Raw genomic sequence first — 144179 nt, 5'->3', positions numbered from 1 at the left:
GTGGGAATCGTATACTGGAGAAATAAAAAGTCAGGAAGAGACCCCGAGTATATTGCAGCTGCTGCTGTGTTTATTGGACCAAACTGTTTTTAGCTCTGCATAGTATGTGACATCTGTGAAGACTAAATTGTGATTCGGCGTTCAAAGACCCTCGCATCCAAATTAAAACCACTGCAATGTGTCAAGTAACACGTGTGTCCATATTAGGTGTTTTAATACATTTCCAAGTGCAACTGAATCATTTGGAAATCCTTTGCATTGGACCTGTGTGGATTATGATCCAACCGTGACTGGGAAGCAAAGTGTGAGTCCCAGAGCCTGCTGTCTAGATTGAGATCTCACACTCAGCACAGACTGGATAACAGGTTGTGTTTGGACTGCACATCTGTGGCCAGAGCTGCTCGGCCCTGCCTGCCACCTAATCCGTTTAAAGCCAATTACAAGACTATTACTGCAATCGCCTTCCCAACAATGACAATGGGACCCCGAGAGCAGGACGAGCCCTCAGCTCTGGTCCTTTCCGTCTGTCTCTAGCAGCTCTGGGCTTAATTCTCTCTTTCCCATGTGGCTGTTCTCTCCATTAGTTGCAGAAGCAGCCACTGATATAATCACTGTTTTGGCTACAGAGGGGCAGAAGGCGTTGACAGGTGAGTTCCTCTTTAGGCAAAAAGAGATTTAGAAAGTGTTTTGAGAGGCTGCTTAAAGGTCAGAGTGTGGACGGGCAGACGCGTCAACCCCTGAAATACTTTGACGATTAATTTTTTTTCTTTATAAAAGTCATTTGAACGTGGGTGCATGTGAAGCTTCTGCCACGGAGCCTGTAAAATAATACGCGTGAGTGTTCAGTGTTTAGCAAAGTGTTGCTTAACAACCACAGATCACAATTTAGTGCAATTTCACACTGAACTCTTTCCACCTAGTGACACAATATCAGAGTCAGAAATACGTTTTATTGTCTAGAACGTCTTCAGACACAAGGTTTTCTTGGCAATTAGTAACAGTACACAAACATAAGGTGAAGACATACAAAACATAAAGACAGTACTGAGGTACAACGCAAGCAAAAGGGCGGCTGTAGCTCAATTGGTAAAGGCAGTCATCCACAGACCATAGGGTCAGTGGTTTGATCCCCGGTGCTGGCTATATGTCGAAGTGTCTCTGGGGAAGATACTGAACCCCTAACAGCCCCTTCCCCTCCCCAGCTGAGCAGTGGTGACCCTGAACTCACGGGATAAGGCGAAAGGCCAAAAAAAAAGTTGTGTTCCAGTTACCATGTAAACAGCTTGATATTCCACAGTGTCTCAGCCCAGTTAAAACCACTTCATTCCTTTTGTCATAGACGACATTTTCCTTCTGATAGCTGATTGTACAGACAAATATTGTCTGCTCCTCTGCTCCCCACTCCCTCCCTCCCACCCCCCTTCTTTCTGTCTGTCCATTTTCTTTACAGATTCTAGAAAACTCTGGTCTTTCTATCATAACGTTCATATAAGTATGTTTGCTTTAAAATAGATTCTTTAACTTTTTTGTCAGCAAATTCTTTTCCCTCAATCTGGTGCATGATGCCCTGAATCTTGTCAAAACACAGCAGTGCAGAAAAACTTACACTAATGTGGTATGGTAGTAGTAGTAGTAGTAGTAGTAGTAGTAGCACTACTAGTGTAAGTGGAAGTGTCAGTGGTGTAAGGGTGTAGTTTTGCATTTAGACAGTGGGGCCATGTGTTCAACAACATTTTTGGAGCATATATAAGTGCCCACCCAAACTTGAGCAAAGTGGTTTAAAATATCTTTGCTGTGAAGTGATCCAGATCCACCCCTCATATCAGAGGTCTGGGTTCACATGTCTATTGTACAAATACACAAATTCATTACGCTTGAGAAAACAAACAAAACAAAACTATCTAATACAGATCAATCTTTTGCATTCTGATTGGCTGACAAGTGGAAAAACAACAATGATAGCAGCTGCTCTTATGTGTTACTTGCAGCCACAATCATGGCTGCCGTTACTAAAAACAGATCACTAGTGAATCAATATAAAATTATAGTTTCTGAAAACTTTTGGAGAAATTTTTAAATCTAAAGACACATGTAAATAAGAGGACATAACAAGGAAATGCAGAAGACTCTGGGGACTGTGGGTAATGCGAGCAGCAAGTCGAAGTGAAGAGTGGACATGAGCAGACAGGTAACTGCAGGTTGTTATGATAACTTTGGTTGAAACGTGTATTTAATTACTAACTAACTGTTTGAATATCCAGCTAATTTAGTGAGTGAGCACTTTGGGTTTGTAGCCTATTCTGTAATTAATAACAATGTGTGCATAAAGTCTCTAAAATAACTTGGGAAATATTTAGTCTAAATGCAAATTAGCCATGTGGAGCTGGTTTGTTTTAAGGTGTTGGATTCTTGTTCCAAAATCCATGTTGCACAAAAGATTGACCACAAAAGGTCGACGTCTCTGCTACAAACAATACGCTGCCAGTAGCCACTGCTGAGACCAATCCTACATCCTTCCCGTTGGGGGGCCACGTTGATGAGGCCAACAGCAGTTGGGAAGAAACCAGATTTGGTCCTGATTGAGCACAGCCTTTTGCCAGAGGGGAGTTAGAGAGGTCGGCCATTTTTCCGCGCACGCTTCAGAGCGGTGCAGGTGCTGGGGTGATGGCAGATTGCAGCCAATAACCCTTTCAGCCGAGCCAATGATAGGCTGCAGAGTACCAGACTGTGACGGAGGGTGATGGAGCAGGACGGACCCAGTGATGGTGTCATGTTTTTTATTTATTTATTTATTTTAGATACATAAAGAACTGAATGAGTGCAACCATCACTCAAATGTAAAGAGACTAATAATATCTTACATTTCAGTCTGTACTTTAGAATATTAGTGTGGTGGTTTATGTAAACTGCTGCGTGAGCAAAACAACCATTTTGAGACGGAATCTGGTCAAATCAGTTACTTTTCCAAAGTAATTATATTCAACTGCTACCTTCAGCTTCGTCACTCCTGAAGAATGCTTGTTTCCTCTTCATCCAACAGCCAGCTGCAAACAACCGCAGAGGCTCTTCCCAAAATTGCCAGTGGGGGGTCAATAAATCCACGAGCTAGACACGAACCCTCAGCAGTCTTCATTAAGAGATACGGAAACTGTTTTATGTTCACTCATACGATGCAGTCTAGTTTGTGTGTTTGATGTACCATAGACAGACAACGACATTGTCTGTGTGTGTGTGTGTGTGTGTCATCATACATATGGTAGACACACACACACACTTTCCAGCATCACATGCAGTACAACACGTTGATTTAATTACACAGGAAGTAGGCCCTCTGACATTCTTCTTCTTATTTATGATGTGTTGCAGCCATTTACGTCTAAATCAAGCGGGGAAAACCCGGGGCAGCAGTTAGTCGGGAATTTAAACCACTTGTGTCAGAAAAACACAAGTTACAGTAAAAGTTAATTATCAAAACAAAAACAAATGCACTGCAAATCTACAAATTTATGATTCACAGATGTGATTGAAACGAACTATTTGGCATCTTGATATGAGGAAATTACCAACCATCAGTTAACAGTCGAATATAGTAGCCACTGTTAATTTACCATTGTTTGCTATATGCTTGCTTGCACACTGAATAAGCGGTTAAACATATATTTTATCTATTATTTATCTAATACATCAAAGCAGTTGAGAAAAGAGTTGAGATATGTTGATGAGATATCTGGAAGCTGAGCCATGTTAACTGCACTTCTTACTTCTTAGATTACACTCACATTTAGCCTGGTATGTCCTGAATCAGGCTGAACTTGTCCTGGATCTGGAGAAGTTGGTCAGTTGGTCAGTGTTAGCCAGTGTGTGCTAATATGCTACATTTTGGGCTAAAGCACAGTTTGAATGTAATAGTTGCTAAAAAAGGTTTTGATATTTATTTGTGTTTATGACAGCAAGACTCTACCAATGGAACACGTGCCAAAACATCCTGCAAGTCCATGTGCTAGAAAGCAGTGAACTGTTTCATTTTGCTATAGTTAACCTGTGCCACAGAGCTGGAACAGGAAGACGTGGTTCTCAGATGCCTGAATATCCCAGTGTAATTTTATATTTCTTTTTTCTTTTTCTTTTTTTTAATCTCTAGAGAGTGAATTGCCAGCTTTAGTTGTATAGGTTACAGAGCAGGCGCGCTGGGAGCTATCCACTTACCACTGCCTGTGTGTGTGTGTTGAGGAGGGAATAGAGGCTGGAGAGGTGCAGGGGGAGCATTTGTTGAGTGGAAAATGGCCTCTAAAGCGCCTCTACTCACCTTTCGCAGTGACAACATTTAGCAAGGTACCCCCCCCTCCCCCACACACTCACACACACACTCCCCGCTCTCACCCACGTTTCCTTTTTAAGGCTCCCCGACCTGTTTTTGGAGTGATACAAGAATAAAGTGATTTTGTGGGAGCAAATGCCCTTTAGATGGTCAAACATGACAGGGGATAGTGGGCGTGCGTGTGTGTGTGCGCGCGCGCGTGTAGGGTGGCCGAATGTGACAAAATGCAAAGTGGAATTCACCAGCCCCTCCAGTCCAGAATTGGCCCACGGAAAGAGCATGTGAGAGGCACGATGGCATGTCCTTCGCGGTCCAGGCGCATTTGGGTGACAGCTGCGATGTTTATAGGCCAGCTTCGATGACAGTCAGGGGAGGGTGGGGGTGGGATGGCTCTGCTCTTTTCAGACAGGAATTAGGTTTGTCATCAGATTCTAAAATCCCTCTGATTTATGACATTTCCACTCCTGTTTTCCCCTCTACCCCTCTGACCCTCGCCGACAAACGCCCAGCAGGGAGACGATGACATTCAAAAAAACTGTTTGTTTACCCCATACGTTCACCACAAAGGATCCATTTCCCACCCGCACCAATGTGCACCGTGCAGCATCTGCTTACTGCTGTGTGCTGCTTTGCTGGGAATGCATGGTGAAATTATGACTTCATTGCTTTATTACACATTCCTGAGAAATGTTTCAGTCCAGGCTTTCTGGCCTTTTTGATGAGGTTTGTCTTCTATTGGACAAGTGTTGTTGCTCACTTAGGGAAAAGCCTTCACTTACACCTATTTTTAGATTCACCACCTCCCTGAAAGTTAGTTTTCCATCACCCAGCACAAAATTCAATCCCCTCAAATGTGATTGAATTGTCGGGCTGGTTGTGCAACTTTAAAAAAGTATGTAGATTGCAGAAACACAGGGCAAAAGAACAGATAGAGAATTTCTGTAGTCAATTTTGTTTTCTGTTTATATTCATATGTACTGCATCTGCACATAAAAAAAGGAGCTGAACACCTTTTTAAAGCTGCAGTTCCACTCTGTATTATTATTGGAAACACACTCAGTTCTTTCTTACTATGAGTAGGGAAGAGACAAAAAAATGATTTGGAAATAAAAGAGTAAAATCAGCCTGAGGTATGATATACAAAAGTGGATGGGTGTCTATCTTTCATCATTGTCCCACGAGGTGAGGAGGACGTATTTTCAAGGAGACGTAACAGAAAGGAAACATTCTCTTCATGTCAGAGAATCAGAACATGAGCAGATGCAGAGGAACTTTGTGAGTCGGTGCAGACCAGCAAGAATGTCCATTTTTTTAAAAGCACATAATGGTCCAGCATGATTAAAAAACAAGGCAACTAATTAGACGTATGGGAACTGATACTTGGATGTCCAAAGTCAAAGAAGTGACACCTGTTAGCGAAGATTTTCAACATTTTGAAATCACCGGCTTTGGCTCAACAGACATCACAAAATTTAATGCAAAGGTGATTAAGTCTGTTCAAAGAAACGACTTTTCATCTGCCCTGCAGCTATTTAGAAAGGACAGAGATCAGCTGATGAGCAAGACCCAAGGCAGGAAGTCAGGAAGGGTTCAGTGCCAAAGAACTGCAGGACAGATGCTTTCGAGAAAAAGCTGAAAATGTTTCCGCTTGGTCTGATTGAATCGTGGGCCCACATGAAAAATGTATGTTGCATCACCAACAATCCCAGATTCTCTTTATTGGGAATGTTCAGTACTTTTTTTTTAATATGATATGAATGTAATTTGAATTAATACATTAAAAAGGTTGGAGATAGTTTGCGGTTTTGACATGATTATGGTTGGACAATTTAACCCTTTTTTGGGTAAGTAAATTATTGCAGTTTTGGTTTAATAGGACAGATGATAATTAATCTCCAACCAACTCCAAATCACAGAGCTGCGTAACCTTTTACTAGTGTTCTAAATAGGATAACAGGCATCACGTTCACACAAAAGTGCCAGAACACATGCACACCCACACATCCTATGTGTGACAGAGGGTCAGGGCAACTAAAGTGTCTCTTTCTCAACCCTTGTTTCAGTTGTCATACTGTGATCATTTATAACAGGATGAGCAATGTTTCCTTTTCGTTGGCCCCAGATCTCGCTGATCTCTTTACGTAGAATCGGATTGATTCGGAGCTGGATCTCAGTTAACCAGGCCATGAAATAACAAATATATCTCCTGACGACCGACTACTGAGGAGATTATGTGTGCAGCATCTCTTTTATTCAGAGTGTCATTAATACCAGGAGAACTTGGTGGTAGTGCAGTTATGCAGCAGGCACCCAGGCAGCCCACCATGGGGAGGGTTAGGGGGTGGGAGGTGGTATTATAGGGTCCGGCGTTTAGGAAATCCGAACTGAACTTTGTGGCTTTTTAACACAGAAGGTAGTTTGGGATCCCTGTCAAACATCACAAATCAACGTTGTGTTTTTTAATATTTTATCTTTGCAATGTTGAAAACATTTCTTTAGAGTCCAATAATTTGTTACCTAAAATATTCATGATTTTATATGATGTGATGTTTTGTGTGTTTACACTGTCAATCTTTTGTTGATGTTATTTTGGAGATTTGTAACTTGTGTTAAGTACATGCAAATGTCTCTGAACAAAACCCACATATTTGCTTATCTGCAACATGTTAACACATAGTGAAATAGTGTTGTATTGAAAAGCACAATGTGTAATGTGTGTTGTGTGTTTAGGATCTAAGAATGTGATTGTAGCTTTATTATATTTTAATTTTATTTTATTTAACAATATGCAACTCTCTGCCCTCTCTCAGCCCTTCAGATATATGCCACTGTCAAATTACAATAAATAAGAAAATGCAGATATTACTAATCAAGGAGAAATTGTTAAAGCCATGATTGTTTCGAAGGGCAAGTGTGTTGCTGAAACCTAGACGCAGTTATGTTTGCAGTGCAGGCATTGTTGTTCTGTCTGACTTCATGGGAAGTGTCATTCACCTCTAGAGCCTGATCTGTCAATACAAGTAAATGTAGACCCGGACCTGCAGAGAAGGGAATTAGTGGTAAATGTAGGTTGCGGAGGCCTTGACATGGACACTTCCCAAATGACAACACGCTGTGCGGAGATGCGAGTCGAACAAGCTGGGATCCCAACGGGAAAAAAGGGAACCGGAAAGATGAGAACGGAGAAGAAGAACACTCGAGGATGGAGCAGTTTGAAGTTAGTTAGCATAAACATCTAACCGGCAGTCCAAAAATAATAAAGTCGCAAACAATACATGGTGTGAAGTAGGACACACGTTCGGTGAAGACCTGGACAAATGAAAAGAAACATGTTAGGGAATGAGGGAGAAGTTTGTACGAGGGAATTCTGGCCACGGCTGAAAGTACCAACCCATTATATAATGTTGTGATGGCTGGAAGGATTCATCAAACACAGAGAAACACAGATGAATGTCTGCGCTTCATTAAGCTTCATTATACTATAACACGTTATTTAAAACAGGAAAATACTATACTTCACAACATACTATATTTCCCATTGGACACACACTATTCGGTTTACCATTTACCATTTCTAGCATAGAAACACATGTGCGAACGAATCCTGCATATGGACACATCCGAGCAGAATCCAATAGCATCGTTGCCCTACAGGTACAGTGGTTCTTACCCACAGGTGATGCAAAAATCTTAGATGCATAAAGCTTCGGTGTATAAACGAATGAAGCGGACTAATACAGAAATGAAGGACTGAATTTCATTTGCCGTCATTTCCCAATGTTTCTGCTACATCAATAAAAGTGTATCGAGCACAGGAACACACCCCTGTTTTCAGGGTTGCTGTATTTCAAAAGGAAATGGAGCTGGGCAGCATTTCTTCACATCTTAAAAAAATGACACCCAGCTATGTGACACTTCCCCTCTCCTTATCGTGGGAATTTATAAGCTGTACTCTGCGCCAGGTGCTCAGACTGGAGAGTGAACACACACACACGCACACACACACACACACACACACAGTATGGAACCTTTACAAAGAACCTTCTCAGTGCATTACAAATAAACATTCACACACACTAATCTGTGTCCCAGTAAAAAAAGCAAAAAAAAAAAAAAAGCCCATTATTCCTCCAGCTCCCTCCCTCCACCTTCCCTCTCCATTCTCTCAGGCTGTTAACAGAGAGTATTTCACAAGCTGTAAATTCAGAGCAGATATATAAATCAGAGAGGGCACGGTGGCCTTGGGGGCGATGAGGGGCATAGAAGTTTGCCCCAGAGGTCACAGCACTGGTACTATTACTGTATAAACCCAGCCGAGTTGGGGGGGGGGGGGGGGGGGGGGGGGGGGGGGGGTCAAAGTATTAAGGAATGAGTCAGTCCACCACAGTGCAAAAGTGATGCTATGCATGAAGTTTGTATCATTCAATGCAGTAACTTTTGATTTGCTTACACTGTTAAGCATCTACCAATCGTATTATAGTATTTTCTAGACGTTTTTCAGTGCAGTTTCCTTTTAGCTCGGCTTTGGCCTCCAGCAAAAACTACACACCTAAATCTGCATTGTGTGTCTGAAGACTGCGCAGCATTTGGAAAGCTTACATGTACATTAAAAAGTATACGTATGGGGTGTAGCTAGAATATAGTTGAAGCGTCTGAACACAGAGGATTATCCACAGATTTTGTTAATCCACAGGTAACTAAGAATGTAGGTTTACGTCCCAACTGTGGTAAGATATCACATGTCAGCGTCGTTTGGAAAGTGTCACCTGTCAAGGGTTAGTATTTCCACACAATAAGCTGCTTGTGTGTACGCATAGAATCAATACACAAACTGAGCCTCACATCTCTGGTTCAGACCAAAGAAGACAGTTTCTAGCTCTGATTAGACGTCAGCAGACATTTGGGATTGTCCCGGGCTTGATGGCTATGCACGTGGTTGAGGTTTGTTTTTCTCAAAACTCCTGTGTTGCAACAAGACGCCCCTGTCCCCCCCTCCTCTACCTGATCTTCTCCCCTCCCCCCTGAGCCATCATCAGGTGTCAGTATGTGGCTGTAGCTGAATTTCTGCTCCACAAATAGCCCAGCCAGACAAGCCTCACTTTTCTGAGCCTCTCCAACCTCCTATCTACAGTAAGTTATCTGTGTGTACGCCGGTCTGCAGGCGAGCACGATGACCCCCGATGCTGCCCTTGTCGACCCCCCCACTCCAGGATATTTTAGGCCTGCGTCTGTCCTCTCTCTCTCTCTCTCTCTCTCTCTCTCTGTCTCTATTTCTTCCTGTTCATGGTCCCTCTGTCATCCAACCATCATTAATCATCCGCCTGCTGGAGGGGGGGAAAAACAACAAACAGGCCCCACCAGGACACAAGAGGGGTTCGAGTGGTGGCAACAACTTTGCAACTTTTCAAAAATATTTTTTCCTCAGCAGGAGGTTTCAGTTCGCCATGAATGTGCCAGCTGACAAAAGCTGGCACTCTGTCAGTAACCTCAGCCCCTGTCAGACGGAGAGACATCCACACCAACAATTAGGACTTAATAAATCACTTCCCCGTTTTAACACCTTGATTCTTTACACCAAGTGGTGTCTTTGAAGCGTGATGTCTTGGTTTGAGAGTCTAATCTTTGTTAATAAACTGTTCAGAGAGGCAGGGAAACAGGGTGGACTTTGATTAAGTGGAAGTTTTATTGAAGTATTATTGGAATATTAAGGAACGATGTTGGATGAAATTACAATCCTGGATCAGTACTTTCAATTCACTACTTGGTCCAATTCTTTTCTCACCCTACATCCTCACCCTGGGGGATGTTATACGCAGTCACAATATTTCATTCCATTGTTATGCGGATGACACTCAGCTGTATCTACCTCTTACTCCTATGGACAATAGGAGGCTGCATTCTCTACGCAAGGACATCCCGCTTCTCACATCCGATTGTATGCCTGATATTAGAAATGGGAAGGTTCTTACATTTTCTACAATTAAATTCAAATAAATCGGAAGTTCTCATGACTGGAGCTCAAAATATTTCCGGTAATATGCTGCCATCCTTAGGGCCTTTAATAAAACTTGTTAAGCCAGTTGCTAGAATTCCTGGCGTTTTATTTTCCTGCAACTTAAATTTTGAGCATCACATCGCTGACCCACTACAGTTGTGCTTTCATCACCTGAGAAATATTGCAAAAATCAGAGCTATCTCAACATTTTATGATGCTGAGACTGTTATTCATGCTTTTTTGATGAAGGTGAGTGTATCAGTTCCTGTGTACCGAAGCAGGTGCTCGCTGATCGAGCATCTGTGGGGCAAATCTTTAATGTGTACTGCACTGCACTTGGGTAACAGCAATGATGGAGGCCTGGTTTAGTTTACATTATATTCACATTGCTGTCTGCCTTTGTGATCCTTGTACAGTCCCTGCTGCAGTATTTCAGTCCTGAAAAACAGCAAAGTGCCCGTCTTATTACTATTTTAAAGATGTCCCTTTAAAGAAATTTGGTCTCCTGAGCAATGCAAATGGAAAACGTTCAGCGCTCTCCACCACACTTTTTTTTAAAGTCAATAACAAACTTTATTTTTATTTTTTTCAAATGATGTTGTCTGCCAGCTGATACCAGCATGCTCTGACCCTGTGAAACCTCACTTGTCCCAGTGCTGGAAAAGTAATTTTGAGGTTCTCTCCCTCTCTCTTTGCCTGGTACTGTAACTCTAGAGCTGCAGCTCAGCCATTGCTGAGGTGATTAAAGCAGATGTGAGCCAACTGAGTGAAATGCAGTCTGCAGGAATGTTCCACTTGACCATCCAGAGCATACCGAGTGAGAACGAGAGGCAATGTTGGGGAGGAGATTAAGGTTTCACTAGACCTTCTAATGTTGTAACAGGCAACCAACATTTAAGCTAATAAAAAAATTAGACTGGCGATGACGTCGGCCAAGATAGCTGATGTGTGAAATGCTGTAATATTAATGGAACCTCAATGGCATTAAAGCGTTAATATACATTCCCTTAAAAATTGCTCTATTAAACTAATTATGGAAGCAGTGGGGATGTGTGTTGATGACCTAGTTTAGCATCCAGAGGCATTAATGCCTTAAGCCAAACCTTTATGTTTATTATTATTATTATAATTGTTTAAATATTACTTTGGTTTGTAAATAGAACCAGTGTAAAGCTCAGTCTAGTGGTTTCACCACATTGTTGCTGAGTGAAAATTTCATCTGCCTTAAACCAGGAAATAGCTGATCCAAAAAAGGAAAATTTTAACTTAGGTGTCCAGATCTTATATAAAAAATAAAAATACATTTTGGTTAAAATTATTTCCCCACATGGTTCGAGAATTCCATCATACCTCAAACACTTTAATACCCCTAAAACACACACAGACAAACACACACACACACAGTTTGTGGGTTGCCACTTGTGACTTGTTTTATAAACTCCAGCTCAGTGCTGTAGAAGATCACAGTGGTTACAGCATAGTGGTGTAGTAGTACATAAAGTACATGCACATGTACAAAAAATATTGTACATGTGCATGTACTGTTTAGGGAATTGGCTTATATCTACCTAAATGGTCAGATACACACCAGGAAACCACTCGTGTTACACTCGGCGTTTTTAAGTGTCCTGCCAGAGTCGAGCATCATACCTTTAAAATGGCACCAAGCCTGAACGCAAAACTCCAGATTTTCCAACATAATCCTGTTTGTTTCCTGATCGTCCAAAATAATAATTCAAATCGACTTTATTTATATAGTGCCAATTGACAATAAAGTCATATCAAGGCAATTTACAGAATAAAGTCAGACTATAAAGATGTATAGAGAGAACACAACAATTTCCCCAAATAACCAAAAACTGTAAAAACAAAGTGTAAACCTTTTGTTGCCATCTAATGTCTTAGGTTTTAGTCTCTAAAACCTTAGACATTAGATGTACATTTTGTGACCATCATTCATCCCAAAAGAAGTTGAAAGTTGATTCGATGAGTAATGATCCAAACTTTGCCTGTTGTGCTTTTATTCCTGTACCTGACACCAAACCTACGAATTCTCACCGAACCCCAAGTTTAGTTTGAGTTTAAGTTGTCCAATTTCCACATGTTAAGATGTTTATTCATAATAAACTTGAAATTGAAGATTGTTTGTTCTCATATCTTTTTCCTTTGTTGACTTGTGATGTGAATATTTGATGCTTAGAATAGATAGTACATTAACAGGTCTGTACTGCAGTTTCATGGAGTTTCTGGTGTTCTTCCCCCTAAGGGCTATGAACACTTAATTACATCAGAGTTGTGTTTGTGTTTTCGGAGATATTTGATTCGCAACCCAGCTCCGTGTTCTGTTCAATCTAAAAATCAAACTACAACTGGGCCCGCTCCAATTTGAGGACAGATCTCATCTATCCTCAGTGGATCGTATGCCTGTCGGTGCTGTTAAACCAGTCATCTGTGCATATAATGTAATATTATCCACCATTCCCCTCTCTCCACTGCTAACTCCCCCTTCCTCACCCCCACTGTCACGATGCCACGGGCCCGATCGTTTACACCGCTCATACTGTGTGTCACCAGGTCGTTATGTTTATTTCAGACGACCACCAATTAGCTGGCTTCTAATTAATCAGCACTGTGCTTGAATCCTCGTGTCACACAAGTTCAGTCTATCACCACGGTGGTGCTGGACCGGTGGTTTTATGATCGTCAACCGAAGAGCATGCAGTCCATCTTCGTTCATTTGGACAGCGGCCTGATGGCGTTGGCTTTACTGCAGCACTTTTCTCCATTCCTGCTGGAGAAAATATCTTTGATTTGTCTATTTATTGGTAACTTTTAAATTAGTACTCCTCTCATTTAACGTCACTACTTTTACATCATGGCACTTTGGTAACTTCAGTTTTGAAAAAAAAAAATCATATAAATAAATCTTGTTGCATTGTGGAAAACATGTTTGTTCCAATACTTGTTCCATTTGCCCGAAAGAGAGTTTGGATTGTGGATGTGGATGCATAAAGTGTTTGGCTGCATTGCTGGTTCCAGACTCAGATAAAACGCTACCGGTTATAGTGCTTTTTGCATCACAGGCTGTACTTTCTACGTTGATCTTGTGAAATATAGTCGCATGGGGAGTTTAAGTTAAAAGGTAATTGTGACATCGTATGACAGACTTATGTTTTAACATGAGCCAACTGTAAAGAATCATTAGAATCAAGAATCCTGCAACAAATTAAGGCTTTCAAGCTGCGTTAGCATGAAAGGATCTAGTTTCCAAACCTGCTTGTATCAGTATCTTACAAGTTGTTATACTTTGCTGTACGCAGCAAATGCATTAACACACACACACACAGCACAGTAGTACCTGACAATGAATGAAAAGATGGCTCGGAGTCCATAAGTGTGAACCCAGATGAAAGAGAAGACCAGAGTAGTTCACGATTTGATCACTCCATCAGTGAAAATAGCCTGCAATGCTAATCATTTCAGAAGACATGATATGAGCTGTTGCTGACTGATGAATAGTGATGTCTGTAATTATATCTAAATTGATTTATGGGGATACATTTCCAGAAGGCTTTGGCTGCATGTAAGGTTGCACCTGTTCAGCCAGATGGAGATATAGATAGACCAACAAGGTACAGAGCATATGCACAATACATAATGGTGAGGAAACCGAACGGATGCATCGTAATGCAGCTAAATTTGAAATATTATGACTTGTTTTACTGTGTATTTGCTGTACATTCAATAAGCTTTAAAGCACAATCACGTATCAGCTTCCTCTAAATGGGATTCATAACGGGAATTATACAATACATACATCTGTATTTGTCAGAAGTGGGCAGTCCTTCAAAATTCAGTAATCTAAGCCATTTTTTCTTTGATGTTAAATCAATAAAACAATAAATCTGTTATCTTCGTGTGTTTATATTATATTTCAGTTACAATTTTCAGTGAAGCAACATGTAAGCTGATGAAGGATTAACGGTCCTGACTTGGCGTAATCCACGATGGGAACACTTGCGGTTGCAATAAAGTTTATATTACTTCATTCCCCAGTCAGTTGCATTTACTGCGCCGTTAGGGCCGTTTGCAGGGTCAGTGCAACCTTTCCCGACACTGAGCCGCCTCCCACTCTTAGAGGAGAACAAATTACAGCAGGGTGGGCTTTTCACATTAAAAGGCCAGTGGAAATCTAAAATCGGGATAGAGATCCACCGCCGGCCATGTTCCAAATATCGTCACATCACATGAAGATTCCTCAGCGCACACATCGGTCTCTCAGCGGGATGGCTTACTGTGACCCAGAGTGTGTGAAACTAGCAGGTGTGTGCGAGTGTCGAAACTGATGCATAAATGGATACATCAGTGCATTTTGTCATGTTCAGACGGAGCTTTTTAGGCATTAGTCGTGGTAAAGTTCACTTCACTTCTGCTGAAATATTAATTTCCTTGCTGTGCTTTTGCTCCCAATCTCAAAGATGCAATAGATGCTAGTTTTAAGTAAAAACACAGCTTTTAAACTAACTTTAATTCTAAATTAATGCGGCATGAGGGAAGAACATACGCACAACCTGAAAGACCCATGTTTTATATGCACTTTTGTTCAGACACACCATTCGACTGGGGGACATGTTCATTTCAAAATGCGTTAGACATGGTTGAGTTGACTTTCATTTAATGTCTGTACAATATTTCCCATGTCAGGCAAATCAGAGGATTTGGAAGCAATGCTGGTTTAAAAAAACATGTCACCCAGTGATGCGATGTCTCTGGCGTTTTTAGACAACGTGAGACAAACCAACGTTGCTGACTGAAAGACATCTGTGAGTAGAGTCGCCGTTACATTTAATTGAACATGTATGGGACATTTTGCAGATGGTTGGGCGATGTAGGAGCTTCTGTGGAAATCTAAATGTGTACTTGAGAGCAGCGATTGAGCCTCAGCTCTCCTTCTACAAGTCTTCTGGTGTCTCTTTGCTTTCATTGATCAGCCACCACAAACCAGCACGCTTGGTAAACATGAGCTCAGCAATGGGCTTTTACAGTATTTTGTGGGTCTTTAAGTTCAGATATTTTAAACAGATAGCTCTCACTGCTCACAGCAGCACCTACGCTTCCCAAGCACCTCCCATCTCCACCTTCACACAGTTCTACACATTCACTCCTAAGTTCTGCTCAGTACCACCACAGACTTCCTCTGTTAGCCTTTGGGCCACTGTGGGTTCATTAATTTCCCCCCGTCCCGCTGTTATCCATTGACATTCATGAAGATTTGAACTATTGGCCCTTTGGCCACAACAGGCCTGCTTCTCTAACCTTTAGGCTCCCGCCACTGCCCCCAGTGCTTCAATCTCAGCGAGCCCCTGCACAGGAATGTGAAAGTCAAATAAAAGTGCTGAGGAATAAGAGAGAGCTGGGTTATGGGAGGAGGTGTGCGGCACCAAAGTTCACCCTCTTTTGGCCAAAGATACACTCTGTGATATCCAGCGCCAGAGATTACATCTTTTTCAAAGTAAATAAATGGAATTATGATGTTTTTCTTGGCCGTCCATATTGTTTATAAAAAATCTGAGCGAGCAGTCCGTTCACACTTTAGGTGATAACTACAGTGGGCCTTTGTGAAGGCCAAGTGCTGGCTCAGAAGTGATGGTTTACTTTGGAGGCTCAAATTGAGCTCAACTTTGTGTGCAAAGTTGTCAGGATTTGTACCTTGTTTACGGAGCATAACCCATTTGTGAACCTGTGTGCGCGTCGCATGTCGGTTATACGTGGATGTGAGCATTTCTATATATTATGGAGTAAATGAAAAAGGAATAAAAGAACAAGCCCGACTCCGGCAGGACGCTGCCTGGAGGATGGATGTATTTCTGAAGCAGAACAGCAAAGTCCTTGTGTTGATATAATTTCTGCTTTTCTGCCTACTAAGAATAATTCGGTAGTGATTCCAGTAGTTGCATATATTTAGCCAGTGAAAGCAGCCAAAAGCAGACTTAAACATCCAACCGGGATCTAAATTTATTCTGGCCAGCTTAGTTCTGTTACAGCATTGAAAATGTTGTTACCACAATCCCATGATGCAGGCTGTCGGAACTGCTCATCTTTCCTGGACGGCTGTTTACAGAGAACCTTTGACAGGTCAGTAAAGCTGAAATATCGTCAGCTTAGTCATTGACCGGGGCCCGTGGCCAGCTACTCTCCAAACATCACCAGCCATCTTTTTAGAAAGGTGCCATTTTTACGACACACTTTAACACATGGATTCGCCAACCGGCTGGGCGCCGATACAGCCAGTTGGAAAATTGCATTGTTTGTCTTCGTCCCAGCTTGTGGTGATTCTGGTGCTGCTTGTACTGACATGGGTGTCTGAGCAGCTTCCCACATATCACCCTGTTACTGACTGATAACTGCAGACCAACTCAACACTCTAATACATCAAGGTGTTTACGGACAGTCTTCACACGTGTATTACAGTAGGTCACACCGCTGTAGCAGCCCACTCTAGCAGCATTCTTACCATGGGCACACACTCACTTTTACTACTGATAATCTTCAGATGTGTACGCACCCAAATTTGTTTCTGCTTTCCTGCAGCACCAGAAAAGGCTGAAGCACAGACTGACACGGCGGCTCTGCTGTGATCATTAAGGCTGCTCAAATGTTAATCTACTGTACCAGGGGAAACGTTGTTTCAATCTGTTATCATAGATCATCTCCTTTGTTTATGTATTTCTATTTTTAATCAGTGATGCAAATCATTCACGTTAGCAAATGTCATGTGATTTAGGACGTATATACATTCAATAAATTCAGTTCGCTGGCAGCATGTATTCACCTGTGCTAAAAGGTCAGAGGGGCGATGTCTTTTTATAGGCATCTCTCTGGATCTCTGCACACAAGGCCAATGGGATTTTTCTACTTATTTTTGATTAGTGCCGAAAATCAGCTCTGTGACAAACTAACTGGATTTAAGGCACTAACCTCTACAAAAGCCTTTTTTCTACCTGAAGTGGTAAAGACAGACTACTGAGGACATGAGTCTGTGTCCAACATGACCTTTGTAGTCTCACTTAGCAACCGCCTTTTTAAAGACATGTAATGGCTCAAAAAAGCATGCGAGCTGTGAACATTATGTCATACGGCAGTACAGTGGTGGAGTGGTTAGTGCTGCTGCCTTACAGCTACAAGGTAACAGTTACGAGTAGTTACAGATAATAGATGAATGGATGGGTTTTATGTTGTAGAGTAAAGTGTAAAAGTGTCTGGACCTTGCGTAAGTTTAAGTGTAAGTAAGTGTTAAGCTGTCAGTTGTTTAAGCAAAATACAAAATCACACAAGTTGAGATTTGTGTATAAAGTCATCATGTGTTTTCATTGTTGAGTTGCATGTGGCTATGATGAAATTATGTCTTTGCTCTTTTTTTGTCTCAATCTCAGTCATTCACATTATTCATACACTTAAAAAACTAAATTTAAATTTCAGATATTGCCAACTTTTGTGAAACATTTGTAGAAAAAAAATAGAACTGCGTTTTTGTAAAGGGTGGAAAATGTAAAACAGTTTTTTCAGTTTTGAAAAACTAAAACTAGACTTTTCACTTTAATAATGTGAAAAGTGCTAAAATCTTCCCTAAAGAGTGTTGAGGGCTAAATGCGCTTAGCAAAATTTATTTTATACGCAAGCCGATCGAATTCAGTATCCGTTACTTAAATTACACCTTTGTGATGTAGAAGCCAAATGCTGTGTAGTAAAAATCTGAGGTGTTTTGGGACTCTGTGTCCTCCAGCTGGGAAAGGACATTGTCCACGTCTTCTGAACCTGCAGACCTGCTGGTCAAAGTTAATGTTTCGCTGTTGTCCAAACTGTTTGATGTTCTATTTCAGAACACACTTGAAAGACCTCTCTGTCACATTAATCAGGTCTGCAGTGAATGCCAGGCAATGTTTTCTGACAATCCAGAAGCTTCTGCCCACACCAGCAACGATTTATTGAGAAAAAAAAAAAGCGTCTATATTTGTAGCAGCAACCTTTTGCTGGACCTCAGCAGCTGATGTCAGTTAATTATTTGTCCCTGTGAATCTAATACTTTTTTCCCTGTGCCAAAACTCTGGGCATGGAGAATCAAGCTTCCCACACATACACATGCTCATATAGACACACACATAAAGCTCAGATGTAAGCGCACACACACACACACACACACACACACACACACACACACACACACACTCTAGCAAATGCCATCTCTTGCTGTTGGTCAGTGCGGAAAATCAGACACTCCATCCATCTGCTCATGTTATTCCTAGCAACCAAAGTTATGTTGCTATGGTAAAGATCCCCCCCACATGAACTTGTCAATCAAGCTGCAGCAACTTAATGTTTTTATTGTTGTGTTAGTTTCCCCCTCCCTCAACTTGTCTTGCTTTAGCCTCATTTGAATTTTTGTTAATTCCCACACTGTGGTTTCACCCGCACATCCCGTCGACACTTTCCTCTTCTAACTTTACAGTAGAGGATCTCATTAAAAACGTGGCTGTGAGTCAGAGCTGAGTGAATCAAAGCAAAACAAAAAGGCTTGCAGCATTTCAGACGTCCTGAATCTATAATAGAGTGTAGCTACAGATTACAGTTGTGCACCTCCCACGGGTGCTGGTGAGCAGTGACACAGTCCTGAATCAATGAAAAAGTGTAACAAAAACTGAAAAGGTGCTCGGTATAAGTTGTCCGTCATGGTGGTTAAAAACCACATCTGTTTAGACAAATGTGTGATTTAGTGTTGTGGGTTTAAGGGAGAAAAGCCAGGAAAACTTGATAAACCACACAAATCCACCATAGCCGCAGAAAGCCTCCGTAAACTAGAGTAATGCCCAAATGAAGTGTGAGAAAAAGGGGGAAACGAATGACTTTGTAATAACCTTTAACGACACGGTTTACTCTGGGATGAGTGTTGTGTTTCCTCGGAAATATTGCCGAGTCCGAAATGCTGGGCGGCATTTGTCTCATTTTGCACGCTGACTTACGCTTTGGTTTTACTGTGGACATAGTTATGTTTGGATTTCAAGCTGTCACACCGCGGCTCTGAACTTCTTCCACTTCCGATGAAAATGCACCATAATATACGTTTATTGGCAGGAGAGCAGTGGTTACTTTTGTTTGAGACGTTTCCCAGCACAGAGCACTCTTATGATTGGATGATCAAATAACACATTACTACATGCATGACAGACACTTTGCTCTGAAATTTTCCGTGGTAAAATCTGAGTACTTAAGTACTGTATGTACCATATTACTTCCATTTACTTAAGTTCAGTATTTATAATTAATGCAACAGTTACTCTGCACAGTAAGTTTTTACTTACTGTATGTTTTCATTTTAACTACATTTACTGAAGTACTGTACATGTGGTAAATACACATTTGAGGTTTTAAACCAATGTAAATTGGTTTAACAGCTGTAGTTGCTAGTTGTTAGGTTTCACGTATAAACCCAATTTCCTGTGTACGTTTTTATGTGTTATTGCATTTTAAAAAGGTCTTTCATATAACCAAGTTATAAAGGTTGAGTAACCACAATGAAACTGGAATATTTGTACATTATTGCTCAAACATGGATGTTGGAAAATGTTTGTCATTCTGTTAATTTGCTTTTCATAACTGAAGTCAATTTTGCAGGTACACATTAACACTTTTATTCAACTAGATTTTGCAGGACTTTTTCTTTGGAGTGTTTTCGCATCACAGCTACTTTTATTAAAAACATTGATGTTAAGTGGCTTGTCAAAAATAACTCATAAGGAAAATTAATTTTTATCTGTTCGGTAAAGGAGAACTTGGAGATAGCTCACAGTGACTAATGATCATAATGAATCAAGCTGTGCGAGTTGCCAAAGAGATGACGTTCACTGCTTTTTTTTCTCCCTCAGTGTGTTCTTTGGCTTTAGGAGGCTGAATAGTAACAGGTGGCTAAATCACAGTGACGTTGATGGATTTCTGGGAAGGCCCAGGGTCCGAGTGTGTTGCCCAGTCACACCAGTGGAACGAGGACCTAACGCTTTAAGTACAAGCTGCTGACCTGTAACAACACGACCTTGCTCTTTGATTATACAACCACAACTTCACACGGACGGGCTTAGGTTGGATGCAGTGGAAAAGTTCTCAGCGTTTCCTGTTGCCCTGTTCCCACTGCAGGCTCAACAGCCTCTGCTTTCCCTTTGTAATTTCACAGAGTCGGAATCTTAGTCGGTTGTATAAAACCGGTGTTTAAATGTAATGCGGGCAGGAGGTGGGGGCCCAATGCCATGCCAGGAATGCGGAGCAGGGAGAAGGACCCCGTGGGGGGCTTAAAGATGCCCCTTGGCACTGTGGAGGAGACCTCTGCGGGGTTGCCCTTTAAAGCTTCATGGCCAGTGAGAAAGAAGTTCAGCTTGAAGTCTTTACATGTGAACCTGTCACTCTTCCAAACTGGAAGTTTGGCGAGGAAGAGTGGTGTGTGTGTGTGTGTGTGTGTTGGGGTGAGGGGGTGGGTTTAGATCATTAGTTCTGGGCTGCCGAGGCACACACTCACATGTGTGCAGAGAGTCACTGAGGTCTTTCTGCTAATTATAGGCTGAAATCTGGCAGAGAAAAATTAGAGGGAAAAGGGACAGCTGCAAGGTCCTGTAGACGATGGAGGGAAGAAGAAAAGCGAGAGGAGGGGTTTTTGATTTCTTGCTAAGCCCCCCAACCCGCCCCTCCCCCCCAGAACAAAAAACAAAATTAAATCATCGTGGTGTCCTCGTCTCTGTCTTATCCAGTCAAAACACAACCCCACCACCATCTTTTCCTTCCCAGAGAAGAGGTCAGGGGCCAGATGGGATCACAATGGCTGATTGCACTGATATCAGCGAGTCCCATTTCTATTGTGTGCTATGTAGTTGGTTAGAGTAACAATGAGAAATAACCAGTGTTTGTAGATGACTGCCATACAAGAGATAGTCCTCTAATGCGAGACTAAAAGTACAGTGTGTTCTGTAATGGTATGGAACATAAAAGGTTCGGCTTGGTGTCAGAGTTCAGCCATTTGTCTAATGTGTCATTTTTTATATTCCTGAAAATTATATTGAACTATATGACAAGTAGAAGTTTGAGGGGCTCGCAGCTACATTGATGACTCCAAACACAACAACTGCTGCTAGATTAGATTATTAAACAACACAAAACACTGGATTAAACACACACACACACAAACGTAAAGAGAGAAATTAATATAAAAGAACGTGACCAAAATGTTGTGTTAGTTTGGGCAGGAATTCAACGTTTTCTCACAAGATGTCACTATTAGTCTCTGCACACTCGGATGAGACTCAGGTAGAGGTTTGATGTAGCTAAATACATTTACCAAACTTCATAACACGATGGCAATTTGTCCCAACCTAAAAGATGCCACAAAATGAATGATGATCATAGACTTTATGGGGACTTCATATTATAAATTCAGACTCGCTGCACGGCTGCATGCACAGCTCTGATAGAAATGCACGCTCCGCTTTTTGTTGATGCCGTTTAACATTTGAAAAATATCCTGTAAGCAAAATGTATTTTGAGATGAGTCAGTGGCTGATCTGTTGTGTTGTGTGGGCTCTTAGCTTGCTGTCATAATTAGAAACATGCCTTTTTAACGGTCGCTGCTCCTCTGCAGTGTAACACTTATGTCTAACTTTGTATTGATGCAGTTTGCGTTTTATGTGTGTCTCTGTTTTTGCCACCTGCAGGGACTGTGTTGGAAATAATTGATATCCACTTGGATTTGGTGTCATCGGAAGACCCATAAATAAATCACTTTCAAACCATAGCTCGGCTTCCCCACGAAAGCCACACAAACAATCAAAGGTCTGTTTAGCGCTGGGGAGTATGTTACGCATGTCACCATCCATAATGTGCTAGTGTGCAAAATGTTTCTCAATGTCGGTGTAATATTGTGAGATCATTATCTTGTTACAGGACTTTCCGTGAGAATGTCATAAGCTTGCCTTGGGCTGGCTTAGCCATCCTACAGCTGGGTACAGTAGCCAGGAGCAGATTGTTTCCCTCCTTGGTCTGATTGACAGGTGTCCAACAATCCCCTTGGCTTTGCACCGGAGATCCGAAAAGGCCGAGTGGAGACCCCGGTATGGTCGGGGCTGACCTTGCTCAGCTCATCAATAGCATTCATTGCTCCCAGGCTGTGTGCGACAGGTGCTCAGGACCAAAGCTCTGCCCTGGGCCCCCAGACCTAAATCCGGCCTTTCTGGTCCTTTTGCCATCGTCCCCCCCCCCCCATCCCTGTATACTCCAGGGACATTTAGGAGCGAGGCTCAGGTCTCCTCTGACTCACATTAAATGCCTGTGGTTAATTAGCTGAGGTTGCTGTTACCAGCAGAGGTGGAAACCCTCACCGATGCACCCTGGCCTGGGAACACTGGGAGTTGTGTGGGCTCCTGTCTGAAACAAGACTGCATTTGTAGTTTCCCCACTTCTGCCCCAAACCTTTAAGGGGACACTTCCTGGCTTGCTTCCTCGTCCTGAGTCAAATGCATCTGAAGCCCCTGCAGGCTGCATTACAAAACTCGCATCTCCCCCCTAGTGGACGCAACTTTAAGTGCATCGCTCTTCTCAAAAGACACAGTATGAGGTGGTGTCATGAAATGCAGTGTTGATGTTTTTGATCACACTCATATTCAGTGCAACACAGTTTGTCATATTTGCACCAAACTGACATTTTTTAGCTAATTTTATTTGGTAGTGAATAATAAATGTTTGCATCATGTAAAATGATTGTTGGGAGCAAACAGTAGAAATATCATACATTAAACTTTTCCCCCCTTAAAACTTTTTAAGTGTTCACCTCCTGACATGCGTTGTCTCCCTGAAGCAAACTGCAGAGCACTCAGACCTCATTTTGACTTGTGGTAAAAAGCCTTGTAACACCAAAGTTTAGATTTTTGCTCAGGCATAAATCATCCAATTGTTCTCACTTGTTGTTTTTGCGTTTTCTAATAGGAGAGAGACACCCAATCATAACATAATTCCCTTCATACTAAACAGTTTTCCTCAGAGATTCCCTGCAATGGGGACAATAAAACAGGAACGTTGCTGGTCTCTCACTTGGTCTCTTGTTCTGGGGCAGCTGTGATCGCACTTCCTTGGTGAACTCTGTTTGTTTCTAAACATGCTTTATGCCTTACACCATTTCTGTAACACTTGGACACATCTCAGGGCCTCAGCAAACCAGGGTTGCACTGAGATTTGTCCCTCTCTCGCAGGATTCTCAAAATGACATTGACTTAGGAAATTCATTTATAATGCTGTGATACAAGATTATAAGATTCACAACTGATGTTCATCTGAAGGGTGGGGGTGTCCAAATACAGAAGATTCACTAAATATACAACAGGGGTAGGTTTTTTGCAAAAACTAAAAACTGCACATATTCTGCTCATCCATTTTACTGACTGAATTATGTGTTGTTCTATGTGCTGCTGGCTCAGGATGTCAATTCATAATGAGTGTGCATGTATCCAGATGTTCTTTCTAAATGTGAGTGTCTTGGCTTGTTCAGGCTCCTCAGCAGAAACACCTCCATGTCTTTCAGCTAGTTAACCCAACTCCTTTGGGCCTTGAGACAGGGGGAATAAAGCTGGGATTTGTTTAACATTCCATCTTTGCAGTTTGCTCTTAGGGATAATTATCTAGTCAGTTATATTTATAGAACATAAATTTCCTTCTGCTCTTTTTTATAACCTCTGGTCTTACTTTTCTGCCTTTTTGCACCCTTCTCACATTATATTTTGTCTCCCTTTTGTCCTTAATTGCATTTTCTGTGTGCTGACATGCTGTTTATTTATCTTGGAGACACCTTTATAACCCCAACAAAGAGGTGATTCAAAAAGATGCATTAGATTCTGGCAGCATGTCACACTCCAGATGCAAATGTGTTTCTAATAGTGTTTATGTAAAGAACTTCAATTTATGTTTAAAGACCTACAGTCAATATGTGCCCCTATCATGTCCCGACTCACATCACTGCACAGTATTTAATGTTTGGACAAAGAAAATGAGTGTTTGTGTGTTGTGAATATTCACTTTGTGTATTAATAACTGAAATAATCCCTCATTGCAAACACACCTAATTTTTAAATGCAACATCCTGAGCTTGTTGTGGTAATTAAAAGTATCTTGTAAGTAATTCAAAACTCTCTCCACCATGTGCAGTTTGCTAACCAACAACAACATTTTTAGCACAGATCTAGGAAGCTTTACAGGGTTATTGTTTTCAAATTGGTATGGAGATTTTCCTCAAAGTAAAAATCTGATTCGTATATTTACATTATAACTTGCAGCTCATGAGGCAGAATCCGACTTTTAAATGTTAATATTTCCCCATTTTAAAATGTATTTTTGAGTATGACACTGCTTTTGAAGGACTACCTACTCATGTCCACATGTCTCCTTATCCGTGGACAGTAAACTGAACCCCAAGTTGTTCACGGTGGGTCAGGCCTGTGGCTTGCATGGCACTGTTCACCCATTCACACACCACCATCATGTGCGTGTAAAAGGGTGAATGAGAGGCAACACTATAAAGTGTTTTGACCATTAAGGGAGAAAAGAGCCACATAAATGCAGAACATTCAGATCAAGCGGAGCCACTTGTCTCTGGCATCCTTCAGTCTAGAAACTTGACATCCACGAGAAGGACGCTCTGAGCAAAATGTATGATTTGGGTGAACTGACCCTTTAACAAAGTTGCTCGGATGCCCATTATAAGAAATTACTAGGGAGATCATTTGTCTTCATCATTTGCTGTTGCAGCTTCATTGTATGAATAACTTTAGACTATATGCAAATATTTATTATTATACATGGATTCAAATTTTTGTGTATTTTCCTTATTTGAGCGACACCACAAAAATATAATGTTACATAGTTTCAGTCCTTTACAGCATGTTCCAGGTTTCATCCAGCATCTCACCTGTTCTGTTCAGGCAGTGCTGCTTTGTGAGAAGTTGTTAACACTATTATTACTAACTCAGACGAAGGCCGTCTGGCTGGGTGTTCACAGCCCTGAAGCTTCTGCGGTATCCTGAGGGACCAAAGCGACTGTCACATGACTGGCTGCATTCACTCCCAACACCTGTGGGAAGGAACAAAATAGCCTCACGGCTCAGGGGTTAAATATGAGGGGCGATAAGTCTTGTGACTTTGTGCCGATCGACACTCTCTGCCTCTCGGATGTGTTTTTGTGTTCTGTCATGTTGTATTTGGAGGATAAAAATCATTCAATGAGTCCCTTGAGTTGAAATAAATAAATGAAACCAGTGTAATGAATTATCATGGAGGCGCGCTGTGACTACACATCATACAGGCTGTGAACGATGGATGGTCATTAGGTTCAATGGGGATTTTACTCCACACATCTGTGTGTGCAATGAAATGAGCAACAGAAAGAGCAACATGGCAGGTTAGTCTGGAAATGTAGAGAATTCAAAGGATGACTTCACCTATATTCAAATGTAGTCTAGTCTCCATCAGAAAATCCACTAACTCACTCAACTAGACGTCCATGGCTGCTTGTTGTGTATGTTTGTGCAGCAAGTGTCCTGTACACTGGACCGTGACTGATTCATACTAGAGTGGCTCTTAATGCATTTACACATGCATCTGTACTTATCCTTGAACCACAGATCTAACTCCTTTATCTCACTGGCTAAAAACCCAACACGTGAATTCTCTTTGTACTCATGATTTAAGTTAGCATGTTGTTTTAATAAATTATTTTTTAAACACGTAAGCCAAGCGTTCAGCCCGTTCTCATTTCCATCAGTGATTGACGCTTTGAGCTTTCAGTATAGTTAATTAGAAACCTTTCGCATCAGTATAAATGCGTACTAAAAGTTGATGACGTATAATAAGAAGAGAACAAGTAGCAACGGGTACCTGTGCCGTCAGTATGATTTGCCAAAGGACGTACAGAGCAGCCCAATTTGACGCCTTAGGAGTGTCAATAACTGGCGGTGTGGGATGGAACGTGTTGGTTATTTTTCGCTGCATCTTAGTACATTGGTTTGCATGTTTTATCTACATGCATGTTAGTGTGTTTGTTCCAGCTCCCAGTGTAAAATGAGATGTGATGGGTTCATCAGCAAACTGCATTTGCCCTCACACACACACACGTCTCCTTTCATCACTTCCTTTCTTCTCACTATTTCTTCCTAACATTCCACGGTTTAGTGGGTCGTTTTTGGATAAATTCCCATTGCAATCTTTGATGTGAACATCTGCCGTGCGTGCAAATGTACAGACTTACCTGAAATCTCACTCACAAATGGCGCAAAAATTTGTTAGACTGCTCACGTTTGAATTCCCTTTTCCTCTCTGCCCTGAACAGAAGGTTCTCCGTACAGGTCCAAAGAACTTTAAGTCGTCATGTCTTTAGTCATGCCGTTGCTCTCTTCGTGCACAGATCGATGACAGCAGGCAATGTGGATGCAGACAGAAGTGAGATGTTCAAACCACACGAATTTCACTAGACCTTGCTCCCCTATTTAGCACTTTAGTTAATAAAGTAAAATGGTAGTTTTGTGATTTAAACTGACAACAGATTTGAAACCATACTGATCAGAAACTGTCTTTGAATCTGATGAGACGGAGCAGACGATTCTTGCAGGAATGAGTAGGTAATAACTCACTTACATGTTCTCTTAAAGCCACTATTGCTCTGCAGCATTCTCTACACCGACTCATTCTCTTAAACACAGGGGCAAATACATGCTCACACGCGCAGAGCAGAGAGGTTTGAGAGGTGGCCAGGCCCTGAGCACTGGAAGGCCACATCATAGTTGGAGGGAGATTTGAGAAGGCTTATCCAAGGATAGATAGAGCAGCAGACTGCAGCTGCGCTGAAATGATTTATATCAGTGTGCACAAACACACACACACACACACACACACACACACACACACACACAAACACACTTTGAGGCCCATAGCCACAGACGTGTGCATATGTGTGAAACACAGTGCATGTTATTGCAGTGGAATTGCACATGACACGAATATTTAACTGTAAAATCAATTTGCACATTCGTCTGTGACAGAACCTGATGCACGTAGATTATTAATTTGTTTAGTCACAGTATGGATGAGAAGCATGTTGCCGTCTATCTGCAGATGTTCACTGTTCAAGATTTCAGGACCAGTTCGAATAAGTTCACAAGACACTAACACACACTATGCAGCTAGAATAAAAAATAACTATGTAGACATGTTCCAAAGTATTTGAAGTTCATATAATACTAAATTGTTTAAATTCAGCTTCTTAAAAGCTACATACAGTATGTTAATGACAGCTGAGTCATCAGGAGGTGCTTAGGGTGTGTGGTAGAACACATGACGATTACTTGACTTCACATCCACGATCTGTCAGAGTCTCATCACGTTTAATTTAAGGAAAGATTTTGTTGCAGCTTCAAAACTTACTTTACACAAATTTGTTCTTCCAACTTCTTGAAAGATGGCATTTGATCCTTTGCTGTTTCAATATGGTAATGCGTCCATTTGTGCAGACAGACCAGCCAATGACAGCATAGTTCTCCCAGTCTGGTGGGATTGAACTTGACGGACCTGCAAAAGGCTCTGATCTCAACTCTCAGAGTGAGAAAATTAAATCAGTTACAAGTGGCCAGTTGAAACGTACATAAGAACCATTCTGATGTCAGGTGTGATTAGTAATCAATGTTAACAGGCTTTACACTCTGGTCACAATATTAGGTTATGAGATACAGGCCGGTGCTGATGACCTGGCAAAAAAGACCACAGAGGCCACAGATGAATCTCTGTTGATGCTGTCAGCACTCGGAGATCTGTCGCTTTAACACCACATCCACACTTCCTCACATACCCAGAAGTCATTTCGTGAGAGGCCTTTCGACAGCTTGTCGAAGACACTCCCAGTAGTCTGCTTCACCGTGCAAGGACTGGAAGAACAAACCCTACTCAGTTTTTATATCAGGTGCCTTGAAACCAATAGGGAAAATGAATGGAATTCAGGGATAACAAAGTGAAACTAATATTAAAGTTTATGAATCCCCAGTGGTTGACTGACCCAACGAAAAGTGTGTGTGCTGCTAATTTGCTTCTGTGATATCATGATGTAACAATATCTTCTTTTCCTTTCAGCTGTTCCCTTTTAAGGGGTCGCTACAGTGAATCATCTGCCTCCATCTAAGTCTATCCTCTGCATCTACTTCTCTCACACCACGTCCATAAATCTGCTCTTTGGTCTTCCTCTAGATTTCCCGCTGGCAGCTCCAACCTCAGCATCTTTTCTTCACTTGTCTTACCTTGTCTTCCCTCTGAACGTGTCCAAACCACCTCCATCTGGCCTCTCTGACTTTATCTCCGAAACATCTATGATGAGCTGTCCCTCTGATGTCCTCATTCCTGATCCTGTCCATCCTTGTCACTCCCAAAGAGAACCTCAACATCTTAAGCTCTGCTACCTCCAGCTCTGCCTCCTGTCTTTTCTTCAGAGCCACTAAGCCATCCGATACTCTAAAATGTTCCTCACAAACTCCTCTTATAGGATAACTTCTACTCCAATTCTCTTTCTATCTGACCTGTGGTAAAACAACTTGAACCCTGATCCTAAGCTTTGAGCCTTGTTGCTTTTCCACCTGGACACACAGTATATGCATCTTCCTTCTCTGATGCAGAGAAGTCCCTACTGTCAGTTCTCTTGACTTTCCTCTTTTCTCTCTGCCTATGAACACACCTTCCTCCTCCCCTTCTTTGACCAACAGTACCCCAATTTCCAACAGCACCTCGTAGGTCAACAGCACCGGTTTTGGTCGTTAACCCGGGACACGGCCGACCCGTTATGCAAGTCAGATTCGGTGTGGAGGTCATGATTCGCATGTTTTCTTTGGCTGGTGTTTTAAATCGGATGCCCTTCCTGACACAACCCCCTGCATTTAACCAGACTTGGGACTGACACAAGAAGACACTGTCTTGTGCCTCCTTGTGGTTGCTTTCATGAAGTCAGTATTATACTTTCAAAAAGATTTTTTAAATAGTTTTTTTTTTCTTTTTTTCTTTGTCCTTTCAGCTTATCCTGTAAGTTCAGGTTTGCCAAGGCAGATCATTTTGTCTGCATGTTGACTTTGGCACAGTTTTATGATGCCCTTCCTGACACAACCCTCCCCAATTCTACCCGGCTTTGGGCCGGCACTGCAAGGCTGGGGATGGGGATAGGCTGTTTGGAGTTCACTGTCTTGCCCAGGGACATGTTGTCGGGAAAAGCCAGGTGCGAACCTCGGACCCTATGGTTGGTAGGCGGCTATTCTACCAACTGAACCACTAAGAAAAAATATCAAATAAAATCACGGCTTAAAAGAAATGAACCTAGCTACTGTACATATAGCTTTAAGTAAGTGCTGTTATTTTTGATTGAAATCACCACAGTAAATTGTCAATACTAATGTCAAAAGCTTTTTATATAGACTGAAGTATCATGAATAGAGTCAATGAAAACACTGGAATTAATGCTACTAAAAACTTTAAATTAAACTGAAATGGTTAAGTTAAATATTACTTTAATCTGAACAAAATTAAGGAGAACTATAAACTAGGGACAAGAACCAGGAAAGTGATTGGTTGTTTTGGCCCATTCACAGCTCATTTGTTTTTTCTGGTCTCCAATTGGTTGTCCAGTCCCTCCAGGAATTTGCAATGTTGAGATTGAAAAAAATAACCAATCCACATGTCTATACAACTTTGCAATTGAAAACAAAAGACAAAACAGTGTGATGTGCATCACAAAGAGTCAATTAAAGAAAAGAACATTCACGGACAAATTTCAGCAACGTTCCTTTAAAAAAAAAAAGCTAAAATCTGTCACACCATTCACTAGTGTACACAAAGTGTACACTCCTGTATACAATCAATATCTTAACCATAACAAAACCTGGATCTTAAATATAATTTGGACTGTACCATTATTTGTGGCTACAGGTGACGGTATTGTGTAAATATAAATGGAAACATCAATATGACATTCACTGGTTAAATTTCTCCAAAAGCCAAATTGTGTAGCAAACCCATGAGGAGCTAATGAGCTGATGAGATGAGGAACATTTAATATAAGTATTAGTGTGAAACTAATACAAAAATAGTTTTTCTAACCCACCTTTTAATTCTGGTAATTGGTGGCAACCAACTAGCAACAGCTGACTCATATATGTTGATTACCTGAATCCACCAGACTGTGCCCACACGCTCTGAAACATATAGCCTACAATTTCTGGCCTCCTGATTTGTTTTTAATGCTTTTCATATTCCATTCCATTCTAGTCATAAAAAACAAAACAAAAAACAATTGGAGACTGACAGATGTATTGTAACCTAAAACACAAACAATCAGAACAACTGTGGAAATGCAAGCAAATGATGTTTCTTCTAACTGGAGCCAGTGCGAGAAGCAATTTAAACACATATGCGGAGCATTAAAAATCCCCATGCAACATAATTTTACAAAGATAGGTGAAGCTACAACACAACAAAACATACATTTTATAAGTAATTTTCCTGTTCACCCAAAAAACGAATGTTCTGTGTAACTACTGAATCTACTGCATCTTTCTTTATGCCAAGACTGTGTTGCCAAATTTGTCGTGTTTTCATCTCATGAGATTCCCATATCAAATGTAAAAAATAGAATACAAAAATCAGATTGGGATCTTTCCCCCTTGCAGATATTGTAGAGTCGGTGTTTGTGTATCCTGTGCATGGCAGTGGTTCTGCTGAGGGTGGAGATGCGCGTCCAGATGGCTCGTGTACAGTGTGATGGAGCTTGATGTGTGGTGTGGTGTGTTCACCGGCACTTGTAAAGGTGAGTATTAGATAAATATATATATAGCTCTCTGTCTTGGGGCCCTACAGATTGGCGTGCGGTGCAGTTGCCCGGGGTTTGAGTTACATGGGGCTTAGAGTGTAAGTTAATAGAAAGTGTACTGTGGCACAGAGATGAGCTGACGCAAAGCACTTTTCTATTTTCACTTCCCTAACTCCCCTCTGACCTCAAAGGGTTTTTGCTCTGATGCCATTTGCAGATGCATGTGTGTTATTGCTTAAAAGGGAATTGGACATTCTTCATATACTGCACTATAAATAATCGTGTGACATTTATTGTACTCACTAGGGTTCAGGTGCTAAAGTGCTTGGATCTGACTCAACCTTTTTGTCTTTATTCATTGTTGTTGTCAGAGTTGTCCAGTCACTTCTGATGCTGATTGCAATTATTGTGAACCAACATGGGAACAGACAGTGAGACGTGACAAGCAGGAGAATGTTTTAATGTTGTACAACGTGAAGCCGAAGGTGGACATCAGTTAAATTGAGGCTATATTGTAAAGAGACAAAACAGCATAATGTTCCTCTAATCATTAAACACGGAATGAATTTGCAAAGACAAACATTTTTCAGTTTAATTATGTTTTGCTGCTACTTCCCAGTGTGGCCAGTAGCTAACTGTCTCTGAAAAACTGGGCTCTCATGCAAGTGAACTGCAAACACAGCACAACAAAACCAGTTTGGATGAGGTTAGAGAAAGAATGTGTCTTGGTTCAAGGCAACAACCAACCGTGTGTGAAGTCATTGGTAAATTGCTCTCTATTAAAGTTCACCTCATTCATTATTTAACCTTAACCGCTTGCTGTGCCTGCCTCAACACAACCATAAAAAAGTGAATTAATGCTGCAAGACTTTGGTTATTTTGTTGGTCAAAACTTTATTCCACTGATTGGTTCACTGATGAAATACTGAACTTCCAGGAAGCATTTTATTGTTGAATCGCATAGACAATTGTCTGCACCAGAATTAATTAGGATTGAATCCACTTTTTAAAAATCAGACAGTTTATCTTAATTTGTTCACATTTTGCACTATAGTTTTGGGAGAGTTTTTGCTTTTAATCTCTTTTTTTTGTGACTTTTGTGCAGTGGGCAGGTATGTGCACAATTATAAAGATAAATTGAGGAGGAATATTTTATGTGTGTAAGTCAAGCCCGGTCAGGAGGGTTTTAAGTAAGAGATTGGGTGATATTTTTTATGTTTTTTAGATGCATGGCTCTGATGCATCGTAAACAAAAGTGTTTCCATAGCCATGTTGTGCCCCCTGTACACACTGATCCCTCACTGAAATCAACCAGAGTTTCTCCTATAAGATGCTTCTGGCTCAGACAATTTCCCGCTGAGTGTTACATGTGATAAATGAAACTCCGGGGCTGATCTCTCCAGACATTGTCCAGAGATTATATGCAAAAGAGCCTTTAGTAACAGCGTGATGTGAGTCAGTGTGAAACTACTGCTATTGCTGCTGTCACAAATCGTCCTGTGACAACAAGTCGAGGAAGCAGCAATTTTTTTAAGCCAAAGCACAACATTTGTACCGACCCTAACCATGTTCACATAGGGCCTAACCTTAACCCAACTGTTGGTACAGTCGTTATCCGGTGAGTTTGACTGTTTAGGGTGAAGAATAGTGATGCAGCATCTGGCATTTTCGCGCCAAAAGGGGGCATTGCCTTAAAACTGCAGTCCTGCCTTAAGGTGGTGAAAACCAACACTGTTACATCAGGGGGGACAGTTTTTCAATGCTTGTGTGACGCACAGCACCACGTGGTCACGTTGTATGCAAATATGAATTTAAAACCAAAAAACTTTTAAGATGTCATTTATTTGAATATCTGTTTGTGGAGGTAGTACACACTTCCTGCCACAGGGGGGCTCGTCAGACAGGTGAGACGTTCGTAGTGGCCTGCAGCTCGCGCTCTACTTCAGTCAGGCTGATGCAGGGAAGGAAAACAGACCAACGTCGTCCGTCTCATAATGTTACTGTTGTTTACAGGTCAGTAACAATACGAAAAAGACACAAATGTGTGTCTGAAATTATCTCTGTGAACAACAATGTATGTTCCTTCCTGTTGTTTCGCTCCGAAATGTATTATTATTTGTTTGGAGCATGATGTGAACAGTATGCTAGAGTTAGGGAAGCTAGGTTAGCTTAGCCTACCAAACACCTGTGTTAGCATGTCTGGCTCCTGCGTTGTTATCTGTCACCTGCTTGGTGAATGTTGTAAGTTTGTCCATTGATTTGGTTTTGTGAACAGAGTGTAAACTAGTTTAAATGAGTTTTTGGGGAACATTATGTCTTTGCCAGATTCACTATTTTGCTTAAGGGGATTCTCCTTAATGCTAATAGTATTAGTAGCCCACCAGGTAATGCACTTGGTAACATATTTGTTCTTAATGGTGCAGATGTCAAGCTTGTAAACTAGCAGAATGACAAAAATGTATTATTATTTGTATTTCTGAGAGAAGTACTTAAGGCACAATAATTGTGATTATATTTTAGATTTTTCTTTGTTTGAACATGAGAGTTGTAAGAGACTTGCATGGAACATCTTGGTTGGAGAACTACAGGTGCATTTAAATGTCATTGTAGATTAGATTGAGTAATAAAGTCAGGCTGAAGCGGGGAAGGAAAACAGACCAATGTCGTCCATCTCATAATTTTACTGTTGTTTAGAGGTATTGTAAGCAACATATATCTGCGTACAGCCCTCTCATACGAAGTCTGTTACACTTGTCCCCTGAAGTGTTTTGCTCCAGCTACTTTCCCCTCAGTGATCACACCTAAATCAAGAAATGTAATTCGAGGCACAAAGGGCAAATCTGTAGTGTTTTATTCTTCTTGGCACACTGATCATCTCCGGCGCTATTTGTATAATTTGACGGTTTCGTTCTGTATGAAATACACGACGCAAGCATGGAGCCACAGTATACACCCAAATCACCCGCCTAACGTGTCTTATAGAGTCCTGCTAAAATGGAGGGCCCCTCTTCAGCCTGGTCTCTCTGCAGATGTTCTGAATTACCTCACTGTAAGGCTTAGAGTTCCCTCGAGATTCAGAGCAAGCATGTGTTGTGTGCAGGTTTTGTGTGGTCCAAACCTTTTCCCATCATTTCTCTGCTCTCAGATAACAGTCCGGTTTCCCTTGTTAGAAAAGGAGGACAGCGGGGGTTAGTTCATCTTGTAGTTTGTCTCATAGTGAATATTCTATTTGTCTTTTTCCTGCATCTCTTTCCCACTGTCCGACTCCCCCAGTTGATCCAATTCTTCTTTTTCATCTCATTGTCTTTCTATCTCTCCTTCACTCTAGATAAAAAAGGCACATTTACAGTATTCATTGATACATTTTATGAGACGTAGAAAATCTTTTGGCTCGTTCCTCATCAAAAAAAATTTTCTGTTGCCAAAAGAAGGAAACACCCTGACTTGTAAAAAGCCCTTTGATGACAGAGATGCAGCACTAATAAGGAATGTGAGGCTCCCTGCAGCACGTGTCCACCACCTGTTCCTTGGAATGGACCCAACCTGAAATCACTAAGAGTCTGTTTTGTGTCAGACCAGGCAGAGCACAATCACACCCTGTGCTGTCAAAACAGTATATCTGAATGTCTGCTTAACATTTCCAGCTGATGAAGGGTATTGGCACTAGGTGAAAGTAGCAACGCTACACTCTGATGAATCTGTTCAGACTTTCTGTCTTTATTGCTTAAAGAGCAGTCCGCCAAGTTAGCATAGCACCGACAACCTTGTCGGACTGGATTGATGCAGCAGAACCAAACACGTTATCTTTGTTATGACATCCATCCTTTGTCCTTGTCAAAACCTGGCTTGCATTAACCACGATGCAACTCAAAACGTAGGGCTGAGTTTTAGGTGTGTCGTAGTAGATAAAGTAGCCTGAATTCTTTCTGACTTCTCAGGTAAAAACAACCAAAGAAGAAATCCTGGCCCTTTTCACAATATCAGCAATTCATTAAATGTCAATTAGAGGTCATGTATTTTGACCTTTGGATTTCATGTTATGGGCTAAATAAATTCGGTTAACAAGCCCTGTGCTGATTTACTGTAGCCAGCCTGCCTCAGACCCTCCAGCTATTGTCAACAGATTTTACAGACTTACAACAACCAGCTTTCAGATTTTCGGTGGAAGGTTTGGTGGGAAAAAATGTCTTAAGCACATATGGTGCAGGCTCACAGCCACATGGTTACAGCATTTACCACATGCATGATCTTACACTGGAGACAGAACAAAGTTTAGGTTAAGGTTCAATAACTACAAATCCTTACAAATTATCCTGTTTGTCAGTCTAGTGATTGGTAAACCCTACAGTCATGAGGCCTGCAACAACCCTCACAATGGAAAGAACCATCCAGTCTTAATTTTAGAACGATAACACCAATGTTGGGTTGATGTGAATATGTAAGTGATCCTCCTCACTGTGGCTGAATGTAAACCTGCAAGCTGAGAAGCTCATTTGTGAGTCATATTAAAATATAGCAAATACCTTTTTATAAATAGAAGAGACACATACAGGGCATCTAGAAAGTATTCACTTTCAAATTCGCTTAACTTTTTCCACATTTTGTTATGTTACAGCCTTATTCCAAAATGAATAAAAGTCATTGTTTGTAGAATTTTGAGGAAAACAATACCCTATAAAGACAACGTGAAAAAAGTTTGTTTGAAAGAAAAAAAAACGAAAAAAATCACATGAACATGAGTATTTACTGCCTTTGCTTAATACATTTGTTGAAGCACCTTTAGCATTACAGCCTCAACTCTCTTGTACTAGTATGATGCTACAAGCTTGACACACCTATTTTGGGCAGTTTCTCCCATTCTTCTTTGCAGCACCTCTCAGGCTCCATCAGGTTGGAGGGTGAATGTCGGTGCACAGCCATTTTCAGATCTCTCCATTGATTTTCAATCAGGTTCAAGTCTGGGCGCTTGCTGGGCCACTCAAGGACATTCACAGAGTTGTCCTGTAGCAACTCCTTTGTTACCTTGCTGTGTTCTTTGGGTTGTCTCTGTACTTTGCTGCCTTCATCTTTCCCACGATCCTGACTGGTCTCCCAGTTCCTGCTGCTGAAAAACATCCCCACAGCATGATGCTGCCACCACCATGCTTTACTGTAGGGATGGTATTGTCCAGGTGGTGAGCAGTGCCTGGTTTCCTCCAGACACGACACTTTGCATTCAGGCCAAAGATTTCAATCTTTAAGTTTAATGAGACCAGAGAATTTTGTGTCTCATGGTCTGAGAGTCCTCTGGCAGGACATCATGTGCCTGGCCGTCTGGCTACTCTACCATACAGGCCTGATTGGTGAAATGGTGCAGAGTTGGTTGTTGTTCTTGAAAGTAGGACGAGTCCTGGTGGTTTCAAACTTTTTCCATTTGCGGATGATGGAGGCCACTGTGCTCATTGGGACTTTCAATGCTGCCTCGATAGAATCCTGTCCTTGAGGTCTACAGAAAACTCCTTGGACTTAGTGGTTTGGTTTGTGCTCTGACATGCACTGTTAACAGTGGGACCTTATATACATGGTAAATGGTCGGCACTTATATAACCCTTTTTTACCGATTGGCACTCAAACGCATTACACTGCCTCTCATTCACCCATTTGCAATCACAATCACTCACACCAATGGGGGAGCTGCTATGCAGCTGGCCAACACTCACCAAGAGCAACTAAGCTGGGGTTCAAGTGTCTTGCTCAAGGACACCACGACATGTGACCAGAGGAGCTGCTCTACCTTCCTGTGCCACAGTCGCCCCAATATAAACAGGTGTATATTTTTCAAGTCATGTGTAATCAACTGAATTCCAATCAGGGTGTAGAAACTTCTTAAGGATGATCAGTGGAAGCAGGATGCACCAGAGCTCAATTTTGAGTGCCATGGCAAAAGCCATGAATAGTTATGTACATGTGATTTTTTTCATTTGTAATAAATTTCATTTGTTACAAATCATTTGTTTATTTCATATGTAATAAATTGCATTTCTACATGTTTTATCTTTTGTTGGATTCATGAAAAGTGGTAGGTGTTAGAGTTTGAATGCATGCTTCTAAATAGGCATGATTGAGCATTAACATGTGTTGAGCTGCCTGTGTGTGTGTGTGTGTGTGTGTGTGTGTGTGTGTGTGTGTGTGTGTGTGTGTGTGTGCGTGTGCATTTTTTTTCTTAAAGAAGTGACTGATTGTTTGCTTGTGAGAAATTGCTTCTGTGTGAGCATGTAGTATGTGCATGTCTGTAGTGAACTATGGGGGTCACCAGAGGGTCGGGTCCTTGTCTCCTCTAGAATGTATTTACATCTGAAACTCCAAGGTCCGGACTAAGGTTTTTTTTTCCCTGTGTCCCTGAGGGGGGCAGAGAGATTAGCTTGTCATAATTCACCTGTCACAAACTTAAAGGACCAGTGAGCACCAGTCAGACATAACTGTGAGCTGGTAGGTCACAGCTGCCCATCCACAACACCCACAGGACTAATGGAGGCGCAGGTTTGATAGAAGCTCACCAAGAGAAGGGCACCACCTTTTAAAGTGTATTTGTCAATATGACAGATCCTCAAAGAAGCCTGCAGTGACATCTGTTAAAACTTTTCATACATTTACTGTACTTTTTCTGTGTGTAGGCATCCTGTGCAACCAGCAGGAGACATTGGTGCAGCACAAGTACATGATTCCTCGCTGACTTCACATCTTCACACTTGACTGGTTTGTGTGTGTGCATGTGAGCTTGAATTTCATCAGTGCAACCTAAGTGTGACATTCTTATGCAAAAAGCAATCTGATGCTGAGAGTCAAGTGTGGTTTGAGTCCCGCCCTGACATAGCTTCAGATTCTCCACAGCTCTAACAGTAACTTAACACCCTTTTTATAAATATTGTTTGCGCTAACTTATATCGGTTTTCTCTTTCCTTTGGTGGTAAACCGATGAACTTTAGCACCTGATGAAATCACTGTATGGTTTGGTTACAGGTACAGTAAAGCTCAGGGCTGACCCCACCCAACTACAACAGTCAGACTTGAAACTTGATCAGAGGAAATTATATTTGTCAGCCATGGCAGGTCAATGGTACTGCAGTACTACTGTATATTTACTGTTTTCATTTGAGCTACTTTCTACTGAAGGTTAGTCTTCCCGAAAACTGTCAACAGTCTTGTTTGTGGAGGTCCACCTCATCCATATCCATATCCAACTCCAACCTGAATGTTTGATAGCATGATACTCTCTGAGAAAATGCCATGTTCGTCCGACCAAACACACATCGTTTGTCTTTATCCCTTTCTATCAAGTCTCTCACAAAGAAGCATTTGTCAACACTGTGCTTTGGCACCGAGCACTGAAATGTTAGCTGGTTTAACACAAATAATCACAAATGCTGGGTTACAACTGTGCCAATATATTAGATTTAAGCACAAAAACCTAAGTTTGTTTTAGACAAGTGTTGTTTGGCTTGAAATGTCTTCGTCATTAATGTTACGCCATATGTTGTACCTCACACTGTTTCATGTTCTCTACAGCCAGCAGACTTTGTCCGACTGAAACACTATAATACTACATCTATTTTGGTTGTTTTATGCTGCAGGTAGAAGTTGTATTTTACCGGATCACAGTTACCTCCGAGTGTAAATCCTGCTTTTTGAGTAACACTAAGGAAGCAGTATCTTTAAATAGTAATGTTAAGCTCCACCACGACATTTTTACTAAACCTAACCATTTTCGTTGTGTGCCTAAACCCTGTATATGCCTGTGCCTACACTCCTCTAAACTGTTATGTTTGCAAAGCTGTAATCCAGCAATTTTGACTGTTGAAAAACAGTTTTACACAGGTGCCAAAAAGATGTAACGTTTCAACAGAAGCCTGACTCCCTACGTGGGAGAGCTCTTACAAAACACACACTGTCGATCACATGAGAAAGCAGAGACAAACACTGTAAGTGGCTCTTTATGCTTTATCTGCCCACTGCAAAGTGTCCCTGTGCAAAAAAGTCCAACCTTTAATTGGTTGTGATGTTTACGGTGGACAAAGCTGCCAAATTGCTAAGCTGCAGTGGTGGTTTTAGCCTGTGCATTCCCTTGACAAACTCTCTTTCAGCACCACATTAAAATGGTGTGTTTTTTTTAAAGTACCTTTCAGCAGCACTTGTAACAATTATAGCTATATACGAAACACATAAATGATACTGAATAGATTCATTAAGAACCACTTACCCCAGTCCAAACAGGTTTCCAGTGGGAAGACCCTGAGGTGAATGCAAAGAACTTTTTAACTGAGTGCATTGTTGAGCTAGACGGCGCACACATGTATTCACCAGCTGTAAACCGGAGTGAACAACGTTTTACTAGAAACTAGATTCAGGTCCTGTTCTCCAACTGAGCTACAGGTGACATGATATAATCACACTATAACACAATAGCTCAAAGGTTACCACTTTTAATATTGTTATGCAGGTGAACTGTGCTGGTGGCCCCCAGTAAGATGCTCCTATGGGCAGGTGCTCATGTCATGCAGGCCTAAATCTATATCTGTAACTGGAAGTCAAAGGTACCTAGTTTATTGTAATTGACATTTCTACACCTCTTTTTGTCAAAGGCACCACACTGTTGGACAAAATGGCCCAGAAGGGCCCACCTGCTGTATTAACAAACCAAAGAGTCAGGGTGTGTCAAATGAAAATGTAGAGGCAGGAAGATGGAGGGAAGCAGAGTAGTGGGAAGACAGAAAGAAAAAGAACAGACACAAAATTTAAAGGGGGGGAAAAGGAACCAAGTAATAATTTTAGATGTCTACCTGGGGAGTTTGAAGTAATGGTTTCCACAGATACAGGATTCCCTGCAGCTTCACCCGCAAGCATGTATGTACCCCCACCACACACACTCAACTCGCTTCTTCCAGGCCAGTGATGTCAAATCCAGTATTTCACAGCCAGAAGCAGAAAATGACGTTGACAATTTAGCCTGTGAGTTCTCTCCAGCCCTGGACATGGTGTTACGATTACATGCTCCACTGCATGGTCTGACATGCCAGTGATAAAGGAGTGATTGTGAGTAAGTGAGAGAGTGAGAGACTGGGTTGTAGAACTTTTAAATAACTTTGATAGAGTGCAGCTCTATCCTTCTCTTGCCTCGTAAAACACAATAAGGCAGATAGATATCCGGAGGTAGGGAAAGATTACTGGAAACATGTTTATTTTGCCCTCACAGGAGTGAAGGCCGCCTTAACTTTGAGTCCATACGGCCTCCCACACATGAGCACAGTACTAACGAAAGATGTGTGGAGAGAGACGGTGCAGTATGTCAATCTGGACCAGCCTCTAATCTGCTCTACAAACCAGGACAGAATTCAGATTTTTAAACTCATGTTTCAAGGCAGTTTAGATTTCATAGCCACAGCAGGTGAAAACTTGAGCAGGTCTATCCGTACTTGGGAGAAAGGACGGTAGAAGAGATGGGCTGCTGAAATCCCCAAGGTTAGCTATCAAGAGGAGGCTTGAGCACGGCGGAATCTCATCCTCTGAGCCAAGGAAACCCCAGGAAACCCAGGGCAGATACTGTATCTGAGTGTGAAATGTGATATGGAATATCTCTGTGTGATGAGGGAAGCTGCCTTTTAGATGTAAAATAACCCCCGAGCAGCAGGTGGTTCCTTGGGACATGATTAGTACATGTATGAAATTGTATAGGCAGTAGATACTGTCAATGAGACTCACCGGGGATTCCTCGCACCGGCTCCAGTGACACAGAATTCACAAAGCATATTGTTTCCACAGCATTTAATAGATTTATGTGCTTTTTTTTTTATCTTAAACTAGCTTTTTAAAAGTTTGTAAAAATTCTAGAAAGAAACCACAGAAAAGAGAAAAAAAAACATTTAATTTTGAGACATAAATTTTAGTTTAACATACATTTTTCACATACAGTGGACCCAAAGCTTATGAGTGGGAGGCAGAGGCCGTCAAAAACAAGAGCCTCTCTCCTCTTTGCGGAAGACCCTCAGCACACTGCTCAAAACTTTGTTTTGATTGCTAAACATGAAAAGGTGAATCAATGTGTCACAGGGAAACTAATGAATGACGTAGGGGTGAGATCATAATTCATGTATTTTCGAACTGGTGATGCATTTTTTATTTATTATTAAAAAGACACATATTAAGGTTGTTGTAGTGGGTTGTGCTAAGTTGTTTTTATCTTTCCTCAATTTTAACTAAGAGCTGCCAGTGCCTCAACACAACCATGAAGCAGTTGAATTACAATACTCACAGAAACTGCATCAATGTATTTGCAACTTGCCATCTACGTTACATATCAACATATCTTTTTTTTTTTTGGCCCATTTTAGCCTTTATTTGATAGTTGACTGAATAGACAAAGATGGAGTGTGGTTATGACGTGCAAGTTCTCTAGCTGAACTAGAACCAGACACATTGCAGTTACTTGACATAGACTGAAATGTTATGCTGCCATTATGTCATAAGAGCAAAAATACCAGTGAAAATTATTCAACATGAAGTAATGAGTACGTGCTCTAAAATCTCCACTAAAGTACTGACCCTGAAGACTAGTCCAGATTTACTCCGTGTGCCTTATAAATATGTGCAGTATATATGCAGTTTAATTAACGTGCACGTTCAAGCAGACAACACATCTGAAAACCTGGCTTCAGAGAATTTACACTGAGAATTTATTACAATCGTAAAAGTAAACTTATTCAATATGGAGCTAATTACGGATGACGTTTTCCACTTGTGTAAAGGTGGCTGTGTATTGGCACTGTTTCTGTTGCATGTTTGTGTGGGTGTGTGTGTGTTTGTTTTCACATTGTTTAATTTGTTGGTGAAAGTTCCCCAGAGAGACGTTCATCCTCAACCTCCTCTGCTATTGTTCCGACTCGGATTAGGCCACTAAATAACTCAGCACCTCCGTGGCCTCGCTGTCATGTCTGCCGGCCATTGTCCCTTTTAAAATGATCAGAATTAGTGCCTCCCCGGGAGTCTGCAATGCTGGGACTTGTGTGAAATCTCAACACTATTGTGGAAGTGTCACGTCCACGTCGGATGCATCAGACCCATAACTGTGAATTATCCGGCTCACAGGAATCGGCTGCCATACTTCATTCACAGGAATTCGGCAACGACAGCCCTCTCCCCATGGAGGAATAAACATGGAGTCCTCACTCAACACGTCTCTCTCCCCTCACACTTCTTCACTCTCCGCTCTGACACATCTGCTCTCCTCAACACACAGATATCATTGCGGCTCAGGTGTGCGCTGACAGGAGTAGGTGCGATTAGCGTAAATGCGGTGGAGGAAGTTAATTTGGCAACATGGAGGTCAAACTGTGTTGCCTGTCGTTTAGCTCTGTATTCACTGTTTAGATTTCAGTTGGCTTGAAGTTTATCTAATATTTAAGTTTGCTTCTTATTTCCTCGTGGAGCTGGGAAAGAGTTTAGATCCTCATAAATTGATCTGCAAAAAATATAAATTGAAGAAAGTCCCTGCATAGACTCAAATCATCTCTGTTGTCTTATGTCATACGTTTAATACGTTTTCAAGACTCTCTCACACAACAGTGTTTATTCCCCTTAACATCGGCAAGAAACACCTGCAGTGAAGCTTGTGAGTTTTTCCATCTCCTCTGAGGAGACGGCTGTTTTGGCCTGATGTAGGTCCATGCAGCACTACTCCTCAAGAGGGTCCAACTGGGGACCCAAGGTCTGCGAGCCAATCAGAAGAGAGAGGTCCCATACAGGTGCTTTGCATCTGTTAGGGTCCCACACATAAAGTTCCCATTCAGAGAAAAGAAGATTAATGGGGTTGGAACAATTAAACATTAAAAATGTCTAATATTTTTGACATTGAAAACAAGGGTTACATACAGTAACCATTACATTACCTGTAGTTATTTTACCTTCATATTCCCGTTTAGATTCTACAGTGCTACACGTTGTCCAAGCTTCTCCATCCATCCTGGTCACCTTAAATCTGTGCTTTGTTCGTATTTTTTACTTTTTATTATTTTCCTTTCATTGACTGTTGCTCTGTTTATTAAACCATTACGCCATATTTGTTTATGGCAGAAGAACAGAATTTTCATTCTTGCGGGATTTGCCTAACTGCAACGGATAGAAATGTCTATACTATGATGTCCATTTAATAAAAAAACATGTCATAAAACTTAAATAAGTTCCGGTAACAACAGTCAACACAAGGTTTTGTATTCTGGCCACAAGTGTAATTGTACTTTGATGCTTTGAATCCAGAGTTCACATATTTCAAACATCTGCTGGTTTGGGGAAAAAAAAGGTAAAATCTCTTGAGTGAAATTTTAAGATTTTATTATAGGATCTGTAATCTACATAAAATGGGAAAAACTAAGAAACCAATACTAATATTTTTTAATTCACATAGTTAAGAAGGAATAAAGAACAAGAATTTCTTTGTATTCATACCTTAATTGTATCATGAGCACATTGAACCATATTGAGTCCTGTTTCATGTATTTCCAATATTTGTGAACAGGCTGAATCGTTACCTATTCTATGTTCATTACTTTACTACTGTTATTAAAATTATCTTCAGTTTTTAGTACTTCAGCTGATGCTGGCTATGTATGTTGGTCTTACACTAACAGATTTTCAAATCCCAAAGTACTATACACACACATATACAGTATAATAAAGTTCTTGAGCAAAAATACCCAAGAACAGTTGATTCCATACAACAAGTTTGTACAGTAAAGCAGAGTTTAGAAAGATTTATTTATTTATTTTTTCAGTTTTTCCGCAGATTTACTTTGACATCTATGTTGCCAGACTAGTTTGATAGCGCTGTGATACGAATATTAGTTTTTCCCTGTTGGATTATGATCGACATGCGAAAGATCCTGGGGCTTTCCTGACTTCCATCTAGAGTTTAATAGCAAACTCCACCCGACACATTCATGCCGCGCATGTGGTGTTGTGTCTATTATGCATTCAGACAAACAGAATGATGATGAAGAATAATATCTTCATTGATTTGAGACACGTGTGCCTTTTATCAACAATTCAATAAATTCATAGTTGTGCCAAGACCCATGTCACTACTGCAGAGTAAGACAGGGTGGTTTATAGAGTCAAACTTCTGCTGAGAAAGGTCCCAGACTTATTGTGTCTGCAGCCAGATGAGGTCTACAGACGTTTAGGATTATCTGAGCACGCCTGCACTTCAGTGCTGTAAATAGGAGTCTGGCTTAGGAGCTTGTTAAATATTGAGAGTAATTCTGAGATTGGCACAGTTAATCAGTTTCAGTTTCTAGAGACAGACTCACATTCACACCTACTGTACAGGCAATTTAGAGTCACCAGGTAACTGCATATTAACTGCTAAAGGAAAACACACTTGCCCACACCTTGTGTATTATGGTTTAAGCACAGCATGCAGAATGCATGCGTGCACGTAGAGGGGGGAAAAAAACTTCAGCAGAGCGATCTGCGTTGATTATATTAATACTGCATGACTGAGGTTGACACAGCTGCTTTGTACTGTATGAAACGTTGCTCCCTGTAGAGGCAGAGTGCAGTGTGATTATGTGCAATCATACATAGCATTTATTAAATGGATTAAATAAATAAATGACAAAATAATCCTACGGTATAATCACAAACCTCTCTACATCAGACTTTTCAGACTCAGCGATCTGTTATAAGTAAGATGCCAAATTTTTCGTGCCATGGAATCTTGTGCATCGTGATCTTATTCCCAGCTTACTTTGTAAAATGGCGAGTGCAGTCACTGCTACAGTCTAGGCATTTGGGCGATTCGGCCAAAATTAGAATGGAAAAGTGGAAATGGTCATATGCTGCTCCACCAAACCTTTTTAGATAGGTAAATAGATCAATACTTTACTCATCCCAACATGAAATTCACACATTCCAGCAGTATCCACAAACTCAAGGCGGAAGACAAACTTAAGTCGAGATTTCCAGAAGTCCAATCTGGACATTTGATATTGTCCAGATATAAGTTATATATCCAGTTATATTTTATTCATATCTTGAAGTTTCTGTGATTAGATTAGTCGTAATTTTAAGTATACTTTCACAGATACTCTGGAATACTCTGGATTTTAACACATACAAGGGCGACACAATTTTGGAAACATCAAGAAATATCTTGAGTTTTGAGCAACACAGCCAAAGCCTCATCAAACATGGCACCACTTGTGGCCTTGAGCCATGAACATCTGTACTGAACTTAATGGAAATTGCACCAATAATATATACAGTTGAATAACCCACATCAGGAAACCCTCGAGTGCTTGACCCCCCACAGTGAGGGGATGTGTTGGCTCCCTTAAACTTAGGGGCATTTTACTGGGAAGAGGGCAAATCTGTCCCCTTAGTAGGGGGAGCTGTCCTGAGGGATCATCTTTATCCTAAGATGGAATGTTTCTATCCAGGATGACAATGCCCCCAGTCACAGGGCACAAGGATTCAGGGAATGGTTGGATGGGAAAGTTCACCAAATCTCAACCCAACTGAATGCCTAAGGGAGATTTTACACAGCCCTCTACAAAATGAGAGAATGTGTTTAGGAAGGATGGTTGCTCCAGTAGAGTCCATATACTTGTAGAAACAGTAAGATACAGGATCTATGTGCATAATTTACAGTATGGACCCATATGAACGTATGACCAAAATAAATTTCAACTTCAATGCAGAAATCCCCAATATTTTAGCTCAATCGCACATTTAAAAAAATAGATTTGTATCCACATAATACACAAATGTGGGCAGAGGCACTTGGAGTATATTTGGAGTTTAAACAGGGGACAGAGACTAATGAGCACTGTGAGTCGTATGGCTGTCCATCTTTAACTTGAACTGCAGCAGTCCCTGTGCTACTGATATGATATATGAAGCTCCCTGTGTCTGTTCATGCCAGCTCTATAGGAGGCAATTTCATCTGTCTCTGCAGGAAAGAGCAGATTTATGGAGCTGAAACCGTATGCCTGTATATATGCTTCTCCAGCTCTCACCAATGTGCACCCAGGGAGGAGGGTTAATAATCAAAGAGCACAGAGAGAGTTCAAAACTTCGAAGAAAAATTAACTCAATGAATGAGTAAAGACAAACCAACAAAAACAATACTTGTAATAATTTTTTTTTCTTATTTATAGGAACCTTAATGCATCAGTCAACAAATGATGTCAGGTTTACAGAACTGCATCTTTTCTTTCCCCACACAGACACACACCGTGCACACACACTCCTCTGTTTACAGACAGCAGGTCTTCCACCTCCTGTTTCCTCGGCCTTCCAGCCTGCCAGCCTCCCGCTGCTCAGTCGTAAACTCACGTAATATGTTTAGCATGCTCTGCGATCATCTCACTACTGCTGCTCAAGGCCACTTGCTGTTATCATGCCAGCAAAGGAAACGTAACACTAATATAAAGTATTTGTAGGGAAACGTAAGAAAAGCCCAGTGGTTTCTGATTTCATTATATAGAAATTGATATATAGATATTGTTGTATTCTGTATCTTATCATCTGTATTCTCTCTTACCTTTACTGTGACTGAAGCTCTAAGGCCCCAAACTGTGGTTAAAAAAGATGAATACAACAGACACACATGAAACAAAACATTACAATAATTTACACATTAGCAACTTATATTAAGTAGCACCGTGTTCTAGTCTTTTAGAACATGTCAGACAAAGTTTAATAAGACAAAGATGATATATATAAGAAAATAATGGCTTACTTATTTCTTGGCCACAGGAAAGTTCCTCATCTTAAAGCTTTTCCTGTGCAAAACCTAACTTTATTAACCATGAACAGGTGTTTATATTTTGAATTTGTCTTTGTCTTTTTTTGCATTTGAATCTGCTCCGCATCAATGCTACGACTCTAAAAGTGAAATTTATTATAAACAACATTTTTCATAACTCAATTTCCATTAGAGCTTAATAAGAGTAAGATAATAGAATAAGATAATAGCTTTCTGTGAGGCATAAAACGTATTTAAAAAATATATAGGCTTTAGAAATAAATAGGGCTAAAGTCTGAGATTTGAAGTTATACTTTAAAACATGCATAATACGTGCTAAGGTTCAGCTCCATAATTGACTGTTCTGATGCTTAATGAGCTGTCTGGAGTTCTAATCACATCCTCCATGTTAAACATGTTCCGAGAATTATTTTCAAACAGTAAATCATATCATACAAAACCTAGGTCTGCAGAGAATAGGTCGCTCCATGCTACGTTACACTTAAAGAGACACGTAAATCACAGGCTGGTCACTACTCTCCACTACAAGAATAGATAGACAAGATAAAGTGAGAAGGAAAATGCAGAAACATTTGGCATTGTTGTACAGCTCTTACAGTAAGCCATTACACACACACACACACACACACACACACACACACACACACACACAAAAAAAAAACCACATGGAGCAAGTTTCATGCATGAGTTTCCTGCAAAACCCCAAATCTGAGCAGATCGTCGTTGGCTATATAGAGACAAGTGAATCTGGAAGTGAACCGTTTCCCAGAGTCATGCAGGGTTTGATCTATGGCAGCGTAGGATCCAGTGAGGCTTGGTGAAGAAAAGATAAGAGGGAGAGTAAGAGAGATGTAGAAGGGTAGAGGCCCATTTTCGATGGCCCTCCTGTGTATATGCATTATATATTCTATGTGATTTATTCTCCAAGGCTTTCTTTGGGGGAGTTCAGTTTACTGGGAAGTCTATTTGTCTGCCCCACTGTCCCTGACTCCTGCTGGCATGTGCATGCATTCATCTAGCAGATTGAATTTCATTTACATGCAGTTTGGAACTTAAGTCCAATTACAGAGGCAGAGCTGCTCTGGAGGCAGAAAACGTAACTGGCTGAGCTAAAACTCAAAGAATGGGACATTTTCGGGCAGAATTGCTCTGGAGTGTTTTAAATAGAAGGGAAATGAATGAGGGATGAATGACAGTGGGGAGCAGGTTTTGGATGTGGGCAGAAATCTGTGCGGTGCAATCCTCCATATGGCTGTTGAGATCTCAGTGTTAGCCTATTTGAGATTTGCTTTATGAAAAGCTCTAGTTCAAGAAATACCCTTGTCGGTCAAAGGTGATTAGACCCCAGTTTGCCCCCTTGACGCTAACTTTTGAAATGCTTCAGACATACACAAACTAGTGTGTGAACAATTAACTGCAACGATGCTGCTGTCGTCTAAGCATTTGCATTGGTAAATAGCAAGTAGACCTGGGCCCTTATTTGCCTAATTAGTTACCCAGGCATGCAGGTTTTGTCCAGAATGGAAGGTTGTGTACATGCTGCAGGCCCCACAAGCAGTGTCCCATCTTGGATTGTGGGGGGGAAATGAATACATTGGCAGGCAACTTGTTAAAGCAAAGACACCTTCAGACCTGATAAAGGGTTTTTGTTGTAAGCTTTGCTGCTCGCATTATGAGACACTGCCCGTAAATGTGTCTGTAGATTAAATGAATCAGTTTAAAAGCTTTTGACTCAATACGCACCTCGTTTCAACTGTCTCCTGTGTTGACACATGACACATGTAATGGATTAATGAAGAACACTGGCACTTGGAATCAAGTTCTAGTTTTATTCGAACTAGTTTGGTTTGCACAGCGGTAGATGGACACAGAGGAAGAAAGACAAACCAATGCTGATTATAACAAAAGTCAAACCTTTTCTTTCTCTTCTACAGTCACTTTATTAAAATGTTTTTAATAAGTCAACAAACTCTTCCCACTCTAAAAAGGCGCTTGCAGGAGGTGGTGGTGGGGCTTATGGTGCCCTTGGTTACTGGATTGGTTTAGACAGTGAAATGAACTGTAGCAAATAAATGAAAACACAAACCAAATCTAAGTTTATGCAATGACAGAATTCATTAAATTAGACTTTCAAATACTTTCAAAAGTTACCCTGACTTCACCATTCAAGGCTTTCCCCAGATAAAGGCTGACATTTCTTTCAGTTACTGTTTCATTCCACAGTACAATTTTTGCAAAGCATAAAACAGAGAGGCTTGCATTAATATCCATCCAGCTTATGTTTGTCCATTTCTGAAAATGCACTACACTAACTACTCTAGTCTACTGCATGTTCTAAAGATGTGCCATTCTCCTAATTATCTTTGCAGGTCTGATACAAAGTTAGTGCTAAAGTAACAGCCATATAATGATCTAACAACAAATCTCAAAAAGGCTTGGCACTAAGACCTGAAGCCAGTATTCTGCCCTTTAGCTCATGGATGCCTTCTTACTTTCTGAGCCTTGTGTAAAACACAGCTGCAATAACAAAGGCAGTAATGCAAGCAAAGGCAAGGATTCCAACAGCCACACCAAGCCCATTAGAAGAGTTAACTTTCTGTTGAGCCAGGGGCTGCTCCGTAGTCGGGGCACCTTCAGCTCTAGTGCTGATCTCCGGGGAAGTGATGGTGTAAGCCGGGGTTGCGCCATCTTCTGAGTCCGGTGCGTTCCTCTTCCTTCTGCTGCACGTCTTGAATTGGCCGCAGGAGTTTACGTCACACAGACGGGTGATGCAGTGGAGATAGTAGGTGGAAATAGTCTGGTTCTGCTGCTCAATGAAGCGGAAGGCTGGGAAGCTGAAGCGAGCACTCTGACTGTCTCCATTTAAAATCATGGTGGTTAATTGATCTGTGGTGCAGGGAACAAACAGATTGAAGAAGCTGGAGTTGGAGGGCATCGGGGCTATAGTTGCATAGCATCGGTCAAGCAGGACGTTGTACTGGCTCGTCAAGTTGGTGGCCTTGACCTCAACATATATTCTGGTTCTCAGTTGAATCCCCGTTGTTGGAATGATCATTGGTTGGGTGTAGTTGATATCATTGTACAGCTTCATGGTCAAAGTGCTGATGAAACTCCCATTTCTGTCCTTGATTGCTATGGCAGAAGTTGACACATCAATCTGGGTGTTGTTGATCAGATATTCTAAAGGATATGCACACGAGTAGAAATACTTGAGCTCAGTATTGTACGTTATTGTGCCTGTTGTAGGATCAAAAGAACGAACAACACCGCTGATGTTTACTGTCTGGATGTTGGAAAAGTCTGCGAATACACCAGTCCCAGCAGCACTGAAGGTCCTGAATATGCTTCCACAGGCGGAGGTCGAATTTAAGGGGAAGGAGAAACGAGCAACAGGTGGAGACACAGAAGTATCAAGGGTTGCTTTACAGGCCGAGCTGTAAATGTTGTTCGGGATCAGTAGGCTCTCGTTGTAGCCACTGTACATGACCGGACAGATTTGAATTGCCAGATCAATGTAGGAAGTACCACATTTTACTGCGATGTCATCTATCCTTGGTAGTCTTGCTTCTGTGCCACATTCAGACAGGGTTAGCTGACTACTTCTGGCAACCATGCAGAATATAAGTAAAAGAATCTTCATCCTTGTTCTTCAGCTTTGCCTTAGATTTTGACCTCTCTCTCTTCTAGTGTCTCAATTCTGCAGCTGAAGGCAGGTAGAGTTGTTTGACATCTTCAGACTAGGGTTTTTATAAGTGAGTCGGTCCCCTGGCATTGGTTCAAATTAAGGGTGTGCACCTACTTGTCCACAACTGAATTGTATGAAGTAGGAGGGTGATGTTTGGTTTGGACCATATCCTAGGGGCAATAACTGAAACCTGAAACATCTAGATGCCTTGAAATACAGAAGCAATAGCCTTGTTTCTTTGTTGCCTGTGCTATAATATACAGTATTGATATCCATGTCACCTATTACTAAGCCTTCATGATGTAAGTAAGTAAAACTCTACCAGATGAATTTGCGGTTAATTGATCCCGTTAGAGCCATCTTCTGTAACCACCTATTTGTGATTCAGTAGAACAGGCGGTGACCCACTGGACCATTTGGCTACTGTGTCCTCATTTATCCTCTAGATAAAGGAGGACTTTGGAGATAAATTAAACTTTCTCTTTGTGGAATCTAAGTATTGGTTACCTAAATGTCAAACTGAACAACTAACAAAATAAACATTTGGGGTTGTTCTAGTGGTGGTGGAGGTGGTGGTGGGCGGGGGGGTCATCAGCTATTGTTCACGCATACATTCATAGACTAGAAAACGATTATTCAACAGTGTTACATTAAGGTAACTAAATCTAACCACTCTCAGTGGAAACAAAGCTTGTCCTTCTTTCTGGATCGTCACACCCACCTATACAAGGACAAAAGTCAAGATTAAAACTAAGGGTAAACACACTAGAGGACATACAATGGAGGTCACTCCCGGATTTCTAGATTCTCAGTGAAAAGGTTTTCACGTCTTTACAAACACTTAATCTCAAACGCCATAAGCGACTTGTTATTTTAATGGCTCATTATTGATGGCACTAGTAAAAACTTAGTAATTTTAAGATGTTGCGTTGCACTAATGTGATGAATCCGATCAGAGTTTTCACTTAGGCAGCCATAAAACACACTATACAAAAAACTAAAAAACTGACTATGCTATCAATACTACTGAAATATTAATTAGATGATTTTATTATATAATGTATGCATATATATCCAAAAGCTGCTGTGCGGGGCCGATACCAAGCCCAGTAGAAATTGGGGAGGGTTGTGTCAGGAAGGGCATCCGTCGTAAAAACTGTGCCAAATCAACATGTGGCCCTGAACGTACTCACATTTGTGTAATTGGGTTTCATTTATCTAGTTTATGACGTAAAAAAAAGTTGATCATGTCTTAGGTGAAATATATGCAGAAACAGACATAATGTCAACTGTACATTAGCTGGTGCATGGATATTAGTCATAAATATTGCAAAAATACATCACCTGTTGTGTCCTGTGCAAATAATTTCAGTTGGTTCATGTCAGCTACACCTTTGAAAGAACCATAAATATGAACCTAAATTAGTAAAAATGGAATTGTTCTTACTTCGTTATATAAAAAATCCAAATACACAGGAGAATGATAAACAAAGTGGCATAATATAAACAGTAAAAAGGGTGTGTGTGTGTGTGTGTGTGTGTGTGATGGAATCATCATGATTAAAAATAACACAGCACATTTCCAATGAGTATAATATGTAATTTCTGTACTAATGACACCACTTGTCTGTGGTGACATCAGGCAGGAAGTGAGAGGAAGCACGACAAGCAGATTCTGCCAAAGTCCTGCTGTGAATTTACTGGGGTAAGCAGATAGCAGATGGGGGGTGGGGGGCTTACCTGCTCTCCTGCTTGCTCACGTCCGCTCCGGCAGCGCTGTTAACATGCACCAACCGTGTGATTAATGGCCACAGACTACAAGTCAGGGTCTGCGGGTGTTGAGGAATCGAAGAGGCGGAAATGTGGAGAAAGGGGAGAGAAATGAGGTGGGAATTTAGTTTGGAGTAAAAATACAGCACTCTGTCACTGTTTTACTGCGCAGGTCGTGACCAAGTGGCCCTCTGTTGTGGGTTATTTTGTCTGGTGGACAGCAGCAGAGAGGTGATGATAGCATCTGAGAGGGAGGAAAGGAATCGGCGAGGCTGTGCAGAGAACACAAGTCTGAGCTGTTACGGGACACAAGTTAGACCCACGGATGGAAAGCATGAGCCCCTGGGCACAGAAAGACCAAAGGCCCCCTACCCTACCTCCCCCTGTGTACTGTAGGCACAGAGAGCCAGCAGACTGGCAGAGACACATATCAGCGACAAATGAATCCCTTTTTGCTAATTTAGTGTGTTTTTAGTCATTTTAATTTCTTTTTGCGTATTTGTTCTATATCTTCTGTAATTAATTTGTCTTTTGGTTCAGTCTCTGTTTTCTCATTATGTGTGTCACTTTAGTTTGCTTTGTTTTTGTCTGTTTATTTCTTTTTATCTTTGCTAATTTGCTCATTTTTGCCTCTTTTTGGTCATTGTAAATATTTTAAATTAAACAGAAATATTACACTTAATTAATAGCTACTGGCCATTGGCTAAGAGGCCAGGAGTTCAGGGGGCCCCTAGACCCACTGAGCCAGCCAGACTCTTCAGGTCTTCCCATGATGTATTTGTCCTGCATCTAATCAGCATTAATACTTGTAATTACATGTTTAACTGAATATTTTGGTGTTTCGTACGTTTTCCATAATATGGACATAAAGAAGTTCTTTTTGGCGCAGCTTAAGTTACTACAGACAGGAACAGACCAACACATTTTATGCATTTTGTTTCTGAGCCCTAGTAAACATTTTGCTTTCAATTTGATAGAAGTAAAACAATTTAATGTTGCTGGATAAGGGAACTACAAAACACGAGCTCATGTTTACTGCAAAAGTGGAATTTCTAAAATTGTAGTGTATCCCACAAACGTGTATTTGAACCCACATCATACTCCGACACTTTTGGGGAAACTCAGTCTTAGGCTCAAAGGACAAAGCCGAATGAAGGTGCTGAATGTTGTACAGAATGGAACTGTGTGTAATTTGGCATAATCTGCGTTACACAAATAAAATATTTCTTACGGTGCTTTTTGAAAAACCTGTTTACTACATTTTTATTTTCTCTTCTGCCTGCTGTTGCTTTGCCATTATAGCTGATGACCTGGTTCACACCAGATAGAATATCACTTTGTAAAGCGAGATTCTATAGAAGTAAACTCAGCATCCAAATGTTAGTCTAAGGAAATTAAATGTCACGTGTAAGGTGTGTTAATGCTCAGGAGTGGAACACGTTACATGTTTAGTAGCACAACACGCGGCAAAGTAAATATCGTTATTTAGGAAAAAGACATAAAATACTTTTTTTTTTTTAATAAAGAGGTCATGTGAGGTCTCAGCTTTGTTGACGTGCAGATCTGACCGATGGGTTCACCAAGGAGTTTTCCATTGACAAAAAAAGTTTGGCAGAAGCACAAATTTGAGAAGCGGATATAAAACGTACCGGTTGGTGGGTGTGCTAATGTTAATAAAGCTGCTCTGTAAGATCAGTAACTGAGAAGTCAACCTCCTTTGAGCTTTTATTTACTGTACTGTACAGTATAGTCCATAAACTGAATGACACCCAAACAGCGGTAACAATACAGTCAGGTTTCCCTGTGGTAATTCTAGATGCCATTGACCTATGTGCTGTAAACCAAAACGCCTTTCATTCTGGTCATCTGAAGTCTTTTCACAGAGGTTTGGTATTGTTGGGCTTGTTGTGGAGACAAGAATCACAAACCAAACAGGTCATGTCCAGACTGCTGCGACAGGGAGGACGTGTACTTTATGTGGGTCAAAGGTCCATTTGTTTGGCCACTTTAATTAGTTTTAAAAGTGTTTTCAAACTGTATTCTTAAATGTTTGGTAAAGATAAAGATTATTCATCGATTAAATGTAACAACCTATACTGTTCAGGGTTACGGCGGCTGGAGCCTCTCCCAGCTGTCACTGGGTGAGAGACGGGGTCTATCTCAGGGCCAACACAGAAAGATACACAGACCGACAACTATTCACACCCATGTGTAATCTAGAGTCGCCACAGCCGGAAGCTGAAATCAAACTGTTGACTCTCTAGCTGTGAGGCGGCAGTGCTAACCACTCCAGTCCATCAATGTGCATCGACAAGCAACTTAAGTGTCCCACACCTGGCTGCATCCAGCAGACAACGTCGAGGTGGGGGACCATGTCGTCACATCATAGTGCTAATGATCTGTAACATATTTCATTTTCACACTGACCATCATTTTGAGCTGAACACGGTCCATTAGCTAAAATAAATAAAAGGTGCAGCAAAACTGAAACCCACTTTTCCCTGTTTTAAAATTGGGAGGTATTTATGGTTAGACCACATTCAATCTTTGTTCCCTGTAAAGTGATAATAGCAGGCAGATTCTCTGTTTTTCAATGATAAAGGTTTTGCTGAGCAGAGTTAGCCTGTTGTATTTGGGACAGTGACCTGTCTGCTGTCGATCCAACGCAGTATAGGACAGTGTCACAAGCGCCGACGTGACATTTTGCATTTGACACACTTTGTTCAATATTGTTGATGTAAATAATGAACAAAAGTGGGCCTAGAACCGATCCTGGGGGGAAACCCCCTTAATCACTGTGAGCAGACCAGAAGTTTAGCCCTTTACCTGCACACACCTGGTTCCCTCAGAAAGATAATTAGCACAAAGTCTTTGCTTTAGCACTGAGAGGTTTACTGTGTCGAATGCTTTAGAAAGATCAATAAACCTTCATTTGTGTTTTTCATACATAACAACACACAAGCTGACTGTAAATGTGATCAACAATTAGAAATGTTCATGTTTGAATCGCACTCTCACACAGACACACACACACAAATTTTTCTGTTTAAGTTCTGCATCAGTGTATCGCTGATTTATGAGGCACTGAATATTTCTTAGTAATGCCTGCTGCTGCCTTTCTCTTTCATGTCTAACACACACACACACACACACACACACTGTGACTGTTGCCCTTACATGTGTACGCACACGGCAACTGCAGGGACCAGCTGTTAAGAACTCAAGCAGACATGTCCTGCATGATTCCCGTAGAGCAGTTGCCTTTCTGTCAGTTCACATACACACACATACACACACATTCCTATATGATTATAAAATGTCGTTGGATTTGACTTAGTGTTGACTTCTGTTTCGGTTTGAAGGAAGGACACTCAGTGTGGCTACAGTTTCATCAGCTGTGCGTCCTCTTATCATCTCTTGTCCTCCTCTTCTACCGTCTCCTAAATTGTTCGTTCTAGCTTCCTGACCTATTTTGTGCCTCCTCATTCGTCATCTCTCATTTGCTTTTCTCATATGTGTCATATGCACCAAGATTTTAAAAAATGATGCCTCATACACTGCACATTGCTCCCTGCAGCTTAGAGAAGCATGTTCCAGCCCAGCTCGGATATTGATGCTTCCTAAGGCGTCAAATTGCACAGCTTTTTTCCCTTCCTCTCTCCTCCTCCATCCTTTCTCCTCTTGTTTTGTTCCTATTTTTTTTGTTACCTTTCTTTTATCTTCATGTTTTCATGTGTTCTACTTTCCTCACCTCACCCTCTTCTCTTTCTACACCACCGTTTCCCTTTTCTGCAGCTTTTCTCTTTGCCCTCACTTCACCAGTTTGCCATCCCTTTCTGAATCACCTCTCCTTCTCCCGTGTAGTGTTGAGCCAACACCAGATGTGGAATCTTGTAGTTTGGACAACTGATTTTAAGTCTCACTACAATCCAGCAGTGTATCAGAATGCAGGTATTTCTGTCTTAATGCCAATACATGGAGTCATTTCATCTGTAGTGCTATTTTGCACGTTTTGTAGCTCGGTTACAGTATCTTTAAGAATCCAGAGACAACACTAATAACACTCGCTGAATGTAATTTAACCAAACACCTGTGATAGCAGCAGTAATAAGTGAGAAAATGTGTTTCCTGTTGTTCTTAAGTGGACCAAACCTTTTCAGTGATCCATGCAGGCTTCTAGCCACTATGCACCAGTTAGTCAGTTCAGACACTTACTAAGGCTTCGCTCTGAGATAACAACACTAGTCTGACGTACCAGTTTCAGTAAACAATGACGGTAATAATAACTTTAATAGCTGTTGTGGTTTTCCCATGGATTTCTGTGCCAAGACGCTGTTACCCTACATGACTATGGTTGGAAACAGAAAGACTGTGTGCATTTAATAGTTTTATAGACCAGTGCATGACTGAAGGGTTAATGATTGACATTCACAAATTATTGACATGGATTTTTGCGGGTTATGGTTGGAGTTTGGATTACTAGGTTAAGCTTGTAGTCAGACATGTAGATGCAGTGGTAAAGGTAAATATTATGAGCCAGGGAATTCATTTTAAGAAACAAGAGTCCTCAAAGGCATATAAATTCCAACATGTGAGTGCACCTAATATATATTATATGTGCAGGAATGCCTGTGTGTGTTTCCCCAACTGTGTTGCACACTCACACACTTGCAGTCACTGGGCGTGCATGAGTGTGTGAGTGGCGGTCTCCCAGGCGGGGCCATAACAGTGATGAATGGGCCGTGTGTGGAGGCCATTATTATTTGTTATGTGAGCGGGTGTGTGTGACTGGGCCGAGCGATCCATACACCTGCTGCGCGCCCAGAGAGCCCGGCGAGCTCAGAGAACAGCTGGACACATTGATTTAGCGGCTCGCCCCGCAGGCTGCAGGAACAAATCAAGCAACAGCTAATAAAACGGGCCTTTATGACGGCTGCTCCATTTGCCCTCCAAAACAACTGGCTACATCATGTGTTTTTCTAACGCCCGTCGCCACACAAAATTAAATCCCAGGCTAAGGTGTCACTTCTGGACACTGTGGTGCTCAGGGCTTAATGTCTGGCTTTAATGCAGCAGGGGTAATCATTGTTGCATGGTGCATGTGTGAGAGTCTGTTTGCATGCATAAGCCAGTAATGAAGTGTATATTTGTGTGTGTCTTTGCATGAGTTGCTTTGTGTTTGCTAAAGAACATGTGTGTTTTCTTTACACTTACATAGATGTTGATGTGATCAATACTTTTGATGTGTATATTCAGGTGAAATAAGTGTTTGCTCAGTGCTAAATGCAGCTGCTGCTCCAACAAGGTCTATGTGTTTGCATGTAAGTCTGGGGAAGTGTGTGAAGTTCTGTTTTGTTTCGTTTTTTGTTTGAGGAGGTACATTTTGTATGAGTCAACCCTGTTAAAGCATTTACAGAACAGTGAGTGCAGCTGTGCTGTATGTCTCTGCGCTGGCAGATGATACAGTGGCTCTATTGTGAGTCTATTGTGAAGCTTATATCACACCTGCTGAGCCAGTGGATACAGAGCAATGGATTATCTAAGTCTTTGCACTTTGCTTTATACATGTTCTGCAGCCAGACATGTGTGTCAGCTATCTGACAGATGCACGAGCCCTGTGGCGTTCCCTGAGGATACACGTAACATCCCCCAGATCTTATGTCATGTGCACCTGAGCATCAAGAATAAAATAAATGATGCATCTTACATTGCACATTGCTTCGCTGCAGCTTAGAGAAGCATCTTCAAGCCCAACGGGGAAATAGACACGTCCTAAGGCGTGGAATTGCAATGCTTTTCTCATCCTTTGGCATATTACATTGGTGCCACAGGCGTTACTATTGATGCTCCAGGGTCGCCACTATCTGACGCCATGGGAACAGGGGCATGTGGTACTGACGCTACATGTTCACTTTCTGTGTGTGAGCTTTCTGTTTTCTACCAAATCCAACATCAGGACTCATATTAAGTTTCTGATGTAGGGTATCGTCACATCACGTTAACTGTTACCATCTCCTGAGATTACCCCTCCCTTTCTGTGGGTGAGTTGGAGCCTGTGTTTTGATATTCGGTCACGAAACTGAAAAGATAATTCTGCAAAACATAACTTCAAATTCTCAACACAAGAGGTTGTGCAATCAGTAAGTGCATCTGTCAAAAAACTTCAAAATTATTCAATGTATCAACTGTGTTCAACAGGAACAATTTGGGGTGTGATGGAGTTTTGTGGCAGAGCAACAGGACAATCTTCTGCTAAACTGTGGAGGATAAAACACTGTCATAAACACTAGAGTAGTGCAGCCATGACAAAGACATAAACACACTGCAGCAGCACAGTGCCAGATTATAAATCTGCTATGTATCAAGTGATCTGAATCTTCAGGCAGGTGCCAGTTTGTGCAGCCTGCATGGCGTGATCCTCTCAGCACGGGAGTGAGGAGGAGACATCGAGCGACCTTAAGTGTGGTGCGACGGCTGATGCTGTGACAATGTTAAATGGCAGCGCTGCTGAGTGGCACCACTTAGTGTCACACGATGAGGCTGATGAAAACAGACAGGCTTTAATGTGCAGCAGGTTGAGCCCAACAGCTTGTCATTGATGTGGGGGCTTTGCGTCCTCCACACGTACTATAAATACATTTCAATCACAGATTTACAGATCATCGGACGAGAAAGATGAGGGAAATTCACGGGGCCACAGTCAGTTACAGTTTTTTAAGTGGGCGACTGTGGTGCAGGAAGGTAGAGCGGTTGTCCACCAATCTCACAGTTGTTGGTTCAATCCCCGGCTCCTCCGGTCATATGTCGAAGTGTCCTTGAGCAAAACACTGAACCCCAACTTAGCTGCTCCCGGTGAGTGTTGGCCAGCTGCATAGCAGCTCCCCCATTGGTGTATGAGTGTGTGTGTGATTGTGAGTGTGAATGGGTGAATAAGAAGCAGTGTAAAGCACTTTGAGTGCCAATAGGTAGAAAAGCGCTATATAAGTGCAGACCATTTTACAGTTGACTTTCTGAGCTACAAAGGGAAACATTCAACGCTATGTCTCAGCTTCTTACGTCCTCACCAACATTAGTAGCCACCAGTGATAAAATTGGTTTTATTTACTCAAGCAAAGCAGAGAAGATGGAACGTTGTCTTTGACATTGTAGGCTCGCTCACCTCTATGAGACGTCTATTTCAGGCATCCTCCACAGCAAAGCCAAGACTGTAAAAAGCAAAGCTGAACGTCAGATGTTAAAGCCATCAGCTATGCATGTGTATGTAGAGTTAGTATCAGATGCCCGAAGTGTTTGCAGTCCACAGAGCTTCACTATTCCATCATCCTTATTCACCCATGTGATAAAATCTCTGGCTGGTGTCAGACACAGAATGACAGATGGAAAAAGACGTGATCTGCTCACTGTGGTCCAAATGTGATCTCCTCATAAAATACTTGCATTATTATTATTTTTTTTTTTTTCTACAGAGGACGATGTGATGTGCAGGACCAGTCATTGCAGTTATATCAGCTCATTTTTGTTTTACTTGTCCAGATTTCGATACACCAAGCACTTTCTGGAGACTGTGTCGAAAAACCCGACTCCATGTACCAGCAGTGTAAAATGACAAGCAGGGATGATGCTACAGACTGTATGTCACATAACGTTGAAAACGTTTTTGACTAAACCTGACCCTGATTAATCAGTCCCCACACCGAACGCTGATGTGTCTAAACCCAGTAAAACCACTATGTTTTCACAGTTGTAAACAAGCTTTTTTGACCATAGTAACAACTAATTGTGGTGTGTTATTTGTGACTGATGCCATGGGGGCACTCTTAACATTTCTGCGGGTTACATGAGAAGCTAGGGATAAAACACACAGGCCCGGTGGCGATGCTGGAGTCTGTTGGGGCCCTAGGCAAAAATATATGCATCATAAAACTCCTGTGCTTAAGATATGGACAATAAACTACACAATGTTTGATTTGATTTGATTTCTGCAACTACCCAGTGAAATGGATATGACAGATGTTATGTTAAATCAGCTTCAAGTATTAAAAAAAATAAACCAAACAATTAGAAAACATCCATATATCACAGAAACAGAAACAGCGTCTCTGACTCACTTCAGACCCTTATAAATACAATGCACAGATGAAAGATTAAAATGTTTTAAAGAAATGAAACTTTAAACTTGCTGTATCAATTAATCAATCAAAACTTTATTTATATAGCACCTTTCGTACAAATTAAAATGACGTGCTTTACAAATGATTGAAAGCTGATAAAAAGGTCTGATAATAATAATAATAAAATAAAATAATAATAATATTAGAGAAGTTCACAACAAAGCACACAAAACAAGGACAATAAGACATAAGAGGGTGACACTATAGAACAGTGATGCAATGCTCTCAGTTAACAGTTTAAAGATTTAAAACACGGAAAACTGAGTAAGCACTGCACCTTTAAGCGCTTCCTGCATGCAGCAGCATAACCCAGTTGGCCCAGTCTTTGAACCAAGGTTAAAGTCAGATGAGGCCTCTGATGTCCACGGTTTACATCTGTCCCCTTTGACCCCTGGGTCTCTGAGGTCAGATGGACCACACACGTCTTGCAGCAGGTGAGTATGAGAGCAGAATAGTCGCCTAATCATTTGTATACGTTTATATGAACCGTGGCATCTTGTAACTTTTACAAGTCTGGGTTATTTTCAGCATCTGGTCATTAGAATGTGCTAAAATGATTTAAACAACGTATAAATTCTGTAGATATCAGAATGTGGAGCAAATGTTTTGCCGCAGACTGAATGTTTTCCGTTTCTCTGGAACTTTCCATCCATTTTGAGGCCAACAATGAATTCTATGCAGCGATCAGGTTAATGTTGTTTCCATGAGAACACTGTAGTTATGAAGATGCTATTTACACACACAGCAAGAGGTCACCGATAGCTGACTTTTATGCTCTCCAGCCATGCTTTAGTGGACGGCGGGTGATTCATAGCCAGTGCCCATTCCTCCCAAGGAACAAGCTCTAAATTATCTGAAGGGGGAAAGGACTGCCAGACTGGAAATTAAGGAGGAAAAAACTTTTCAACGTGAATTATTCACTGTACACGACTCCAGGGCCTCAGACGTCCCTTTATAGTCCGGCTCCCAGCTTCAGCAAAAGTCTCCTGCCATTTTTTTTTCCCTGTGTCACAGCAAAAAGGCTCCTTGCATCATGTCCCATTCATTCCCGTTCCTTGTTTTATTATCAGCGCTGTAATGTCAGCACGGTCCACTTTTTGTCAGCTCTGAAATCTCGCCATGGCTGTTTGTGCGGAGGTGTATACAAGCCCCTGATGGTCGAAATGACATTTGCTGCTCGCAGAAGATTGGCGGCGAAAGCAATGGCCGAGAGCCGCCATTTGGCAAAGCCATCAGGAGCGCTTTACACGTCTGACCTTCACGTGTCTACATGTAGTAAATATAACCCTCTGGCTTTGGTGGATCAGCCCTGAGCAGTCTGACTTCCGAAGGCAGAGAAGGGGAGAGGAGAGTGGGAGAAGTTTCGCTGGGAAACAGTCGTCTTAGCATATATCATGGTGCCCTCCATCCATATCTAGTTAAATCCACAATATTTTCCTAAAAATTGAATTCTTGGAGTGGCTATTACCACGTCTCTGTTCACATGATTTTTATTACTGTCATGTGACAGCTCTGTGGAAAATGTTAAATCCACTGTTTATATTTAGCCTGATATCTAAAGCCATAACTATTTATTTCATACATTTTCATTTATATTCCGTGGCTGTGAAATGTTCTTTTTGCTTCCAGTTCAGCATCTCTACAGGAGAAAAAAAAAGACTTTTATATGAAATCAGCATCTATGTCTTTCCAGAAAAGTGTGCTGTTTATTCTAAATGTTACTTTAAAGACATTAAAATGAAAAAGACTGACATTGTCTCTCTGATATCCTACAGTTTGCTGCTGAACAAATAGGTTTCCTCTCATCAAAAATAAAAAACAAAACTGTTGTCTTCATCATTTAGAAACAAATGTATAATTCCTTTTTAAATTGGTTAGTTTGTAGTATGTAATTTTATTTATTTTGCTCCATCACCACTTTCGTTTACTGCTCTTGCTGCATCTTGTCTCGCTATTATAAATCAACTCCCACATGTTTCTTAGTGCTATTCTGATACTAGGCTTCAAATTCTTAATCCATCATCACTCATCTCAGTGTATTATATTTCAAAAAACAACAATTTAGGCATTTGATTATGCTTTTTTTTTTTCAACAAAACAATGGAAAGAATGCATAATGTGTAAAGTCAGGAACAAAGTGGATTTGTAAAGGCTGTGAGTCAGAGCATGAGCCAGGTTCCTGTCAGGGTCTGTGTCACTCCTCAGACTGATGCCTCAGAGCTGAAACGTTCCCTCAGCAGCACATCTGGAGACCAGCAGTGACACTCTATCAGTGTCCAGCAGACCACCTCTTTTTCACAGCTCGCACTCTGCTGTTCCTCAGCTCACATCATCATTTAGGCTTCAGCTCCCTCCGTTCAGCCGTGGCCCGGTCACCGTGTAGCTGAGTGATAAAACATTTCTATTTGAGAAAGACTAAAAGTCCTTCCATTACAACTTAAGAGCACTCATGACCGCGGCAAACGTGGTTTAGGGTGTTGGTTTCCAGAATAAAATAACTTTCTTAAACGTAGGACAACATTATTTTGCTGCATAGTATAGTTTTGTTAATTAAGGGTTTTTGGAAAACAATATCTAATTACAAACACATATGTAGCTTTATAACAGGTTCAATTTAATTGCTAATAAAGGAAATTCTGTTTGAAATGCAGTTTTAAGGACTTCTGAATTAAGGTATGTTCAGATTTCAAAATAGAGGACAAAACGAGGAATCTATACCGAGGACGTTATTCTGGGGAAAATTTTGTTTTTTCTGCAATAAAAGCATTGTTAATTATCATTCAACCCTTTGACAGAATTAGATTTTTATTCTGTTGACATCTGCTGTTTTGCCCTTTTTCTTCACCCAACATGGTGGGTTGATTTTCCACAGTACTTCTTTAAGTATCAGCATTGAGAAAGATAAGTATATAAATATGTATGTGTATAAATGTCTAATCTAAGCATCGTTAAAAAAATGATCATGTTTTCCCATCAACACGTTCTCTCTGCTGTTACACTTAAGATCAGCTTTTAATGGGCTTCTGACCTTTGCCCCAGGCAGCATGTCCCGGTGTCGCTGTTCTCACTTTAAATGAACAGACTGACAGAAAACAGTGTTAGTGTCAATGAAAATGTAAATCATTTTAACTTGCTGAAAGCTCTCGGTGCCCCTGGGAGCAGAAGAGGGAAACGCTGCACTAACAGCACAGAGAAAGCTGCCATTCATGAGCAATTGCAACAAAACCCCAGATAGTGATTCGTAGTCGATGTCGGGAAGCAACACTGACTAACAGTGACCAGCTGCGACTGCAACTTCCCCTTAAACATAAGTATATATGCTACGTGTATATAGATTAGATATAATTTAGCAAACTTGGTTACATTTATTTTCGGAGAATTTATTGGCTTAGCACATTTTGTCTGTGGGAAACCCGACTGAGAAAAAAAGCATGGAAGTAGATGTTCACATAGTGTTCATCTATATGTTTGTAGAGCCTTAAGATAACTTTCAAATTGCAGCCAAAAATGTTGTTATTGCAAATATTTTGCACCTCTGTTACTTGAAGAATTTGTAGAACAAACGGTTTTTCAGTTTATTTATTGTGGACTGTATAATATGTGGGTTTACAGATTGAGCGGAGAGCTCTTGAAATCCTGGAGGGACTGCTTTAAATTGACCTGCCATGCTGAGGCCAGTCACTCAGCACAGACTGTTCCTGAAATGGAGCAAACCCTAGTTTAATATCTCCTGAGGCCAAACTGTACAACTGAATCTTTGGTGTATGTTCCAAAAGTTAATTCTAGTAATTTAACTAGTCAACTTTGACATCAGTGTGCAGACTCACGAGTTGGTAGATTGGACAAACCTCGAGACGTTTTTCTGATGATGAGTTTGAAGCAGCTGTAGGAATGAAAAGGTTTTGTCTTTGGCGGCTCCTAGTGGTAGAATTAAAAAAAGCAAACGTGGCAGAGAGTCGAGGGCTAAAAGCAACACAGGCATTTGTAGACAAACTTCTTGTATGTATAAGTGAATCATATCATAAAGATGATAAAGTCACATAATAATATAAAACAATAATAAAGAGGCTTTCATTGTTTTTGTGACTTCGTGGGAAATATTCCTTATAATTAGTGTAACAGGGTCATATTTGACGTGTACCAAGCTCTCGGTTGAACTGCTTAGCCTGCTTCAGGGAGACTGAAACGCAAACGTATCTGCTGTAATCTGTGAAAGGAGACTAATTTCACATTGCACATAACCAACATTCAACTGCAAAAGCTTTTTGCTTTGTTGTTGCTGCCAGTGAACGAGCAAGCTGAGAGAAATAAAGCTCTGGGGCTTAACTGCAACAACAAAAAAAAGGCCGCGTCAACCCGCGCCCTTTGTCCACCAACTCATCTCCTCTGGATCCTGGTGTCAGCCCTAATTTTAGTTGGGGTATTTAGGGCAACCACTCCTGCCCATTCTTCAGCCCCCTCCCCCCAGCCTCCCCTCTCTACTGGCATTTTGGCTCAATTTGTCTCCATCGGGGACAGGCGGGTGATCGGTCTGGGCGCAGACATCTCATGGTGAGACGTAAACGTTCTGATAAGCTGTGAACAATGTTGTTACACGTTAATGATCCTGTCTGGAAACATGATGTAGAAACGCAGCAAATATTCCCCCCCAACAAACACACACGCACACACCCGCTGAACAGATGCTGCCACTCGTCCTTATTGTTTGCTAAACTATTAAATGTCCATTTTGAACCTGGACTTGGCAGATAAGCTCAAAGTGGGATTGAATAAAAAGACAAAACTACTGCAACGATGCTCAACACCTGCTGTAAATATGAATAGAAAACAAACACAGGGAAACAAAACAACCTTTTCACTTCATGTGTCACGTTGCATCTCATTTTAGTTGGTTTGTATCTTTTGTGGCGGTTTTGCTTTTCTGTTGCTTTTCTGTTCTGTTCTTAAAGTTTTTTGGGTGTTTTCAGGGACTGTTTTCAAGACTTTTCCTTCAGTGTCTCGTTATTAGTGCTGTGTTTGTAGCTTTGTTCCTTTTTTGTTGTTACTCTTAGTCTCATTTAGTCAATCTGTGTCATTCAGTCATTCTGTGAGGTAGATTTGCAAATCTAGTTTGTCTCTTTTTACTACGTACGTGTTTTAGTTGTTCCATTGACCTTTTTATAGTAGTTTTCTACTTATTTTTAGCTACTGTGCAAATCTCTAGTGTCTCTTTGTACTTATTTTGTGTCAGCATTATTTTATGGTAAACATAAAAAGTAAATCTAAAAAACCCAGAACAAAAGATGCACATCTAAACAAATAGGCTGCTTTTTTAAGACATAAACAGTGTCGTCTGATTTTGAATCCTTCTGTTTTGAATCTGGAGTAAGGGACAAGCCCTGATCAGAGGACCTGAGATTTGTAACTCGTATATGGCTGCAGTAGCTCTGTAATGGAGGCAGGAGCTTGGACACACATGGGTCTAACCGGTAACTTTCTTTCTGGTGCACAGTTGGTTCCCTTTTTTATCAGAATTTATGTATGAAAAAATTCTCAGCCATCCAAATTTTTCTGGAGTTAAAATGGTTAAACAGATAAAAGTGCTACATTTTGCGGCATCAAAAAGAAAACTGAATATCATCTGCACAAAAATGGTAAGAAACAGCTTTATACTGACTCTGCCCAGGAGAAAGCATGAAGAAAAGGCCATTTTAGATGCAAACATGCCATAAAACATGCCGGATGCTGATGATTTCTTACTTTACACCTCATTTGTTTATGGACAAAAAAGGAAAATGAAAACACGAAAAAGAAATGGAACTTTTTGATATCGATGGATGTGGTTGACGCTCGTCATCATTCATTTATCTTGCTGACACATTTGGTGTTTTCTTGTTCAGAACCGCAGAGGTGTTCAGGGCCGACCTGGGCTGTAATTCAGACAAGTCCGAGCAAACACGGATGAAGTTGAAAGAAGCCGGGAAGGCGGCGTGTGTCTGTGTTAGTCCAACAGAGAGACTGGACAATGTGGGTGTGGGAGAGCTGGACAGGCAGATTGTTAGAGAGGTAGGACATGTATCAGGTGAAATGGTACATTTCAGAAGCAGAACTGCATTAATTAAAACTTGTTTGGCCTGACGCACTTCATGCCTTGTAAACTTTGTGCTTTATTTGCTTATTTAAACCCAAGAATTGCACAGTGGTGCAAAATGCATTTCTGCACCTGAAAAGTTACCATGTGGGAGATGCAAGAGCGCTGAAAGCCCATTTATCATTTTCTACCATTCTGGAAACTTTTTCACACAGTGAAAATGAAAGAGTCCATGTGCGGTGTCTTCACACCATTCGTACACTGTGTTTGTGTGTGTGTGTCTGTGTGTGTGTGTGTGTGTGTGGCCAGGGTGGGTTTATTTGGCCAGCTGTTTGGAGGGAAAGCCTGATCCCAAGTGACCTTGTGTTTCTCCAGCTGCTCTCGGATCAGAACGGACAACTCTCTCTGCCAGGAGAACAGCAGGACAAGCCCAAAGCCTGTTTGCACTGCCCGTCCTGGTTTTCTATTTTAGGCTAAAGTAGAACTCCTATAGAATTAACCTTTTTAAGTCTGGGAGAATAGAGGTCGAGTCGATAAAGGTTAAATGAAATTGATAAATGCACAAATTACTTCACCTTAAATTATTTTTTAAAATATGGCCGGAAATTTTCAAAAAAGAAATACAGAAATACAGTATTCAGTAATAATAATAAGGATAATTCAATTTATTTATAGTGCTTTTAATGAAACTGAAACACGTTCAAGAAGAACGGCAGCATACTGGAGCGTCAATCCCAACGTAGCACAAAGCATTTTAAAAGCAGAGTCAAACATCAGCTGTTGAAAAACCTTTGGAGTTTGCAGCTGCAGGGAGTCGGGCCGCGATACAAAAGCTCTGTCACCTTACGTCTCGTGGTTGAACTGCATTGGTCAACACTAAACTTAATAAGTTACTGTGACACTAATGCACCAGTGGTTGACAGATGCATGAAAACTGGTTTAAAAAAAAAAAATTATTTCATGTAATATCGTTTTTGGGAAAGTACAGTTGTCTACAGATGTTTTTGATGCTTTAAATTTGATATATCGTTCTGAGACCATAATCCAGTTTGTGATCCTGAAGCATTAATCAACGTTCATCAGACTCAAACCTGTTAGACATTTGTTTCCAAAATGTTCACTGTGTGAAAAGCTTCTTCTCCACTGTGGTGAAAATCCTAAAAGTTGCTCACTATCATCTTCAGAGTTACAGGAGCTGAAGAGGAGGAGGACAGAATGGAGGTGAGACTGTGGATCACAGAAGTGATGAAACCTGTCGGCTTCACACTCACTCACACACACACACACACACATCTATTTGCACCAACGCATGCACAAAACACTTGCAAGGTGTACACATGTTCTCACACTGCATGCAAACACACACATTCCCTTACACACGCACACATTGGGTATTTATAGTGTACAGTTCACCACTTTGATCAGTGTGTGTGTGTGCGCACCACTTAAAATGACAGGATAGCGATGACTGTCATCAGCCAGGTGCTGGATGTTAGGTGGAATTTGGCGCATGACCGTGACAAACCTGGATGCTCGTCTTACAAGGTACGAGACAGCGAGTCCACAAATACCAGAGCAGTTGGTTCCTAAGGGACACTGAGAAGTGTCAGGGCAGATTCTAACATCTGTGCTTAAAGATTTAACTATTGATAGTATCAGTTAATTAGTCACATAAAATGTGTTTGTCTCCATTTCATTCTCGTTTATATGGTCTTAAAGTTCAACGTCTTCATATTATATATTAAATTAATTAATTGTATTCAGATTTATTTTGATCTAAATCTATACTTCAAATACATAACTTATACTTAAATAAATATAGAAGAGATGTGAAAGTCTCTTTGTAGGTTTTTACTATATTTGTTGAGCAAAAAATGTAATTGTATTTTAAATTGCTTAATAACATGTTGTTAGTATAGAAGTAGATTTTTATTTATATTTGTATTAATAATAATCAGGACATGTCTTTTACATTTTATATTTGTTTCACTGTAATATAAGATTGTAATCATTTAACTTTTATTTACTCTAATCAAATAAAGTCATTCTTATTCAGTAAAGAGTCACTTGTCCTGCACACAGGCAGATTGTCAGCTGGGCCTCACCACTTGATCCGGGCTCTTGTTTACAGATGTCTCTCTCTTTGCTGCTTAAAGTTCGCTGACGTTTAAAAGTGTCCGTACAGCCTCTTCAGAGCTTTAAACTGTCACTAGGGCTTCGAGCTCAGCTGGTCGCACACGTCTGTCACCACCGCTATTACCATCCTCCCTGTGCGCGCGCGCGCGCGTGTGTGTGTGTGTGTGTGTTTGTGTGTTTGGGGCTTTGTGACCTTGAAACTAACACTGAACATTACACTCACAGCCTCCCACATACATGCTGTATTCACATTTACAAAGGTTAACTAACTCATATTCTCAGCCCGAGGGTATTAACCTTTGTTGCTGCTTTTTACATTGCTAACACACACCCTTGTATTCAGTGTGTGTATAAAAGCTGTTTTTTTATGAGACTAAATGAGATGCTGTCACGAGTTTTGCAGCTCAACATTCACATAAAGATTTGATTAAAAGCATTAAAGATGTTGTTTAATAATGTCTGTTGGCTATAGAAGAAAATCACCAGCCTTAATGCCCATATTTAATTATGTTTAGGCAGTAGACAAATATGATTACAAAAATGTAAAATCATTGCTTCCTTAATGTCCCCAATGTTTCAATAACAAAAACAGAAAGTTGTTGGACTTGATCTTCATTCTTCTGTGTTTCAAGGTAGAAAGTCATGAGCACCCTTTGTTTAATACTTAATATAATACTTCCTATTTCCAACTAAACTGTTATTGCAATTCTTTTTTTTAATAAACATAATTATTGGATGATTCTGTTCTGTTGCAGTATAATTGTTGAATAAATAATCCCAAATGTAGTGATAATTGGGGTGAATGGCAGGAGTGTCACACAATAAATTCGAGTTCAACTCCACATTCCTGTGTCGTCAGGTTTAGGCCACAAAAGCTTCGATCACGTTGTGCCTCCTTTACGCTCTGGGTCCTCGGAGAAATCAAGCAGACTTTCTCCTGGTCTTTTTGGTGTCTTTACGTCCATTTGTCTGTGAAGGCCATTTACAAAATAAATGTGTTCCCTGTTAAGATCAGATATTTTGACAGATAATATGATAACTGGGAATATTTTATGAACATGTTTAGCCACTTTCCACTATCCATTATTCTAAACATTTACTTGTTACATTTACATAATGTTGCATTTGCAGTTTAGTTGCACAGAAACATAGTTATCTTTTCCGGTCACGGATACACAGATTGCATTAAATAGGATTAAATGTGAGCTCCTCAGCATAAAGAAACAAAACATCACATTATTTTGTTAGGAGAAGCTGCAGTTGACGGGTGATTCAGCTAAATACTTTATTTAATCAGTTGATGTCACTGTGTAGAAGGGTACTTGTTTTAAAAAATAGAAATAAAACCAGTGGATGCATTACAATGATACTTTCTTCTTAACACAGTATATTTATTGATTCGTATTGTTCAGGAGATATTCATACAGCCCCTTTATTTATAGACGCATGAGATATTTTATGTGCGAGTGTGTTTCCCTCGAGGGAGTCGTGTTCGAGCTTAAGAGCCGCGGCGCTAAAGTGAAGAGGCTCAGTGGCCGTGACACCGTGGTGAAGCTACAATGGGTCTCTAATGAGTGAGGGGCAGTGCTAATTTCCTTGTTTGACAAGAGGACTGTGTAATCATTTGCTGTTAGTGGTTTGCTGCACTAGCAGTAGGCCAATGTGTCACAGGGTGTGTGTGTGTGTGAGAGAGAGCGACAGAGAGACAGAAGGTGAGAGAGTAGATTAAAAGAAGTTAAAATTGTCGGCTTCCGAGATCGAGAATATGTTAATTTACATGCATATGTTGCCATATCAGTGCAACTCTGTGTGTGCGTGAGCAGATAACTGATTGCTGAGGGCACAGGGTTGGCAACAGCCTGCTGAGGGTTACTGGGTGCGGGTCACAAAGCAGACAGGTTTAGTGACAGGTCGTATACATTTCCCAGCATGCTCTGTGTTTTTCTGGCTAAAGCATCAGCACCTTTGTCAGTCAGCACGAAGCTGTCACGCAGGGAACCAGCAGAAATTCCAGCAACAAACACTGTTTTTCAGGATATTACACATCCTTTTGATAGAATGCTATAAATGTTCTTTAGGATTCGAAGTTACTTATAGCAAAAGCAGGAATAGAACAAAGCGGTAGAGGCGTGTAAATATAGAGTCGGTATGTTTGTGTACATCTAAATCTCTGTAGAGTGAGACACTATAGGGCTTCGGTGTTGGCTGGGAATTAGGAGAATGTCTGAATTGCACTTATGTTCCTGGCGGCCTGTTTGCTACTGAGGAGCAACATGCTAAAAATGCACACGGCCGTGATAGTGGAAGGAGCGAGGGGTAAAAGTATTCGCCGAATACCACATGTGAGGAGATGAAGAGGCGATGTGGAGGGCATTCATGTGGTGATGAACGATTGGACGAGTGGAAGGAGTGGGGACGTGAAAGAAGAGGAGACAGAGAAGGACAGGAGGATGGTGACATCTCTGACAGCTTCAGGCTTCATCAACTCCCTCAGTGTCTGGGATATATTTAAAAGTGAGGATTGGCTGTGCTGTGCTACACCCTTCACTGCCATAGTCGGTGTGTATATGACTGTCCGTTACCTATATGGCTTCTAAAATGTTTCCCTTTGCAACCAGTGTTCAGGCACGTTACTGTAATAACGTTACATTTCCCAGTAACGAGTATTGTAAAAGTTGCAAATGAAATGGAATTAATATATTTTGCTCCCTCCGAAAACAACTTCTTACAACCTTCATTTTATTGTCACCACATCCCAGACTGATTTGAATTGTGGCCTTTAATATTCGTAGTTCTCACGCTTCCACACGTCACTATAAGCAGGACGGGGACGATCGAATTGTCCACATTCAGCAGCTGGAAATGTTCCCATTCCTTTGATATTGTCGGGACAAATAAGAGGTGATAAGAATGTCGTTTTAACATGGAAATGTTTTTCCACCATGAGAAAAACCAACGGACATGAACTTAGTTGTTCACAGAAGTTAGCAACAAAGATGTAACAAAGCTTGTGGCTGAATATTTAATGGATGAAATGTAGCCATTCAGACCCTAAACCTTCACGAGTAAGTCCCCATCCGTCTCTTTCCAAGCATGAGGGAACCTACGGTCTTTGGAAATATTGACTGACATCCTTAAGCAAATATACCAAATTATTACCCAAGGGTTTGTGTCAGGAGCTAAATATCCCACTACATGACTCCCAATCAGGTTCAGTTGAGGCTGAACAAAGGTGAAAGCTTTATTACACTGCGTAATAAATCACTAGCCACTGATCGTTCCCAATTCTCCCTGCTTATATTCACTACTGCATATAAAGCTGATGCTAAGCTGATTTATGGGGTGTTGGCAACAAATTCTTCAGGTTTGGTGTTTTTGTAAAGGTAGTGGCCTAGTTTTTCTTATTGCTTAATCTAAATTCAGTCTCTTTAATGCTGCATTTATTTGATCTTTGACCTTAAAGACAATGTGCTGCTGTGTAGGAGTATGATTGATGAGTAATTACCTTCCTAGATTTGTGTCAGTAAGTAACCAAGGCAACAGGATTTAGAACTCTTTCTACGTTGGTGTAAAGATGCGGCCGCCATTAGTTTCTATCTGTTCACCATAGTCGTCTATTTGCAGTCCTGTCTCTGTGTCTCTTCTCACTCTCTCTGTCTGTCTTTATCACCTCCACACAAGCTAAGTGGGTGTTTGAGTGGTTATATGAATCAGAAGGAGCGTTGAGGACTTGTGCTCGCAACTCCCAGAGCTCATTTGTTCTGCTTAGTTGGCTTTTAACCATTTCTTGGCTTTTAACCAAGCGCCTCTCTTAGTGTGTCCTATGCTAATCCCATAAGTTCTTGCATGTTATTTTGATCACAGTCCCTGAGTGAAGATTTAACTTGGCACAGGAGAAGACAAGCTGACGGAGCAGGACACTACGTATCTCTGGGGAGGGATCACAGCTTCTCATGCATCAGGTTCTCCTGCCTCCTACTTCTCACGTTAGTGCCTCCAGTTGCTTTCGGAGGGTTTAAATATATCGTAATACAGCATGTGAAAAGGCAACACATAATAGTAGGAATAAGTACAACTTGGGAACCAAAGCTTTATTTTGCTGCTAGAGTTTTGAAAATGGACTTGGCAAATCTATTCATCACATTAATTTTCATTAGAAGCAGTAGTTTCCACTCAAAGTCTACTTTACCACTACCACATCCCCATAAATGTACGATAAGCAACAACAACAACACAACACCGCAGAACACAATCTCTGCGTTCAAATCGAATACAGCCCATCCTGACTTTTTTTGAAAAACCAGCACTGAATCAAGTAGAAAAGAGTTGTTCCTCAACCCGTTTCACTTAGATTGAAGCTGCACCTTATTTGTCATGGTTACAGCACTAAATGTAAAGCAACAACCATCCCTGTTCTCCACTGCTAATGAACACTAGGAGATACTGTAAAAGGAAGTAGGATTATTTTGTCAGTATATAGTTAAATAGTTATAAAAACATTACAGGTAGCTCAACAGGTTAATATGAATACACTAAGCAGACTACGCCACTATTGTGTTTACCAGCATGTCAAGACTGTAGAAAGCTCCCCTCAGGGATCCCAGAATGCCGTGCAGAGTAGTAAAAAGACTTCAGACCAAGCAAAGACTGTTTCACCAAAGAACAGCATGGATGGATTACTGAGCAGGGCTGCCAGGCTCCGGCTTAGAGGCCTATGGGCCAGAGCTTCTGAGGTTACTGTGCGTAGTTACTGTTGGAGCTCAGTTAAAGGCATAAAATGACCACAAAAGATGTTAAATACAATCTAAAACTATCCAGAAGAGGAAACCAAACATCCCGAAACAGACCTCAAATGCTTTAAAAACACACAAAACAACATAAAACTGACAGAAATATTCTAAAAATAAATGTAAAATGACCACAAACAAACTCATAATGACTAAAAAGAAAGAATGTTTGTTCTAAGGGCCCATTTTCTCACAATCCATCCAAGCAGAAGAACAAAATGGTGTCTTTAATCAAACATTACACATTATATTCGATCAAGCGTATTGTGTATATACACAGAATAAATATAAGATGTTGAACACTTATTCTAACTTATAATCCCCCAGAGACTGGCAAAAAAAAATATTGTCCAGTAAAATTGTTAAAAAAGTTTGATAGATGTAATCAGGCACCATCAGTGCAAGCAAATCAATTTGTATGAATCTTAAAAAAAATTGTCTCATTTTCACACTGCTATCAGATAACTGACTGTGATCTGCCCGAGCCGTCTAACGGCTGGTGTGGATTGGAGATTAGGCCACAGCTGTCCCAGAGAACTTTATCGTGCCTCCATATTCATGTTTCCCGCACAATGGGATAACCTTTCCGTCCCCCGGGGGCCAAGACAGAAAGGCCGGGACCATCTGACACCGGATCACCAACGTGGAATTTGGGGAATGGCGCTGTCCCTCCGCTGTGCCCACTCAAACAAGAAGATGCCATCTTAGAATTGTGTTTATTTGTTGGCACCATGTTGTGAAAACCTTCCCATCAACTACATGTTATTCTTATTACCCTACAGTTTGTCCAGTTGTCCGTTTTCAAACGACTGGCTCAAACTTTGGAAAAGTTTACGAGCCTTCTTTTTCCACTCATTCAGTCGTTGGCTTGTGGCATTTTTTTCTCCAACAGTTCTTCACTGCTGTCATGCACATAGACCTCCACGTCCTAAATATGTGCACATAAACACATCACCACACCTTGGGTTTGATGACGGGGTGGACGCGTTGGACGGCACTAAAAAGGATCCAGCGATGAAAAACCTCCCAGCCTTCCTTGGAAGCCATCTTCTGTTTCACACTGGGAAAAATTTTATGAGCTCAGCACTCAGCATCTCTGTTCTCCCGCTAAGAAGTGGAGAGATGTTCAGTGAAAGACATAGAGACAGACAGGAAGGGATTGGATGGAAGAGATGTAGAAAATCAGTGATTGGTAGAAAAAGTGCTAATTGGTGTAAATGTCCAGATGTTACTGTGTCCTTGAGCAAGAAACTGGAACAATTGCTGCAGTGCTTTTGATGGGAGCTGACCATCATTGCTGTATGCATGTGAATGAGAGAGGACTTTGTGAAATGGATTGTGTATTAATCTCTAAAGTTTATACCAGCTTCATAACAGAGCAAAACAGATCAGAGAATGAAACACACTAAACAAATGACTTTGTCAGCTGCAGTCACATTAAGTCACGTCGTTCTATGAATAAGCATTTTACACAAAGATTTACTAAAAGGAAAAAAGAACAAAACACACAAAAAAGAAAATTGTCTGCACGTGGTGCATGTGCCTTTTCACATCTGTATGTAGTGAGACTGAAAAACAGTTTAAAATCTCTGATGTACAGGAAATTCTCATTGAGATCAAACTAATGTGGAATATTCATCCTAATTTCATTAATCAACCATACAGGTTGTAAATAAATGGTAAATGGTCTGCACTTATATAGCGCTTTTCTACCTTTTGGCACTCAAAGCGCTTTACACTGGTTCTTATTTACCCAATCACACTCACAATCACACACACACTCATACACCGATGGGGGAGCTGCTATGCAGCTGGCCAACACTCACCGGGAGCAACTAAGTTGGGGTTCAGTGTCTTGCTCAAGGACACTTCGACATGCGACCGGAGGAGCCGGGGATTGAACCAGCAACTGTGAGATTGGTGGACAACCGCTCTACCTTCCTGCGCCACAGTCACCCATATATATACATGTACACCACACTGCACATCTGGCCTACAGTCAGTGGTGTACTTTTACTTTGTTGCAGTACTTAACTCACATATCTGTACTTAACTTAAGTAGATTTAATTATGCCTACTTTGAATTTTACTCCAAATATCTCTACTTTTTACTCCACTACATTTCTAATCACATGACTTTAGACATTTCATAATAGACCCCTCAGTTTGCCACACGCCCCTTTAAAAGACTTCTTTGACATATTAGCAGTACTCACATTGAGCTGATATGCAGTACGATTACTCTCTGGCTTCCTGAACGTGGCCTTGCCTACCTCCTCTTCCATTTCGACACGAGTAGTTTAGAGATAAACTGAAAAAGCTTCAGAACATATAGTTAATCAGCTTCAACCCATCAGAAAGTGGTTCATGCCTCCCCAGTCAGCTGAACTGACAAACTAAAACATCACTTGCAGGAAGCAGTGGACGAACGTGTGTGACGCCACCAGATGGTTACTCATAATTACAGTTACACATCATTATTGTTTGTACATTTTTTAACACATCAGGCACAAATGACATCAAATGACCTAAACATACATCACATAACCATAAACAAACACACACTTACACATACGCACACAAAATCTGTCAAAAACAAATAAAAAGCAACCAAAAAGAAAGGGCAGGGGCCCTCTTCATGTGTGCCCAGGGGTCCGTGGCGAACATAGTTACTATTTTTGTTGCATATACATGATAACAATAACGACCTTGGATTTTTGGAAGGAATCATTTTTCCCTATTCGTACCTGGAAGTTGTCCAGCACAACCAATGTGACCTGCTGGCTGCTGAGCAGTGGTCACGTAAAGTCGGAGATTTACAGCAGTCTTGGAGCTGTTTAAATCAAATTTTATAAATAGAAATAACCTGGTTTGACCCGAGTCTCTTAGCCACTCACGCACTATTTAATGGAAACACTACTTGCCACATAAGCACAAATGGTCTAAACCATGTGTTTCCTACTTACTTAAAAAGCTTAAAGCTGTGTTTTGCTATGACCCTCAGACAGCTGTCACATAATGCCTTCAAAGACAGATGGATTCACACAAAGTAGAGAATCCACACCACAAAAAAGTGACCTCCACCATCCATCACCAAGTTTATTTACTTAGTGATGAGATCAATATTTTGCAGGGTGGAAAGCTGGATGTCCTGACTGAGTGTAGAGCCATATGGAAAAAGTGCTGCTGAGGCTCAGCCAGGGAGTGTGACCAGCTATAGTTTGTGTCTGAGATGGATGAGGGATCTGAAAAAAGAGCTTCACAAGCAACACATGAGCATGTTATTAGTCAAATCAAAAGTTCATTACGTCAAAGTGAAACCCACTCCCACAGATGAGCGTTCAAGTGTCAAAGGGTCAGTCTTATGCTAATTAAAACCCCAAATGTCAGCCAAGGGCCTGGTTCCCTCTAGTTCTGTGTGCAGACTTCGCTCATCTTGCCACCTTAATTTTTAGACTGGCCAGAGAATGTCAGGCAAAACCAGAGAGCCAGAAGGGCAACGTTGGAAGATGCGTTGGAAGTCAAGCATAACAAAGACAATGATCATTGCTGTATATTCTGCTGCAGACACATCAAACTGTCCACACACTCAGTGGGTTGAGTGTCATGTGGTTTGGGAATGAAAACACTTAACCCCACCATGGCTTAAAAGATCGTAACTCACTTCTCTCCTCTCGGACATGAGTTACTGCCTCTCGTTAGGACTCGACATCCCTGTCTCTCACCTTCTACCACTCTTTCTCCCTCCTGTGTCAACCTGTAGATGTATCCATTGCCGGTATCTCTGGGGCGCTGAACGGGATACTCTTACGCAGCGTACCAAAAATGTGTCACAAGTGTGCAGGGATAGGAAGCAAAAGCAGCGGTGGTGTCACACACACTTTATTTTTACAATATGGACACACGACTCTCTCATGCGATATGGGTGGTTAATTTCCCAGGGTGTAAATTTATATTCTATTCAAGCGGGGAATCGGGCAGCTTTGGTACGAAGGCTCCCCGCTGGTCAGTGGCACTCTGCCCGGGAGTGTAGTGCGGATGGTGGTCCTTAACCCTCTCAACACCCCATGATGCCAGAATTCAGGAGCAGCCGCATCTCAAATCGCTTCATTTCCAAGACCTTGATTTATCTGAGGCTAAACATAACCCAACACAGCAGTTATATCATTGGCTGTTTCTGCTTTTTCAGCTATGGCCGGCAATGAAATACCGAGAGCTTGAATTAACATGGACTTTCACTGGATTTAAACAGTAGTGTGATGAATGAAGGACTTATACAGCTTCATACTTTTTCTTTTTTTTTGACACGGTAATATGGGGAGATGAAATACAATGTGCTGCCAAGGTGGTGTAATCGAACCGTGGGAGTTAGTGCGAGCATGGGGGAAGATTTATTGCCCGTACAGAAGCGTGTTATAGCCAGATAAAATGTTCCTTGAGAAAAGTTAAAACATCGGCTGTATGAAGACGGGGTTCAGGGTGACTGGGAGTGAACGAGAGCAAAAGATGCAGAAAGTAGAATATGAGGAGCAACGTACCTCTGGAAACAATTTACTGCTTCCCCAATGACAACCTATGGGTCACCACCTCCTGAATGACAAAAAAAAGGCATTTAGGTCAGGTGACAGGGGGGGCAGCAAAGGGTGTCCAAAGACTGCACTTTGACAGGATCAGATCAGGAAAGGAGGCTTACAGGAGGAAGCTGGAACACATCAACAGATTAACACCCGGGAGGTGTAGAGAGAGGCACGGAGAGCATCACAGACAGGTGATGGAGGACCAGGCCACTAAACCTGATGTATTTTACTTTTAATAGATTTGATGTGGAGCCCCAGCAACATCACTACAGGCTCCCTTGTCCGTCCCACCAATGACCCAGCCACCACCACTTTTGATTGCTGTTTAAAGACCATCTCAGCACTGAAGACGCTTCCCTCCGCACGGGCTGCAGGCCTGAATGTATTCATGCGAAAGGTGCTCAGAGGCTCTGCCCCTGACTATGTGGCACGCTCTAGTAAATCTTCCACCTGAACCTTAATCTGAGAAGGCTCCGTCTGTTGTGGAACAAGTCTAGCTTGGTCCCCGTACCAAAAGTGGCAAAGCCCAGGTGTCTCCAAAAAGCACAGTCCAGTGGTGTTGCTATCACATATAATATAATATAAGGATTTCCAGAGAGACTGGTCCTAGGGTCCTCCACACCCCTGGTCAAGCCTTCCCCACCCAACAGCTCTACCCACCTGGAGGAGCCTGGGAGTCCTGTTAGGATAATGTTTTTTGAGAGATTTTTAAGAAGCTGCAGTTGCATAATGTGACGGCTTCTTCCTTCTGACTGGCTGTCCAGGGGACAGGTATTTGTCTTTTGCTCATCAACTCCTCCTCCTTCTGTAAGGTGGATGCGGACTGAAACTGAACAACCTGCTACTCATAAAACATTTTAGGTAAATATCATTTTAAGTCTGTACATTTTGTCACAGGACAACCGTGTTTTCATTTCACTGTTAAATTGTGCTGCGTACCTACAATTTTAATCATCGTCACATCCAACTTCATCATTATCATATCATTCTTTTTTTTTTTCTTATGGTGTAGTTCTCACTCTCTTTTTTTTTTTTTTTGTTTAAACAGAGAAATAACTTCACTCTGGGGTTAATAAAATTCTTTGAATGTTGACATCTGACACTAACAGTAAGAGGGAAACACTGAGGTAAAAACAGAAAGTGGAACTCAATAATGTTGATGTACACATGCATTATGTCTGCAGCAGCTGAAAAAAGCCTTCTCCTCTCTCTTCGCACGGCTGATAAAACAAGTGTGGGAGGGAAAGGGTTTCTCAAAGAGATTTCATCTGTTTTCCTACCCTACCTGACATCCGATCATAACCACAGCAGTAGCCTCTGGAGAAAAGACCTGGCCATGTTTATTTAGCGCTAAAAAGGTTATCTGCAATTTATGAAGGTGCTAAGAAAAGATCTGTCAATGTGCAGGAGGGATGGGAAAGAAGGAGCAGATGAGTGGGGGCATAAATTGTATACAAGAGGGAGGAAGAGGGAGTGGTGGTGCTGAAAAAGGGAGCAGATGTGCTGAAAAAGGCAGGATGTATTAGAGGAAGAGAAGGTGGGAAAACAAGGCAATGTTTTGCTAACACTTGCAACATGTTAGTTACGTGGTTCAAATTGTATATCTCACTTTCACCGCAGAGCAGCAGAATCTCGAAGGACTAACACGCCATGGGAAAGTCCAATAGCTGCAAGTGGAGGCCTCACCGACACACTGTACGTTGCATAAGACATGCAACCATTGGTGGGCGAGTTACTCTATTCATGAAGTAAGAAGCCAGTTACTCGTTACCTATTGTTCCTTAGAAATGAATATTACTTTACCTTTTGTCCAGGATAATTAGTGCTACATGAAATTAAAACAGACTTTCTTTAAACTGAATCTACCTCAGTAGAACAATATTTAACTGGGAGCAGCTAAACCTGCCTTCAAACAGTGTATCGTCTCCCACAGGAGCAGTTATGTCCTGGTAAGATGTCCCCTGCAGGTTTTAGTCAATTTGAAGCATTTGCATTTACATTTTATCCAAAGATACTCACACGTGAGGTACAAGCCGAGCAAAGATCTAAGTCAAGGAGAAAACATCGAAGTAAAGTCCTCACATTTCTTGAGTTATTATCTTAATAAACAAAAGTGTTCACATTTCATGAGATTCAAGCGCAAGAAAGAGCAGAAAGGACGTTTTTTTTTTTGTTTTTTTTATAGATTTAAGTGCACAGGAAGATGAGTTTGCTGAGCGTGAAGCACTAACTTGAGTAAAACCTGGTCTTCTTCATCCCTAAGAAGGATGAATCTGTTCTATGTGGCTGATTCTTTCACACCTCATCGCTGCCTTGTTGTTGATCAAGTTTCCAGTGTGAACTGTCCAGAAGTCAACTGAGATTCGCTGCACATTGATTCTGTCTCGACCTAACAAGCAGACATCATTCTGTGTGACAGCTTGTCGTTTGACTTCAAATTACAGGTATTGCCAATATTTATTTTGCACCTCTGATTGAGCTAAATTGAAAATAGGGACAATACTTACAGAAATACTTTCCTCCTCCTCCAGTCTTAATGTTTCTTTTTTGTCCTTGGCCAACACAAGCTGGCCTGCATATGAAGATATCATAGGATAAGTCTGCCTACTGTAGGACAAAAGTCCAATTGCAATCAGGTGCTGCAGAAATGCACAATTTTTCTGCATTAGTAAGTGAAATAATAATGTGGGGATTGTAAACCCTTACACTACTCTATTACTGCACAAAATACTTGCAACTTTTTTGTATTTGCAGTAAATAATGAATTGAATTTTGACTTTCTGAAGAAGAAAATGGTCTTTTTAACACCCGGATCCACCCTGCTGCTGATTCTTAGGTTTAGCACAGATATCTCATGTCTTAGCGTATTTCAGAGTTTCTACTTCTCTTACATATAAATACAGCTGATATGCCAATCGTTGTTTTACTGTAACTTATAATATAATGAAAGTAAAAATATTTGACAGCATCTTGTTTCCGAAACAGCCGGCTCGTGAAACTTTAAAGGTGGCTATAGTGTATAAAATAACAGCCAGAGGTTCCGGGGTATATTGCTCTGTATGTCACTTCAGCCATGAGGTTCAGATATAAGAACTAAAGAGATTTTGTGGCTGCTTGCACCCTAAAACATTTAGAAAAGCTGCAGAGATAAAAGCTTGTTTTGGCAGCAGTGAGGCAGAACGTTTCGCTGTAGGGTAAAACCTGAAACTCAGAAAGTGCGCACACTGTCAGAGAAGATATGGGATGAGATGAGCAGGTAGTATGAAAAGAAAACAAAAGGAAAAAGAAACTAAAGACAAAGCAAAAGAAAGGTTTGTGGACAGAAGGAGGCCTGGATAATAGTTTTATTGAGTTAATCACATGAGTGAGACATCAGCTATGGCCAGAGGCGGCTGCCAGGGCCTAAGGAGCGATGCCACAATCTGCTTTTTATGGCCTGTGATCCCAGGCTGCAGGAACACCAGCTCAAAGCCATGAAAGAATAGACGACTTCAATTGAGTTAGTGGACTGCGAGTGGAGGAGAGAAGGCTTTTAACTTAATTAAACACTAATATGAAGCAGCCAGTGCCTCTATGGAGGCTTTTGTGTGTGTGTGTGTGTGTGTGTGTGTGTCTGGCTGGAGGTGAAGTCTCTCACAGAGACGTTTGTGAGCTCGGACCCCCCCTAGAGTCTCAGATACTGGTCAAGTCAGAGGTGTTATTAGATGAGGACGGAGAGATTAGTGTGTGTTTGTGTATATATGCTTGCAGCATTATGTGGAAGCATGTGTTTTGATAGCATGAGTCTGTTAGGATTAGTCCCAGGCAACAAGAGTGTGTGTGTGAGTGTGTGTGTGTGTGTGTGTGTGTGTGTGAGTGTGTGTGTACATTTGTAAATGCATCTGTACGTTGTAGCTGTCCATCCTGACCAAGTCGGGCCTGTTTACGCTCTGTAAACAGCGTCTGGAGGGTGTAAATCTGAGAGCTGCCATTGTATTGTGTACGACGATAATGGAATTCTGTAGAAACGCTGTCACATCAGTGACCAGACGGTGGCAGTAGCACTGGGGACTCGAGATTTGACCTCGACACAGAGGTCCGCTTTGCTTTTTTCCCCTTTTCACTGTTCTCTGCTCATTGTGTGATGAAGCCACAATTCCACAATTTAGCTCCTCACTGTGAAGGACTTCACCTCTTTAGATGCTCATTTTTGCTGAGCTCAGCTTTCGTTTTATGTAATGTAAAAACCTCCTGGTGTGGACAAAAACAACAAGACACACAAAAACATTTTATTTTTTTAGTGGGAATATGCTCTGAAATGTGTTTGCTTGTTTTCCAACTAACCCTCCACTGCCTCCTACTGAATACCTGGATCAGGTGTGTTTAGTCGGTTAGAAGCTGGAAGACACAAATCGACTTTGTCTCTCCTCACTCCACCCTCATCTGAGACGGTGTCTTCCAGCTTCTGACCCACTGAGCGCATTTGACCCAGGCAATCGTCAACGTTGAGGACAGAGGTAGGTGGAAAAGAAGCAGAGCAGGGCTTCCTGAGGACCAGGATTGAGAATCATCGCTCTAAGAAAACTTGATGTGTGGGAATTTTCTTTCAAATCCATTACTCTTGTATTTCAGTTTGACCTATTTTACTGTTTCAGAGGGTTTTTGGTGCAGCAAACACCAAGAATCTAAGCCTTAATGTACATTATACTACAGTACGGTGTAATATTAAACAGTACTACAATGGCTTAGCAATTGTTTATCACAAAAGACTCACAAGGAACAGTTGAAAAAGTTTTAATTGATTAATTGATTCTTCCTTGTTGTCAAAACCATATTTAATTAAATTAAAGATTGTTGCGTGTTTTGCCAGTGGACCCCCACTCAGACAGGAATAGTGTCCTACATGGATCCAGTATATTCACTACTTAATTTACAATGTATTTCCACTTCTCATCACAGAGCCCCAACCATTAAAACACGGGGATCAATACTGCCTAATTTTAAATCAATTAACCCCATTCCTATACCAAAATTCTCAAATCTGCTCTAAAAACCTTACAGGCCTCGTTTTTTGGGATCCTATGTGCGTCTATGCTGCTGAGTGCACCTCTGCTTACATCTTCATGCATTTGGTTTTATTGTGTTCTTGGCATGTCGCAGCTCTGCTGAGCCCTGTTGCATTTCAGCACACTTTCATCAGACCCTTCTTCTGATACCCTTATCCAACCCACCTTATAAGTCTCCGTGTTCCTTCGCTCTAATCATGCGGATCATGGAAGATCCCATGTATAATACTATTAAAGTAATCAGACTATAGGTGTTTTTCAGCAGACCCTTTCACACACCATCACCTTTTCAATGAAAGAATCTATGTGTTGCTGAACAGCAGCTTCACTTCCTGTTAAAATTGCTCAGAATAACTCTCTAACATCATGACACCGTGCTAATATGTGCTGCTTGTCTCACAGCTCAATCTCGAGCGGCCCTCTGTGCTCTGAAATATGTAATCATATATCGCTTTGTCAGTCATTACATGAACTGACTTAACATCAGCGTCTCCACCAACAGCACAAACCTCTCTCTGGATTAGCCAGATGCCGGGAAGCTGTGTGGTGGTCTGGACGAAGGCTGCAGGTTGTGTTTGGACTGATGTTAAAAGACTGGGGTGGTCGATTCATTGGCTGGTGTGTGTGTGTGTGTGTGTGTTACTGGCAGGAGGTCCTGTCATTGACAGAGGGATTATAGTGAGTCCGCAGTTCAAACCTCTGCGCTGACAGACAACTTGCCCCTGAGAGTCCGTACACACTCTGGAGACACACTCCGCCTGTGCCCTGGCCTGACCCTGATGTGTGTTTATCACTGCAATTAGGGGGCAGCGCCTCATGACTGATTTATCAAGTCCACCTATATTCTCTTACCTTTAGAACACCTGTATAAATTGACGATACTGTCTGTAAATCTGCAGTTCGCTTGCAATAAACAATAACAGAAGTTTAATATTAAAATATTGCAAGTTTGATAAAATAATTTAACATAATATAAAATGTTTAATAATATAAATATAATATAATAATAATATAAATGTATAAAATATACATGCACAGAGATGAATTTAGCAAAGCTGCATTAGGTGTCAAAGGCTACGCTGCTAATCCTAAACAATATTTTTTAAATGTAATCTCTGCACAAGAAAAACAGTAAAGGTAGGTCGGGTATAAGTTGTCTGAGTTAATGTGAGTTGGCAGAAACATGCATTGAGTTTCTATAGAGAGAGTTGCAGAAAACTGCTGACAACCACAAAAAAACGAACCACTGCTACACTCACACATAAAAAAAAATCAGAGTACACCACAGCCGTATATCAGTGCCACTTACAGAGAAATACGAAGTTGTAGTTCACCAGGAAACAAAATACTGCAATGTTTATCCTCTGAATGAAATGATTGACAGCTCAGTGTTCTTTCTGGGTGGTCTCTGGGCTGCTGTGGAGGTAGTGGTGGGGTGAAGGGGGTTGACAGGCTCTGCATTACCCACTCTGCTCCCTCGTTTTTGCCACAAACATTTTTAAAGGAAACAGCCCCGTTAGCCACACCGTTAGTCTGTTCCTCAGCCGTAAAGCCGATTCCGACGTGATACATTGGGATTTGAACGTGGTTCACTCTGGAGTCACAGATGAGTGTCCGTTACCCTGAGGTCATCAACGGCTAACAGTTCAGCCAATGACATCGCTAATATTCAGTCCCACCGGAAATTTGTTTCAACCAGTCCCTAGTGGATTCTGTGCAACCTGTCAGTTCCAAACATCATCAGAATGTTTTAGAAAAGCTGTCGTGAAATCCAGCCGTTCAGGCCACAGCGATTCAAAAAATGGCCCGTGAACTGTTCAACTTTAGCTCCCGAATTATTTGGGATTGAATAATGTTAATAATGTCTACCCTGACGTTGTTAAAGCTCACGCTCTTGTTTGTCGCTGCACTAAAACTAAAATTAAAAAGAATTTTGTGTTTCAGCAGAGCTGGACTCAAGGTGCCCACATGGACAAATTAAGGTGTCCTAACAGTAGAGACAACACAATCACACACAACCAGAGCAAATGAGCAAGACGCCCTTTAGAATGAGTCAGTAGCCATTATATTTGAGTTCCTGTGGTTTTTAAGTCCCTTCTCTGCACATACTTCCTGTTTACCTGGTGTGAGCGCCGTTACCTGGCGCCACATCCACGCTTGTCTTTAAGTCTGAGAACTGCCTGCTAACCCTAACAGAGCGCTCGCGTTGCCAGACTCTACTGGCAGATATCATCATCATCATCATTATCGCTGTGCCAAAGGCAGCACGGTCCAAAAAGTCAAAATAACAGGGTCAATCTGTGCTGGAAATCTTTCTGGCCTCAAAGTTCCCACCATTATCTCTAATATGCTAATATTTGACCACCACGGAGACATAAATATTTTGCGGTGCATTTCTGAATCTGTGTTGTATCTGAGCTGTGAATGCAACACACATGTTGGCTGGAGCTGTTGAGAGAGCAGAGATGTGAACTTTGTCCTCCCATATTTTCTAGCTCCATCATAGATTCTAGCAGGCAGTCATCACACACTTTCTCCCTGCTAAAGGCTAATACCCATATCCTTGCAAAAGGCTCCAAACAGTCATTGGCCTTTTACCCTTTAGGTGTCATTCCTCATCCAGATGTAGAGCTTTACCACCAACCAGACTTCACAGGCATTCTTCAGATTATTTCTCATTTGGTTCGATTAATCCCTGTTTCTTCAGTAGTCCACAGTAGTTTAGACACCTTGATCCAATGCTAGACCAAACACAGAGACGTGGACATGGCTGCAGGGATCGACCATCTGCCACAACGCCCCTCAGGATGTTTGGGTCAGCAGCGTGAATGGACCTCGGTAATTGGTTGTGTGTTTGGGTTTCTGCTGAACCACAACACATGGTGCATTCTGCAGAAACACAGAAGCTGATTTTTGTTGACAGGTGTGTATTTCATATTTGTCAACAGATGGATTCAGTGATCGTTTCTGCACTAATTTGCTTTTAATCTAAATGTTGAATCTGCACTCTGCATTTTAAACATTTGAGGGTTTGTTTTTTTTTTTATCAATTTTGATGTTGGATGTAAATAATTGCTTAGCTTTTAAGCTAAAAGTAGCAGTTGTAGTCTTTAAATATCAACTGGGTTTGTGTAACACATGACAATGCTGAGATGGGAAACTTTAAAAATGGATTTCAATTCTTTGCCTGTTTGTCCAAGTTAAGACACCACTTTCGCCCATGTTTGCGTTCACATAAATCACCGCTGCAATCTGCCCTGACTCACACATTTTAAACCACGCTGCTCACAGTGTAAGCAGCCAATGGCTTTTTTAATACATTTCTGGATGACTTATGATCATGTCAGGCTTGGATGAAAGATTTGACTTGGTTTCAGACACAAAAGTGGCCGAGTGTTTTGGTGTGTGCGTGTGTGTGTGTGTGTGTGGAATATTTATGATGTGTGCCTCCAGATTTGTGGAATTACATAAAATAAGTAAACTTCGCAGGCCAATTGTGCTGTCAGTTTTTATGGATTTTCACAGGAAATACCATAAATAGTAGGAAAATATGAGTTGAAAACTTTCAAGCAGTGACAGTCTGTCTCATCTGGCGTTGTCCGCTTGTGGTTTGACTATTACTCATGTACAAATAGTTTCTGTCCATGACTTTCTTTGCTGTATGGATTAAGTTAGTGTTTTCTCACACAGGAAATTGCACGTCTGTCAGAAGGATTGTGGGTCAGTGTTCGGATCATAAATCAGGGCTCTAACAGTGACCACGCAGTAACGTCACGTTACATAAAGTCTCTTTGCTCTGTTATTCTTCAGCAAACTGCTTCCGTTAATGTCCTTTTTTCATTTTAATAATCTCCTGTAAACATGAAGATGCTCACTCACAACTCAAACCCTGTCTTGGGTTTATCCCCCAACTTAATATAAAGTTGAACAACCCACTAATTTTCCAGTTCTCCAGTTCCAACCTCGGTTTTACTTCGCTGATCCACATTTACGTTGATGTATTAAGATAATAACACAGATTAAGCCTTCAGCAAACAGTCAGTCGCATGTAATTTTATTAAGTGGCCAACACCACCTTGTAAATCCCCCAGCAGAGGGCCATTGGTGAAGTGTTTGTGGAGCAAATTGGAGGCAGAACGAGCCAGCTCAATTTTTCTATTTATTTTCTGGGTTTAATTGGACAAATGAATGGCATTCCAGCCCGGGAGCATAGTGGCATTATTGTTCTCAGAGAATAAACACAGAAGGGTCCATCGTGGACTATAAAAGTCCAGAATAACCAGCTCTCTCTTAAGCCCAGTATTGAATGTCTGTTTATGGCATGTAATATGAAGTGCACAGCTCTAAAGTCACTAATTACATCAGCGAGGTGGATTTCTGGGTAGAGCCCTTAAAGTGGGTATTGGTGAGCGCAACACGGGCTTATATAAGTTAATACGCAGAACGTGTTTGTGTGTACTTTACTGTCTCGTGCTGTCTAAGTGTATATTTTACGCTTCTTTCAAGGACTTTTTGCTTCTGAACTCTCTGCCCATGTGTGCAGCAGGATGACAAGCTTGGAGTGTGTGTGTGTGTGTGGCTTCATAAAAGCCCACAGAGGGCTGACCTCGGTGCAGGGCAGCAGGAAAAAAATGGTTTCCTCTCCCCTGATCTTTGCAGACTCTGGTTATTAAAACATGTTTCCCTCTTCCGCTGAGATGAGAGGAGGTGAGCTGCTGACTGCTAACACATAAAACCCTGACATGGAAAGGAGGAGTTTTACATAGCGAGAGATAAAAAGTGTCCAATTTGTTTTATTAATGTGGTCGATATATATTGCTGGATTGAGTGCACTCCAAGAATTAGAGGGGTATTGTTCACTTATGCAACACAACCACAGAAAAAAACGCTCATTTTACATTTTTTAATAACCAAATGTAAAATGAGCAATGTAGCACCTTCACATCCTTAAAGGTAAAAGCATGATTTTGTACCTTCTGCTGAACTTCTGCTATATTTGGGTTCACACTGAAAAGCGGAAGAAGTCAGCTGCAAGAGACGGCTGATCACCCGAACGAGCATCACAAAATGAAGTGTGAAACGCCTGAAGACAGCTGAGGGATGAGGGGGAAAAAGAGCAAGGACGCAGAGAAAGAAAACATTCATGGCTGTACGTGTGCAGCTATGCAGTCCAGCTCAGGTCAAATGGTGGCCAGTCAACTTCGCTGGCTGCCTCCGCATGCACCGTCACCTCATCACTCAGCGGCCTGCCTGGACTCCCTGCAGCCTCCGCCCTGCTGCTGCTGCTGCTGCTGCTGCTGCTGCTGAAACAGCCACATTATGCTCATCAGAACGAGCCACCACCTCATATCTCAGTGCAGCTATGGGCTCATTCATGAGTGCTGGACACAGATTTAACAAGAGGCCTATCACAGGGATGACTGGTAGCCTGGCGGGTTGATGGGTGGCCTGGCTGTCAGGCGAAGCAGTTCGGCTGTCTGGACGGACGCTGTTTTGGTAGCGCTGAGGTCATAGCAGACAGATGTACCGAAATGTGTGGCCGGGCAGTATTTTAATGAGCTAGTTAGCTGGATTAAACGTATTCTAAAGGTTCGTTGCTGCTGCCTAAAGGAAAATGGGCCGTTGAGATAAAGTTCGAGGTTTAAAAAGATTAACTTGCCTCGTATTTTAATATTTCCCACACAACAGGAAATTTAAGCTGCATAAATTACAAGAAAACTATTCCCCGAAATTTAAGCTCGGTTGGCAAAAGTGTTCAAATACATTTTAAAGACCTAACATGCATTTTGACTGTCAAGTGAAGTCCCAGTGCAACGTTCACACTGCTGAAAAACTAAAGGAAAAAACAGGAAAGTGTATTTACAAGGTGTCGGGCCACCATGTGCTGCCAGAACAGCGCCAATGGGCCTTGGCCTTGTTTCTTCGTGTCTTTGGAACTCTACAGGAGGGGTGGAAACATTCCTCCAAAAGGGACCCCTCCCATTTGGTGGTTCGACGGCATTTGTGCCAAAAATCTTCTACAATCAGAATCTTTTTTATGCTGTTAGCTGACAGCTGTGCCATGTACGAGGTACCACTGTGGAGGAGTTTGCAAGTTTTCTTCACTCATGTTTTACGCTTCGTTTTTTTCCTGTTTCAAAGGTGACAAACGTGTTTGGGTCTATGAAGCAGAAAAATTGTGTTACACATTTTATATTGTGGTTTTAAGAATGTTTCTGGAGGTCAGATATTTTCAGCTCGACTTTTCAAGCTCGAATTTTGATCTTCATAGTTTGACAAAATTTTTAAAAAGCTGCTTGTATAGAAGAATTTGTACTTGTGTTTTGTACATTTCCAGAAGACTGAAGAATTGATAAAACTGTCATTTACATCTCTAAGGTACAACTGATAGTCTTCTCTGTATCTTACTGCAAATAGAATCCACACAGATAACAACACTTTTTTGTTATTTTTGTGTCCTTCAGGTTCCATTTCTACCGAAGACAGCTCTTCTTCAGCTGCAGAGAAGCTACCTTACGGAGAAATGTAGGGAAATGTAGTTTGGTCAATAAAAGCTACTTAGGAAAAGGCTGAATGTGATACAAAAAGTTACATGTCAGCAAAAATTGCCAGAGAATTTCTACATAAATCAACAAAATAAAATTTGAGTAATGTCCGTAAGTCAGTTACTTTCTAATTTCAAGTGAGGACACTGCATCAACCTGTAAACATTTTATAATTAAAATAAATCATCTATACACACATGTAGTATTGTACATACACTCCCCTCTAAAAGTATTGGAACAGTGAGGCCTGTTCCTTTATTTTTGCTGTAGACTGAAAACATTTGGCATCAAAAGATAAATATGAGACAAGAGATCAACACTTGATCTTTGGTTCCACGTATTTACATCTGGATCAGATACATAGCTTAGAAGATAGCACCTTTTGTTTCAACCCACCTATTTTCCATGTGACCAAAAATATTGGAACAGATTCAAACAGATTAAAGTGAATAAGACTTAATATATAATTACATGTTGTATTGTATGTTTGGGGTCATCCTTTCTTTCTTCAAACTAGCCTTTCCATCACTTTGGCAAAGGTTAATCTTTGTCTCATCAGTCCATTAAACTTTGTCCCAGAATTTTTGAGGCTCATCTCTCTACGTTTTGGCAAATTCCAGCCTGACCTACCTTTTCTCCCTGCTCATGAGTGGTTTGCATTTTCTGGTGTAGACTCTGTGCTTTTGTTCATGACGCCCTCTGCGAACACTAGACTGTGATACTTTTACTTGTTGCCTCTGGAGGTTGTTGCTGATAACACTAACACTTGTTTTAGGGTCTTTTTTTTACAGCTCTCACTATGTCTTTCAACTGCAGTTTACCTTGGTCTACCTCTGCTACATCTTTTACTTAGCACACCAGTGGATTGTTCTTTCTTTAGGATTGAATAATAAATGTCGTAGGACAGACCTGGGCAACAAAACACAGCTGTCAGTTAAAGGATTTGCAACTAAACATTAAGTCTTATTCATTTTAATCTATTCCAGTCTGGTCCAATACTTCTGCTCACATGAAAAATGGGTGCGTTCAAACAAAAGGTGCTATCTTCTAAACTGTGTATCCGATCCAGATGTGAGTAACCTGGAAATAAAAGCTGAAATGTTGATCTGTTGTCTCATATTCATGTTTTGATGTCAAACCCAAATGTTGCCTACAGCAAAAATACAGGAATTGACCTTTACAATGCAACTGTTGATGACACACACACACACACACACACACAGCTGATATTGCTTAGTTGTATTTTTAACAGTAAACATTAATGTTGAGATGTTACTGTAACATATTTTATTTATTATGTGCACTCTGTATTTAAAATCTTTAATTAATTCCATTATAAAAGTATAATAACTAATTGTGCATTTTCACACTCGTCCAGGTTAATTCATGAGTCCACTTCAGTCCGACTGTTTAAGAGCTGCTGTGCAAACGGTTCCGCAGAGGAACTGTGCTGCTGTAACAGGAGGCCTGTCCCCATCAGCAACAGTCATCTTAAGTATGGGTCACACACATTTATAGCTCATATCGCATTCACTGGCTATAGACACCACCAAATCAAGTCAGCAACTACGACTTGATTGTGTGCTGCCGTATTTAATATCATGCAGACCATATGATGACAGGCTATAGCAGAGGACACCGCGTAAAGTAACAGTATCTCCTGTCCATCAAGGTGCAATGCAAATACCGTATTAAAAAACAGCATTTATTATGTGTGGAGGAGGTACAGCACATTCCAGCTGCTTCCAGTGAGAAAAATCATCCATCACACAGGAAGTAGTGTGTTTGTTTGGTTTTTTCTTGTCTCATTGGTTTGGAGCACTTGATAACAGCTACAATGACCCAACATGATGATGAGAGCACCACCTAAAAGAACCCAAACTTCATGTCAGCAATAGAAAATCCAACCAGACTTCAGCCTTTCTTGAGAATGTGCTCCTGACACCTAGTAGTAACATGTACAAGGAGTAAACATACCGGCGGTGATGCCACGGACATGTCGAGCCATGCACTGAGCATCTCCGAACTGTGGCCAGCAGCCAGTGCTGGTCTCTGACTCCTGATCGTTATGGGCCTGAGACTGCAGCAGGTGGCAGAAGGCATGTGAGCTCTGAACATGGAGGAAGAAAAAAATCCAGATGCCAGAGGATCCAACACCAGTTTAAGGAAAGGCAACACTGCCATCTAGTGATTAGACAGCTGATTAAACATTTTTCTTGCTTCCCTGGGTCTTTGGAAGTAAAAGCAAAAGTAATTTGACATTATACTGCAGATGTGAGCCATTGGGACTATTTTGTATTTGAACAGCAGCATACTTGCAGTACAACGACACGTGCAGTATTTAAAGTATTTCAGGACTTTTCATTTACAGCAGTTAAAGTTGATTTCCATTCAGTGAAGTCTGCCTAACTACTGATGCTCAGAGCTTTAGTTTGTTGTACGTTGGGGTCATCAGCCCAGGTTAAAAAAAGCATGCAACATAAAAGCTCCACACAAAAACTCTCTCACAGAGTCATTCTCAATATTACTGCTTTGCAGGCTCAGAATGCAGAAAACAGAGACCAAAATGACGTTGTTCCTTGTTACGTTGAAAGCTCGGGTTTTATTAAAAAGACAGACACGTGTTTCTGTGAAAGCCAGGTTGGGCAACAGACAAAATGCCCCCACTTCCTCTTTTATCACACCTCCAAAATACTTTACCGTAGAGGCTCTGGGCCAGGGCCCCCTGACATCCTGAGGTGCTGCTCAGTAACCCATCCAGCTACCATTATTCTGACTTGTTATAGATGAAGGCATGAAGCCATTCACAGAGCCCTGTGTTTAATCATAATCTCAGATCCCAAGATGCCTGATCTCTTCTCTGTTCACAATGTACATGATGAATGGTGTACACTTACATCACTGTCTTCACCGGTTTACACATGCTCTCACACACCGATGATGTCAGCTGCCAAGCAACATGGCGGCCTGACCCAGAGGGAACACTCCAGCATAGTAATGGGAAGTGCTGGGGGGGGGGGGTCATACTGCCAACCACAGGACAGGTGAGCTGCAGAGAAGTCTTAGAAGGAAATAAAATAAAGCTAAACCTTTCCACAGACTGGCTGTGAGACCTTTGCAAACACTGGTCAGTGGTTTCTTCTCTGGCCGTGTCTGTTCTTAGTTTACTTTGACTTCTAGACCTTGTCAACCCCTGCACAGCGTTCATCCTTTATACACCACTGCCATTATTAATGTACCATTTGTGCAATTGTCATGTGAATTGGAAATGTAATTTCTGTGGGAAACTGAATAAATTAACTAGTAAAATTATTTGAGGTTGTTTAACTGCATTAAACCCAGCTGAAGTCTGGAGTCTAGACCTGCTCTATGCTACTGACTGCATGGCCCAAAGTTAAAGAACAAGCAGCTGAAAATGATCAAAGTGAAGCTGTGTAATAACGTGAGTGCAGGTACTCTCATGTCTGTGAAAAATGCCGTATAAAAGCAGCTCAGATGACTAATAAAGTCAGGGCTGTGAAGCAGGATAAAATGTCGATTTTATTCACACTTTATGTGAACACACACGGAAAGCAGAGCTGTGGGATTTGTGTCGCAACTTCATGATGCGTTCAATAAAATGTCCCCCGATTATTTGCATGTTCAGCACAAACCAAAGTGAAAGGGACTGACAACCTTCACTTCAACTCATCATGTGTCTCCTCTTAAACACTTTGTTATGATTAAACACCGTTAGGTGCTAATACGGCGTCAGCGTTGTGCGAACGCCGCCTGGGATTTTTCAGAAGAATTTTTAATTTTGGTAGGTGTGACATTTACTGCCTCCAGACCGAATGCAGCCCTGTAAAGAGCTGCTGGGCCCAGTTATTTTTACAACCTTGTAAATACAGAGTTAATTAGTTTTTGTCTGCTGTGAGATTTAAAAAATGAACAGTGAATGTGAGGTGTTTTCGAGGGTTCATTTCAATATTCCACAGCACCCTAGGAAATAAACACACTTGTGGAAAATGAAGTGTCTGATGTGGGTGTGAAACTTTTTAAAGGTCACAGGATTAGAAGACTGGGCACATATGCTCACGTTCACATTTACTGCAAACAGTATATGAGCCAACGTGGAGCTGAAAACTGAGAACCAAGATCCCCCCCCCCCATATGAAATATGTTCACCACATTTACCAAGCCTTGGGACTATAAATTCATGTAAGTTACAAGGGCTGTAAAGTCAAGCCACAACTCCCTGACTTCAGTGGTGGATGCCTACGACAAGGCCGAGCGGGACCATGGGAGTGGGCTACAAACTTTACAGCCAGGTGGTCTGGAGCTCAGCTCGGTGTCTGAAATGTCAAAAACTCTCAATGTGTCCAAAGCCTTAGTATCCAGGTCTGACATGCTCCCTTTAGGCCTGCAGGACAGAAACTAGCTTAAATCAAACCTCCGTGTCCTCTGTGTGTGGTGACCATGGAGGGAGCACTAGTTCTGCTTTAAACACGAAACGTATTTAACCGTAGAGACTTAAAGCTGCCGAGGGAGCTGGTTTGTATACACACTACATTTCTCTCTGGCATGGAGTATTAATTTATTAAGTCCCCTACATAAAACCTGAGGTACTATGAGGAAATATTCAGACACAGCTTATTTAGGAAATGAAGCATGACACATCAGGATTTCATAATGTACAAAAGACAAGTGTAAGCCTCCTGGTCCACGCCTGGAGTCCAGAGGAGATTAAATGGATGTGGCTGTTTCTACACAAACAGTCAAATGTCCATTATGATGAATCACGCGATGGTGAGGACGGCTCGCTCCCTCTTCCTCCTCTTCTTCTTCTTCTCCTCCAGTCGACCCGTGGCTTCGGCGAAGAACATCACCTCCTCTTTACTCTCGATCTCCCGCTGCAGGAACTGTAGCGCTGCACTGTTGAAGCCCATCACATCCTGACAAATGTAAAAGAGAGTCAGAGGAAATCGGAAAGTGAGGATCTTCCTTTTGTTTCTGGGTGAATTCTCTGTCCTTCAGACGTTACTTACTCTGATCTCGCGCACTTTTGACAGCGTATTGGTTCGCAGCTCATCTATGACAGACAGCAGCATCTGGTTACTGGTTATTTGGCCAAAATGGATCCTACAAAGAAAGAGACAACAATGTCAGTTCAGCCCTGTTTTCACCACAGAAACTGGCAGAAGTTTGTGTAGATTCATATTAACAAATAAAATTACCAGCTCAGAAAAAGCAACACACAAGCTAGAAAGGCCAGATTCTTGTAATTAGAACGTATTTAGAAGTTACTGTTTCATTATTAGGAATTCTATTTCCCAGTGCAGCCGTCCAAAAGCTCCTTTTATTTTTAAGCAATCAAGGTCTTTTTAATCTTGCACCTTCAATTTTCTTGAACAAATAAGCGTCTGTTTCCTGCTATTCATCACCCAGCAGCCAGATCTCTGTAGCTCTGATTCGCCACCAAAACTGTCACCGAGCCTTCAGTGCTTACCAGATCTCACAGGAACAAGAACAAAACCAACTGGCTTACTAACAAAATGAGAACCAAATGAAAAGAATGCAGAGGACCTGCGGATACTAAACTGGCAAACTAGTTCAATGACTAGAAGGGTCCTAAGTTTCTTTTAAATGAATAAATAAATAAAAGAAGATCTGAATGGTGTGCACATATTTGATCCCTTCAGAATCTGCACACAGTCGTGCAGAACCTAACGTGTCAAACCTGAGGTCAAATCCAGTCTTATTCCACTTTGTTGCTCTCCTGTTATATGTTGTTTCCCACTGCTGGCAAACAAGCCACAGACAGACCTAGATAAAGAAACTTTATCAACTTTACCAATCGCAAGATTTTAATTTTGGGCAGAAAGGCAGGAGCTATGGCAACAGGGTTGTGACAAATGCTTTGCTTTGTTAGACAGATACTTGATGCAAACTTGTACTGCCAACGTTTGTGAAGGACATTATGGGGAAAAAAAGCATAACAGGCAGTTATTCATTTAACTTCCACACACGTGGCAGAGCACCTACTTGACTAGGAAGAAAAGGCAGCGGCAGACCAGCTCCACATCCAGGCCCTCCTGGATGTAGCTGTTGAAGAGCTTCAGCAACTCTGGGACATAAGGGAACGGTAACACCAGCAGAGAAACCTCCAGCTCACTGGTTATCACAACACAAACAAGAAAAAGCTACCGAGTGTGTTTAAATGCACAGAGAAGCTTTATGGTTAGAATCAGAATAAAATATCACATGGGTTGGGTGTCGTCAGCTTGGGCTCACATCTTACCTGGATCTGACCTTCTTTATGACATCCAAAACATAGCGAGATGGCTAAAAGAGAGAAAAGACGGACTCACGTCACCTCCAGCTAAATACAACCCCTTTGCTAAACATTTATTCAGTTTTACTTACTGAAACGTTCCCAAAGGCCACGAGGATGGGATTGGGTTTCGGCGGAGGAAGCTGCGAAAATGATGTCAAACTTATGCGATAAACAATATCAATGAAACCACAACATACAGAAAAGGGAACTTTCCAAAAAGTTTCTCGTTATTCTCCCATCAGTGCACTTTTAGCTGCTGGACAAATAAAAGACTCTTGAATGTTGTCACTACCTCTTTGCCTGCATTCTCACATGCATACTTATGCTCCTCCATCTTCCTGGCTTCCTCTTTGTACAGCTCCAACGCCTCCATTATTCGCTCTGCCTACAAAAGAAACCACACAACAACAAAAATATTCAAATGGACATTAATTTAAAAAAAAAGAAAAAAGAAAAAGATGAATAACTTTCAGACCATGAAGCCTAAAGACACCTATGATTTAAGCTGAACTACAGCTCCAACACATGCCAACAAGCCAACTCACAGCTTTGACTGTCTCAATAGTCTTCTTTCCGGCCGGTGCTGCTTCTCCTTGAGTCTCTCCAGGTACCTGTAGATCAAAACATGTCAATGCATCACTTACATCCACCTAAGAAGAACAGAACTGACTTTGCTTTGAGGATAAATTTGTAGGGTGATACCATTCAATTTTGCACTTAAATAAAGCTTTTTGATGTGAGAGATGTCAAAAATCTGCCATTTTCAGACTGCATTCTTAGAGGATATGATCCCACAATGCACGAACTTGAGGCTGAGTAGTTGCAGCAGTGGCAGTGGAACTTGAGCCACAATTTCAACCACAGCTTGCATGACACAGGCCAGCGTGAAGCTCTAGTATTTAAATATACTTGACAGTACGACAAGTTAAAACCCAAACACGTACCACAGGGACATCTCCTTTGGCCAAGCTCTCCTCGAACTCTGCTTCTCGCTCCTGTGAATTGAAAAAAACAAATAAAACAAAAACAAGATAACTCAGAAATACAAAGAAACTGTGTGTTTCAGTGTGTCTGCAAAATCAATCAGCGCCATCTTGTGCCTCACCATCTCCCGCTCCTCCTCCAGGATGATGGGCTCCCTGGTTCTCTCCCACAGACGAAGGGACTTGTCGTGGGATGACGACACGATGTGGTCGCCGTTAGGGCTGATGATCAGACACCAAACCTCGCGATGGTGGCCCTGTAAGGCAGAGCGAACAGCCAAAATGTCAGCCTGGAACCGTTTAGTCCTTGCTCCAATGCAGAGGAGCTACGGTGGCAAAATTCATCCTGTGTAAGCACACGACTAGGCAGGAAGAAACGTCACACTAGAGCCGCTCCACACTATTAGACTCTTGAGACCTTTGAAAGCTTCACTTAGCTCCAATGCAAGTTAGCCACTATCTCAATGCTACTTATGCTGCGTCCGCTCATTGGTCCATCTGTACTTTTGACTATCAGCAAGTTTTAGACCGAATGCACAAACATTCAGGGTCATCTGAGAAATACATCACATTTCTTCTAGTGCCACCCTAAAACCAATTCCTTGGGCTGTGAAACTTAACCCTATCAACGGCACGGAGAAGAGCATCACCTCTAGTGTCTGAATGTGCTCAAACTTGTCTGCGTCCCACTGTTTGATCTTCTTGTCCTTCCCTGCTGTGAAGAACAGATGAGTCTTGGGGACAAACTGGAGGAACATGACACTGTGGGGAACAAGGAAGGAAGTTAGCCTAGCAAATAATTTAAGAGCAGGGAAGATAGAAAATGCATATGAGCAAATCAAGACCTCAAAAAGAAATAGAGGAAAGAATATGGCAGAATTAAAAAAAGAGCATGAAGCATAATAAAAAATAATAATTGGATCAAAACCCCGGAAGAAAAGAACTTAAAAGAAAAACAAACAGGCTAAAAACTAACCAAAATAAGGGCAGAGAAGAAGTAAAAACCAGGACAAAAAATGAGATGATCCATGAGAGAATAGATGAGTGACAAGATTAAAGAACAGATGGTGTGAAGTCACAGTGCAGTCCGAGGTTCAGAGCTGGAAACTCCATCTGTGACAATGATTTCATCACAACATATGAGATAAAAGCTGTTCCAGTGAACCTAAAGCTGTTTGCTTTGGGTCTGTGTTGCTGGGCGTTACCTGTCGTCATGAGCAAACATGGAGCGGTGACAGTCGCCAAAGTCTAAACCCCAGATCTTGACGTTTCTGTCCGCAGAGCCAGTGGCAATGAGTGTGTTGTCCTGGTTAAGAGAGACACAAAGGTCATGTCTGAGAGGTGAGACTGTGGCCTGATGATGACCTTAATAACTGCATCTTTATCAACAATCAATAATGGCTGCGCAAATGTGGAGAGACTTCATAAAGAGTAACTGAGCTCCCACCGTCGGTGGGCACCTGTTTTGTCATTTGCTATTCAGGAAATGTGCATGAGGACGCACACGCATAAGGTAATAATGCAGGTCTGTCAACGTTTTCGTGGGAGTAACTTGACAGAATATGCTCCAGTCTGCTAGCAGAGACAGAAGACACCAAGACATCAAACGTGGAGTATTTATGTCTTGACGTCTTCCTTCATCACATTCTTCAAATTTGTCTCCAATTAACAATGTTGTTAATGACACTGTTCATCATCTGAAGCTACTATATTGCTAAAAAATTAATTTGGAAGGGAAGTGCTTCCTTATCAGAAAATGCCCCCCCCCAAATTTCTTTTTCTTTTTTTGCCATTTTGTGTCTGCTTATGGTAATTGCCAAAAATGTTGTCACTTTCTACCCTTTAACTGTGATCTTTCAAACAACAAAGATGAACACCAATATCAGACCTCTGGCCCATAAGCCCCCTGACCTCATTTGGAAAGCCTGTTCAGTAATCCATACTCACATGGGAGATGTCCAGACAAAGTACAGGCAGCTTGTGTCCATACAGAGACAAGAAGAACTAAAGTAGCAGAGGGAGCGACAGTCGATTAGCATGTAAACAGTATATATAATGCTATAAATGATGCAATTACACAGTAAATACGCTATTGTGGTGGTGACTGTTATCCAGGATGCACCTTCAGTGTGTCTGTGTAGAAGATCTTCACTGTGCAGTCTAACAAAGAGACGGCCAGAAGTCTGTGATCGGGAGAAAACTTCACACACAGAACGTCTTCCTCCAACTGCAGAGTGCGTGTGTGTTTCACCGTCAGCCTCCTGCGTCACACACACACACACACACACACACACACACACACACACACACACACACACACACACACACACACACACACACACACACACACACACACAATTGTAGTCTGAACGTAACATCACATGCAGTATCACACGTGTCCTGTTGCTGAACACTTTTGACCTATGATTAAAAACTGCTCCACACATTTAATGTAAGATTAAGCATCAATGATACAGATCGATTTATATTAGTACAGAGAATTGCAACAGCTGCATATTCAGAAGTAAAAGATCCAGACCAGGAGTCACTTTTTTGTTACTGTGATGCGTAATTGGACAGATCACAAACCAAATTCATATGTTCAATGTGTATTTATATCTGCCAGTACCTTCAAATCTTTCACTCAAATAAAATGACTGAGCAGATCATCTACACACATAATAAAAACTTATTATGTTAATTATGGCAAAGCATGAACATTAATTTAAAAAATAGTAAGGGTCAAAGGTCATTGTTGGTAAAGGTGGAGCTGATTTTACCCACTTGGTACTGACAGGTGGGTTAACCCCACAATATTACATTACAATACTGCAATTACTTCCTAATTGTTTTTCAAACCATATACACTCATCGCCCACTTTGCTAGACACACCTGTACAATTTAATGCAATTCAACACAACGGCTCTGCCATGAATTCGACTTTTACAATTTTTCTAAGTTAAAACATTCAATGCTTGTGTTTTCAAGGGGTATAAAACTGAGAAATTAATGCTTTGTAAAAGTCGAATTCATAGCAGAGCTGTACTGGACTGCATTAGACTGTACAGGTGAACCACCAGGTGAGGTGGTATTAAAGTTGTGGCTCATTGGTTTATATAACATTAAACTTGCACTAAAATGGATACCAAGACTTTTTTAGTTAAATGTAGTACCCACAAACAGAGTTGTGAAAAAATGTGTCCAGATGTACTGGACTGTATAGTAGAAATAATCTAAGGTACTTTCTGCCAAAAATCATTTATTCCAAGAGACAATATCTGTTATCAGTGTATATATGAAACAAAGTTGTGACTTACTTCTGGCCACTGCTCTGGTCCTTTATCAGCTCAAACTCCCAGAACCTCACGGTTTTATCTGCACTTCCTGTGACAATCCCCCTCTACAGGAATGACACACACAGACAAAATGAAAACAGTATCCATTATTTTCAAATCGGAATAATGTCAAGTTATGACAACAAAAGAGAAATAATAGAAAAAGGTAAAACATTTGTGACTGCAGAAAACCAGGCAGATCGTTGCTGTAGTCAGCTTTACCTGGTCTGGGGCCAAGCACAGGGACCACAGAGCTCCATCGTGGGCATCCACTGTCTCCAAAAGGCTTCCTGAGGCCAACTCAAAGATCTGCAGCTTGCCGCTCTGACAGAAGAAACAGCATTAAGCGGCCTCAAAAAATTAAGTACAGTAGGTAATAGATAAAGTACAGGATGGTCCATCTTCAGATACCTTAGTTCCCAAGATGATCTGTCTGTCTCCGGGCACGAAGAGGGAGCATAGGGCGTATTCACAGGCCATGGTGCGAATCACCTGCAGAGTTGACCTGTGACACAGAATGGGACATCAAATTAACCTCTTAAGACCCAAGCTGTAATTTGTCTAAGTGTCCATATATGTGGCCAAGAGGTCTCAGTTAAGTAGAATTAACTACTATGGAAATGCAACCCAAAATGTGATGTACACGCATGTGGACGCCAGGTTCTAAGAGGTTAATCACTAACCACAACAGCTATTTCAAGGACTTTGACAAAAAGAATAAAAACACATCTCCAGGAATAAAGCAGCTTCACCTGTTCCACACTTTGACTGTGTCTCCAGAGGCAGAGAGGATCGCCAGGTTGTCAGAGCTGAAGGCCAGCGTACGGACGTCAGTGCGGTGGCCGCCGAGCGTGAGGCGAGCCGTCTTATTGGCTGTGGGGGTCTTGTCGGATGTCTTCAGACTGTAGGTCTCAATGGTGTTGTTCTGCAGCAGCAGCGCCACCTTCAGCTCCCCGCCTGCACAGGACAGGCAGTCCACCCATCTGAGAGGGGACGGGGATATTAGCACCTGACCATGAGTTTTTCCTTCTAAGAGAAAATGCTGCCGCTACGTTTGGCTCCATACGGACCTGATCTTGGCGGAGGCCTTGATGTTTGTTAGTCTGATGATCTCGTCCTTCAGCATCCTCTCCACCACTGGCTCCGCTGCCTCCTCTTCGGTGTCTTTCTGAGCTCTACAACAGCAGGCAGACACACAATGAGCTTTGACACAACACATGAACATCATCACACACAAAACATCAGTGTTAACAGTAAGAAAAAGACATACAAGTAGTGCAGTTAGATAAAAAGCCCAAAATTACTTTACTTTTTAAATTTTTTTTATTCCTGTGTGTACGTTGGCTCATAATTTACAAAGACTGGATCAAAGAAATTCCAAAACAGATTTGAGATTTTTGTTCACTTTTGTTCAAAGATGCACACATTGATAGTGGTAGCAACAGTAATCCTGTGAAACTTCCAGAGAAACTGAACAGAATTGCTTACTTGGCTGCCTTCTTTTTTGCTTTCTTTAGCTTTTTTGTCATTTTCTTCTGCACTTCCCCGTCTGACAGCACAGTGAAAAGCTCCAGTACTGAATCGTTGCCCTGATGGAGAGGAAAGAAAAATATATGTATAGCGTCAATTGCTTATAGTGTATAAAAAATAAACATAGAACATAAACATAAATGCTACATTTTAAAAGACACACATTCTGATTTACAACAATTTTTAGGACATTGTGAATCTATACACCTTTTTATTTTTTTTTTACTATACAAACGAACCCACACAAGGCCAGATATTTTTGTTGATACACTAGTGTCTTCAGGCTGTGATTCTATGCTAAATGATAACTATGAAATGATAACTATACATTGCATCAAATGATTGAAATCACTAATTCCCTTTGCTCAACACACAGAGACTCTATTCACTGTTGGATCCATGTGATATATCAGCATAACAGCCACTGGTGAAGGCCGATTAGAGCCAACAGTACCAGGAAACCTGCCAAAAATCATGCATGATTCGAAGACAATCTCCATTCTACTCCCAGGCTCTTCCAAATGAAACCATGACATTTTCTGCAAGATATTTTCTACTTTTTCAGAGGGAACCCAGACACAATTCAGCACTCACATGGCAGGCGATGACTCTGGCCCTGGTGTCTGCTGTCAGGGAGACGACCCGGTCTCTGGCCTCTCTCAGGATGGAGCCGGCTTTCTTGCAACTCAGGATCCGCTGGGAGACAGGTTCAAACATTGTGAATGTGAGATATACATGTGTGTATGATTTTATTACAGTATTTTCCAAACCAAACACACAACTACTCTCGTACCTCTTCAAGACTTTCATCCGCCCCTTCCTCGTTGTCTTCATCGCCATCATCCAGGAGACCTTTCCCCTTCTTCACCTTGGGTTCACCCTCAGCTTTTTTCTGAGCAGAGCAAAGCAGACAAACAGAAAACGTCATTAAACAAACAAAAAAAAAACAACACTCAGGCAACTACATTCACAGCTTTCGTGTTTTATTCTTCACAGTGGCGACAGATCTAATGTAAAAACACATACAGTGCATGTGAACCATGGCTAACAAAAGACACACAACCTCCCAGGAAGGTTTCATGTCACAAGAAAATAACGCTGCACATCTTTAAACCACCAAACATGGGAAGATCTCTGGATCCCCAGTCCTGATCTCCAGTAGCGGGAGAGACCATTCCAGGATAGATGACATAGATATCATTTCTCCACCCAGCTCTGGGTTTGCCCTTCCGGCTAGACGTGCTGGGAAAATCTTCTGATGGGAGGCAGACATCACTACTCTGAGCTCCTTCAGGCTCTTCTAACACCCTGTCTGTAAGGCTGAGACCAGGCCTAGACCCTAAGGAGGACGCTGGTTTGGTTCTCTTCTATTAGTAACCCTATTTTTTTCAGTCACTATTTAAGCTCATGACCTCCGGTAGTGAAATTGGAGGCGGCTGTGGCTGGTAGTAAGGCAGTCGCCCACGGACCACAGGGTCAGTGGTTCGATCCCTGGTACCGACTATATGTTGAAGTGTCTCTAGGCAAGACACTGAACCGCTAGAAACCCATCCCCAGCTGTGCAAGGGCATCTGGCGTGAAAAAAAAAAAAAACTGTGCCAAATCAACATGCGGACTATGATCCGCTGTGGCAACCCTGAGCTCGCGGGAGAAGCAAAAACAAAAACCTCCGCTAGTGAATCTTTGCGGACGCTGAGACCAATCCGCCTGTCAATCGCGCTCCATTTTACCTTCACTGTTTCTTCTTTAGCTTGATTTAGCAATGGTGATTATCAGAGCTCCAATTCTTTCTTCTATCACATGACCGTTGAGAAATCAGCTTTCCCAAGAAACCTAGTCGCTTCAGTCCATGTCGACACCGTTCCCCCGATTGGCCGAGAAAGCCGATTTCTCCGAGTACCCTGGTTACTTAAGTGCATGTAAACGCAGTCAATCAGTCAAAGGGAGTAAACAAAGAGGAGCGTGTATTGGCTGTGTGGTTTCTCACCTCCTGCAGGTAGTGAATGTCCCAGGCTCGAAGTTCACTGTCTGCTGAGCCTGTTAACAGCCTGTTCTCCTGGTTCAACAGTAGCATGCCCCACACCTAACACACACACACACACACACACACACACACACACACACACAGAGTGTTACGATGTATCCTGTAATATGTTCTTTGACATACTAAATATATACCAGACTGTAATGACAGTCGCTTTCCCCTAAACCAGAGCTTTTGCAAGCCAGTATATGGACTGTGTAAATCGGAAACCACCAGTTGCACAGCATTTCACTCCTAAACAGTTGGATGTCTTTGTGTGGACGAATAAAGAAGATTGATTTCCTTGCTTCTTGATTCTGTCTGTTTTGTTCACCAAAACTTTTCTTTTCATCGTCTCACTATAAACACTACCCGGAACAAATCGAAAAGAAATAGTAAACTGTGTCTTCTTCACTTGTTTTCTGTGGCAGGCTGGGTTGTCAGTCCTCCAAGCATGCTCTGCTGGAGAAGCACCCATTTCCCTGTCTATCTGTGTTTTAATGCAGATGGAGGTAAATGCAGAAAGACCTGAACCACCGGGAGCATTTTAGAACGCACCCAACTTAATGTAGACATTGGCTCACTTAGAAAACAGCAGAAACATTTCATGAATAAAAATCAAACTAAACATATCTTAATTAATAATGGCTAGTTTGATGTCAGTACGCTAAAAATAATCCTGTTATTTAGGTAAGTTTAAACATTTCGGTTATCCTCCCCTTTGGTTACAATAAATATTATAGAATGACAGGACCCTCACCTCACTACGGTGGCCCACCATTGTCTTAAAGCAGTGCTGGGTGTCCAGGTCCCACCACTTCACAAAACTGTCCTTGGAGCTGTAAAGCAGCAGAGCACGCAGACATACTGTGTTACTAACACTGCGGTTGCTGTATTGTTAAAATCCTGAAAAAAATGGTAGAGCTCCTAATTATGAGCTGATTTTCCTATTTTACACCTAAGTTACACACACATCTGTTGCTGTGAGTGACAAAAAAAATTCAGGATTAGTAACATTGTTTTGGTAACATGAATCAGGTTTTAAACATAAACCTGATTCGTGGTAAAAATCAATGGTGATTTGCACATAAATAAACAAGATTTCTAATCAACTTTTCATGAGAATGCATGCGCATAAAAAAGGGCTGGATTAAAGGTGGAATGACTACATGGAGCGGTCTGAACGAGTCCAAACAAGCTCTATTATCCATCTTTCTGTCATTCTGATAGAATTTTAGCACTTTATCAATCAGCCAAGGAACTGGGGTAAAAACTGTGTTACCTGGTGACCAGGAGGTTCTTGTCTTTGAGAAACAAGGCCTGTGTGATGACGTCTTTGTGGCCTTTCAGCCTGTACAGACCACACTCATTGATGATGTCCCACACTATAACATCTGTGTCCTGAGGGCAGGAGGAAAAGGCAAAACATATTTAGCATGTTATAACAAAGTGGCAACAGATCACTGACCCAGAATCTATATTGTGATCCAATTTGACCATGTCCAGAAACATGGAGATGGATCTGCTGTGAAATTCTAATTTTATACTCAGGTAAGATGATATTGGTGTGATAAAATTCTAGCCCCAATCTCAGTACTGGCTTACTGTTCAACAATCTATCCCAATATACACATTTACAAGTTTGTAAATGATTACTATCAAACCAAGAAATCACCTTGGAGCCAGTGACAAGCCTTGCTCCAAGGCCATCATAGTGTATAATGCTAACTGCAGACTTGTGGCCATTGAAGGAGACATTGCTCTCCCCATTCAGCAGGCTGAAGATCCGCACTGCACCGTCCTCATAACCCACAGCGATATGGATCCCATCAGGTGAAGGACAAAGGAAAGTCACCTCATGTTTTTGCCCCTGCAGGATCAGGACCTAGGACAAACAGACAGAGAGGTGGATGATGGATGAAATGAACAGTCTGAGGTGGCAGAGTCCCGCACTACTGTCATCACCACAGTAAAGTCTTACTTTTTCTCCTTTTCTGACATCCCAGATGAAGACGTGTTCACATGCAGCCACGGCAACGTAGCGTCCCCTCTCCCCTCCTCGAAGATTCACATATGCAATATTGGCTTTTTGGCTGCCAATTACTCCAAACACTGCACTGGCAACGTAGCGCAGGTACTGCTTAGTCAACCCCATGACTCACAGCCTCAGAAGGACACTGGAATTAAGAGCAGACAGAATTGGTCCTGCCAATACAAGATTCAGTATTACGTTTTTACTGATCACCGTAGCTGTAAAGTACCCTTACTCTAAAAGGAATGTATGATCTGTCTGTCCCACCTGTAGTGAGCCTACAGTAACTTTGTCCTATTTTAATGTCAAATCTCCCCTTATTATGCATATAGAGCTAACAAACAAATGTATGATATGTATGCCAAATTATTTAATATAGATCAATTACTGAACTGATCTGTCTCTTCATATCTAGTAATAATATACCGTTACCAAGCAAAGGCACAGTATCGAATTCATGATTTCTCGCTTTTTCAACCTATTATGTACTTTTAGTGCTTTATTACATTAAATAAAGAAAGTACGTAAGAGCAGTACGCGGATTTAGTATTCATAGTTAAAATTATTATCAGCAATAATGTGTACTAACGTTGTGATAGGTTTCTGTAACTAATCATTTAAAATAAAATATAACCCAAGTACAGACTTTGCTGCACGTTTAGCTAATTCCAAGCAAGCTAGTCAACGTTTGTCGAAATAGCGCTTGTTTTTGTATGCTGTGTTTTCCGTGTGGTCGGGGTTTAGCGCATCTAAGCTGAGAATCAACGCAATACGCGACAAATACCGCCCGCCAAGGGACTACTGTGTGCAAATCGAGTTCACCAGACGACGGCTACCCGGTCGTCTCAATCCACGTGGTTGAATTCTGGCGTGGATGTAACTCGTAAATTCAGATCTACTCTAGATAAATGAGTGTAAGTGGTGTATAGAAGGCAAACATTTACGGTTTTAAATGCTGTGTTTGTTGAATTTTTACCTCTTACCTCTGAAAGGCTGCCGCTGACTTCTGTTGACTTGTGTTTCCTGCCATGCAGTCTCAGACCCAAGCAATCGCTCACACATCAACGAGTAAGACTAAGAAGAGGTCTGTTTTTTGTTGCAGCCAGTGGTCGAACGTAAGCATTGTTCTCAATTTCTGTACTAATCTGAGAGACTTAATGTTAATTTGCATTTCGTATTACTTTTACTTTAAAATGCACACCAGTAATTATCACATTTTAGTTTCAACTTAAAAACTTAGAAAATTTAACATCGTAAGTGTAGGATTTATGGCAGAGCTGCTGTATTGGATTGCATTAGATTGTACAAGTGTACCTAATAAAGTGGCCAGTGATTGTAGATATTGGTTTCTTAGTGGGGGACTTGCAGTTTTTAAAAGTAAATTTTATTTCTTTATTTTCTTTATTTTATTTATTTATTTATTTATTTGTACTGTGTAAGTTTAGGAAAAGGATTTGAAGTGGAACTTCCCTTTTTGACAAGTACTGGCACTTTAACTTGAGTTTGTGCACACGTCGGCCACCTGTGGTTGCAAAATCACGAAAAACATCACAACATCTTATCTGTTTGGTAAGAAATTGCGTGCAGTTCTGAAAGACACATTTTTGCACGTATTTAGGTTATAGTACGTTATTTATTTTTTTTAAATAAAACATAATACTTCCAATGCGCTACATTTAAAATGAACTGCTGCAATTTTTCGTCCACTACATTTATCTGACAGCTTTAGTTAATATTTCACATATAAACTATTTCACATATAAATCAATAAAAGTTTATATAACACGCTTTATCATCATTTTCACAAAACAGGATAACCAAAATGCCAAAAATGTGTTCGTTAATATTTTTATGTAACTACTTTATGTAACTATTATTAAAAATCGATCGCCAAGAGTTCTTTATTTAGTACATTAAAACTTTAGGGTCATTTTTCCTGTTTGTACTACTTATATGCTTTGGTAATACAATTTGACTTGTAACAGACGAGGTTTACACACTGGAAATAGTTACGCACAGTATTTTGAGTCTTCCTACGTCTTTCTTCAGCGCTCATAGGCTTTGCTCGATCGCTCTTTTTCTGTTGTTTTTGCCTGCGAACCCAGCACCTGACTACCCACCGCCATTAACTGGTTTCTTGACCTGTTAAATATTCCCCATATATTGTTGAATAGATCTGGTTATTTGGTCTGTGGTCTGAGACGTTCACAGTCAGAGATTTTGTGGTTTAGAGAATCTGTTTCTGTCATGCCCCTTAACAATCTCAGCGGAAGTGTTCTTCGCTCAGTCAGCTGATTTAGAAAACGAGGCTTTATCCGAAGCAGTTCCTGAAACAGGATACAAAATAAAAGCATGCATTTTTTTTAACTTACTTTGACTAGTACCCTGAATTTAAAACACATTGTTTAATGAAAAACAATGACAGTTTAGATCCTGATGTGAGGCAAACTTCAGTTTGCACATATAAATGTATGTAGTTTTTACATGTATCTATGCAAAAATAGAGTTTACTTGTCTCACTGAAGAATGCGTCTGATACAAGAGTCTTTAAGTTCATCTCCACTCACACATATGTTCATTGTTACTTCAGTTGGTGATGGACACTGATACAATCAGAATTAATCTGATTTGCTTACTTATTTACACGCTTACATGTTAGTTCAACACATGTAAAAATGAGAGGGTTTTGTACTTTTTAACTAGCCTGAAGCTAGTTGTGATCCAGTCATGGATGTGATCAAATATGCAGTGTTGACATGTTTGAACATTTCATTTCACATATAATGAAAATCGACTTTTCATCACAGCCGTATACAGCTTGGTTTTAATGCATTGCACATCTGCATGTTAAAAGATACAAAATACTACTTAATGAGAGAGGAGTAGATGTTAAAGTAAAACTATTAACTGTTTTTGTGGAAAAACAACACACAATTATTCCTTCAAACTAAATTGCAAATTGCAAGGTTGAAAGTCTACATAGTTTAATTCCTAGGAACCTAATTATGTTTAAGAAACAAAATATGACTCCTTGTCTATTTCCTCCATATTACATACTGAATAAATGGAACTTGTGCATTGACGCCTTTAAATGTGGAGAAACATTTTAACTTTGAAATACAAAATACAGTCATTTCAAATATGGTTAAAATATAGAACTAATGCAAAATTTGTTACAAATGGGTCCAGTAGCTGAACAGACATGATTTGTAACAAATACATACATGAAACCAAGACTAATTTCTAGTACTGTTAAGCGTTAGAAATGTGATTTTTAAAATTTGTATTTTTTTATTTTGAGGCTTCGGTTGGAGTTTTAGTTTGAAACTCATGACCGGATGTTGTCAGGTTTGCTTAGCGTTAGCTACTTTGACGTTGCAGCGAAGAGCAGCTAGCATGCTCGCTGAATGTGGAAACCCGGTCAATTGGCGCTTTTAAACCTAGAATTTCTTTGTTTTGCGATTTTACTTGTTAGTATGAGACCTTTGAGGGACGACAACACCAGATGAGCCTCTGAACTGTCTTGTCAAAATTAATTGGTTGCTTGTATGTGGGGCTTTTTGGCGAGGACATCTCCTCTGTCCGGAGGAAACACAACTGGCTAATTAGTTCGGTAGGTAACTGCTCATTTTTGTTTTTCACAGAGAGACACTGGACACAATATATTCTTCGTCGCTTTATTAGGACACTGTTTCTCTTGGAAATCTTCTTAAATATATTCAGGGAGAGAAATGAGTTTAACCATCCAGTGTTTCAGTTAATGATATGCAGCTGGTTCTTACTTTTTAAAGTTGCAGGGGTTAATAAATGTAATAGTAAATGGTAGCTAAAAACATTAATGAATTAATAAATTGATGATTGGTGGCTAGTCTCTATTAATTACTTGCATTTTTTATTAATCTATTCAGAGTTTCAGTACTAGTTCTGTCCTAGCAACTGTCCAAAATGTACATTTTAAAGAGAGAGAAGTGCAAATGTTCCCATTTTAGAAGCTGGATGGAGCTGGACAGATATGTTTGCCTGACTTATTGCTTATTCACAATTGCACTGATGTTGAAAAATATTCAATAAATCAACTTGTTTGTGCAATTAAAAGAGGCCACTATTGCCTCTCAAATCATGCTAGGGATGATTTCTGACACATGCGGCATAATTGTTTACTTGATTAACTGAGAAATAGTCTGTGAAAAGATTAATTGATGACAGCAAAATAAAAGTTTTGGCCTTCATTGTCTTCTATTGATTAATTGGCTTGAGTGGGTATTTAGTCCGTTCAAGATTTTTTGCAGAATATATGAGGAATGGTTGAATTAATTGTTGCAACGTTGCAACTTCCTGAAGGGACTGTTGGTCTGTCACTGTGTGAGACTGATCCTATCTTTACAGAAAAAAAACAAATTTTTATTAAATTGTGAATCTAATCTCACTGTATATTCCAAATGTCTCTCTTTAACCTAGTTGCTGCGCAGCCGCTTTGAGGTCCAGTGTCAGAGGGCATGGATCCTCTGGGTGCTCGTTCCCAGTTCATCGATATCCAGACTCTCCCCACGTGGCAGCAGCAGCTGGGTGAAGATGGTGAAGAGACACCACAGGATCAGAATGACAGTCTGCTTAGCTCGCAGGCTTTTCCCTCGCCATTCCCCTTCAGACCGGATATCAACCGCAAGATCATCCTCTTGTGAGTCACTCCTATTTCTTCACTAAACTTCAAAAGCAGAGAATAACAGCCTCATTTTTTAAAAGTGATCTGCATTCTTGAGTTTTCCTCCAATACGAGATTGTATAAATGAAGGTACAGCATGAACAATCGATGATTGAGTTGGAGTGGTGTGTTTTGGGTTCAGCAGGTCAAAACCTCTGTGTTTCTGGTTTGATACAGAAAACTATTACACCAAGTTACTGCATTGTGTGAAACAGAGCTACGGCTAACAGTTGTTTCACCGTTGATTTTAAAAATAACATTATTACCATCTTTTTGCAGTATTCAGTGTTCTCAGTATTCAGTTTTATATACCTACATCATTGCAGTCTGGCTGCATAAGTGTATGTTTTACTGCTTATCCTTTTTGTACTGTGTCAAGGGACATCATGTCTTTACCTATAAACTTAGTTATCATATAAGTAATTCTCCATTAGTTTAATTCTTTTTAATACATGAACATTTGCTCAATTTGGCAACCAGAGTTTGTAAAAACAAGATCATACTTTTGTGATTTGAAAATAGTTTTCATTCTGTTAAATTGCAGTATTGATTTAAAAATGACTGATTGATAAGCCCTATTTAGGACCTCATTGTGTTTTAAATATTCTAGTTGTGTGTGGTTGGGTAATAGTTTTAATCGATAGCATCTGGTTATTAGTAGCTATTAATACCTACTTCTGGTATCATCCTCTTTTAAATTGGACTGCACTAAAGTTACTAAACATTTAGGGCTTTGCTCCTTATATTGTGTTTCTTTGACACATCACTGGCCAAAAAACACTTGATCATGTATCCACCGACCCAATATTCTCACTGCCTGATACATATGTTTGTATATGATCTTTTTCATACTGAATTCTATTTAAATGTCTTTTTGTTATGTACTTCTAAAAGACCCTGATGAGGGCAACATGCTGAAAGGCGTTGGTCCAATAACAAAGTTGTTTGAAAATCTGCTAATATTGGTGGCAGTTGAATGTTTTCAGTGCAGCCTCGTGCACACACCAATTCAGTAACTCAGCACTGGTTGTGACAGTGTTTATTACACATGCATGGATGTCTGTCCACGTGCTTACATAACCTCGTAAATCCTCTGTGGAGGAGCACATGACCGTTCAGTACCCGACTTGGCAGCAGTTTCTCTGTAAGAGTCTTAATGTAGCAGCTCCGCAACTCAGTCATTAGGAGCAAGCACATAACTGCTGCGCTAACGTGACCAGGAAGAATTGACCCTAAGCAGTATTGTGGTTTAGCTTGTGACCACTTCACACGAAAAAAAATTCTGCTTGTGACACTTAATCTCAGGCTGCATATGAATGGCAATTTCTCTCACCATAGATGCTTTTGCCCTTTACAAACTTTTTAAAAAATATTTTTAGAATAAGCTGTTTAACATTTCTCACCTAAAAATGTAATGAAATTCAGTAAATTTGATTGGCATTCCAGCAGAGCTATTCCAGGTGTATTCATAAGTTTAATTAAAATGTCAGTATTAAGTGATTTGTAAACATTATGCACTGTATCCTGATGTAGACACATAGGCAGGAGGTCTACAGGAGATTTATGGATGTAGTGAGAGAGGACATGAAGTTAGTTAGTGTGACAGAAGAGGATGAAGAGGACAGGGTTAGATGGAGGCACATGATTCACTGTGGTGACCCCTGAAAGGGAACAGCCGAAAGGAAAAGAAGATTCTAATATGTATATTATCCATTATTGTTCTTTTGTTTGTGAGCTTTTTACTTTTGAAGGCATTTAAGATGGCTGATTTTCATTTCTAACTGAAAATTCGGCTTATTAAACCCATAAGTAATTGTAGGACTATATCTTCTCATTAATCTAAATGCACAACTATCTTACTTTCCCTGGCATGTGGAGCAGACAGAGTTTAAATATAATTCTTCGAGGACCAAGATGGTAATTGTCCGAAATCTGGTTGCAAAGTTATTGAATTTGACTGAATTTCTAAAGAAGGATGGTGTTTTAAAATGTGGCTAAACTTGTCTTGTGACCAAACGCTTTCAACACATGCTCGAGTAGTTCCTCATTGTTCTTTGCAGGCAAACCCAGGGAGGATGACGTGATGAATAAATTGCACTGAGGCAACAATATAAGCTTTAGCTAAATGCTGTATATTCAGGTTTGTTTAAATATAGATGCACATGGGTATCTGTGTATTTACCCAGTCAGAGTTACATTCTCTGTTTGGGGGTAAGATCACACTTTATTCAAGCCTTGGCGCTGGGGATTCACTGCAGTAAATATTGGAGTAGAAATACAATATTATTACCTCTGACAACAAATACTGGAGAAATATTCAATAACATAAATTGAGAAATGACACCAGCAGCAAGATGCAGCATAATAATAATTAATAAAAAAATATAGATTTGTAACCAGAAAGCATATGCATTTTTGTATACATATTCTCTAAGGTGTTTATTCACTTGTATACGTTTAAAGTTATAATAGGAGTTATTCTTTTGCTTTTCCTAATAGCACTGGGGACGTCGCCCTGCTGAACTGCACTGCCATCGTAAATACCAGTAACGAATCGCTAAATGACAAGAACCCTGTGTCTGACAGTATTCATCAACTGGCAGGACCCGAGTTGCGAGAGGACCTGCTCAAACTCAAAGGTACAGTTGAAGGCACAAACTGTAAAGATGATCTGACTCCCAAAAGAAATGTAATTTGAGTCTGGAGGCAGAAAATAAAAAATGTCAGTAAGAGAACACAAATAATTCACAGACAAGACCCAATTCATGATGCTTAGCTGAATCTAAACAAGAAAAATCTCTAGTACAAACTGTCTTGAGACATGAATACATTAGACCTCAAAGGAAAACAAAATTCTAGCTGCCATAACTCCCAATGCCAATTTGAAAAAACTGTAAAGTACAGAGTTTATTGGTTTGCAGATGCAGCAGTTGTACGAGCTGGAACCCAAAAACATTGTTCAGTTCTGGCTTAGCCGCCTTTTTTTGTTTGCATAATCGTTTTATTATTGTATTTATTTATTTTTTCTCTATTTCACGGTGAATATATCATCGGTTTTATTTATTTTGTTTGTGTGCAGCATGTCGAACGGGGGAGGCAAAGCTGACCAAAGGGTTTAACCTGGCGGCGCGGTTCATCATCCATACTGTTGGACCAAAATACAAATCCAAATACAGGACGGCAGCAGAAAGCTCACTGTATAGCTGCTACAGGAACATCATGCAGCTGGCTGTGTAAGAACCATCAAATCACTGTCTGTTAACAGTAATCAAAGGCATGTAAACGCACAGCACTTCTCACTGCTCATTCAAACTGTTCATCTGGCAAAACACAGTGTTATAGAAGTGACGCGAAACCCAGTTACAGGAAGAGTTGAGCTGTCGAGAAAGATTTCAGACCGTTTTCAGATTTCTACTGTTTTCTTCTTCCTCTTTGATAGGTTAGAAAAACCATAGCTATCATCAAAATGTAGTTTAGTTTGCACCCGTCAGGCACAAATAATCTCAAAAATGCATTTCATAGACTCCAAGAATAAACTGTTTAATAACAGTGGTGAAAAGCTACATTTGTCTTTGTGAGTAATAGTGAAACCTACTGTAGATAATATACGTTAACTTGTCATTTATAACTGTAAATACAGTGTAAAAAAATGCAGCATTTGCACATTTTTTCTGCCTCAGACAAAACATTAAAATGTTGTCATTGTCAAAATTTAACCATTTTTACCACTTTATGATACTGCGAATTTCTCCAACTAGATTTTTTGTTAGTCTCTTACTAATTATTGTTATATTCGAGCAGGTAGACCAGTTAAAACGTGTAGTGTGAGTTACCACATTCTACAAAATTAGTAAAGAGTCTGCCTGATTTAGGTGTGGACTTCGAACTGTTGCAGGTAAATTGTGATTTTTAATTTGAGACTTCTTAAGGAAGGGCATCCAGCATAAAAACACATGCTAAATCAACGTGAGGAACATGTTCCGCCCTGGAGACCCCTGAAGGAATAAGCCGAAAGCCGCCGAGAAACTTTTACACTGTTTCTGTAGTTCCGGTGTGTATTGTAAATGAAGTCTGATATGTGGTTTTTGTCACCATAGTGAGCAGTCGATGACATCTGTTGGCTTCTGTGTGGTGACCACGACCAAAAGAGGTTACCCACTGGAAGACTCTACACACATTGCTTTCAGTAAGTCACACACCGGGATGTACAGGTGTGTAGTTCAGATTGTGTTTCGTAATAAACCTTTGACACATACACAGTTCCATACCTGCCTGGAAAATGAGTAATAGCATTGCACTTAGGTTCAGTCCCACAGAAAACACAGGACAGTTATTTAGGACAGTTAGGCATGAATTTAATCATAACGCACACTGTGATTCTTTATGTATGACTGGCAGTTTGAATGAAATGTCTAGTTAAGTGCACAGAATAGGATCTGATAGGCTCATGATCTGATGATGGAAATTGCCAAAACAGGCATGTTTCAGATCCACTAACTCAAACCACATGAACAGTATATTCACTAGATATATCGGAGCTGCTTCCTCAAGAAGTTTCACCTCTTTGTAGAACTGTCTGAGAGTGTAGCTTCCAAACTTAGTTTAGTCAGCCCCATCTGCACAAGAAGTGAACTTTTGGAGGTAACATTTATTGGAGGTCTTTACCACTTATTGCAGGACTGCTTGTTTTTCTTATCTCTGAGGATACAATGCTACTCTAAAGCTCTGGTTGTATGTTTGTGATGAGAGTGAATGTGGTACCCATCATGTGTGTCCCATTTATTTAGGGAAAAAAAAGCTGTGTTTTATATAGTGAAAAACAAAAATGTGTTTTGTGCTCCTGTGTTTTTAGGAACAGTACGAAGGTTCTTGGAGCAACACGGAAACAGCATTGAGGCAGTAGTGTTTGCAGTGTCAGACACTGAGGAGGTTTGTGTGACTTTACTTTGTCAGGGCCCATGTATTTCCACTGCAAGGTCCCACTATGTGGAAACTGCAACAAGAGTAAAAATCAACTTGAAAGCAATTCACCAAGCAACTTGCAGTGAGTAAAGGTAATTTCGCTAAGCCCCCCCCACCCTCCAACATGCCAATAAAACTTCATTAATGTCACGGTAATGATGTTGCTCAAAAAGTCCAGACAAGTGTCAACTGCATTTACCTCTTTTTAAATGTAATGTAAGGTTGGCTGGTTTATGGCAAAGATGAAAAGTTCTGGCTCTTAATAAGAAACATTTCAGCCTTTTAACACTGAGCCATACCATTTTCTTGATTGGTGCAAATAAAAGGAAATAACAGAAAAAAGCTATGTCAAACTGAACCTGACCAGACATTATGCAGACCAGCTAAATGTGAGAACACAAATACCAGAATGAGTTGGATTGGACATTAAACAGGCAGCCCTAAAAGCTCCGATTGAGCCTATTTGTGAATACAAAGTCGTTGTCAGGCGAGTTTACAGCGAGCGAGTGGGAGGATTAAGGATGTTTCCATCTTGTCGCTGGCAGAAAGCCAGAAGAATAAAAAACCTCCCGTGGTAAAGAAAAAGGCAGCAACAAAAAAGTCTTATCTTCTTTTGGTAAGAACATACACTGTCAGACCAATTAAAAAAAAAAAAAGAGGAACTTGGTGATGCTTTGATATGTAAACACTGATTTCTGTTGCCTAGTGTCATGTCCTGCCTCCTGCTGCGTTTGCCAGGTGCCACCCCTCAATTACAGTAACTCCTTTTGTAGCGATGCTCCTGCTGTGTGGTACATGTGTGAGATTCTCTGGATACTTTCAGGAGTTCATGAGAGACTGGAATATAGTTGTGGAAAGAATGACAAATGAGGTTGAGAAGTTCAAACCATCCTTCCTTTTTCTTATTCACACAGTTTTTCTATGAGAACAGACTCCTTACTGGACTGAGTTCTAGAAAGTACTGGGAAATTGTTGTACAAGGGATTTCAGACGTGGTTCAACTCTCCGAAGTGTAATGTCACTTTTAAGCCAATGGGAAAACGTTTTGCACAGTGTTTCACTGCATCCTCTTATTTAAAGTCAGGATCTCTTATGCTGTTATTCTGTGTAACATGACTGTCTATGTTTTGACCAAAAAAAAGAAAATAAGGAAACCTTTGTTTTTTTCCAGCTGGTCTACAGAAAGTTACTGCCTCTGTACTACCCTCGCTCTGAGCAGGAGGAGAAGGCATGTCTGCCGCTCATCCCAGCTGACATTGGCAACTCTCAGGGTGAACCTGTCGTCCCAGAGAGACAGATCCGCATTGCAGAGAAACCAGGCAGCTTGGAAGGTACACAACCTTCTATTGTGCTCGACTTTTATGTCAACGGTCTATTTGTATTTAAGCTTGGCCTGTCTGTGAGCCACTCAGAGGACATGGAAACATAGGGTAGCAGAATATTCTGTGACTGGGTCGGTGGAACATCTGGCTCAGAAAGCAAAGCCGTGCATGGTCCTGGTGTAACCATGTACTCTGCAGTATCATCTACATATTCCAAAGAGATGCATGTAATATTTATTTGTTTTCCTAGAAATGTGTGTAATCTGCCACATTAAATAACAAGAACGGTATCACTGGGCATCTTTGATTTTAATTTAAAAAGAAATGCATGTATATTATATAGATAGGATATGAACTAAAGTGCAGATGCTGTAGTTGTAGGGCAAGTAATTCACCTTTTAATGAGTTCAAAAATATCAAACAAAAGTTGATTTTTTTCTTTTTTTGGTTTGTTTTAAGAAAAATTATTTAAATGTATTAAGTAACTCAAAGAATATTTTATCTGTTAAAATTTAGGAACCAATGCGGGAACGGAGATGTCTGTCAGTCAGCATTGTCCTCTGCTAATTTAGTGAAGACACTGTGGGATTTCTTTCTTGTTGTTGTGTGGTTGATGTTCCACTAGTGGAAGCAGTGTGTTAAATTTGCAATGAAGCCGTCCTCTCGATCCTTCAAAGAAGGAAAACCAAAAAGAATTTCAGCAGTCCAGTTTCTCTAAAGACTAGTCTCCATCAGGGGTATAGGAGGACTTCCATTCAGTCTTGGAGTCAAACAGTGCTGACTGACCCACTAATGTAGGGGGGTCAGGGAAAGAAGGTAAACTGCTGTTGGCAGCAAATGCCCTCATTAAATGCTAGTACTGAAAACTTTCACAATACCATTATTTCAGAGCACTTGGCTGCAGCCTGTTGGCTAAACAGTGTTTTATTGGCACATTTGCTTTTTAAATTTTCTCTTCATCTTGTGCCAAACTGCCAACTTGGCCGGACTGTCCAAACTTCAGATCAAGCTAGTGATTCGTGTTTTAGGAAGGAGCTGCTCATTTATTCACATACCGTAGATTTGGACTAGGCAAAGTTCAGTCCACAGTCAACCCATAGAAATTAGCCTAGAACAAATAGACCTTACTTTGACTTGTCCTGAACCTTATAGTCCCCACTCAGACATGGCCAGCACTTGACTGTATGCACAGCAGTTGGTTTGGGGGCGTAGAAGATTAATCTGCAAAGACTTTATTGGCAGCTCGACTCCAAACTCCCATACAGGCCTTATATCCTCACATTAATCTTGATCTGTCCTTTTCACATTTGTTTAAATGTTATTTTTTTAAGAGTATTATGACATCAGCCCATGTGTTAACAAGTGCTTGTGGTTTTTGGGGGAAGCCTGTTGTTTCTGTTGACTTCAAGTCTATTGTAAGCTGGCAAGATGCTTTGAAGAGATGAGATGTGGCTTTAGGTTGCTGATTGAATAGCAAGCAGGCTGCCTGCAAGTGAAACCCAATAACAGGCTTATGTATACACACAGACAGACACCTATGCCCATTTGGATGAAGATAAAATGTGCAAACATTCGAACACATTACATATGGTCCTGGAATGAAGGAGCAAAGAAACAAATTTGTGCCTTAGCCTAAAGTCTGGCAGCGAAGTACATCACCTTTTTCACAAAGTCAACTAAAATATGTGTGGCTTGCTAAATTATATTCTGTAAAATAAAATAAACATTGGCACAGTAATAAGTAATGCACACTCATGCATATGTAGTAATCAGATTACCCTTGGAAAAAGTGAACAGTAGGTCTTTTAAAGGGGAAAAAAAAACTATCATGTTAAAAGTCAGAATGTAGCCAGATGCTGAATTATTTACTATTCTGTAAAAAATGTGAAAGAGAGAGTAAAGGAAATGATTGATGCTAGTGAAGTGAATGTTGATAACCAGTTACTGTCTTTTTTTGTGTTTATTTTGTGTAGATGATTCTGAACAGGAGAGTCTGGAGTCAGACCTGGGGCAGGTAGGGACTCACGCCTTTGCACGAATGGAGGGTGATGTGGACAAACAGCGGAAATTGATTCTACAGGGCCAGATTTCCGAGGCAACCATGCAAAAACAACACCAGAGGAAGTAAGTGTCTTAAAAAATAAAAATAAAAAATCTTATAAAAAAAAACACAAACTTGTCCGTGGTAAAGTAGAGCTATGATCAGCTCAGTCATGTCACATTTATTAGCAACATTAGCAATTTAGTAGCAACACTATCATTGGAAACATTGCTCTGTAATCAGTAGTAGACAGTTCAGGCAGGGTCACAACGTGGCAGGACTGTGAAGGGCATAACATACCAGAAAAGATCCAGCCACGGTGGGAGCATTTTGGTGAAAATTGCAGTAAAGATTTTACAAATTAAAGCTGAAAGCAGAAAAAAAAATAGGCCACCAGAAATGTATTTTATGGTTTTTAAAAATCTTGAGCAGAACTTTCTTTTCTCGATGAATTTGCAATTATACTTTGAAAAAATCTTTATTGCTCTTAGACCTATGAAAGGATTGAATAAATAACTATGTATTCCTCTAAGTAATGCCAGAGTCACACACTAAGCTACCAAATGAAAGTGGTTTATGTATTTTCGGTTATTTCATAAGTAGTAAGGTAAAGTTTTTTTAAATTTCTTTTAACTCAGATGCAAGTCCAGTGTGTACTACATACTGTTGCCATGTAAAGATGAATTTCTGTGAATTCCCTCCTGCAGTTACAACCGCTGGCTGTGTCAAGCGAGAGCAGAGGATCTATCAGACATCGCTGCACTGAAAGCCCTGTATCAAACTGGTAAGCCTTGCTGTGTAAGAGCGAGGGAAAGAGAGATGTCACTGCTGTCATGTCAAATGAAATGAGAACCAAGAGGATATTTAGATTTTACATTTTGTGCGTGAGGCTTCCCCCAAATTACTTCTTTATCTCATTAAACATGGCGAGTACAGTACTCATCTCAGTTGTTGCTGGGTGCAATTTGGTCTTATTACCAGTAGGAGACAGTCTTGTTATACAGGGTCCTAAAACAGTTTGCTGGGAAATGTTTAAATCAGTCTCCCAACTAGCTAAAACTCCCAGCCTCTTTTTGATTACAATATTTAATTAGAATACATACTAAACATAATGGTCATGTTACAGGAATGTAAGGATCCTAAATAAAAAGTAGACACAGTAACTTGGATACAATGAGCACAGAGAATTAAATATAACATTGTTAAATCAAAACACAGATCTCGTAAAGATTTCTAATGCACCAAAGGATACAAACACAAAATGATAAACATTTATACTGAAAACTTCTCAGACCTTTCCATGTAATGTCACTTACTTTGTGGGCACATTGTGATTTGGCAGTTCACCCATTAAACTTTCTAAACTTGTGCAGAGTTGCACAGCTGCGATTACTATTTTTGAGTACACACAGCAATATTTGAAATATTGAGTGGTCATTTCACATTTGGATAAAATCTACATCTGCTAAACGCCTAAATGTAAATATTGTTGCAGTGTAATTAGTGTTGCAACTAACAGCTGCGCAATTTTCAGATAATAATGATTATAATAATAGCAATTTGTCCGCCAGGGTGTAATCTCCATTAATTTCCATTCCCATGTTCTTTCTATTATCTAAATCCGGTATATTTGTAATTATTTCAATTATTGGTTGAAATGTATTTCGTCTAACAAACAGGCCAGAACTCAGGCACACTCAATAGACAAATAACTGCAATACAAGATTAAATGTAATACATTTACCACAATACAAGATTAAATATAATACATTTTCAGATCAGTCATCAGTGAATGTATTAACTATTTAAGTTCTGAAACCCTTCCCACTTAACACATCTATCAATCTTTGAATTGAGCAAAAGGACAAAAGCTGAACTACACAAAGTCAGATTGCATCAGCTATCGAAGACGATCTCACAGTAACACCCTCTTTGTTGAGATGGCTTAGAGAGTTTTTTGCTATTTTTGTGCTAAAAAGGTTCAGCAATTGATGCTTGTCAAGCTTGAAGTATCAAAGCGTGATCATCAGTCATGGTTCATCTGCCTTTATTTGTCTACATTTTAATACTGAGCATGTGTTGTGTGTGTCCCCAGGTGTGGATATGTGTGGCAGGACCGTAATGGTTGTGGTTGGACGAAATATTCCAGTCACCCTCATTGACCTTGAAAAGGTAAAAAAAAAATAAAATTTACTCCAAAATAAGATGCATTTATTTATTTTTACAGCAGGTCCAAGTTGATTTCCTCAGTGTGTCAGCACACATTCCTGGCTGTACTGGTTGCTCTCAGTTTCAGCCATTTTGTGTGTTTCTATTTATGTGCTATCTGTATTCACATGTGCTTGCAACTGCATGCACACTGCGGATGGATTTCATTTGCGTGCACATATGTTAGGTTCTGTGTTAATGTGCATGTAATTTTTGCATATTGATGCAAATCTACTTTTATGCAATACACATGTGAATGTTTGTCATCTTAACCTCATTTTTAATATTTAAATGTTCAAAAAAAAAACAATTTTGTCACTGAATAAAGTAAATATTTTATAACAATGCATATATGTATGTGTTCTGTATTCATCTAAAGGTGTTGCATAAATATGAGAATATTTTATGTTTTTGGACCTAAAAAGTTGCCAAAGTGAGCAAACCTACTATTACATCAAGTCAAAGTGAATTCACACAAACGTTTTTAACTGTACTAATAAATGAAACGCCATGGACAAAATGCACACTGATTTTGTCTGTGTTTGTGTTTGCAGGCTCTACTGTACTTCATCCATGTGATGGATCACATCACAGTGAAGGAGTATGTGATGGTTTACTTCCACACACTGACTGGCGAGCACAACCACCTCGACTCCAACTTCTTGAAAAACCTCTACGACATTGTAGACCTCAAGTCAGTCTGATATTTTTACACGTGTGAGGTGTTGAACACCGCCCATTTAACTCATGCAGGTTAAATTAGGTACATTAGATATGACCTTATTTCCCTTTGTTTCACTCCGTCCTGTCTCAGCTTTGCCTCATGCGTCTGCCACACCCAATCACACATCCGTTATTGCTTCAGCTTTCTTATTGCTTCAGCTTTCTGTACTATACACTGGTCAGCAACATTAAACCAGCATGGGTCCTCTGACCAGTCATTAGTTTCACAACCCTATATGCATCAAGATTCACCAGCGTGTGGTAAGTACTGCCCACTGCAAACTGGGAACACCCCCACAAGATCTTCTTTTGGAAACTCTGTCATCTTGCCGTCGCAATTAGAACGTTGTCAAATTTGCTCATATCCTGGTGCAGGCCATTTTTCCTGCTTTCAACACGTCAACCCCAAACACTTTTCGCTTTTTACCTAATATATGCCGTTTCTTGACAGGTGCCATTGTAATGAGCTAATGTATTTTGCTTAACCTGTCAGTGGTTTTATTGTTGTGGATGATGGATGGATGTTCTGGGTTTGCAGAAGAATTGACATCATGGCATGGCCAGCCAAATCCTTGGTCTCTAGAAGTCATAACCACAACCACCAGGGGTTTTCTAAAGAAATAATATAAAAATTCTTATAAAATTCATCCAGATAGAACAAAGGTCTGACGAAGCTTTGGCAGTTCCTTGGTTGTTTTATTGTTTGTGTTTTTTAAAATAACACTACATCTGGCCAGATGCAAAATCTTAAAAAAAACAAATCGCAAAATGTGAATTCTTTCTTGGCCCCTCACTGTCAAATACATAGTTGGATACGATAATGTTTGCAAATTGCCACATGTTCAGCAAGGCTTTGCTTTTATTTGGCCCTCATTTGGCTCCCATTTGGTGCTTCTCTGACACCCTTGACTTTTGCACATGCATTGAAGTTCAGATGTATTGTTCATGCTACAATATGACACCGCCAAGGTTACAGTGTTTAGACTTTGGGGAAAAAAAGAGCTGTGAAATATTTTTGTTTCATTGTGGCTTTTGGAAATCTGGCGCCCATGTTTGGAACAGGAAACCCAAACTTGGAGTGAGTATCGGCTGTGACTCTGCCTTAATCATAGCGTTAAACGTTTTAAAGTCCTTGTTCTAAACTTGCTCTGAATTACATTAATTTATATGAATTTAAAGCATATGCATTTGAAGAATGCACCTTATGAGTCACCTCTTGACATCTCTACATAAACATGTTGGATAGAAACTACAGACACACTAGCCCCCTCCATATTTCCTACTGCTCATCAAAATAAGTATAGAGACGAGAATTTATCCTTTAAATGTCAGCATTGATGTATTAAACATCTAACGGATTCAGTCCATGCATGAGACCTGGATCAAAATCAGTGAATCTGTTGGTAAACTTGAAAGATGATGCACATACACACATGCATTATCATATCAACTAATCTACACATTGAGTCAGATGTTGTTTCCTGTCTCAATACCAGTCTCCCACTGCATCTTTTTGCAGTCTGCTGTGAGGTTTGGCATGGATGAATATCTTCATCATGCTAAATAGGAGCTTCATCTTCCAAAAGAAAACCAGTGTCTATTACAGCTCAACCCCATCATCACACGTATGTATTATCTTAAGAGTGATGCTTATGCTTTGCAACCTTCATGGATTCAATGATGGTTGTATGCAGCCATGTAGAGTTTGTAACAAACGCGTTCATGGATAAGGGGCCTCTGAGGTTTTAGAAGCTATCCAGCAAGAAACACAACTGTAAGACAGACAGACCCCCAAGTTATGGTTATTGGTAAGAGAAAATGGTGAGTTATACCACAAGCCAGTTCAAGTTTAACTGAGGCACAGTGCACACAGTCTGTTCGGCGCAGAGAATCTGGTGTGTCATCCTCAAAATATTATCACAGTTCAGTTAGCTTTAAAAAAAACAGAAGTCCTTTGTCAGAATGGTTCAGCAATAAATCAGATGTAAATGTAATATCCATAATTTGCAAGTTGCGTCAGAAGATCTACCAACAAAGGCTGGAAATGTGAATTCAGTTTGTTCCACCACCTCAAGCACAGACCAGTATAAGGAAGAAATCATGGCAGATATTAGAACAACAGTGACAAACTCTCTTTATTCAGAAGGATTTTGTTTGCTAGTGAATATGTTTCATGAACTGCAGTGAAGAAAACATTTAACATTCAGATTTTTACAGTCCAATAACATTTACATAGTTTAGTATTAAAATGATCGAATGGTACACTAATGTGACTTGTGGCCCAAATGATATTTTTAAGTAGTTTTCAAATCATCTTTTATATCATTACCGAAAAAATACCTCCAGAATGCTGTAGTTTAAATCACTCGTACCCACCCCTAGCAGAAAAATATAATCAGCATTTGATCTATTCAATTTGTTTAGCTTTAATAAAGCGGTTTAGATCTTAACTTGGCTTTTGTACAACTTAAACTTTGGCCTTTTGTTGAAAATAGAATGCTGTAGCTTTAAAAACACAAATAAGGTTTTTTGTATGGTACCTTTCATCATCAACAGAACGGTTTTACCACACAATACTGTGTTAAAACAGTTAAAACTGTGTAAAGCTTAAACCACAGCACTCTTGTCTCTGTACCTTCTAGTAACAGCTGAATAAGCTTCCTGTGTCAGTGGGAAATGCCACTGAGTCATTTTGCACCCTTGATGCCCTATATTCTTCTATTAACCATTTCCTGAGTGGTTTCACCAGACGTTTTTTAAAACAAAGATTGCATGTGGGAAATCTTGATCTATTAAAGCATCTGCTATCGGCTTGATGGTACAACAAAAACAATAGCTTTGACATACAGCCAGCTATGAATGAAACCACCCTCATTCAGCTTCCCCATTCATCCGAACAGGAAAACCCCATTCAGTCCTAAAAATGAACTGACGGTTTCAGCACACTTTGCTGATTCATCCCATAAAGTGCTCAGCTGTGGGTTTAATGCGTATTATCTTTAAATGTTATTTAAAGTCTCTCTTTGGCTCGTTAACTCTTATTTAAAGAAGGTGGGCTGTGCAGGTGGGCCTTGCGTACAAAGGTAATATCAGTTTGTTGCCTATCTGGAGACAGGTCAGGGTGCTTATGCTGACCCGTGTCCGCTGCCAAAAGCATCTAAAGTCGGCAAATGAGCATCAGTACTGGACCGTGGAGCAATGAAAGAAGGGAGCCTGCTCCGGGGACTCATGTGGATGGCTGGTTGTGTGTGTGCGGCACTTACCTGGACAAGGGAGGCCACTAGGATCGACCATGGGAAGAAGGCAAGCCAGTCAAGGGAGTGTGATGCTTTGAGCATGAATGGCTTGAGGAAAACAACAATAGGTTCATGGTGGGAACTTGACCTCCAAATCCTGCAGATCTCGGTCTCTCAGATCTCAAGCATCTGTGGAATGTGCTGAGAGACATGCCCGGAGGCCTCACCTCACAACTAACAGGACTTTGGGGATCTGCTTCTGACAGCTTGGTGCAAGATACCACAGCATACCTTCAGCGGTCTAGTAAATTCACGCCTCAGTGGGTCAGGCAGCAAAACTGTAACTGTACTATTTCTGTAGAACCCCAAATAAAAATACAAACACTACAAACACAAACAATTGGGGCCATGATATCAGGGACCCTCAGTGGAAATCAAACCCTTTTTCTGCTCCTGCGGCCTTTATTCTACTCTCCGTGGCATGAAACACAAAATTTTTGTTTTAGATTTGGGCATTTGGGGAATCACAGAATCACATTTGATACAAGTGAAACTTTTATTTGGAAATGTTACTTGTGGTTTACTTTGATGCTCGAACCTTTCTCAGGATGTGTGACTAATATTGAAGCTTTCTTTTTCCCCTGTATTTTTACTTCTCAAGCAGTCACTGCCCTTTGGCTTAGTGAGGTAACTACTAAACCCAGCCTGGCACATCCAGCACATTCAACCAATTCCAGCTATTGATTGGCTACAGATGCATTTTGGCTCCAGACAACTTAACTAGCAGACTAAAGTCAATCATGAGCATAAAAAGTTTCCAAAACTGTCTGGCTGAGCGGACCACAACAGGAGTCTCACATCATGGTTTAGTATTTCTGAGTGCCTCCTCTGTTAGTTTGTCAACTAACAGATCAGGTTCCTCCCTGCCATGCCCAACTGTTCAGTATTATTCGAACAGATGCAGCTTTACCCAGCCAACGTAAACTGGTATATTTGACAGGATTTTTTCAGCTACAACATGGGAAAAAGTGCCAAGTCTCAACTTGTGGAAATAACTGCTGATATTGTGTGTTTAGTCATCAGTGACTCTGCTGGGGTTGCATTGAAGTCTTGGACAGTGACTCCTAAGTAGTAGAAAGGATTGGTGGCTCCTGTCTTTATAGAGGCAAGACTTTGCATCAGTTAATCTACGCTTAGCTGCTTTATACTAGTTTATTAAACTGGGAATTGTATTCATGCTTTTTGGCAATTTTCTTACTTTTCTTACTTCACTGGTCTGTGACCTTCAGCACACACAGCTGAGGTTAAAATGGTTGAGATGAGGGTCAGCACCTCTTGCTCTGAGTTCATAATAGTGCCGGATAATTGTGGATTGCTCCCTGCTGCACAAACAAAGCTGTTTCAATTGTTTTGAAGTCCTTTTCATGAGTGTTCTTAGGATGTGTGAGACTGACAGGCTGCGATGACTGTTTAAAAGCGGTCTGGTGAAGCTCTCATGCGATCTTGAAGACAAGAGACTAAAATTAGTTTTTTTTTAAGCAAGTTCTTTCAGCACATCATTAAGGACTGGCTTAGGACTTTGGCCGTGGTGGGACTGACATCTGCTCTGTTCTGCTCTGTGCAGCATAGTTAACGCAGCTGTAACAGCTCACTGTTGTTTAATGTAGTTAGAATATTAGAAAGCATTTCTACAGAACGCAGATGATGATTGACAATTGTAAAGAAGTACAAATTTGACAGTGTGATCCGTGGGAGGATTAAGTAAAACTTGCTATTAGCCATAATTTCTGTTGGTGGAACATTGTGACGTAATCGTGGCACAGCAAGAAAAGTCAGGAAAACTGCATTATCACTGGTTTGGAGGTCAGTGCATTGTGTAGTGTTTGACATTTCTACATTTTAACGCGATGAAAGACAGAAGACGTTGTCATCACAGCATAATGTTGCCAGGTTAAAAACGCCCTCTCCAGTTGACAAAGCCATCTGTTGGAAAATGAATAAAAGTACTTTGAACTGGAATTGGATAAACTTGCATGGGTTGTATTAAAATGAAATCATGCACGAAGGTTTGATTAAATGCAGTACAAAATATTTTTTTTCTTTAGCTCTGCATCAGAGTAGCATCTTAGAGGTTCGTCAGTGTTCAGCCAGTTGATCAAGGACAGTTGACAAGCCAAGTAAATGTTCACTTGCATCAGAGTTTAAATGTTTTCTCTACTCACTCCCTACTTGGTGCACCACCTGTATGCTCTAGTATTTTCTCTAAAATATGTCCTTAGCAGTGGCCATACCTTTTTTTTTTATAACAATACATTTTTCTAAATGTGCTTTGTGCTTTTTCAAATGAATGTATGTGTATCCAAATCAGGGATCTTCTCAATTTGCTGAATTATCTTGATAAAGCTGCCCAGCAATGTCTTTGTCCATCTTTTAATGCTTTCAGACCTCTCCAAACCCCGTTCATTCTGAGGACACGGATCTCTAAAAGACGGTTTATTTAAAAATTTGTTTCATCTTAAAAGAATGTTTAATAACTTCCTAAAACATTTGCGCACTGTAATTTTTCACAGCTGCTACCCAAATCGGGACTGGTGCATTTTCACTGGAGCATTTTCACAGCCGTTCATTTGACTGAGACACACTAAATACTGTAAAGACAGGGGATGACCCCACCTACAATTTAGAGATGGCATGGTAAAAAGTAATAACATAGGACATATAAAAGACATCCAGTGTACTAATAAGTAATTTTCTCATCATAGCAACTAAGTAGGAAAACGATAACGGGATAGGAAAATGCACAGCCCGGATTGTTTTCTTTGGAAGTATAATGATTTCAATTGGTGATGTCACTATATGTAGCTTGTGACTTATTCATATGATGAAGACTGTCTTAGACAAAATGAATTTTTAAAAAAAGTTGTTTTCTTTTTTTTGTTTTTTTTTAAATTTATTATGTTTTCAGCTTGTCTGGCTAGCAGGCCAGCCAATTTCAGGAAGGCCTTGATTTAATTTCTTCCAATTTGTCACCAGTGTCCACTTGGACTTGAGGATAAACTGAATAGATATTATTCAGTGTAAAAAATTATGTCTGTCCAATTCTCAGTAATGCAATTTCTTAAACCTCTAGAGGGGGTTTCATTACATCTCGCACAAGCATCCATTTGAACTCACTGATCTGAGTGCATGTCTGGACAGATGTGCACTCCACTGGTTGGTGGAGGTTTACCACTGCTAGTTTTGTCCTGCACTTAAATCAAACGGCAACGTCAGCAACGTTTCCTGACAGTGCCCACATTCATGGTATTGAAGGCAGCAGTGGCTCACTCATGGGTTCTTAATATTTAACAGTTGAAGCTCTGACACAGCATCTGTGTTTGGCTTCAAAATGTAAGCATCAGTTCATTGTTGGGTGTGGTGGTCTTGTTAAAATTGATAAGGCAATAAGGAAAATATCCTTCATGTTCAGGTTCTGGTAATTCTTGTGTGGTGATTGGAGGGAGAGTAATTGCACAATTAGCACAACAATGTTTTACGATGAGTGGTCATCGTAAAACATCTTAGAAAAAAGGATTTTGCACAAAGTAAAAGTCAAACTTCGCATATTATTTGCACCTCTCTGTTTATATGTACTCCAGGCTATTAAATAAAGATCTACTTTACAGACGCAATCATGAGTAGTTAATCGACAAGAACATTGGCCTTAAGCCGTCTCCACTGCACCTGTGTAGTTGCTGTACTGCCTTAGAAACTTAAGAGTTTGTGTGTGTCTCTAATAAATGTTTCAATAACCTGATTGTAAATATGATTTTTTTTTTCTATTAGAGGCTTAAATCCATCTCACTTCATTTGTGTCATTGTTCCATTTTTTATATATATTTAAGAAATAAAGAGCCACTGTCATTAAATTTCTTGCTTAACACGTCTGTTTCACTTTTTGCAGGTTTAAGAAGAATTTAAAAGCCTTCTACTTTGTACATCCAACATTTCGTTCCAAGGTAAGATTGTGTCTTGGTACGTATTAAGTTTACTGATATTTGCAGAGTCAGCAGAACTTGTATCTAAGCCCAGAACTTGTCACTATGAACATTTGTCATGTAAATGTTAAACATTTTTAATTTACTACTACATTGTCATAGTAGTGTGCAAAACTGTTTTCAGCCACTATAAGTAAATATTTTACCGTGATTTTCATTTTTGTCCCCATATCTCACACTGTTTTCCTTTACTTGCATTGCAGTATTTTTTCCTTAGTGTCTATACATACAAATATCAACCCTGTACAATTTACCTGCATTCCCTAGATGAGGTATTATTTAAATTAAAAAAAAAAATAAAATAAATACCTTCATGATTCTCCCTCATCTAGATGTGAAAATAAAACCCTAGATATATTATTTTAATAGCAATAGCAAAAAGGTATTGTGCTGCCCGGGCAGAAATATGCGCTAAGTACTTTTTTTATTACAGTTGAACTCAGAATTTTCATACATTTATAAACATTCAGCTGTTTGCAATGAACCAATTAAACAGAACGATTTGAATGACTCAACGCAGTTAATTTTACCAGTGGTTTATCCAAAGTCAACACAAAATGCAACTTTTAATGAGTGCTGCAGTCTTAAAATTATTCATCCCCTTCATTACAAGCGCCTTCAGTACTTAGTAGAGCACCTTTTTGCATTTTTGACTTGCTGCAAATGTGATTTAAAGCCAGACAACAGCGTCTAGCAGCGTTCCTGAGGAATATCAGCCCATTCCTCTAAGCAATGGCCTCTGGTTCACTTATATTCTTGGGTTTACATACTGCAACCTCCTTCAAATACTATTGAAGGAGGTTGCAGCATTTCTTCAAGTCAGGTGACTGCGACAACCTCTCTAGATTATTCCAGGACTTCTTCTGTAAGCAGACTTTGGTGGGCTTTGAGGTATGCTTGGAAATATTGTGCTGTTCCGCAGCTTCAGCTTCCTCACAGACAGCATAACATTTTTTGACTTTTTGACTCTGACCTTTCTTGTGCTTTTCAGTCAGTAGTGATACAAGTTCTGCAATAGAAAACATTTTTTTTTATTATGCGCCTCACTGTGGAAACTAAAACCTCAGTGCCCTTTACCACCAAGTCTTGCTGCAGGTTTTTTTCAGTCACTCGAGGGTTTTTCTCCACCAGCCTCCTCAGAAATCTGGTTGGACTCTCTGATATCTAACTTTTTCTGCCATGTCCAGGTAGTGCAGACACTATTCCTTTAACTTTGAACTTAAGACCTATGCTTCCAATACTTTTCTAGAAACCTTCAGTGCCGTCGCTATCTTTATGTATCCTTATCCTTGTATCTGATAGGATAAGTGTACTTTTTCGGGTATTGGATGTGTTCTACCTTAACCACACCTGGTGCTAATAATAAAGCCCTTGATTAGTTGCGGGCTACTTGAGACAATACCTGATTTACAAATACGTGCTCTTATCAGGGATTCTGTTCAGGGGCAGAATCATTTTGAGACTGCAGTCGTCATTAAAAGTAGCATTTTGTGCTGACTTTAGAGGAGCCACTTGTAACATTAGCTGTGATGAGCTATTTAAATTGTCTTTGTTTGATGTGTTCACTGCAAACAGCTGAAAGCTTGTAGAATTTGGCGATCGAATACCTGGAACTACAGTTCGTTTCTCTCCAATTACTACATTTCTCCTTTGGCATTAAAGTGTCATTAGACCTCATTTGGTTGCTTGCTTTAGAATTATACTTTTTCTAACATCAAATCTAGATCAATCTAGCTCCTGTCTTCAACTGAAGTTCACATGTTTGTTAACTATTTCCTCTCTTTATTCACTCCATCCAGGCCTCAACATGGTTTTTTACCACCTTCAGCGTGTCAGGGATAAAGGACAAGGTGCGTTACCTGGACAACCTGCAGCAGCTCTTCACCTGCATCAAACCTGAGCAGATAGACATACCTCCGTTTGTCCTTGAGTATGATGCACGGGTAAGTGTTGGAACACGCTCTTTAACAATCTTCTTAAATCGTTTCAGATCCCTCAGATTCTACTGTGGTGTCATAAAACCTGGTTTAATTTTACGATCTCCATTTTGGTTTATCCCCCACTTTTAGTCAAAGCATTGACCTTTTATTTTAATGACAAATTGTAAATTTCAGGACTTCTGGACCTTTCAGATACTGCGTGTGCACTGAAACATGTGTTTGTCTGCTACTTCCCTTTGATATTTCTGCTCAGTCTCGAGGTTGCAGATAGCAAGAGACCCAAGCCTGCGATTTGAGTTACATATGGTGTAGCTTCACATGCGCTTGCTGGCATATTGTATTTTAATGGAAACCTAACCTCTCACTGCCTCTGCGTCCTCACATGCCAAACATAAACACCTCATATCTGTTTATCAGCTGGTAACAAAGTCAGAAAAAACACCAAGATTATTCATTTGGTGTTTCTTGGCATTCTGCTACAAACCACATAAAGTCATTAGCAATCAGTTAGAGACTTGTGTATTGTGTGTACATGTGTTCATTTATAGAAATTATTCTGATGAATCATTTAGTCTGCAAACTCTCTAAAATTGACGTTGTCCAGGATGCTCTGTGTTGACCTCTTCTCTTTGAAATTTGTAGTCTGATGAGAATATAATTCTGTAAAGTCATGGAAATGAATGGCTTTGATTGAACAAGGCCTTAGTGCTGTGTGAAGACCTAATTCTGTAGCTGAACAATCAGGAACACGCCTGTGACTGTTCTGAATTCATCAGCAGTTTAGGAAAGAAATGTGTCAGAGAAGGACATGAGAAGGGCTGGTTTTTACATCTAGTATTTTAGATGCAAGCCAGTGGTCATATCAACAGTCACTGAAATTTGTATATTGCCTTTCAGGTGGTTTGTAGTTTCTGTTGGATGATGAAAACTATAAGTTTGCAATTTAACTTACTAAATCTTGGATGTGAATTGATATTCATTCCATTTGAGCAGTAACCTTTAGCTCATTTTATGTTTTGGATTCTTCAGTGCGGATTTACACAACCTTGCATGAAATTGCTGAATGTGATGACAAGGGAATGCACAGGTTGTGATGCCAGGGTAGCTCAACAAAAGTGAAAATGACTCAGTTGGAACAACATACACCATCAAGTAAAATGAGCTTGTCCGGTGCATTGCAGGTACTTCATACTGGGAAGAACAGACCTGTCTCATTCTAGCCTATTTGAAATCTGCTTTACTTGGACGCCAACCGAGACCAATGAGCAAATCCACAGTTTTTGGCTCCATGTTCTTCAGGATAACATGCAAGTTTTATTCAATAGAAGAACTTGTTGCCCTGAATCTTTTTTTTGGTTTGTTTGGTTTTTTTTTGAAAAATGCACCTGTTTGGACATGTAAGGACAGTTTTATGTCATCATAAATACACTAGAGTGGTTAGGATGTGGTGTAACATTCATGGTCATTTGTAATATGGCAGGAACCCAGTGTGTAAAAATATATATACCACCACCACTTAACACTTAATGTCACGTAAGGATAATAAATACAGAAATTAAAAAGTTATTCACAACTCGCAGGTGGCATTGTAAGTGTTGTAGTTGTATATTGCTTAATCTCTGTCTCTGCAAACTTGAGATGTTACATTTATTTCTCGTTTCATTCGTGTTTTCTCAGGCTTCGTCCAGTTGTCAGGAATTTTCAGTCTTTTGCAGGAAAACAAACTATCAGTATGTGAAAACAGTGGGCTGTAAAGAATAGTATGGTCCATTTCCCCCTATACAGCACTGCAGCCAGCAAATGAACTGAGCAACAAGAGTCACAGCAACACCAGTGAATTTCTAATACCCAGAAATAGTCCGTTCTGCTGGTGCAAAGGAAATAATGATTCCTCTTGTTCGGTGAAAATGAAGCCTGACACTACATTGGGCGTGCAGTGTGTAATGTGACCATTTTAAAGTGGCTGTAATTAGTAGTTTTTAAGAACAATGTATTATAGAGCTGGATAGTGAGTTCCAGCTCATTGTTTAGCTTTCTGGCCTGAAACCTTAGTGTTCTGGTTCACTCTTGCTGCTCCCACAGTGTCGTATTCATGCCACTGTGTGCTACCTGTCGAGCATTAAACGGCTAACACACAGACTTAAACACAAGCCGATGAACATTTAGCAGCTCTAAACTGTCTCCCACGTGTTTTCAGGAGACCAAAAAAAAAAAGGTCAAAGCTTCTAAAGGCACAAAAGGCTCAGCTGTATGCTGAGGCTTTGAACACCCAGCTTACACAAGCCCCCCCCCCCCGAACAGTGGTGTCTCAATATGATCTAGTACGTCATCAGTGACGTTGATAAGTAGTGTGAGAGAATCACAGGCGAGCTTGAGTTACCTCTGTGCCCGGCGAAAACAACTTTCCAGGAAAGCAAGTATAGGTTTAATGGAAGGGTTTTAAATAAATAAATACTGAAGAGAGTACAAGCAAAATACATAACCGTGTCTGTCTTTCTTTCTTATCGCTGTTAGCCGGTGTGTTGCTTTACAAAAGCATAGGAGAAGAAATCAAACATTATGAATTATTATGCAGACAGGTCCAGATGAAATTAAATATGCTGATTAGAACCGTTTCTTTGGCACCTGTAATCCTTTGTATTTCATTCACAACTGACCATAAGGGACCCTGCATTACTTTTGTCCATTGTTATGATGAGTTGCAGGCTATTTATGGCTTGAGTTTGCCAGAAGTTAAGGAAATTGTTTCATTACACCACTGCAATAAGCAATCTGAAATTCTGTGTTGATACACAGTTGCACACCTGCCAGAATTATGCATTCATATCCAGACCTTGTAATTTGAGTCCAGCTGATTGACGACACTGAGTGAGTCACCTCCCTCAAAGTTGACAACCACAAATGAATTATCAACCTGCAGGGGCCGAATTATGTCACTGCTGTGCTGTTTTTGTCACTAGCTGGTCCAGAGGGTGACTGCACCCTTTCCTAAAGGGACTTGCTGTTGATGTTGTTACTATAAATTCAGAAATGAACACAACTACAGAGGCTTATACACTCAGTGATGTACCAGTTTAAGTAAAGCACTAATACAGACATCAAACGCAGATTCTATTCCCCCCAAAGTCTCCAACATTTAGTTTTGTTAAACTGTGCTGCAGTGTGTGGCACTGTTGAATAGTAACATTTTATTTTGCAGGTGTCTACATGTTTTTGTAAACCCCATATATATCAATGAGAGTAGGCTGAGGAGCACAAACATAGCTCTGAAAGGCCCATAAAGTTGAAATAACACACCCTTGTTGTGGATGCCGTCTGCCTTTAATGCAAACTCAAAACTTCGTCCACCCTGTCGTGTTGGTACATGAGTTGAGCAGCACTAATTCTGGAAAACAAAATGTCATGGTGTCATGCTGCTCTGAGTTTCTCCTTCACACAAATACTGTTTTCATTCTTTTAATTAATGCCAGTTGTGTTCACTTGGTAATTTTTCAATTTTGTATTTCTGTAAGTCAAACTCTTCATTTAATCTGTGTTTCACATTGAAACCCAGCATCTGTCTCACAGTCTTGCTAATTTATTTTTGCAAGAAATACTAAGTTGTTTTAACTTGGTCATTCTCAAAAACACGCTCTTCTTGGTGAAGTTAAAAAAACAAAACAGCATTGTGTTAAAAAGACAAACCCAAAACAGCGAATGCGTGAGTATAACTGAACTGTTGTAATGATGCCAATAGTGCTGTGAAATTGTAACATCATGATGTACTATACAAGTTATTCCACTGTTTTTCTTACCCAGCTGTGTAATGATTGGCCTCGGCCAAGTTATTATTTAAATTACACTGATTTGAGAAAATATAATTACAAACTGTAAAACTTTGCCTGCCTTGGCCGCTATTGAACTTTAGTTTACTGCATTATGATGTAATTGTAGCTGTTGTGATCTGTGCCTTCACGTCTGTCCTTCGCTTTGTTTCTCCATCTCAGGTGAATGGACCCTACCATCGCTCCCAGTCCTCTGGTCTGTGACAGGACACCAATCACACCCTTCTGCCAGGGGGACAATGTGACAATGCTTCGTCAAATGGCGTCCATATATGGACACCATGTGGACTAGACTCCTAACCTCCTTTTTAAGGCTCCGAACCCTAGTTTAGGAAACTCTCCTTTTGTTCTGTCCCCGCCAAATAAAAGGACAAAATTAACCGTCACAGCCTACGTTTAGCAGCATGTGACCTAGTGAGTGGTCATTGTCACTCACCACTGACTATTTGTGGATCTGGTATGGTTCCTGGATTATGCCTTACATCCCAAAATATGAAGCATTACGTGAAGCCCAACAGTTGGTCAAAGCCTTTTCCACCATGTGGTCATATCCGATGTCCTCATCCATCTCTCACAATATTGTTCTCAAATGCTGGAGGATGACATCTGTCTGGATTTCCACACCATTTCATTCTGTACCAGAGCTATGCTGGACTACAGAAAGTCTGGAGGAAGTAAAGACTAATGCTGCGTCTCTCATTTGAAAGTTGGAAATGCCCACCTGGTGCTTCGCAATAAACCAGTGTTTTCCTGCAGTCATACTCGGAAATCCCACACAAGGTAAAAAAAAAAAAAAAAGCCTGTTGTTTGGTTTTCTTCCTTTGATGAACAGAGACATTGTGTGACATCATGTGCTACGTCTGACATCCTGTTTGCTAACTAGGTACTGTAGTAGCCCCAGGTTGTGTGTCTCATTTATTCCTTTTGAGTCACAGTGCCAAACTAGAAAGCTTTACATTTTGATGTTATCCAAATCCTTAGTGTTGCGACTACACATCCAAAATCTAAAGGCATTCTCCGAATTTTCAGACTCTTCTAGCTCTCCAGATTCAAAAATAATCTGGTTCATTCGTGGAAAATCATTGGTTATGACAAATTTCAGGGCTGTCTCCTTCAAAGGCTCCATTTTAGGACCAGTTGAATGACATTGTTGCCATAAGGCTGTGCCGTTTTAATAGGCTACTTTAAACGCAGCCTCCTTTCCCTCTGGCAACAATGGCTCCATTGGGTGGATCCTTTACGGTATAACATATCAAAATTCTTTGCACGCTCGTGCTAAGAAGAGAAAAGGGCGGATGCTGAGCCCAAACAGTACAGTGATACAAAAACCAAGATGCTTTCAAACCTCAAATCTTCGCAAAAAGTGTAACAAAAAGCCAGGATTTTATTGGTCGTATCTTCGAAGATTGTGGCACATGAATCGACACAGCTCATCTCTTTTCCATAGAAGCAAACATGGCGACAGGAAATTAGACATTCAACAGAGGAAGATTGTCATTAAAATTTTTTCTGCATACTTATCTATAATTTTATGCAGCTGTAATCATCGCCATTATTTTCAGACATAATTGCCAACTGCTGGCAGCCCTGTGTTCAAGCAAATGAGACATCATTTCTTGTTGCCATCTTTGTTGTTGTGGAGAAGAAATTGTGACACCTGGGGAAAACGGACGTTTCGGGAAGTCTAGACTATTCCTGAATCCATTATACGGATTTGGGAAATACCTACCTGTTAAACTACCCTAAAGAATTAGAAATGGTTAGTACAAACTTCCTGTGTCCTCTGGACAATTACTCCTGTAACTGGAATGTGGGTAATATATGAGGCACAAGGTGGGGCTAGGTTGGTAGCATAATACTTCATCACAAAGTTATGTTTAGTCATTCTAATTCCACTGGTGTGAATATAGAACAAGGAGACAGTAAGCTTAAGATAAAGACTGTAAGCAAGGGGGAACTAATTCTCCAACACTTCCAGTGTACACAAGCAATATAGGTGCATTTTCTAACCTTTGAAAAGAGCCAGGCTCACTGCAGCTTTATATTTAAACCCACGGAAATGAGACTCGCATCTGTCCTCTTTCCTAAGTCTTAGCAGGAAAGTAAATTCCTGTTCCTTTGTGCTTTAAATCCACAGGATGTCAGATTCGTACAGTAACACTCAGAATGGGTTTTATATTAGTTGTCTGAGAGGCAGCAGGGCAAATGCACTCAGTTAGCACCTAGTAAGAACTCGTGCAGTCTAACAGTCATGTAATATCCTCTGCTGTGAAAGTGATTACGTACAGTATAGTTTTAGTACAGCTGTTTCAAAGAGCTGGTAATTTAATTGCATGGTCATTTTGCAGGCTGTGGATTGTGTTACTACTGAGAACTGCGATATTCAGAGGTGTCCATGTTGTTTAGCCTCACTAATATACAGGGTTATAAACCCATACAATTCAATCAAGACACTGAAGCTCTGACAGCCCATTCCCCTCCCCAGCTGTGCAGTGCCGGTCCAAGACCGGTAGAAATTGGGGAGGGTTGCGTCAGGAAGGGCATCCGGTGTAAAAACTGCCAAATCAACATGCGGACAATGATCCTCTCACGGGATAAACCGAAAGGACAATAGAAAACCAATTCAATACCGACACATTTTCCAAAATGACCAGTTGAATCAACACCTCTGAAAACTATTTCAACAATAATGACACTTTCCTGACTGACGCATCAGTGTATTAGCACCCAAACAGTGAATCACCAGAAAAGCCAGTATGCAGTTCAGTCCCCATCTCATTAACATTATAGATATATGAAACATTCAGTGGTTCACAAAAGGGAGAATTTTTCGATGTCACCGGTGGCTCTGGGAACTTCCAGTTTGATTTTCTTGAGACTTCAGATTAAATCAGTGAAAATAGCAGTTATTATCACAAGGTTGTAAGTGAGAAGGTTTTCATCTGTGCTACGTTTTGTCAAGCTGCAGCAGCCTTTACTAAATCTGCTGAGGGTCTCTTTCTGTGTGCAGAAGCATTGTACAACAAAAGTCTGTTCCTACCGACCCTGGATTTGCAATTGCAAATACGTTTTTGTGGGAAACTCTGAAGCTGAATGACAACACAAAGGGAAAAGCACAAATACGTTGACACAGACAGAAAGTAGTAGGTTTGATTATGGTCTGAAGAAGCATGTCACTGTCTTCACAAACACGTTTTATGTGCTTTTAAGCCAAACCTCAATCTTTCACCAACGTTAACCAAAGTGCTTTTGCAGCCTAAACCCAACCAGACTCGAGTCTGAACTATGCTGTATATGTTTGTCAGCCACATCCTTGCTGCTCACTTTCCCTTAGTAAATGCAGTGCATTCATTTGAGATGAATGTTGACTGTGGCCATAAATCCTCCATGTTCCACACCAAAATATAATCATGTTTAGTTGCATAGAAGCTTGAAGTGTTAGACTGGTTGTTCCCACTTTACTAAAATTGTCTTACAGGTCTACATGTTGTCCTGTGGCTAGTTTTCAGCTTCGCTGCTTCCTCTAAAATTCAGACTGTGGTCACTTTAGGGAGTTTACTTAAAAAAAGGAGAACTGCTGTTTTTTTTTTGTTTGTTTTTTTTTTTTACCATTCTTACTCTTGCATAATGAACATTGGAGCTTGACCTTTCTAAGCCTCAACGTCTTTCAAAATGTTTTGCTTCTCATTCACTTATTTCCTATTTTATTTGCAGTGCTAGCTCCGCTTTACTTGGTGTCTCATAATTAACTCATGTTATCAGATGAGCGGGTTTACTGTGTCATGCAATTGCAATTCAAATGTACGAAACGAACCTTCCTGTCTAAATCTTTAAGCAGTCATAGCTGTCCACATCTCTCTGGTACGACAAGACGCAACACTAACACGATCTACATGGACTGTTTGAGGGATTTCACCTGCACATACAGTAGTCGTCTTCACCCAGTCCTGTCAGCTGTGTTTGCACACAGGACTCTGCACATTGTGAAATAATAATAAACACTTCTCATAGCTCGTCGTCAGATGTTCTCCATGTTCGAATACTCAGATAACTCGCACAACACTAGCCTCCAGTACAGTACAGGTCTCATAGTTTACCTTATGTAGGCTCCTCTAACGGGGGGGATTTGCCATGTCAGTTACCTTCAACAACCTGTTGAAGAAGTGCAAGCAATCGAAAAGAAGTAGAACAACTTGAATGAACTGTTAAATGTCTCTAAATCTTATTTTTCTAAAACAAACGAAAGAGGAAAAGACATCCAGCATGCTGCGATGATTCAGAGTCCGATTGCAGTGAATTGTTTTGCCTGCACTGACAAATTTCCCTCGTGCTTTTAGAAAATAATGAAATATGTCTTTTAATTTACTTCTGGAGTGTTAATCTGATCTGAAGCCCCTTTTCTGCCTGTGACTTCAGATGCCAGATTTATTCCAAGTCTTGATGTTATTGTTAAAACTGTGATTGTGTCAGAATGTATTTAAATGAGCCAAACATTGACTTCCTGGTGATGTACTTTTTTTTTTTTTGAATGGGGTTTGGTTTGGTTGTCCACAGGTTCTAAGACATTTTGGAAAAGTGTGTTGACGCTGCCTGCACTGTTAATTTGCTTAAATTGTGTTTTGTTTTTTACTTTACACTCTGGTCAAAGCGATTTTGTAAAAGTGTTTAGTTTCGTTATTGATGAATGAAGGCTCTGATCGTCCTTTTAGAAAGGAGCTGGTTGTGTTGTGAATTGGTTTTAATTTGGGGATCAAGAATGAAGCGAAGACAATAAAGCTCATGTTGTATGTATCTTTCCTACAGTTGAAGCCTTGTTTTTACATTATTTTTTAATTAAATAGGTCCAAGCTGCAGAGAGGATCATTTCTCTGGTTTGTTGGGTTTTTTTTTACTGACATTTAGAAAAGCTTTATTTTACAGGTTACAGTCCTCATTTAATCTTTGCATTATACACACATCAAGTTCAACTTTACCTGCAGCAATTGGACTTAAGTGATATTTTCAAAACACGAATTCCTCAGTGAGATGATGCTAACAGCAACGAGAAGTAACATGCTTTTGTGTTTACAAAAGATGTCATCTGACTGCATTCTTGGAACATAGCTTTCAGGAACTGTGCTGTTTTCAGGTCATCCACAAAAGGAAAATTAAGTCTGTCACTTTCATCTGATACGTGATAGCGATCTAGCTAAAGGCTCTGTAGACAAATTCCTTTGGAGTTTACTTGGAAGTCATGGACACGTTATATTTTCAGGAATCAGGATCAACATGTGGAGGAAAGTCTTCACATTTGTTACCTTAGCACTGTACTGCATCATTACGCAAAATCAAGAATTCATATCAGCAAAAATAATATTAATTTAATTTCATGTTGTCAAAGTGGAGCAAATTTTGAAATAACAATAAATGTACTGTAATGTACACCAATTCTTTACTTAAGTTGAAGTAATAAAGTACCAAGCACAAAACCTCAAATACTCAACTAAAACTACTGTAAGTCCAGATGTTTACTCAAAGTAAGTTTCTCAGAAAATGTGACATGTTTTTTATTCAGATTGTGACTGTTTACAAACAATTATTTTAACGTTTTTTTCCTTTTTAAAAAAGGGAAAAATATTACAAGCATGTTTCACATTTGTGCTGTAAAACTGCAAACATTGAAATAGGAAAAATATATAGGAGACAAAAAACAAACAAAAACAGCAGCTGGTGAAGGTGAAACTGATTTAAACCACTTCATATACTGACAGCTGGTTCATTAATCATAATACATCATCATTTGTTGTGTTTTTTGTTTTAGTCTACGCTAATAAAACAGCTGAAGCAGTGTGATAGTTACATTTTACATTACTTTTTTATTCCAACACATCGGCCTGTGTCATTACTGTGACCTTTCGTTCCTGTCTGTGGCACCAATATGATTCATTCCTAAAACATATGTAAATCTTAGATTTTTGTTGTTAACTTTTGTTGTTGACTTAACTCCTTTTGAATGAAACTGTTTATTTTTGTTTGGTTTTTTTTTAGGCTTTAGCCGAGCCACAGGTAGCTTACACCACTCAAACAAAAGCCCTAAATTAATTTAGCTGTTTGTATTATTACCATTCTGTCAGGCTTGTTCAGTTAAATATCTTTGACCGTGCAGAAATACAGTAGATGTAATTATTTTATGTTTGGTGATGAAACTGCTGTGAGGGATTTACCTGCAAAGATTGGCCAGACGTCAAACCCAGAGTCCTCGGGTGTGTTTTCTCTTTAAAAACAGGAAAGATGGAGAGACATAAGTGGCTGAGTAAAGAGGATAAACAGCAGGTGTTTCACTCCCCCGCCCCAAATCGGTCTCACCTTCCCCATCGTCAAATACAGCATCATGTTCCAGGAAGGGAAGAACTGTGCGGAAGAAAAACCCTCCGACCTGCAGGTCTGTCTGCCCTGTGCCATCCTCAGCACCTCCCCTGTCCTCACCTGCTCATGTCGCGCTGACCGCTGTGACCCTCTGTCATGGCGTCTCATCTTCCGGTTTTAATCTCTCTATTTGTTCCAGCTGGATTAAAGTGCTGAGCAGGGAACGAGGATGGAAGGATGCTCGTGTCTGCTCTGTAAAGGAAGAGCTGTGGCGAGTGGAGGAGCAAATCCATCTTTTATGGATCTCCCTCTGTGACAGGCAGGGATTAACCGGTCAAAAGAGGGAGGCCGACGGAGCAGAAAACACAGGAAATCATTTCTAGTCTCTGAGCAAAGTTCAAATTCTACATTTCGAGGCAGTCGTTTAAAAAAAAAAAAGACTCCTGACAATGATCCTGGATATGTGAGTAAAGCCGACTTTATCTACAGCACTGCACAAACACGATGTTGACTGCAGCTGTTACGAAAGCTTTGTTGCTTTTTTTTGCATAACCATCGTCCATTTACACCTTAATAGGTTCAACTGTTTCACGGCTGGCTAATGCAAATATCTCATCAGCCAATCACATGGCAGCAACTCGCTGCATTTAGGCACGTAGACACTGTCAAGATGACCTACTGAAGTCGAACCCCAGCATCAGACTGGGGAAGAAAGGGGATTTTAGTGACTCTGCTTGTGCCTGGTGAACTGGTCTGAGTATTTGAGAAACTGCTGAACTACTGGGATTTTCAACCACAACCATCTCTAGTGTTTAGACATTATGGTCTGAAAAAGAGAAAATATCCAGTGAGCAGCAGTTCTCTGGGTTCTCTGGCCTTGTTGATGCCAGAGGTCAGACAACAGTAACTCAAACAACCGCTCGCTGCCACAAAGGTATGAAAAGGAATCTGTGTCCGCATCCTCCTTAAATCAGGTGGGCTAACGCTGCGGAAGACCACGCCAGGTCCCACTACAAGAACAAGAAACCGGGGCTACAATTACCGAGGGGCTCACCATAAATGGACGACTGAAGATTGGGAAAACATTGCCTGGTCCGACAAGGGAAACCAGTTCAAACTGGTTTCGTGGCAATGAGTTCACTGTACTCAAATCCTCAACAGTCACCAGATTTCAGTCCAGCAGAGCACATCTGGGGTGTGTTCGAACATGTGGCTGTGAGGTGACAAACCAGCAGCAACTTCTAATCTCTAAGGAATGTTTTCAGCACCTTGTTGGATCTGTCCCACTAAATATCAAAGCAATTCTGAAAGTCGAAGTGGGTCCGACTGAATACTAGCAAGGTGTACCTAATAAAGTGGTCAACATGTTTATGCAATGTTAACCATTCCGACTACACTCGTTTAATAGAACACTCAGTTAAACTATAGACAAGGAAATGTCAGCGTTTAATCTTTGAGGAACCAGGTAAAACCTTCCAAAGCTGCACAGGTTTAATGTTTTTCATCATTTGCCGTAATCATGTAACATTTTCAGTGTTCAAAACACACAGCTCTATGAAATTTTATCCATTCACTGCTTCAACTCTCAAGAAAGCAAAGGAAAACTGCAGCACGCAGCAAACTAGTGACCAGCCAGTGATTGGGATTGAACCCTGTAAGTAAAGAGGATAAAAGCCACATGCAGGTAGCATGTGTGACTTCATAACTTTAAGCAAATTTAAAATATAACATCGTAGCCAGCATCACAATTTTTTTTTTTTTTACAAAAAAGCATATTGGCACACCTTTATAAAAAAAAATTTAAAAAGTCCACAACTTCTTGGAGGGACTGAGAAATGGAAGGAAGCAAAAACAACAGAACAGGAAGGAGGAAGAGGTTTGTGAAAGTATTTTAGAGGTTAAATTAAGGAAACGTGGTTGTAAAAGCAGCATTATTCATGAGCCCCTTCTCTGATTGGCTGGAGGTGCGGCCAGATGGAGGCTAATGATTCGCTGTGATGACCCCTGAACATTAACAGCCCGAAGGAAAAGAAGATTTTGTTCTCACCTGGTCAAACAATCTGAAGATTCTCCAAGCATTCGTCATAGGGAAACAACCCCGAGTCTTCTCAGTAACTCGGACATTTTGTGCTCCCCGTCAACCACCACGTGCACCTGTAGGGTGCGTGATAGAAAGAGAAAGGCCGTGAATCACAAAGGCGCATCTGCTTCATCTGCAGGCTCCCAGCAGGACACGAGGTTCCCACATTTGCACACATCCAAACAAAATGAAAAGATTATTGACAAAGTAGCTCCGTCAAATCAAACGCAGACTTCAGCTCTGCCCTGAAAGCTAAATTAACAGACTTTTGACCACACGGTCAGCAGCCATATGTGGATGTAATAAGAGTTTTCATAACCGACATGTGCTCACAGGCATGAGGTGTCAGCATCCGCTCCAGGGCTCAGATTTAGAGCGTACTGCGTTTGAGCAATCATACAAGATCTGACCTGCAGATGATTGAAAATAATTAAAAACTGTCCACGGGAATAATTAGAAGCAGTACACAAAGCAACATGGGAATGCTGGAGTTCATCTGGAAGCTATGTGGCAATGTGACCTGGATGTGGAGCATAAGTTCGGTCAAGCTCACGGTCAAGCTCATAAAAAGTGTGCGGACGCACTAATGAGACCTCCCAGAGACCGAGGGCATAGTTTCCAGTCTGCTCTCCTGCGAACATGTTTCCCTGCTTCAGACCAACATTTCAACAGTGTGGAGAATGAGTCATTTTCTTGGGTTGTGCATTTTATTGACTGTCAGACGTCCAACGTGGTGGTT

The 144179-nt window shown here is 40.7% G+C and overlaps 3 protein-coding genes across 7 annotated transcripts; 1 reads left to right on the top strand and 2 right to left on the bottom strand.

The window, feature by feature from the left end:
- Positions 1-48829: 48829 nt before the first annotated feature.
- On the bottom strand, positions 48830-50716 carry LOC137133615 (zona pellucida-like domain-containing protein 1). Its single transcript, XM_067517409.1, has one exon. It carries the CDS (start codon positions 50652-50654, stop codon positions 49503-49505), a length of 1152 nt encoding a protein of 383 aa, XP_067373510.1. The 5' UTR covers positions 50655-50716; the 3' UTR covers positions 48830-49502.
- A 43024-nt stretch (positions 50717-93740) lies between these two features.
- Positions 93741-107107, bottom strand: wdr3 (WD repeat domain 3). 3 transcript variants are annotated; one of them, XM_067515367.1, is made up of 27 exons: positions 107004-107107; positions 105970-106165; positions 105664-105873; positions 105271-105389; positions 104749-104827; positions 103953-104048; positions 102759-102857; positions 102560-102661; positions 101924-102024; positions 101506-101610; positions 101188-101418; positions 100847-100940; positions 100658-100759; positions 100418-100500; positions 99222-99360; positions 99047-99103; positions 98305-98405; positions 97750-97861; positions 97222-97356; positions 97061-97111; positions 96662-96727; positions 96409-96501; positions 96206-96256; positions 96081-96124; positions 95825-95953; positions 94828-94921; positions 93741-94734 (listed from the first exon to the last, which is right to left on the bottom strand). In XM_067515367.1, the coding sequence occupies exons 2-27, from the start codon at positions 106141-106143 to the stop codon at positions 94579-94581; spliced, it is 2823 nt and encodes a 940-aa protein (XP_067371468.1). In that variant the 5' UTR covers positions 106144-106165; positions 107004-107107; the 3' UTR covers positions 93741-94578. The 3 variants fall into 3 exon arrangements, with proteins under 3 accessions (XP_067371468.1, XP_067371469.1, XP_067371471.1); XM_067515368.1 differs by having other exon boundaries at positions 106997-107078; XM_067515370.1 differs by lacking the exon at positions 107004-107107 and having other exon boundaries at positions 105970-106188.
- Positions 107021-139817, top strand: gdap2 (ganglioside induced differentiation associated protein 2). Of its 3 annotated transcripts, none has more exons than XM_067515372.1 (14): positions 107021-107135; positions 110479-110698; positions 113222-113361; positions 113802-113955; positions 114820-114908; positions 115575-115651; positions 116856-117015; positions 118980-119130; positions 119755-119831; positions 121143-121219; positions 121810-121949; positions 129158-129212; positions 131051-131194; positions 135178-139817. In XM_067515372.1, the coding sequence occupies exons 2-14, from the start codon at positions 110517-110519 to the stop codon at positions 135217-135219; spliced, it is 1488 nt and encodes a 495-aa protein (XP_067371473.1). In that variant the 5' UTR covers positions 107021-107135; positions 110479-110516; the 3' UTR covers positions 135220-139817. The 3 variants fall into 3 exon arrangements, 2 of the variants coding, with proteins under 2 accessions (XP_067371473.1, XP_067371472.1); XM_067515371.1 differs by lacking the exon at positions 107021-107135 and adding an exon at positions 109370-109633; XR_010915153.1 differs by lacking the exons at positions 107021-107135; positions 135178-139817 and adding an exon at positions 109369-109633 and having other exon boundaries at positions 121810-123603; positions 131051-131136.
- Positions 139818-144179: the final 4362 nt, after the last annotated feature.

The sequence above is a fragment of the Channa argus genome, chromosome 9 (assembly GCF_033026475.1).
Source record: "Channa argus isolate prfri chromosome 9, Channa argus male v1.0, whole genome shotgun sequence".
Lineage (NCBI taxonomy): Eukaryota > Metazoa > Chordata > Actinopteri > Anabantiformes > Channidae > Channa > Channa argus.
The sequence above is the reverse complement of the archived record's forward strand: the minus strand, read 5'-3'. Positions and strand labels throughout refer to the sequence as shown.

Bases quoted from the DNA above. Each gene is read 5' to 3' on its own strand.
- LOC137133615 (XM_067517409.1), bottom strand. From the start codon at position 50,654: ATGAAGATTCTTTTACTTATATTCTGCATGGTTGCCAGAAGTAGTCAG.
- gdap2 (XM_067515372.1), top strand. From the start codon at position 110,517: ATGGATCCTCTGGGTGCTCGTTCCCAGTTCATCGATATCCAGACTCTC. The intron at 119,832-121,142 runs GTAAGCCTTGCT...GTGTGTCCCCAG, and splicing joins GAAAGCCCTGTATCAAACTG to GTGTGGATATGTGTGGCAGG. The intron at 121,220-121,809 runs GTAAAAAAAAAA...TTGTGTTTGCAG, and splicing joins CCCTCATTGACCTTGAAAAG to GCTCTACTGTACTTCATCCA.
- wdr3 (XM_067515367.1), bottom strand. From the start codon at position 106,143: ATGGGGTTGACTAAGCAGTACCTGCGCTACGTTGCCAGTGCAGTGTTT. The intron at 98,406-99,046 runs GTGAGTATGGAT...TCTCTTAACCAG, and splicing joins TTTGTCTGGACATCTCCCAT to GACAACACACTCATTGCCAC. The intron at 95,954-96,080 runs GTAAGATGTGAG...TGTGATAACCAG, and splicing joins ATAAAGAAGGTCAGATCCAG to TGAGCTGGAGGTTTCTCTGC.